Here is a 144179-nt window from a genome sequence, read left to right as displayed (position 1 = left end):
TTATTTACATTGCAAATGTTATCTTCTCTGAAAACCCCCTATCCCATCTCCCCTCCCCTTGCTCACCAACCAACTCACTCCCACTTCTCTGTCCTGGCATTCCCCTACACTGGGACATCGTGCCTTCACAGGATCAAGGGCTTCTTCTCCCATTGATGTCCGACATGGCCATCCTCTGCTACATATGTGGCTGGAGCCATGGGTCCCCCCATGTGTACTCTTTGGTTGGTGGTTTAGTCTCTGGGAGCTCTGGAGGTACTGGTTGGTTCATATTGTTGTTCCTCCTATGGGGCTGCACACACCTTCAGCTCCTTGGGTTCTTTCTCTAGCTCCTTCATTGGGGACCCTGTGTTCAGTCCAATGGTTGGCTGAGAGCATCCACCTCTGTATTTGTCAGGCTCCTGTCAGCTAGCACTTGTTGGTATTCACAATAGTGTCTGGGTTTGGTAACTGTATATGGGATGGATCCCAGGTGGGGCAGTCTCTGGACAGCCTTTCCTTCAATCTCTGCTCCATGATTTGTCTCTATATCTCCTCCCATGGGTATTTTCTTCCCCCTTCTAAGAAGGACTGGAGTATCCACACTTTGGTCTTCCTTCTTCTTGAGTTTCATGTAATCTGTGAATTGTATCTTGGGTATTCTGAGCTTCTGAATCTGGGCTAATATCCACTTATCAGTGAGTTCATACCATGTGTGTGCTTTTGTGATTGTGTTACCTCACTCAGGATGATAGTGGGGAAGAGCCTTGAGCACATGGGCACAGGGGAAAATTTCCTGAACAGAACACCAAAGCTTATGCTCTAAGATCAAGAATTGACAAATGGGACCTCATAAAATTGCAAAGCTTCTGTATGGCAAAGGACACTGTCAATAGGACAACATGGCAACCAACCGATGGCTCTTTTAAAAATCCCCATGGTCAGTGATCTAACCTTTAAATCTTTACTGCTCTGAGAGAGAAGAATGAACCTATCTGAATATGAATCTTCCGCTTGAAGGATCCATGTATGGATCAGGGAGATGTTGTTACAAAGCCTTTATTACCTTTAGCTAGTTAATGCATAGGAAAGATTTCTATCAATCACATTTGAAGGAGAACATTCTAGTTGTTTCTTTCTTTGTCCCCCTAGGTATAGCCAAAATTGAAAAGATCCAATTTCTTCTTCTTGTTTTTCTTTTTTTTCTCTTTTGCCTTTCTTGCATGTGGTTGCCCAGAGTGCAGATTTTGCACCAGGATTAGCAATCAAACAGATAGAATACTTTCTTAGACACTTACAGTCTGTCAGAGAAGATAGGAAAATACTATACTCTCCACAGCTCTACTACCAACTTTCTTTTCATGTAAATCTCAGCACCAATGGTGGCTATGAACAATGACAGGGTTCACTCCTATGACCGGCACTGCTCCTTTGTTTCCTGGAACAAGCTTTCCACAGAGAACTAGGGGATCATCATATAGCACCTGGTCCATCTTGCTTGGAATGTTCTATTAGCCTTAGAACGCATGAGTCTTCAGACATTCTTGTAGGCTGTATCAGACGGCCTACTTATCCTTCCGTCCTCACTCCTAGTCTGGGCTCCGCCTCCTGTGCCTGCTTTTCTAGGTAGAACGAACCCCACTGTTCTCTGGTCACTTCACCGCAGTGATCACACCCTCTGCATTCTGATCAAAAGGCCTCAGACTGTCATCTCCTCACCAAGTGGAAACCAACAAAACTACAGTTCATTGCTTTTTCATGTATCTTCTCGGTGCTAGGCATTGTTGTGGAATACAACAATGTGGAATAAGCTTACATGTTGGCGGAGACAAACAGCTCATAAGAATGAAAGTGACATAATGAGAGTAAAAAAGTAAGAAGTAAAAAAAAAATAAATAAAAGTAAGTATAAGTGTAGTAGTAGTCTTTCCTTACAAGAGCTTTTGCTTTCTAAAATCTCAGTGAGCTGTGGGAAAGCAAAGTTTGAAAATAAAGCTCTATGAAAGGTTTACATTCTGTGCTAGTCTGAGTAATAGGCTTAAGTCTTATGCCCTCTTGTTCTTTTCTTCCTGAGGATAAATCACTTCCTTATCTAGTATATCTCTAAGCCACACACTAGCCTTTTTAGGGCCATGGTGGTAATGTTCTTGGTCCCAGAGTGCTTGCATTAAATTAATACATTACTGAATGCACTTAGAGTGCATGGATAGTGATACCAGCTATTGAGATATGGCAAAGAGGCATCACAAAATCCTTCCGTTGGTAGAAAGATGAATCTTCCCTACTCAATAAACAAGCTGGTTAGTTTTTATCGACTTGACTGAATGTCCAGTCATCTGGGAATAGGAACCTTCAACTGAGAAAATGCTTATATCAGATTGCCTTGTAGGCAAATATTAATCAAGATACGCAAGGGACTAAACCACCAACCAAGGAGTGTACAGGGAGGGATCTATGGCTCCAGATACATATGTAGCAGAAGATGGCCTTGTCTGACATCAATGGAAGGGTAGGTCCTTGGTCCTGTGGAGGTTTGATGCCCCAGGATAGAGTGATGAGAAGGGAGTGAGTGAGTGAGTGGAGGAGCAAAGGGTAGGGGAAGAGAGGGCAGATGTGGGATAGGGGGTAACCAGGAAGTGGGATATCATTTAAGATGTAAATGAATGGAATGATTAATAATGAAAAACAATATGTTCATGTGAAGTGAAAACTTAAGGGTTCTTTGGAAAGTCAGTTGTGTTGGATGGTGTTTTGCTGAGGCAAACATGAAGGAGCGTTTTCCTGAAGTAGACACAAGTGAAAGGATATTTTGCTAAAGCAAGCAAATGAAAAGACACATGATGAAGGATTCTTCCCTACTGACACACATGTATTGTTCCAAGTTACAAGTGTTGAGCTCCATTTGTTGGGTCTCCATAGAGAGAACTGCACAAAAAACAAACAAACAAACAAACAAATAAACAAAAAACATTATGGTGCTAGGCTGCAGCTTCTTGCCACTTCTGCAGACTTGGCCGATTGGCAATCTGATGTCACCTGATACAGACTCACAAGGAGTTTTGCTAAGTCAGACTCATGTGCTGAGGAAGAACACATGGTGAGGCAAGACCTGTGAAGGAAAGTGATATGTGGAGGGAGTATAAGAAGGACTCAATGGATTGTAAGAAGGGTTTGCTTGTAGAGCTAGCTGTGCAACATTTCTCGGTCTTGCATCTTCGCTGATCTTTGCTTGCTGAGAGAGGCACAACCAAGAACTTCTCCTGGGGTCCCTGTTGGTCCTGGTCCCTCCTGCTGACTCCTGCCAATTCAACTGAGGCCTGGCTGCCTCTGCTAGGCCATGCCACAGCTGACAAATTCATGTTTGCTATCCCAACTCTACTGAACTGGACTGCTGGTGTGTCTGTGAAGTGTTTGCAAGTGGATCGAGCTGGTGCTGCTGACCTGTGAACTGAACTGCTGATTTCCTGATAATGCAGATGGAATTTGCTCCAAAGAACCATTTCTAAACAAGTTCACTTTCCTGTATCCTTTCTTTGCCATTACCTCTGATAAGTGGGGAGCTAGAAGAGAGGTTAAAACATTTAAGAACCATCATTAAAAGTAGGGTTTGAAAAAAAATTAAACTACATGCTTGAGTAATGATTGATGTGAGAAAGGCCCATCCCACTATGGGGAGCACCCTTCTCCACCCCCAGGCAGATAGACTAGGGTTACATAAAAAGCAAGCCCAGCTCAATGACTTCTGCTTTTAGGTTCCTACCATGGCTTCCCAAATGATAGACACTAATTTTTAAGCCAAATAATCCCTTCCCTCCCCAGGTTGCTTTTGATCGCTGTGTCATCACAGCAGTGAAGAAACTAGGACCATAAAGATTAAAAGAAATGTGTATGAGATGGACAAGACCATGGTAAGAACAATTCCTCTTGAAAGTATGAGGAAAAGGGTTCTTTCTGGTATTGTTGTCTTATCTCACACTACAGAAGGTCTGGCCATTGTACACAAATGTTCCATTGATCTCGAAAAGGCAGTAAACCTGTGTATGTATATGAAAACATTTTCAGGGTCCAATACTACTTTGGCTAAGGCATCCACTGAGTGTATCAAACCTGGATTGAGAGATGGCTGCTGTATACCTATAGATGTGCTTGAAAGAGAGACTTTGAAAAGGGAAGGGTTAAAAGGTGGTAAAGAGAAGGAGGACATTTTAGTTGAGGACAGGAATAATGCACCTAGAGACAGTAGGAACAAGTCATTCATGTGGTGGGAAGGAAAAGAATGTTCTAGGTGGAACAAGTAGAATTGCACAGATACTAAAACAGAGGGTGTGCCACAAGAGTGTCCTAGAAGAATGGTAAAGAAGGCTTTTCATTAATGCAAGTTTTAGGAATGCTTATGGGTGCTTGTTATCAATGAGGATGAGGGCCAAAAATGACATCTGGGAGACCTTTAGGAGGGTGCTGTACCAGTATAAGGAAAAAACAAGGTAGTTTAAGTGAGGATGTTTACAGCAGGTTGGTACAGAAAATCATCTTACTGTGGCATGTGTTTTGAAGACAGGGCTGACAAGAGCACTTCAGGGCATAGAGAAAAACAAATATTATATTTGAATTTCTAGTCAGAAGCTTGGTACATATTAAGTCAACTGAAGGAGGCAGGAGGCAGGGGTCTGTACTTCAAGGAGGACTGGGGCTGTTATTACAAATCTAGAGGGCCGTTTCAATCACATCGCTAGAAAGTCATTATTTGAGAAATAAGTATGGGTAGTGATGAAGACAGGCCTGTATCTTGCACAGTTAGATGATGAGGAGAAGCATAGAGCAACAAATGAAGCAGGAGAAGGGGAAGAGCATGTGATGCTCTAAGAGGCCCATAGTTTGGACAACACAGCCTCTTGAACTCTTTCTCTTGGGTTTCTATGACACATGTCTATCTTCAGCTGAATCTGTATGTCTAGGACCTGGATCGGCTTCTTAGAAGCTCCTCCCTGGGCTCTTCCTTCTCAGAGAAGGGCTTAAGGATGCACACTCACATGGTTCTTTCTCCCCCTCCCCCTGTCCCCTCTTCTCTTCACCTCTCTTCTTCCCCTCTCCCCTCCCCCTCCCTCTCTCCTCTCCCTCTTCCCCTCTCCCCCTCCCTCTCCTTCTCCCCTCCCCCTATCCCCTCCCTCTCCCCTCTCCCTCTTCCCCTCACCCCCCCTCTCCCTCTCCTCTCTCCCTCTCCCCTCCCCCCTCTCCCCTGCCCTTCTCCTGTCCACCTCCCCCTCTCCCTCCTCCCTATAGTTCCTGCATTGCTCTGCCCTTCCAAAGCAGACACTGAACTTCTGAAATACCTTTCCATTCTTAATCATTCTGACATAGAGCTCTGGTACTAAGATTGTAAGTCTATGGCCACCAATTACAGTTGGCAAAACATGTCAAACCCTAGAAGACAAGCTAACTATGAATGGTTACTTTAAGGAAAAACTGAAGAGAAGAAAAAGTCTGTACTGCTAATGAAATGAAGGGTCTCTTTATCTTCATGTATATTAAACAACAGTAACAAAAATAGAAGGTGCAGCACGGCCAATCAACCAAATTAAAGTGAACGTCTTCTTTTCCCTTCCTTCCTCCCTCCCTTCCTTCCTTCCTTCCTTCCTTCCTTCCTTCCTTCCTTCCTTCCTTCCTTCCTTCTTTCCTCTCTTCCCTTCCTCCCTTCCTGTTTTTTTTGGATGGGGTTTCTCTGTGTAGCCCTGGCTGTCTTGGAACTCACTCTGTAGACTACAGTGACTTCAAACTCAGAGGTGCATCTGCATCTGCCTCTGCCTTCTGAGTGCTGGGATTAAAGGCACATGCCACCACCACTCTGCATGAAAATTTTCTTTTAAAGAAATCTTTCTTTATTTTTATGTTAAGTGTGTGTGTGTATTATGTGTATCATGTTCATGTCTGTTGTCTACAGAGGCCAGAAGAGGATGTTAGACCGTGTGGACTTTCATATAGTTGTGAGCAACTATGATGGGTACTGGTGATGGAAGCCTGGTTCTCTGAATGACTAGGCACTACTCTTAACCACTGTACAAACTGTCCAGTCTCCAAAATGAATATTTTCATCAAATGCTAGAATTATGAAACTGAGGCAAATCACTCCAAGAAAATACTGTAAGTTTTGATTTTGCCCATGCATGCATTATATATTCAAAGACTAGCGACATATGGACCTTATTCTAGTGTTATAAATAAAGAAACAGACAAGTGGATGGAGGCTGTGCCCTGGGGTAAGTACATTTCTTAATGGGGGAGCTTGGTCTGTGACAGGTACTGATAAGTACTCTGAAGAAAAGCAAGTACAATTCAAGGAAATGTGAAAGAAGAAAGAGGCAGGATTAGATACTGTCAAGGGCTATCCCTGTCAACACACATATATCATGTTGTGGCTCAGATCTCTAATGTTTCCTAAAATCCAGCCCCACCTCCCCATCCCAGTGGACATTACTATTTGGAAGTGGTAGAAGCTTTAGACTGTGGGGCCTAGTTAGAGGAGGTAGGCCAATGGAGGTGTGCCTTGAAGAATATACTGAGACCTCTGATCTTTGTTCTGTCTCTTTGCTTGCAGGCTGTGATGAAGTAAACAGGTTTTTCTCTACCACACTCCCTGCCATGATGTTCTGCAGGCCACAGACCCAAAGCAATGGAGCCAAATAGCCAGAAGTTGAAACATTTAAGACTGAACCAACTAAACTTTAACTTTTTTATAGGTTAGTCATTGTAAGTAGTTCCCCATTGATGCAAAGCTGACTGCTGTCTAATTTGCATGGAAATCTTTGGGTCCAGCTTCGATTAGGTTAGTTGTGCAGTCTTTAAATTTTGAGTCATTGTCTGAAACCTCTGCAAGCCAAATTTTATGAATTTGGTCACAAATTCATATATTTATAAATTCATAAATGGTCAAATTGTTTAGCTCTGCTTGGGGTCAACATATGATGGCATAATAATAAGTTTCCTGCATAGTTCATTAACTAGCATAGGAGAGAATGTTTAGAAGGAATTTCAAGTATGCTTTGGATTCCTGCCACAGGGTAAGTGTTCCAGTAAGCGGATACTTTGAACATCACTATCTCCAGGCTCTTTAGATGGCTGCTTTGAAGTCAGGCTTTGCTATTTTCTTAAGGTCACACAGGCTAATAATCACATCGAATAGAGTTCTGCTGGAAATCCTCATTATATTTTAACTTGAAATTCTTTTAACAAAGAGTCTCTTTCAAAGATGTCAGAGTAAAGGGCAAGTACAATATAACCATCAGAATGTATGAACTATCAGAAAAATTCAGAGTTGGAGCCAATAAACATTAAGCACATAACTACCAAAGACCAAGAGAAATAAACTGTACCAAAAAACACAAGTCCTACTGTACGGCACAAGGAAACAACATGGTAATTTAAATGAGGGCGTTCACAGCGGGTACGTACAGAAAATCAGCTTACTATGTATGGCATGTATTTTGAAGATAGGGCTGAGAGAGCCCCTGGCCCATATTTGAAGATCCTTTCCCTATTTGGAGAATCCATTCATGTACTGGCTGGGATTTGTTTTGTCTATGGGAAAGCAGCATATGGTTTGTCAACATCCCTGACTCTCAGTTTATTCATCCCCCAAAATATAATGTTTTCACGAGGTACACATTTGTAAACCCAGCACTTGGAAAGCCAGGTAGCAACACCATCATGGGTTTGAAGCCAGCCAGGGTTACATAGTAAGTCTCAGTCTCAAAGAAAGGAGAAAGAAACAAAATTGTAGAGTCATTTCCTCTACTAAAGATGTTTTGTTGGAGTGCCACATGGTTTGAACGACCAGAAAAAAAAACACAACTAACTGGAGTAAGCAATTGGGAATCTTTCAGTTCACCGAACTCAGCATTTCACTCTTGGGTAGGTTTCTTTGTAATTTCCCATAGAAGTCCAATTATGTTTTGTTCTTTTTTTAAAAAAATATTTATTTATTTTATGTATGTGAGTACACTGTTGCTGTCTTCAGACACACCAGAAAAGGGCATCAGATCCCATTACAGATGGTTATGAGCCATCATGTGGTTGCTGGGAATTGAACTCAGGACCTCTGGAAGAGCAGTCAATGCTCTTAACCACTAAGCCATCTCTCCAGCCCCTGTTTTGTTCTTGATATGGTAAAATAAAGATGTTGTAAATTCTGCCTTTTGGTCACCACACATAAAGTTCAGTGTCATGCTGTGCACTGGTGTTGCTGTGCAGCCATCATGGCTGTTCATCCCTAGAGATTTCATTTTCACAGACTGAAAGTCTGTGCTCACTGAACACTACCTTTCTGCCTCTCCTACTCTCTCAGTGCCTGATAAGAACTATGCTGCTTTCTATATCTTTGCATTTGACCAGGACTGGTTATATTTATTGTATCAAATATAGGCCTACAACCAGGCTAAAAACTCAGCCCCTTGGAAAATTGCTATATAAGACTTCACTCACTAGCAGCCTAAGGCAAAAGACCAGTGAGACAGAGTAGTAAGGAGACAGACAGAGGCATTAAGTACCAAACACAAGGATAAATAGTTAGGAAACAATAAATGCTCCTATAAAATACTGCAATGCCTGTTTGTTGAATAACTTGAAGGCAGAGCCGATCTCACACTGTCTGTGTTAGCTCTCGGCTCCATGACTTTAACTGCCTATGGTTGTTCTCTGGGTTACCAGACCCATCCTTTCTAGTCACTCCTCCAAATGGTCAGTACCATACCTTTCTTGCAATGTCAGTAATGCATTCGTGCCATAAATTCCTTAGCACTTTCCTCACCACCCACAAGTTAAATTTCAGCCTGTAAATGAAGCTCGCCTTCCATGATCTACACCCACGGTATTGGCTTCCTCAGCCTTTGCAGGCCAACCCTGATGACTAGTGCCCTCACCATTTGCAGCACAGAGCATCCTCCTCTCTCGTGTCTTGGAATCTGTGGTTGCTCAATTCCTTCCTCTGGAAAGGCCCACTCCCTTCTCCCTGCACCTGCCTGTGTATTATAACTCACTCTAGACTGCTCAAATATAATAGCATAATGTTTGAAAGAATTGTTTGATCCATCACCGATGGAAGTTGAACACTTTTTTTTTTTTTTAACCTGCTTAAAAACACACAGGGCCCACTTTTTGGTACATGCCACTTTCAGTCTGTCCTCTTTCCATAAAAACTAAGCACTTGCACAAAGCAAAGACTATGTCCTCAGGAACTAGGTCAGCAAAGTATCAATTAAAACCCACTGAATGAATGAATGATATAACAGAAAGAAAAAATCCATAAGCTTCTCATTCAAAACAATATTTCAAAATGAACAAAGACTTGTTTTCTACTTTAATCTGAAAATGAAACCAGTGGTTAAACAATCATCGATAACCATCCAATATATGTGTAAGAATCTCTGGTTATACCTATTTGTATTTGATAACCTTCAAAAGCTAGTCTCATTTAAATAAGTTTATGTCTATGTAACTCACATTTTAAATGCATATATACTCCAATATACTTATATGTATACTTGTTTGTACATATATATATATATCCCTGTGTGCATATACACATAGTGATACTTGAATGGTTTTCTCAAACTTTCAGGAAATACTTTTCCTCCTCAATGTATACCTACAACAAAAATAGTTTTTACTCTGTGTCCATTTGCCCAGGCCTTTCAAAGATCAATCATGTAACTAAGTAGATGTAAAATGGAGTGGTATGATTACCTGACTGGAACAAGGTGATATAAGACCTCGCAGCATCTGGTTTTCCTTCTCTTAAATAATTTGCTCCCAAAGAAGCCAACTGCCCACCATTCCGGGAAAGCAGACAGCCCCAGGGGGAGCTCCCTGAGCCAGAGGAATGAGGCTCCCCTTCAATGTCCAGCAGTAGCCCATCTTCCATTGTAAATCTACAGGTAGATTTTATTATGCGTGCATCACATATTTTGTAAAGGATTTAGAAAATGAATATGCCCAAGGTAACTTGTCAAAAAATGTAAAGTGAGATTCAGAATCGGAGGTCCACTATGTGTTTTTAAAATGTTGTTTTTTACTGTCTTTTCCTGGGTTTTGCATAACTTCTTTTTATGTATATGAATACCATGTGTATACCTGGTGCCCTCAGAGACCAGAGGAGAGTGTGAATCTCTTGGAACTGTAGCTCCAGATGTTGTGGCAGAATAGTTGCTGAGAACCAAACACAAGTCCTCTGGAAAGCCAGTCGGTTCTCTTAACCTCTGATCCACCTCTCCTTCTATCTTGCTGATTGTCTATAGGGAACTCTCGTATAATATTTTAAAACCTATAAAGTACAATTATAGGCTGTATCAGAATATAAATGCATATTAAATATAAAATTGTAAATGCATTTTCTATATGAAATATAGAATAGTCACTACCCCCACATAAGAAGAGAAAACAGACTACAAAGCTAAGTAGGATGATTTGACAACTGAGTAGCAGAGATCCCATTGATAAAGAATTTTGAACAAGATTGTAAAAGCCTTTACCTGACCTAAACTTGCAATAAAGTTGAACAGAAGGCTTTGTTATTGCCATGTTGGTCCTAAGATAACCTGCCATACTTGAAGCTTGTGTGTCACTGCTAGTTTGTTGGAGGCAGGAAGAAGATCCTGTTTTTTTGTTGTCGTTTTTGTTTTTGTTTTTTAATTTGTATTCGTTATCTTCCCCACCCTTGGTCTGCCCTCCGGACAGTTCCTCTCATCCATGCCTCCTCCCCCATCTCCAAGAGGATGTACCCACCCACCCCCACCTCTACCCCCACCCCTGCCAGGCCTTCTCAATCCCTGGGGATTCCACTCTCTTGAGGGTTAGGTGGATCTTCTGTCACTGAGGCCAGACCAGGCAGTCGTCTGTTTGGTATGAAGGTCTTGGTTCAGCTAGTGTATGCTGCCTGGTTGGTGGCTCACTGTCTGTCTGAGAGATCTCAGGGATCCAGGTTGGTTGAGACTGCAGGTTTTCCTATGGGGTCGCCTTCCTCCACAACTTCTTCCAGCCTTTTCCTAATTCAACCACAGGGGTTCCTGGCTTCTGTCCATTGGTTGGGTGTAAGTGTCTGCATCTGACTCTTTCAGCTGCTTGTTGGGCCTCTCAGAGGGCAGCCCTGCTAGGCTTCTGGCTATAAGCACACCATAGCATCTGTAATAGTGACAGGCCTTGGAGCTTCCTCTTGAGATGGGTCCCACTTTGGCCCTGTCACTGGATCTCCCTTCCCTCAGGCTCTTCTCCAGTTTTGTCCCTGCAGTTCTTTTAGGCAGAAACAATTCTGGGTCAGAGTTTTTGACTGTGGGATGGCAAACCTAACCCTCCACTTGATGTCCTGTCTTTCTACTGGAGGTGGACTCTACAAGTTCCCTCTCCCCACTGTAGGGCATTTCATCTAAGGTCCCTCCCTTTGAGTCCTGAAAGTCTCTCACCTCCCAGGTCTCTGGTATACTCTAGAGGGTCCCCCAACCTCTTACCTCCAGAGGTTGCTTATTTCTGTTCATTCTGCTGGCCCGCACGGCTTCACTTGTTTTCCTCCACCCTAACACCTGATCATGTTCCTCCTTTCCCTTCTGGTTCCTCTCCCACCCAGGGCCCTTCTTCCCTCTGACCCCCACTCCATGATTGCTTTCTTCTACCTCCCAAGTGGGATTGATGCATATTTTTAAGAATGAATATTTTATTTTTTCCTCAGTCAGGAAGAAGACTGTGTTTTTAATTTCTATTTTTAAAAATCAAAATAATTTATTTATTTAGAAAAAAACTGTGGCTTCAATTTTATTTTTAATTTGTTGGTTTCTCAAAACAGATGGCTCTTCGAGGCGTGATGTATGAGCAACTATTCATGGTGATCTGGCGTAGCACTATTATTTTTGTGAAAATACCTTTTACATTCTAAGAGGCTGGAACTTTCATTGGCCCTCACAGATAAGTTGCTAATACCCGTGGAGGTCATTTATAACTATATAATCAACCAGATATGCTGCTATATGCTCAGATTATTTGTTGAACCTTCCCTTAGTACAGTGATTTCCAACCTTCCTAATGCTGTAACCCTTCAGTACAATTCCTCGTGTTGTGGCGATCCCTACTACAAAATCACTTTCGTTGCTACCTCATAACTGTAATTTTGCTACTGTTATGAGTCATAATATAAATGTCTGTGTTTTCTGATAGTCTTGGGAGACCCCTGTGAAAGGGTGACAGGAACCCCCCACCCCCCCATGGGGTAGGGACCCACATGTTGAGAACTGCTGTTTTAGGAGAACAGTGTCACAACCAACATTACTTGCCTTGGATTTCTACATAATTAACTTTTACATCCTAAATTAGTGCATACCTTTAATTTTAAATTGTGTATTTTCCTATGTGCTTGGTCTGGAGAGCAATGCATTTGTGTCTGTGGGTTATTGTCATCATTTCTTAAGAAACAGCAAACTAGTCAAGGGTGACCTTATACAACAGATATTTACCATAAATGTTGGAAGCAGAGTACAGATATTGCCTGATAAAGGTATATTTGCAGTACTGAATGTGTTAATGTGTTGGGGGTTCATTGGGGTAATTTTATTTTCAAGATAGGGTTTCTCTGTAGCCCTGGCTGTCCTGGAACTCACTTTGTAGACCAGGCTGGCCTTGAACTCAGAAATTCTTCTGCCTCTGCCTCCCAAGTGCTGGGATTAAAGGCGTTCACCACCACTGCCTGGATGGGGTAAATAATTTAATCCCTTGTAAAATTCTGTTAAAAATTTCTGTAAGGAATCCCTCATTTCTTCCCCATGCTGCGCTTTCTGTTCTGTTCAATGAATACAGAGCAAAACCTCTTGTGAGGGACAGTCAGTCAGATTCGCAGTCAGACATCGGGTAGGTATAAATAGATACACAATGGACAGACTACAGACAAGCCAGAAACCATAAACTCCAGAAAAAGGAAGATCCAGGGTATGGTACTTTGAGTAAGAATGCTCCTCCTCCCATAGGCTCATATGTTTGGAAACTTAGTCATCAGTGTACGGACCCAAGACCACTGGCCACCAGGTTCCCCCAGCATCCTTCAATCCCTACTCTCTAGGCTGGACTACCCTGCCCTCTATTCTAAACTTCTCCATCTCAGGGGCTGGGCTGCCCTTCCTCTGGCCACCCTTCCCTATATAATCCAGCTACTTTGTTTACCTGGCATCTCTTCTGGTCTTTACTTTCCTGGCTTCTTGGTCTGGCTCTTCCTGCTTCCTCTCCTCTATACTCACATGACATCTCAGTCTACTCAAACGCACTCTGAACCCTCCCAGATGTCTCTGCCTCTGGCTTTGGTCTCTCTCATATCTACAATAAACTTTCTCCTTCACCATACCTAGAAACAGTCATGTCCTTTCCTTTCTTATTTCTCTCTTATCCAATTATAATAATAATTTTAAAGAAGTTATTTAAATTATCAATATAATCCCATAGTAGACAAAAAAGTAAGTATATACCAACTGAAGAGAGAAAGGTTATGGTTTTTATATCTTATAGATCTAAGATAATTTGATTGTTTGAATAAACAAAAAACAACACATGCAGATTTGTAAGCATTCATTGGAAGCTGGTCCTTGGCTGTCAGTTTTGGATGAATATGGGTTAGAGTTTTAGGAGATTAGATGTACCCGAGCTCCTGAGCTATACCTGTTCCATCTTTGACATTGAACTTTGTTCTGTGAATTCTCATCCTGGCCTCTTTACCTACTCCCAGGTTTTTTGAGTCTAGCACTTCAGCCTGAGGGCTTATGAGAGTCCAAGTCCACCTTTGAAATCCTCAGAGTCTTCACCTTGGTTTGTCTTAAAATAAATCTCACCCAGCCATCTTAACAGTGGATTTCCAGGAAAAGCTGCCCGGGACTCCCTCAACCGCCATACACTCTAAACATAGAGTGCTATCCCAGAAAAGAACCAGGGGATTGAGAAATCTTGGACTGAATGGGGAAGGGCTATAGTCATTCATAATAGAGTTGAGGACTTTGGATGCAGTTCAGGTAAGACAGAGCCAAGGTACAGGTCCTAAAGGCAGTCCCTAGAAACCAAGAAGTGACCCTGTGTCACACTACCTCCAGTAAGGATCTGTGTGACAAGTTCCACAGGCTGAGGCATTTGACCTCAAAAGAGGGAGGCCTCCTGGAGTGGGTTGTGGAACTCTTCACTGGGAAAAAAAAAAAACCTATTGAGCTGTAGTTCTCTTGGCTACTTATCTGTTTTATGTTTTCTATTCCTTTTCCTATATACAAGATGTTCCTGATAGCCTAGGCTAAGATCTTAAGTGAGTATCGTGGCTACAAAACCATCCCTTGAAATGGAGTCACGAAACATGACCCCATCTCTGGGAAAACAATATAAATCATGTATCAGATAGTATTGATAAAAACTTTCCCAACAATAATATTTTATATGGCTGCACGTGTGTCATCGGAAGTAGGTTTTGGTATATTGTTTAAGAAAACCTTAAATAAAAAGAATTAAAACAGTATAAGTTTATGTTTTGAAGATTTACAGAGAAACAGGAGCTGATGTCAAACAGTAACTGATCACACACATTCATTAGCTTGTTCTTGGGAATTTGCCACTAGCCTTAGATAATTTTTGTATTTTGATGTACCAAATGATCATAACAATATTCATTCTACCTAGATGTTTTACTGAAAACACCTTTTTTTTGAAGTTGTAAGACTTGGATGATTTTGTATTTTGATGTACCAAATGATTATTGTTATTTCTGTTCTATTTCGCTGCTTCACTGAACACAGCTCTTCAGAGCTGTAGCACCTGTTTCTCTTATGTATAAAACCCTTGCTTGAGAGCTGCAAAACACACTCAGGTTCCTTTGCCTTGGGAAGAGGCAGGTTGTTCCTATGTTTGCTCCTGACTCTAAACAGATGAAACACAAGCTAATTGCTGCCCTCTGGGCATACCAAGACAGTGTCTCATAATCCCTGGAATGTAGCACGAAGTCTAAAGGAGATGAGAAATATGCAGCCTTTTCTCTATATTTGTACCCCAGACACTCTGTGAAGGCTAGTATGGGGTGTGGTATGCATTCGTGGTATGTATTCTGCCTCTGTGTTTGTTTCTGTTTGTCACCACCCAATCCTTACCCACCTGACCTCAAGAACCCACATCCCAGGAACCCCCATACCTGGCTGGGGTGGTCCGTTGCACCCCTGGACCTTTCTAGCATCTTCTTTATCATTTATAGAATTCATGAACTCAGATCTTGGCCTGGAGGTACATGCTCCTTAGTCACTTATTCATCATTGGGAGAGAGGGCTTAGCCTCTGGCAGCCTCCATTATAACATTCATACCTGAAAGGGAGCCCCAAAAGCCAGCTGCTTACTTTAATGGAAACAATTTTAAACCCCATGCTTGGTATGTTTCTAAAGCTTATGTATCTGATTGGTTTCCTGGTGCTTTTCTCTATGTTGGCAAATTCGTGCCAGATGAGTTTTTCATTTGGTTTTGGTTTTGATTTTTTTGATGGGATAACCTTTCTTTGAGGTCATAGGGCGAAGTCCTTAACTACCTATCTTGCTCTTGTTTAACCAGTATCCTTTGCCTTGGGAATAGGCAGGTTGTTCCTATGTTTGCTCCCAACTCTAAATAGATGAAACACAAGCTAATTGCTGCCCTGTGGGCATACCGAGACAGTGTCTCATACTCCCTGGAGTGTAGCACGAAGTCTAAAGGAGATGAGAAATATGCAGTCCTTTCTCTATATTTGTCCCCTAGACACCCCGTGAAGGCTAGCAAAAGTCTGTTCTGATTCTGCAAGTACTCTGTGGTATGCATTTGGGTAGTAAAATTACATTTTGCATTTGTAGTCGGTATTTCATTTTTGAAAAAAGTGAACATCTGGTTTTCCTCTATTTAGTTTTGAAGCTCTAGAACAGCTGGGCAGGGCAACTTGGCCTTGTTCTGCATCTCCGTGAGTCATAGCTGAAGCTTCCACTCCATCAGCTACTCGCCCATTGGCTCACCAGCTGCCACTCATCTCCCCACAGCTTTTCTGGTTCTGGATGAGGACAGGGTCTGGATCAGCTTTTTCAGTCCAGCCCTTGGGAGTTTCGAGAGTGCCAATATTACATGAAGATGCTCTGGTCAGCTGTTACCAAATGTGAAAGGCCCAGCCCTGAGTGGGTGGAAAGTAGAGTCTGGCTTGCACTCATTGGGGTTTTGAGTCATAGCAGATTAGTGTTTAGACAAACTGTTTTTTCTCTCTTCTCTATTTTTCTGATCTGAAACTACAGATAAAGCAAACTGTGCTGAGGCTGTGAAGACTCACTGATTTTCACCAAGGAATTGAGTTATTTGCGTCCATCTTATGAGTTCCGTAGTATTTGGAAGAGGGAGTTTGTTTGTTCCATGCCTCAGTGCTCTTGAATTCAAAAGTTCTCCATGTTTCCTAGACCACTGCAACGGTGGGAGGTTCTGACCCTGGCTCACAGGAGGACCAAGGTACAGCCCTGTCTGAAAACTCTTCATCAGGGTTACCATGGGAGCCATAGCAGCCCCTCCAGCACCCAGGTGTAGGGTTCTCTTCCTAACCCACCATGTCAGTTGGGCTATTGTGCTCAGTCTCCATTATAGCTCTCAGCTACTGGAAACAGCTCACACTCTGTAACCCAGCACTCAAGCTCCTCTGGAGTTTGTCCCTAAACTTTGAGAGCCAGCTGCTGCTATCAGAGCCTCGTGCAGCATAGCCTAGGTACACTACCTGCCATTGCTGTTTGTCCTCTGATATCCGTGGTTTCACTCTATGCATGCCAGAGTGCTGTGAGGTGGACAATGGCTCCGTGTGCTCCTTTAATGTTCCCATCACCTTTTCTCTTTGCAGATTTCAATTCCACTGGGGCCCTGATTATCCAGACCCAGGTCAAAGGTGTCTGCTGCTTTAGAGTCTCCCTTGAGCACACTTTGAACTGAGCCACTCTTGACCTCTTCCAAATTTCCAATCCCTTTCCCAGCCTTCCCTCAAGGCTCGTGCTGGTATCTTCACCTGGAAGAAGAGGTTACAGTGCCTCTTTTTCCTGTCTCCCACCTTCATGGGCAGCCATGGCTCGGCTAGTTGTCTAGGTCACCTTTCTGCTTTCCTGAGACCCTCCTAAGGAGTATGCACTTGGTAAGCCCTTTCATAAACACAGTAATAAATACTGGTAGAGAACCGTAGATTTATAGAGTGGGTCTATGGTCATTACTTAATTCCCATAAAAGGTATTCTTTTTACAACAAATAAGAAGAAAAGGAAAAATAGTTTCTCTTTAAACAATCATTTGCCTCGTTGTTACTGCATACCTTGTCTGTTGTCCTGATAAAGTCTATGGGAGAAGGAGCAATGTTCATTACTTACTGTTATATTTCTGGTAAATAACTTCCATATATTTCCAGTAATATATATGCACATACACACATATACAGATACACACACACATACATAGGTATACACACACACACACACACACACACATACATGAGTGAGTGCTATGAAGCATACGGTGGCTCAGTGAACTAGTTTAATTTTACTACAGGCATTTTTACTTCACACCTAAAAAAGATGTTCCCATGACACGTAGGTCTGTGTTTTGGGATGGAATGGAAACCCATTCTCATATAAGCCCAGAAATCTAAATGTTTGGAGCTAAGCTCTACACATAAGAGAGAAAAGACAGTGTTTGTCTTCTGGGCCTGGGTTACCTCACTCATATATTATTTATCAGCCCCACCCATTTTCCCACTAATTTCATAACTACATTTTTATTGATGAATAAAATCTCATTCTATATGGTGCATTTCAATTGCCCATTTATCAGTTGATGGCTATCTACGCCATGTCCTAGCTATTGGACTAGAGCGACAATAAGCATGGTTGTACAAGTGTCTCTGTTGTAGGGTATGGAGTCCTGTGGGTGTACATCCAGGAGTCAGAGTATGGTTCTATTTGCAGCTTTTTCAGAAACTTTCACAATGAGTTCCACAATGCAGCACCAGGTTATGGTCCTAAGGACAGGAAATCGGAGTTCTTTGTGCCTTATGTCTGGCCAACATTTGGTGCCATCTGTTTCCTTGATGGTTACCATTCAGATCAAGGTGAGATGGAATCTCAAAGTTGTTTTAATTTACAGCTAGAGTTTAAAATGTTTATTAGCCATTTGTATTTCTTCTTTTGAGGGCTCTGCTCAGATCCATTGGCCATTTTTATTTGGCTTCTTTGTTTTCTTGATGTTTGGGTTTTAGGGTGTTTTGTTTTGTTTTATTTTGTTTTGTTTTGTTTTTGGATATTCCAGATATAAATCTTCCATCAGTTTTTTAGCTGGCAAAGACTTTCCCTTCATTTTGTAGGCTGCCAATTTACCCAATGGAGAATTGTCTTTGCTGTAGAATAGCTTTTTGATATTTCATGAGGTTCCATTTGCTAGCTACTGACATTATTTACCAGGTGACCTATAGTCCTTACCTACTCTGTCTGGGTGTTGTGGTACCTATCACCCTTCTCATCCAGCAATCTCAGGCTTAGCTTTTATGCTAAAGGATTCTTTGATCCATTTGGAGTTGATTGTATATAGAGAGGTAACAATCTAGTTTCTTTCTTTTTCTCCCCCCCCCTTTTTAAAATGTAATATACAGTTTTCCCAGTACCATTTTTGGAAGACATTGGGGTGTTTGCTTGTTTACTTCTTTGGCATGTTTTTTCGGCACCTTAGTAAAAACAACAACAAGAAAACAAAACAAACAAACAAAAAACAACCTAGGTGGCTGTGGTTTTGTGGACTTCTCCCTGATGCATCTCCTTGGGCACTTCATTTCTACACTCAGCTTTGTGCATCCATTATGGTCACAGAATCCCATCAGAAACACCATACAGTCTGTTCTGTGAAGATTCTTTGCCTTAAATGACTGTGTGTTTTGATAGCATTTAGAAATCCGTGTACCAAAGCCCCACAGAAATCTCTGCGGAAAGATGATACACTGACTTAGCTCTTCTTCTATTGCTCTGAAGAAACACCATGACCAAGGCAACCTATAAAAGAAAGCATTTATGTGGGGGCTTGATTTCCATTTCAGAGGGTTACTCCTTGGTCATCATGTCTGCAAGCACAGTAACAGGTAGGCTGGCATGTTTATGGTATCTGATCTGCATGGAGAGAGAGAGAGAGGGAGAGAGAGAGAGAGAGAGAGAGAGAGAGAGAGAGAGAGAGAGAGAGAGAGAGAGAGAGAGAGAGTTAGTTAGTTCATTTGTTTTAAGACAGGGTCTTTCTATCTATATAGTCTTTGCTGCCCTAGAACTCCTGGAACTCTCTATGTAGGCCAGACTGGCCTCTAACTCACAAAGATTCACTTGCCTCTGCCTCCTAAGAGCCGGGATTAAAGGCATTCACCACAACATCCAGTTTGTTGTAGGCTTTTGAAAATTCAAAGTCCATCCCACATTGATACACTTGCTCCAACAAGTCCACACCTTCTAATCCTTCCTAAACAATCTATCCCTCGGGAGGCAAACACTCAAATATATGACTCTATAAAGAGCTCTTCTCATTCAAACTACCATGCACACTATTATGAAAGAAGTACAAGACAGACATTAGAGCACCATTGGCTGAAGGATGTCAGCTTCTTTCCTTATCAGATAAATTTGAGGATAAATGAAAGCCCCTGTTAGAGTTTGTTGTAACATTTCAAATAAAACTCACATGATTCATATGGTCTCACTAGCATAGAGGACGAAAATTCTCTCTTCCTACTTATGTAGATTGCCTGGAATCCAATGTTAGAAAAGGAATGTGTGTGTGTGTGTGTGTGTGTGTGTGTGTGTGTGTGTGTGTAGGCATGCATATGCCACAGTATGTATGTAGAGGTCAGAGGACAACGTGTAAGAGATGGTTTTATCCTTCTACCACGTGAGTTCTGGGCATTGAACCTCGATCATCACACTTATTGACAACCATCTTTACCAGCTAAGCCATCTTCTCTACTCCTAAGGTGTTTTCCTATTTTTTTCCACATTCTATTCAAAGTATTCTCCGTGTCTTTGTTATTTCAAATTTAATAACAACAACAACAACAACAAAAACCTACTTGAGGAACTACTGTTGCCAAAGCACTGCACAACACATGCATTCTTTATAAAGTGTAAAGAAATAAACTGCCCTTGACATGCCAGTCTGATACATGCCCATAAAAGGCAAGCAAGGGAAAGAAATAATACACTAAACTAGAATATGCTATATTTAAGTACATGGTATAGACAACGGTTTTATAGGAAAGGGGATTTTTATTTGATATTAAGAGGACATGGAAAAATTAATTTATCAGAGAAAGAAACGCCTTTGTTTTCTGTTATAATGAAACACTGGAAACTGGGTATCTTAAAAAGATAAGAGGTTAATTTGATTTGACTGCTAGTTCTGGAGCCTCAGGGGCATGGCTTCATCTCAGGAGAAGGCCTGGTAGTAGATGAGACTTTGCAGGAACATCTGTGAGGGGAGAAGTTTATATCCTAAGAGAGGAAGTCAAAGACGAATTCAAAAGTCAGGGTCAATCTTTTACAGCAAACCTTCTTATGACAACTAAACAGGTTTGCATGAATGCTGCCTTAATTCCTTTAAAAAGCATAAACCTCAATGGCCCAATTAAATCTAATGAATCCCTTGAAAGGTTTGACACCACCTTTCAAAAGTATCACACTGGGAACTAACTTTCAAGACACCTGTGAGGGACACATTCAGGCCGCATCCAAAGCACAAGAAATAACTCTGAAGAGGCCCACAGAAGAATAATGTAAACCATAGGATTGGAAAATAACAGTATTTAGCTATAGGCAGCACAGCCAGGCAAGTTATACACCTTAATTTGTTTCACTTCTTGCAATATTCTTTTGGGTATTAATTAATCACCCTTCATGTTGGAGAATAGAAACTTAATCAGGGCCACACAGTCGAGAAGCACCATGACAAATTGTAGAACTTTGCCACCAGGGTGTGGTGTTAAGAACTCTTCAATTCTAAATCTCCTAGAACATGTGAACAGCAGTAGACAGCAGAGTCAGGCATAGGTGGTGGACATGGGACTTAGGTGAAATCTAAGGGAAAGGAACAAACACAGAAATGTCCACAGACTCCAGTGTTCTTGGTGCAGGTGATTTCTTGAAGGGCATTTATCTCTGAGTTTTAAGACAAATTCTTTTCATTTTTTTTAAAAAATAAAATACTTTTATTAACTCTCTGAGAATTTCATACATGCATACAATGTCTTTTGATCATATTCATTCACCCATTCTTCCCCCATCTCTCCCAGATCCCCTCTATATTCCCCAATCTTCCTAATTTTGTGTGAAAGGTAAGTTATTTTCTACTTACAGACCCACTGCAGTCTCAGTCGCACTGCAGCAGGACTGGAGTTCATTAAAAATGAGATGGTGGAATTGGGGTGAGCACAAATTAATTATGATTCTCAACTGTGTGAATGTCTAAGTTAGATGTTATTTAGAATTTGTGGCTGTAGCTTTTGATATTTGTTTGTGAACATCCATTTTAACTTCAAAAATTCATGAATGTTATATTTGGTCTTGGAACTGACCCTTCTCCATGGTGCTGTTTCTTGTTTTGGTTTGTTTTTGTTTTTGTTTTGTTTGTTTGTTTTTTTTCTCCTCTGCTGTTAAATCAACCAGGCAAGAATAAGACCTCTGCCACCATTTTGAGCCAAATTTAAAGCAGTCTTTATTTAGTACTGGCCAAGAAGATGGACACTGGCCAGGTCCAAGCTAAGGATTCCCAGAGAAATGGCCATAAGTCACATTTGTCAGAGGCATATATATGTATATCATGGTATATGTTTGTATATATTATATATATTATATATATATAACATATTATATTGATTGGACCTGATATATATGACCTTCAGTGTTAGGAGCGGGTGTGGCGGCAGTCCCAAAGGCGCCAGGGACTGTAGCTAAGTCGTATGACTTGCACCTGACTTCCTCATATAAGCCACAAACATCTTGAGAGCTGCGCAGGTGCACCAGGATACCGGTGAATCCAGTTTGATGGAGATATGCCCCTGCTGCCCTGATTAGCTGAAGCTGCGTGCCTGGTGAGGCGGCATGGCCTGCTGTGCGTGGATGAGAGTATAAAAGGAGTGAGAGGCCCAGGGTTCGGGGGAGATATAAACAAGAAGAATCAGGACTGAATAAACTGCTGTTAGAAGGACTGGTGGTCGTGTCGTTCTTGCTGGTCGAGAGCGGACGTGACAATTGGTGGCCGGTACGGGGAACCGACTCCCCCACTGAGTTCAGAACTTTCAGCAGTCAGTGGTTGCCGGCAGGGTAAGTTCACGGTGAGTGAAACTTGCGACCCCAGGAGTTTGGGAAGGACCTCGGATAAAATAGAGGTGAGCATAAAGTTGCCAGGAAGTAGGCACAAAGTAACCCAGGAGTTTGGGAACGACCTCGGATAAAATAGAGGCAAGCATAAAGTTGCCAGGAAGCAGGCACAAGGTAACGAAAGGTTCCCGGCTTTGGGACAAGTTAAGGTTCCCGGTTTGGGACAAGTTAAGATTCTCGGTTTGGGGACAAGTTAAGGAACTATGATAACCTCAGTGTAGTGATCAATAAATCCTCGCTGTGTAGTTATGCTTTTTTCTCCCATTGACCCTTTGTGGGTAGATCTGATAGTTTTGGTCTTGTTTTTCTGATATATGGACTCTGTTACTGTTTGAAACTGTGTGTAGAGGCAGTCAAGACAGGTCAGAAAATCCTTACAGAGCAACAAGAAAGTATGTTGGAAGAGGAGAAGGGCTTAAAAAGAAAAAGGAAAAAGGAGACACAGTGTTATCAGGTGGACAGAAAGGACGAAACAAAAGAGCTGAGGCAGAGGAGGAAGGTGAATTAGCTTCTGCTCCCCCTCCCTGTGTCTCCTCGTCAGCCGGTTATGGGCGGACCTTCTGTCTGGAGGTCTGGAAAGAAGTTAGGCTCTCCTTGCTAGGATGTTCTGTTTTCACTGACCAAACAGGGCAGAGATATCATGAGCCTCTGGATTTCAAGGTAATTAAGAATTTGGCTGAGTCTGTGCGGACATACGGCCTGAGTGCTTCCTATACTGTGGCTCAGGTGGAGGCCTTGAATAGACACTGCATGACGCCGTCCGATTGGGCAGGCTTGGTGAAGGCATGCCTTTCACCTGGGCAGTATTTAGATTGGAAAGCCTTCCTTATCGAATTTGCAAGCGAACAGGCAGCTGCTAATGTTGTTGCAGGAAATCCAGCGTGGGATAGGGATATGCTGCTTGGTCAAGGTCGGTTTGCACAACAACAAACAGGATATCCACTGCAGGTGAATCAGATTGCCATAATGGCGTGGAAATCATTGCCTATCAGAGGGGAAGTTAGTGAAAACTTGACTCTCATATTGACTTCCCAGATGGACACACAGGTGATTGAGGTTATGGTCTCATCACCACGAGGTATTGTGTCCATCTCCCCTTGGGATCGACCAGATCCGGTGTTGACGTGGGCAAGAGGGTCTGTGTGTTTCCACAGGACCAGACGGAACCTCTTTGGGTGCCGGAGAGATTGGTGAGACGCTACAAGAATGAGGCTCCTGATCCAGTTGCCCCTGTGGATGTGGTGGATGATCCCACAAGCACAAAGGATGGAGCCGAGATGAGAGATCCTTTCGGTATTCCAGAAGCCGATACCAGCTCGACATGACATTCAAATTTTTCCACGCTTTTTGATCCCTGAATTCCCCTTAAAGAGATAGCCCCTCTGGCTATCTATCCCTTGCTTCAGGGAAGATGAGCGGGGATGAGAGCCCTGGGATGTATGCTTGTTATAGTGTGTGTGTGTTGTGTGTTTGGCACATGTGTTAGGTGCAACGTGTGCAGGCCCGCACTTTCGCCATGGTAGCATAGGCTTTTGCTGCAGTGGAGGCGGGACAATCTCAGATTTGGTTTGCCGCTCTAAAAGAAATTATGCTGCGTTATGCCGTGGGGTGCAAGGCTAACCACTGCACAGAGGATAGCTTGCTGTTGGCATCCTGTGGAAGGCACGTCTGATTGCATGAAGGTTCAGTGTCCTAGTTCCCTTCCCTCAGGAAAAATGACATGGGAGCTGGCCAAGACCTCCCTGGGTGATGAGCCCAAGGGATGGTTTTGTGTAGGGCCCCTATGCTTGCACACTGGGGATCAGACCTCTACCTTCACCCATGAGGCTTGCTTGGAGCAATTAAGATCTGGCCATAGATTAATCAACATCCTGGCCTTTTGATGCACCTGCCGCAAGCAAAACACAATCTCCCCAGGTGTGGCTTGGCATGATAGGGAGGTAGTCAGTGATAAGACTCCCTGGGCATGTCACCAACCTAAGACAGGGATCAAACCAATCCTGTTTGTCACCCAAGGACGGGTAAGGGGCATGGCTGGGGGGGGGCTATCTACAGACATTCTCTCTGCCAGAAAAGAAAAAAGGGGGAGATGTTAGGAGCGGGTGTGGCGGCAGTCCCAAAGGCGCCAGGGACTGTAGCTAAGTCGTATGACTTGCACCTGACTTCCTCATATAAGCCACAAACATCTTGAGAGCTGCGCAGGTGCACCAGGATACCGGTGAATCCAGTTTGATGGAGATATGCCCCTGCTGCCCTGATTAGCTGAAGCTGCGTGCCTGGTGAGGCGGCATGGCCTGCTGTGCGTGGATGAGAGTATAAAAGGAGTGAGAGGCCCAGGGTTCGGGGGAGATATAAACAAGAAGAATCAGGACTGAATAAACTGCTGTTAGAAGGACTGGTGGTCGTGTCGTTCTTGCTGGTCGAGAGCGGACGCGACACTTCAGGTCATATATATAAGATCCAATCAGGGGCAAGCATATATCCTGACACACTTCTACCTGTGTACCTCTTGACTACATTCAATCAGGGGCAAGCATACATCCTAACATACTTTTTTACCTACCTCCCACCTACATGTGAGCAAGCAGTGCAGTTGCGTCAACCAAACTTGTTTAGAGAAGTGAGAAATATGCGGCTTGTTATCTCATATGAACCTCATTCTGCTGCATCTCAGGAGGTATCTGCCCCAGGGCAAGGGGCTGGCAGGTTAGCACCACTTTTGTGTTTTGAGTCTCTTAGGCCCAGTGACTGAAACTTGAAACAACTGTGGCTCTTATACTGCCACAGTGAGAGACCCATAGTCCTGGTGTACAGCCTTGATCCCTGTGCTCACAGAGGCCCCATGTGGGTGGAGAGGTGGAGCCAGCTCAACTGCTCCCGTGCTGGTCAGAGGACTGCTTTCCGCCTAAGCAGCAGAAGGAAATGATGAAGGATGTACAGAATGGAGGAGGATGTTTTTTGAGTTTTAGGAAAGGAAAACTGTTTGGAGTGAGAGTGAGCCTCGGTGAAATTGACATTATCTATCCTGGAGCAAATTTACAGAACTCTTTCCAGTCCCAAAACATGTTAAGAAAACAATGATCTCATCTGAAGGAGCCACTTGGATGACCACTCCATCAGACAAGCTTCCTGAAAAGACAGAAGGATAATGACCAACATCTGAGGTCCATAAATCCATTTTTTTTAAAAGAAAAAGTTTCCAATAAAAAGTAATAACTGTCTTCTCCGGCTCTAATTCAAACAACATCAAACAGAATCCATGCATCTATTTAGGGATTTGAGGAGGGTTCCCCACACCCACCTTGCCAGCCTTGTTTTTCCCCCTCTGCCTACACTGAGGGTTTTTGTTTGTTTTTGTTTTTTATCTTTCAATCATATGACATTCACTTTTGCCCCTTTGGAAACCTATTTGTTTCTGATTCCAATTCAGTGAGGTCAGGTCTAGCTTTATCTCTTCAGATGGACACGGAGAAGCAGAATTTTGCCAGCAGTAAGATAAAGTATCGCTCCACACACACCTGCTTACTCTTTGCTTATGACCTCATTATACAGCTCTACAGCTTCAGAAACCCCAAGTGGTCAAGACTAAGGGAAGAGTGTCCCAAGAGTTTTAATTTATAGGCTACCTAGATGTGACCCTCTTTCCTTGGGACAAGAGGAGAGCAAGGATAGTGTTCTTCATGCATCTTTTTCTTGTCTCCTAGTATGTGTTATTTATTTATTCATAGTGAGGTCTCAGTCGACATCTCTTTAAATGTTCTAGAAAATAAGAGAAGGTAAACCGGTTTAGAGTCCAATGGTAAAAAAGAAAAATAGATACTCAATTGCTTCCAATACGTCTTTACTGATGAATAAATGGATGGGAATAGTAACTTCTGGCACCTTGAGTAAAAATAGGTGCAGTGTGGTTCTCAGAAGGGAAGGGTCCAGAAGGGCCTGGAATCCTCTGAGAAGGATGGAGAAGGAGAGGGAGCAGAGTTTTCAGTGAGCCATGTGTGTGGGCCATGATTGGCTACTGAAGCAGGAGAGGCTCAGTTATGGCACATCTCTGCCTGAGGTAGAAACAGGCAAGAGAATCAGATGGTCACACGACCAGGTGAGCCAGCCCTGCCAGGTCTTGGAAAGGAATCAGAAGGCAGCAAGGGGCAGCACAGTTTTCTGATTATCACAAATGGTGACAAACTAGTTTGGGATGTTCAACTAGAAATACAGTCCCAAGAACTGGCCTCATGCTCTATTTGGTGTCTTGTTTCTGCTCTTGACCTGTTCCTGATTTCCTAGGGGAATAGAATCACACAGTTTTCTTGGATATTTCCTACTTTTACCTCCAATACACTTTATTAAATTTTTCTTTTGGTCTTTTTTCTAGAAGCTATCTTTTAACTGAATTTGAGACAATTTTACCTTTTCCACCCATTTCCTTTAGGTATCCAATCAACAACCTTCATTTCTTCCTGGCTGACTTTTTTAAAAAATTAATTAATCAATTTATTTATTTATTTATTTATTTATTTATTTATTTATTTATTTATTTTTGGTAGTTAGGTCCATCTCTGACTTTTTTCTTAAATTTTTAATTCATTTGGTAATACTGGTAAGCATCATGAGACGAGAAGACAACCCTTGTAGGTGTGTCTCTTAGTCTGGCACATGGAGTGAGTTTGCAGGGACATTGAGGCAAATACAAGGGCATCTTCTGCGAGGAGAGTTAGTTGATCGAGCCAATGCAGCTAGACAAGGGAGACACAGGATTGTACTTACCTGTATGGGCTCTGTCTTCATGTGTTTTAGAATAGCAGCCCACTCCATTTTCACAAGAATACGATGAGTGAACTATGATTATTAGCCTCATCTTATGAATGACTAGCTGGGGCAGAGATTAGACAGGCACTGCACTCAAGCACACACAGAGGGACAACCAGCAGAAAATCTTCCTCCAGCTGCTACGGTGGTAGGAGACGTAAAGGATGTGAAAGAGGAGACAGGGATGAAAGGAACAGGAGCCTTCTATTTTTTGTTGGGTCGTAACAACATAGGAGGAACAAATAAGCCCCCTTACTTCTTTATTGAAATAATTTATGAATGTGTATTAATTATCTATAATGGGTTTTATTATAATATCTTTATATATTTTGAACATATTCACCCCTCACACTTTCTTAACACTCTCATTCACAGTGCTATGCTTCCTCTTCTCCATGGGGACCCCTTCTACTTCCGTGTGCATGTGTGTGTGAGCATGGACATGTTTGCCCTTAGTGAACTTCAGTAGCTTGTTTACAGGAGCACAGATGAGGTTTCTCTTAATATATATACTATTTATTTAAAATATTACCTTAATATATGTGTATATATAGTATGTGTATATTATGTTATATATTATAATAAAATATTATATATAATCTATTAAATATATATAATGTGTATATATGTATGCCTGTGTTAGTTTATATGCACTATATATGTGCATATACCACAGGGCTCCTGATTCCTGGAACGAGAGTTATAGGCAGTTGTGAGCAGCCTGATATAATTGCTGATAACCAAGCCTGGGTCTTCTACACAAGCAGTTACTGCTCTTTGCTCCAACCCATGATTGGTCCTTTTAAAGAAGCCTGGCACATTACTGGCAGCTACACAACTGAAGAAACTACAGTTCTGTCCCTTTCTCCCCCATCAAGTATTAACTGCATCTAAATCTTCAGAAAGGAGAGGGCCTGTGAGTTGCTCTCCTTTCCACAATAGGGTACTAATGCCCAATCTTGCCTCCAAACTATCTTATATGGGCATTCATCCGATGCATAAAGACAGAGCCCTCATGACCTAATTTCCCATTTTATTGCACCATATTAGGGAAAGCACTTCATTTTATTTACAGTCTACTGATGTTGAGCATACCACACCTAAGTGCAGGCTGACTCTGGCTTCTGTCAAGTTTTAATCCAAGTGGCTTGGGGATTCTTTTGAAACTAAGTGGGCTTGTGTGGCTAGAGAGGGGTGAGCTTGGTTCTCCTAGGAGCTTCCTGCTCAAGGCCACAAACTTTTTACTTCTGGTAATCTGGAAAAGCACTTTCACTTCTGTGCTCGTTAGAGTGAGAGGATCCCCAGTCCCCGGCATGTGAACTCTGTAGGTCAGTGGGAATGCCATGTCTGCGCTTACACGCCTTTGTAGAAGCTGTTTTATGTCATTCAAATCAGCTAAGGAGAGGTAGCTGTGGAGGGTTTTGTTTTCTTTACACTTTTCATCTTCCTATGTAACATCTAGTCAACACCCATTTCATTAGCTGTGTTAAAATTCAAAAAATAAAGCATCTCCTCCCCCATGAAGGTTCAGCACCACCCCTGTAGCAGGATCCTATTCCCTGGCCTCTGTAAACGCCTTACAATCCTTCACAGTGTCTTCTCCTTTACTTTGGATACAGGGGTTCATAAAGTGGTACACCCATTTCTCATCAGGTGCAGCTGACTCCAAGCAGATGTGAGGCTACCTGAAGAAATGTCTGAGCCAAGTCATGGAAGTTGAAAGCTGGGTTTGGATTCTGCAGAGAGAGGGGAAATGGAATAAGTAAATAGAGCATGCTGGTCTATGGATAGACCAATCTGTAAATTCCTCCTTGGGCAAGCTGGTAGATCATGGTCCTGCCAAAGGACTTACAGGGATTCTGTTTTCAGCACATGGAAACAAGAAACTTCCACCGCATTCCGGTGTCCAGTAGCACTTACCACAAACACGCAGACCCCTGTTTTCCTTTCACGGCTTCTCCTGCCCAGCAGCTGGCAGGTGAAGGAGGCTGCCAGAGTTGTGGTGATTATATTTGGCTCATATTAGTTCCCTGACTCAACTTTTCCTTTGAGAAGTTTAACTCTAGGTCAGAAATCAATTAAGGGAATTAACATCTATCTACAAGGTGTATAAAAGAAAAATATGAACGATCAGGATTTTTAAAATTGCGTATCGCTAGCACCCCTATAGACTACTGGTCATGATTAAATGTCAAAGTTTCAGGTACTACTTAATGCTCTAACTCTGGTCAAAGTCTAAGACATCAAAAAGAATCCCATCACCTCCTTCCTAGATTCAGACATTTTTTTTTTTCTGTCTGGTCTAGGAAGTGGAGGCACCTTGATTCCTTATTGACTGTAATTAGCTTTAGAGAAGGATTTCTGATGTGCATTTTCCCTTCATCATGGCTGATACAGCACTGACCTGGACCCATATTGTTCTATGACTAGGGAAATAGTGTTGGACTCTTTCCTTCCCATTAGGCACTTTGCTTCTATCAATGCTGCTGGACTGTCTTTTTCAGACTCTTCCAAAGCATATTTGATTGGCTGTGAAGGTGGATCAGTGATTAAAGGGGTTATTGCATAAGCATTTGGACCTGAACTCAGATCCCAAGCATCGTGTAAAAAGCTGCCATGGTGGCACGCACCTGCAATGTCAGCTGTGGAAGGCAGAGATGGAAGAATTGTGGGGCCTCTCTGGTCTACTAGTCTAACAAAAGCCATGAGTTTGAGGTTCAATGAGAGACATTGCCTCAAAAAATGGAGAGCAGATAGGAGATACCAGATGTCATCTGTCCTCTATATGTATGCAATAACCCCTCCCCCCACACATATACACAATGAATTTTATAGAAAAACATTAAGCAAAGTTGCACAGCAGTTCCTTATATCCATATCTGTTAACTGAGCACTTTGTATTTTACTTTACTGTTTAATGCCAGATTGGATACCCCCTTTCTTACCCTGTCATGAGAAATCCAAGCCTATTGTTAAACACAGTGAATAAATTCTAAATGCAGGCACAAGTCCCTTCCGCTCGACTCGAGACTCGAGCCCCGGGCTACCTTGCCAGCAGAGTCTTGCCCAACACCCGCAAGGGTCCACACGGGACTCCCCACGGGACCCTAAGACCTCTGGTGAGTGGATCACAGTGCCTGCCCCAATCCAATCGCGCGGAACTTGAGACTGCGGTACATAGGGAAGCAGGCTACCCGGGCTTGATCTGGGGCACAAACCCCTTCCACTCCACTCGAGCCCCGGGCTACCTTGCCAGCTGAGTCGCCTGACACCCGCAAGGGCCCACACAGGATTCCACACCTGATCCTAAGACCTCTAGTGAGTGGAACACAACTTCTGCCAGGAGTCTGGTTCGAACACCAGATATCTGGGTACCTGCCTTGCAAGAAGAGAGCTTGCCTGCAGAGAATACTCTGCCCACTGAAACTAAGGAGAGTGCTACCCTCCAGGTCTGCTCATAGAGGCTAACAGAGTCACCTGAAGAACAAGCTCTTAACAGTGACAACTAAAACAGCTAGCTTCAGAGATTACCAGATGGCGAAAGGCAAACGTAAGAATCCTACTAACAGAAATCAAGACCACTCACCATCATCAGAACGCAGCACTCCCACCCCACCTAGTCCTGGGCACCCCAACACAACCGAAAATCTAGACCCAGATTTAAAAACATTTCTCATGATGATGATAGAGGACATCAAGAAGGACTTTCATAAGTCACTTAAAGATTTACAGGAGAGCACTGCTAAAGAGTTACAGGCTCTTAAAGAAAAGCAGGAAAACACAGCCAAACAGGTGATGGAAATGAACAAAACCATACTAGAACTAAAAGGGGAAGTAGACACAATAAAGAAAACCCAAAGCGAGGCAACGCTGGAGATAGAAACCCTAGGAAAGAGATCTGGAACCATAGATGCGAGCATCAGCAACAGAATACAAGAAATGGAAGAGAGAATCTCAGGTGCAGAAGATTCCATAGAGAACATCGACACAACAGTCAAAGAAAATACAAAATGCAAAAGGATCCTAACTCAAAACATCCAGGTAATCCAGGACACAATGAGAAGACCAAACCTACGGATAATAGGAATTGATGAGAATGAAGATTTTCAACTTAAAGGGCCAGCTAATATCTTCAACAAAATAATAGAAGAAAACTTCCCAAACATAAAAAAAGAGATGCCCATGATCATACAAGAAGCATACAGAACTCCAAATAGACTGGACCAGAAAAGAAATTCCTCCCGACACATAATAATCAGAACAACAAATGCACTAAATAAAGATAGAATATTAAAAGCAGTAAGGGAGAAAGGTCAAGTAACATATAAAGGAAGGCCTATCAGAATTACACCAGACTTTTCACCAGAGACTATGAAAGCCAGAAGAGCCTGGACAGATGTTATACAGACACTAAGAGAACACAAATGCCAGCCCAGGCTACTATACCCGGCCAAACTCTCAATTACCATAGATGGAGAAACCAAAGTATTCCACGACAAAACCAAGTTCACACAATATCTTTCCACGAATCCAGCCCTTCAAAGGATAATAACAGAAAAGAAGCAATACAAGGACGGAAATCACGCCCTAGAACAACCAAGAAAGTAATCATTCAACAAACCAAAAAGAAGACAGCCACAAGAACAGAATGCCAACTCTAACAACAAAAATAAAAGGGAGCAACAATTACTTTTCCTTAATATCTCTTAATATCAATGGACTCAATTCCCCAATAAAAAGACATAGACAAACAGACTGGCTACACAAACAGGACCCAACATTCTGCTGCTTACAGGAAACCCATCTCAGGGAAAAAGACAGACACTACCTCAGAGTGAAAGGCTGGAAAACAATTTTCCAAGCAAATGGACTGAAGAAACAAGCTGGAGTAGCCATTTTAATATCGGATAAAATCGACTTCCAACCCAAAGTTATCAAAAAAGACAAGGAGGGACACTTCATACTCATCAAAGGTAAAATCCTCCAAGAGGAACTCTCAATTCTGAATATCTACGCACCAAATGCAAGGGCAGCCACATTCATTAGAGACACTTTAGTAAAGCTCAAAGCATACATTGCACCTCACACAATAATAGTGGGAGACTTCAACACACCACTTTCTTCAAAGGACAGATCGTGGAAACAGAAACTAAACAGGGACACAGTGAAACTAACAGAAGTTATGAAACAAATGGACCTGACAGATATCTACAGAACATTTTATCCTAAAACAAAAGGATATACCTTCTTCTCAGCACCTCACGGGACCTTCTCCAAAATTGACCATATAATTGGTCACAAAACAGGCCTCAATAGATACAAAAATATTGAAATTGTCCCATGTATCCTATCAGACCACCATGGCCTAAGACTGATCTTCAATAACAACATAAATAATGGAAAGCCAACATTCACGTGGAAACTGAATAACACTCTTCTCAATGATACCTTGGTCAAGGAAGGAATAAAGAAAGAAATTAAAGACTTTTTAGAGTTTAATGAAAATGAAGCCACAACGTATCCAAACCTATGGGACACAATGAAAGCATTTCTAAGAGGGAAACTCATAGCGCTGAGTGCCTCCAAGAAGAAACGGGAGACAGCACATACTAGCAGCTTGACAACACAGCTAAAAGCCCTAGAAAAAAAGGAAGCAAATTCACCCAAGAGGAGTAGACGGCAGGAAATAATCAAACTCAGGGGTGAAATCAACCAAGTGGAAACAAGAAGAACTATTCAAAGAAGTAACCAAACGAGGAGTTGGTTCTTTGAGAAAATCAACAAGATAGATAAACCCTTAGCTAGACTCACTAAAGGGCACAGGGACAAAATACTAATTAACAAAATCAGAAATGAAAAGGGAGACATAACAACAGATCCTGAAGAAATCCAAAACACCATCAGATCCTTCTACAAAAGGCTATACTCAACAAAACTGGAAAACCTGGACGAAATGGACAAATTTCTGGACAGATACCAGGTACCAAAGTTGAATCAGGATCAAGTTGACCATCTAAACAGTCCCATATCACCTAAAGAAATAGAAGCAGTTATTAATAGTCTCCCAACCAAAAAAAGCCCAGGACCAGATGGGTTTAGTGCAGAGTTCTACCAGACCTTCAAAGAAGATCTAATTCCAATTCTGCACAAACTATTTCACAAAATAGAAGTAGAAGGTACTCTACCCAACTCATTTTATGAAGCCACTATTACTCTGATACCTAAACCACAGAAAGACCCAACAAAGATAGAGAACTTCAGACCAATTTCTCTTATGAATATCGATGCAAAAATCCTCAATAAAATTCTCGCTAACCGAATCCAAGAACACATTAAAGCAATCATCCATCCTGACCAAGTAGGTTTTATTCCAGGGATGCAGGGATGGTTTAATATACGAAAATCCATCAATGTAATCCATTATATAAACAAACTCAAAGACAAAAACCACATGATCATCTCCTTAGATGCAGAAAAAGCATTTGACAAGATCCAACACCCATTCATGATAAAAGTTTTGGAAAGATCAGGAATTCAAGGCCCATACCTAAACATGATAAAAGCAATCTACAGCAAACCAGTAGCCAACATCAAAGTAAATGGAGAGAAGCTGGAAGCAATCCCACTAAAATCAGGGACTAGACAAGGCTGCCCACTTTCTCCCTACCTTTTCAACATAGTACTTGAAGTATTAGCCAGAGCAATTCGACAACAAAAGGAGATCAAGGGGATACAAATTGGAAAAGAGGAAGTCAAAATATCACTTTTTGCAGATGATATGATAGTATATATAAGTGACCCTAAAAATTCTACCAGAGAACTCCTAAACCTGATAAACAGCTTCAGTGAAGTAGCTGGATATAAAATAAACTCAAACAAGTCAATGGCCTTTCTCTATACAAAGAATAAACAGGCTGAGAAAGAAATTAGGGAAACAACACCCTTCTCAATAGTCACAAATAATATAAAATATCTTGGCGTGACTCTAACTAAGGAGGTGAAAGATCTGTATGATAAAAACTTCAAATCTCTGAAGAAAGAAATTAAGGAAGATCTCAGAAGATGGAAAGATCTCCCATGCTCATGGATTGGCAGGATCAACATTGTAAAAATGGCTATCTTGCCAAAAGCAATCTACAGATTCAATGCAATCCCCATTAAAATTCCAACTCAATTCTTCAACGAATTGGAAGGAGCAATTTGCAAATTTGTCTGGAATAACAAAAAACCTAGGATAGCAAAAAGTCTTCTCAAGGATAAAAGAACTTCTGGCGGAATCACCATGCCAGACCTAAAGCTTTACTACAGAGCAATTGTGATAAAAACTGCATGGTACTGGTATAGAGACAGACAAGTAGACCAATGGAATAGAATTGAAGACCCAGAAATGAACCCATACACCTATGGTCACTTGATCTTCGACAAGGGAGCTAAAACCATCCAGTGGAAGAAAGACAGCATTTTCAACAATTGGTGCTGGCACAACTGGTTGTTATCGTGTAGAAGAATGCGAATCGATCCATACTTATCTCCTTGTACTAAGGTCAAATCTAAGTGGATCAAGGAACTTCACATAAAACCAGAGACACTGAAACTTATAGAGGAGAAAGTGGGGAAAAGCCTTGAAGATATGGGCACAGGGGGAAAATTCCTGAACAGAACAGCAATGGCTTGTGCTGTAAGATCGAGAATTGACAAATGGGACCTAATGAAACTCCAAAGTTTCTGCAAGGCAAAAGACACCGTCAATAAGACAAAAAGACCACCAACAGATTGGGAAAGGATCTTTACCTATCCTAAATCAGATAGGGGACTAATATCCAACATATATAAAGAACTCAAGAAGGTGGATTTCAGAAAATCAAATAACCCCATTAAAAAATGGGGCTCAGAACTGAACAAAGAATTCTCACCTGAGGAATACCGAATGGCAGAGAAGCACTTGAAAAAATGTTCAACATCCTTAATCATCAGGGAAATGCAAATCAAAACAACCCTGAGATTCCACCTCACACCAGTCAGAATGGCTAAGATCAAAAATTCAGGTGACAGCAGATGCTGGCGAGGATGTGGAGAAAGAGGAACACTCCTCCATTGTTGGTGGGAGTGCAGGCTTGTACAACCACTCTGGAAATCAGTCTGGCGGTTCCTCAGAAAACTGGACATAGTACTACCGGAGGATCCAGCAATACCTCTCCTGGGCATATATCCAGAAGATGCCCCAACTGGTAAGAAGGACACATGCTCCACTATGTTCATAGCAGCCTTATTTATAATAGCCAGAAGCTGGAAAGAACCTAGATGCCCCTCAACAGAGGAATGGATACAGAAAATGTGGTACATCTACACAATGGAGTACTACTCAGCTATTAAAAAGAATGAATTTATGAAATTCCTAGCCAAATGGATGGACCTGGAGGGCATCATCCTGAGTGAGGTAACATATTCACAAAGAAACTCACACAATATGTATTCACTGATAAGTGGATATTAGCCCCAAACCTAGGATACCCAAGATATAAGATATAATTTGCTAAACACATGAAACTCAAGAAGAATGAAGACTGAAGTGTGGACACTATGCCCCTCCTTAGATTTGGGAACAAAACACCCATGGAATGAGTTACAGAGACGGAGTTTGGAGCTGAGATGAAAGGATGGACCATGTAGAGACTGCCATATCCAGGGATCCACCCCATAATCAGCATCCAAACGCTGACACCATTGCATACACTAGCAAGATTTTATTGAAAGGACGCAGATGTAGCTGTCTCTTGTGAGACTATGCCGGGGCCCAGCAAACACAGAAGTGGATGCTCACAGTCAGCTAATGGATGGATCATAGGGCTCCCAATGGAGGAGCTAGAGAAAGTAGCCAAGGAGCTAAAGGGATCTGCAACCCTATAGGTGGAACAACATTATGAGCTAACCAGTACCCCGGAGCTCTTGACTCTAGCTGCATATATATCAAAAGATGGCCTAGTCGGCCATCACTGGAAAGAGAGGCCCATTGGACTTGCAAACTTTATATGCCCCAGTACAGGGGAACACCAGGGCCAAAAAGGGGGAGTGGGTGGGCAGGGGAGTGGGGGTGGGTGGATATGGGGGACTTTTGGTATAGCATTGGAAATGTAAATGAGTTAAATACCTAATAAAAAATGGAAAAAAAAATTCTAAATGCATTGGCTCTTTGGGAACCATCCTTATCAGTATTTCATTAACTCACATGGGTCAGAAATTTTTCACATTTTTAATAGAATATCATGTTGTTCATTTTCTTTTATACCAGTAACAGGTTGGTAGTTCCTAATCAATTCATGACTGTCTCCAAAATACTACTCTAAGGATTGTAGCGCTGCACCAGAGAACTAGTCTCTGACTCTGTCCCTGCCCCTGTCCATGTCTGTCTGTCTGCCTGTCTCTCTCTCCCACCCCCACTCCCCCCTCTCTCCTACTGCCCCCTTTGTGTGTGTGTGTGTGTGTCTGTTTAGTTTTATTTGTTTGGCAAAGACATCCCTATGCAACCCAGGATGGCCTCAAACCACAACCCTCCTCCAGTCTCAGCACCCGGAATGATGGGATTACAGGTGTGCACCATCATACATACCTAATAATAATCCCAATTTCCAATCTTCACATTGTCTTGAGAGAACAGACATGATCACATAGTTCTCCATGGACCCCTTCGTGGATATGTTAAACCTTTGGAACTTTAAATCCAGCAATCTGAGAAAAGTTTTCTGCCTTTCCAGATGCTTGTCCTCTGCCTCATTGTTTAAAGTTTTCCTACAGCTATAGCTGTCTATCTCCAGATGTCCAGAATTCTCTAAACCCAACTGTTCCTGGGAGAGCCAATGCACTAAGCAATATTGTCATAGGAATTCTTTTTCTCAAGCAATGAATCAGGATATGTAGACAGAATTTGGTAGCTGGGACAGGGAACAAGAAAATCAAATTAGGGAACCCTGCTCCAGAAACAAAGTCATGGGGCTGAAGCCAGATTGGTGGCCCCATTGCAAAGCAGATTTGACCCATAGCAGGGTCAGGAGAGCCAAGAACTAAAGGGAAAATATGTCATACTTCACAATGATGTGCAGAGCCAGTGCCTGATGACATGTATATTTCATGAGCCCTCAAACCAAGAAGGGGTGTCATTTTGCCAATGATGTCACTTGTATCTCTGTATCACTTAACATGTCCAGATAAAAGGCTGGAAGAGTAATATAGAGACTGAGGAAAATGTAAGTCAATGTCTTACTCCATCACTAGTCAACCCCATTATTCAGGGATTTAAAAAAAAAGATTTATTTATTATAAATAAAATGTGGATGGGTGTCTTGCTTGCATGATTATCTGTGCACCATACATGTGCAGTGCCTGTTGAAGCCAGATGAGGCCTTTGGACTTGAAGTTATATATAGTTGTTAGCGGCCATATGAATGAAGAGAATTGAACCCAGGTTTCCTGGAAAAGTGGTTTGTGTTCTTAATCATGAAGCCATCTCTCCAGTACCCTCTCTCTATATTTCTACCTAGAATCCCTCTATTATTGTGTGGATATAATTTAAAAGTTATAGAAATCCCCACTAAGCATGATGCAATTGTTTTATCAGATAAAAACAAAGACATTTCCATTTTGGAGGCCATGCCTGAAGTCTTCAGGGAAGAGATACTTTTAAGTTCCAAATACATGTGCATGTCCTTGGAACTCATGGTTTCTCACATGATAGCATATACTCAAGCTGGACAGCTTAAGAAATACAAGCAGTATATAGACACATACATACACGTTGTGCCAGTATTCTACATTAACTAATTTCAGGATATAACTTATTCTAGGTGACTTTTCAAACCCTAAAGTGCCTTAGATTAAAAACAAGAACAAAAAAAAATCACAACAAATAAAAACCTATTTTATCTGTTCCAAAGTCCGTAGATACCATCAGAGCACCAGAACCCTCTCTTCTCCTTGAAGGATGATGTATTCAGATGTCCCAATGTCTCAGAGACCTACAGGAATGGATGGAGACTCATTGAAGGAGAAATCCCCTAGAGGCAGTCCACCATCTCACAATCTGCATCCAGAGTCACCAGGATGACATCTGGTGTCATAACAAAGTAGCCTAGTGCAGGCACCCAGAAAAGGGAGAAAGCCATTGTTGAATGGCCCATGCTTTCCTGAGGCTCTGTCCCAGCACTCGTTTTGACAGGAACAGGCAGAGAACTAACAACCAAGAGAGATTCTAGGTACCAACTTCACCATCTCACAACTTTTCCTTAAGACATCCCTTAGCCTGACTGGGATGACCCAAATGGTTTTAGTGTTTGTTCAAGTTTGCGGGAGGACTATAACACAAGAAACGGTTGCCATATACTATGAAGGCACCTATAAAGAATGGATATTTTAAAAACCTGTTAAAGTAGAAGAGACCAAAAACCATAAAACCAAAAACTATTTTATGGCCTTTGAAAATGGATTGGGAAGCACAAAATGAAGGAAGGAAGACGCTTTACTTTGTAAACCTGGACAAGCCCATCAAGCATCCCTTGCCTTTGCAGCCAATTAACTTCACCTTGCAACTTTCCCATCTGGCTAGATTCATCAACTCAGCTATTGGGCGCCAAGAGGTAAAGAAGAAGCTTTGCAAATACATACCGAGTGCTGGGAACTGACATAGCATCAAGCTCTTGTCCATGTGTGGGGTCCTAGAGTGGAGTGATCCTACCACCCAGGACCACTAGTAGATGGATCTGCTTCAGAGTGACTGTTCTTATGAGTGAACCCATGTCACAGATGCCAGCACCATTTACAACATACTCAGACCATAGAGCCCTGCTGCCAGAATTGCTTGTCATGCCAGAGAGGAAGACCTATGAGCAAAAGGATAGAGAACTGAATTCAGGCCCACAGAGTGTTAATACTCTGACCAGAATGCTATGTGTTAGCTTTTAGCAGTCAAACACAGAGTGTGACTAGTATTTTAACCTTCCTTTGTACTGGAGTATCTTTAGACTCGAAAGCTAGATGCCTCAACTTCAACCCCTGACTGCTAATGAGGCCTGGCTTGAATTAGTAATCGTTTTTTGTGCTTCCCTTTCTTCTTTTGCCATATGGGAACCAGAATGCTACCTGCTTCTGAGGTTTCACTGAGAACTTAAGGATTTCATATATGTCAAAATCAAAATGAAAACAAAGACCATAGTGCTTGGTACAGAGTAAACACTATATAAAAAATAAATGACTACATTCTCTGTCCCATTGACAAGGTTAAAATTCCTTAGATGGATCAAAAAGGATCAGGTTTGGGATGTAGTGCTTTGTAGGGTTCTTGATTCTGTTATCACTTGGACTTTCTTCTACTTCTTTTTCTTTGTGGATGGTAAAAGCAGAGGTGTCCCAGCGTCGAGGCATATAGTTTTTGTGGCTATGATATCTCTCACTCTCTACCCTTTAGGTCTGCTCAAGAAAGCAAATTGTTTGTCGGTCAGACATATATGGCCCTCCTCCCACGGACCTTCTGTGGCTCAGGAAATGCTAGAACACTACAGTGAAGAATAATTTTTGTCATGCAAACCAGAGAGAGTTATGTCTGCTTAGGGAATGGCTGACAGAAGCTGCATCACTGTGGTGCCACAAACCAAACAAACTTGTGGGCTTAGTTGTAGAGACAATAGCTGGATTACAAGGGTACTATCCTAGAGCAAGCATGCTTTTTTTTTTTTTTTTTTTTTTTTTTTTTTGGTAGATCTAGACAATAAAGTGGCCGGGAAAGCAATTGTCCAGGTCTTTGCTTCACTGGGATGTGATCTTCCTTGACAGTAGAGAATTTCCAACACAGAGAGCACTCAAATGTCCTACCAGGGTTCATAGGATAATTTGGCTGACCATAATTTTTCTGTCTTCCCAATCTCCTACATGATCCCTTAAAAACGACTTTACCATGTTTCTCCTCTTTTTTTCCCCCTGAAAACAAAAACTGGCCCAGGAAGTATGATGTTTTGATTAGCAATCCAACCACACAAGGAGATTATTGTAACTCAAATGGATGGAAAGTTTCCGAGAGATGTTGAGTATTGGTCAGAGAATATGCTGCAAATGAAGATGGAGACCTTGCCAAATATGATGTCCCCACAAGCAGTTTTAATAAAACACAAAACTAACAGCCCTCAGGACCAGCCCTGGGCTCTAACTGGAAAATGGAGACAAGTTGTCCCTCAAAGCATTCAAATAATTTTCAAGATCCCCTTCCCAGGTTCTCATTTAACAGTAGCCACACTTAATGTGCCCTCTGTCTATACTTCTGAATTATTTACTCTTTGATGGAGACCTGAAAAGAAAGTAATTATTCACCACCCAGACTAACTCCCAAAGGCATTCGGAGACTCATGGCAACAAATCACTTTATAGCCATCAATAAAATCAGTGTTTTACTTTCACTAAAATGTAAACAGATTAGCTTCATGTATCAAGTCAAGGAAGCAGAGGGTCTGTATATAGATGTGGTGGCACAGAACGTTTATCACTCTAGTCTCAGTTGTTAGCCTAAATGATTCTTGTCTTTTGTAACCTTTGTGCTGTGACATCTTACCAAGTCTGTTCCATCAAAGGAAACATTCTGGGCCTTTTAATTTTCATTAGTAATTTTTAAAATTATGTTTTTGATTAGTATGCAGAGAAGTGGGTTTCATAGTGACTTTTCCCATACAACATACAAACATACATACATACATACATACATACATACATACATACATACATACATACATATCATTGTGCTTCTCTAGATCCCCTAGCCACCCTGGTGGTCCTCTTTCTTGACCCTAGATGCCCAGCTTCTGCTTCCATGACAACCATATTTTGTTACTATCTCTGTTCTTTTAAACTTTTAGACCTCTTCCTCCCCTCTCACTGTCCCTTTCTACTTTCAATAGGCTATAGATAGATAACAGATAGCTAGGTAACTAGGTAGGTAGGTCGGTGATAGATTGATTCTGCATATGAGAAAAAGCAGTTGATATTTGTCTCTTTGGGACTCCTGTTCTCTTTCAAAGCCCTCTCAGTCCATCAGCTCACCGCTCTACTGGGGAGGAGGATAATTTTCAGTTACACAGACAGTAGCAGAAGATGGCAAAGCCAACCTTAGATGGTGGAAATTTTCCCCCTAAGATCATTAGCACGTTGGTATTGGCAGGAGAGCAGGAGAGGAGAGTTTGTTCCCAGCAGCTTTCATGCTCAGATGCTGACAAGGCTGATACTAAGACCCGTTTCTGCAGTGCTGCCAGCTCTTGCCCACAATGGGTAAGCTGTTTCCTTTCTGGACACATCAACTTACCACACTTCAAAGGGTTCTTTTGGTGTAGACTCCTCACTTGTTCAATGTCTCTGACCTATGGTGGTTTCCCTCCCACGCCTGCACTGAGCACAGACAACCATATAGGTAGCAGAGGAAGAAAACCCTTGGCTTATTTTCACACCTCCTTGTGAGGTCTTTGTTGTTGCTAAAACAAAGGTCTTTCTGCTCCCACTTTGTGACATTCTAATTCTGCATTTATTTACTCTTCAGCTTTAAAAAAATGAGTGTAGCTTACACCTTCCCTTTCCCACCTCTCAGCATCCTAATTTGTTCAAGCTTAGCAGCCACATCTCTGGAAGTTAGTCCATTGATTCAGGTATCAAAACTAGAAATGTAAGGTCGACAGGACCTGGGTCACATCAGGCACAGGAATCCCCCAGGATACAAGGGCTCTAAATGCAAGCTGAGCAAAAGAGGCAAGTTACTATATTTGGCTCATAAAATATAGAACAGATGTTGAGGCCACAAACCTCAAAAAGAAGTTATACCCAAAGCCAGAGTTCAAAGCTGGAGCATAGGGCACAATTTGAAAGACGAATTAGCAAGGAAGAGTCTTTTGCAACTAGCATCGATATCATTACTTCATGTCTACAACATAGCAGATATTCTGCTTCATGCTGTACACACACCATGGTTCTGCTACACTTGGTCTCTATGGTCTCCAAGGCATAGCAGACACTGGCTGGATGTTCCATTTCACACTTCCTCCCTGCCGTTCTGGTGATAAGCTATCCTTTCTCAGGGCTCCCATGAACGCTGCATAGGTGTTTGATGTTCTGGGTCTGGCTGACCCTTAAAGGAGAATCATCCAAAGGTAATATGTACATTGATGGGACTCCAGGTTTTTTCCTACATCTTCCTTCAGATGTGCTCTCTTCAAGACTTTATTAGGATGGGCAATGTTGAACTGATGGGGTTGGAGGAGTAGGAAGTACTGACTACCTCAGTCTCTGTTCCACCATTGACTTTCCGGGCCAGACATTAGAATTAGTCCTTTAGGAAAGGAGTTTGGCAAACTACTTGTCAACCCTGGAGACAGACCACCTGGCCTTTCACTGAAGCTCTTTGAGAAATTGCTTAAACTTGAACAAAGCTCTTACCAGCCACAACATACCAAAAATAATATTCAGTCGATGACTAGTTATTGTACTAAGTAGTTTTTGGTTTTGTTTTTTTGTTTTGTTTTGTTTTGTTTTTTAGTTTTTAGAATCTAGTCAAAATATTAGTTCAATTTCTGATGTCTTAGGTAAACAATTACTCAGTGTCCATTAATGTTGTCACTATCAGGAATCATCTTTCTGACTTAGGAACTGTGTAACCTAAGAATATAATGTAGACAAAGGCAGCCTGTTGGAGATAAAATCACCATGCATCTCTCTGGGAGTTAACCAATTCTACTGGATCTTTTCTTTCAGAGTCTGTCTTTTAAATATCCCAGCCCAGATCTTCTTGGAGAAGAGCAGCAACTTTCAACCAAGGAGTGTTTGTCTACTTTAGGGTGTGTTTGGCAATGTTTAGAGCTGCTATTTATCAAAACTTGAGTGAGACTGTACTATTGGCATGTCTTTCATAATCACTGGGAGTGCTTCTACCACTGCATAATACACAGAATTGCTGGAGCCCAAAATGCATGTGCTGAGGTTGAAAAATCCTGGGCAAAGAACATGAAGGTGTTTAGCAACAACAATAACAAGGAAAATTAAAGAGTCATAAATGCTAAAAAAATATTTTTTTCTTATATGGTATAATTTATTAACTCACAGGTATAATGGTGCCTCAGAATTCTCAAGTTAATATAGAAGGTAAAAGGACATTTAGACAGAATTGTACACTGACAACAGAGATCAATTCTAAGAAATTGGTCTTCAGGCATCTTTTTGTCATTGTTGTCAAATGAGCATCAGAAAGTGAACTTACATAAACTAAGACAGCTGGGAAGTCACATAATTTTATCAGTATGTATGCAGTCTATTCCTGCTGACTACACACACACACACACACACACACACACACACACACACACCACACACATGCACACACATGTGCATATTTATGTATATATTTTTGTACATCTGCATATGCATTATATGTTTACATAAATGCACATGTGTGTGCAAGTGCCCCTATAAATTTCTACACATATATGTGGAGACCAGAAGTTGTCAGATATTTGCCTTGATTGTGCTATACCTTAATTTATTTTATTTATTTGTTTATTTCACATTTGTGTGTATTTTGCCTGCATATATGTATGTGTACCACATATGTGCAGTGACCATGAATGTCCAGAGAGGGCATCAGATCTCCTAGATTATGAGTTGCAGATGTTTCTGAGCACCATATAGGTGCTGTGAATTGAATCAACCCTCTGCAAGACCATCCAATAGCCTTTATGGTTGAGCCATCTTTACAACCCCTTCCCTTATTTCTTGAGACAGGATCTCTCATTGAACTTAGAACTCACCAATTCAGCTAAACTGGCTGGACAGCAAGCCCTAGGAATCCCACTATCTCTGCCTCTTTAGCACTGGGAATACAGCCAGGTGCCACCAAGCCTAACTTTTATATGAATGCTGGAGAGCTGACTTTGGGTTCTATGATTGCATGGTAAGCACTTTTCTGACCTAACCACCTCCCTAGTCTCTGTGTGTATACTTTAAAGACTGTCTGTTCCATTTTTTTGTTGTTGTTGTTGTTTACTAAGCATTTGGTTAATCTCTTTGTATAACCCCTCTCTTTGCTATTGATATTACTAAGTGCTAAGTGATTCTTGGCTGTCCAGTTGTATTTATAAAAAGAGAGTCTACATCAGCAGTCTGAAGGCTGGCTTGACATGTAACCAGTGGGTTCCAAGCATTAGGAATGTATTTAGGCATCTCTACTTTTATAAAGTGTCCAGGTTATTTGAAGACACCATGAGGTTCTAACTAAAATAATGAGCTGAAACAGTTTCATTTCATTTGGCTTTGGCTTCAGAATCACTGAGAATTTCAGATAAGGAAAACAATGGGATTTGAATGAAGGCTACTATCCCAGAGAGGCTTGTCTTTAAGAAGGAAAGAAACACAACAGCAAGGCCAGCATGAGCTGATGGAATGGGGTGGAAGTTCAAGATGAGAGGAGAAATGCTAGAGCAATTAAAAAGAAAGTGGGCTGAGCAGAGACAGCTTCATCATTAGCCCTTTCCTTGGGGCCATTGTTTCTACACTCGCTCTTTGTAGGACCAAGATACTGCACTCATTTCCTTTATTCTGCTATGCTTGGACTGGATGGACACTTCAGACCATTGCCATAGATACCCATTGATGAAGTGCATTTATATTTGGGAGATCTGTGTGCACTGCTGTCATCCTCAAGGCACAAAGCCACCATCTTCCCAGCACACACAAAGGCAATCTGGAAATTCAGCATTTACATACAATAACAGGAAATATATGCACCCTACACTAAGAGCTGAGTGGGCAGCCTAGGCTTGAACTGCCTATAGCAAGGCCTTCCCAATCTCTCCATTACTTCTACATATTAACCTGAGTTTCAGGGCTTTCTGTATGCCTATATTGTTCCCCTAGGTTGCAAAACTCCTCCCCCTACTGTATCCCTAATGCTACAGGCAAGTGTACACTAGTGACTACAGTCTAGATTCCTATTGGTGTCAGATGAGGCCAGCTAACTTCAGAGGGGCTGCTCAGGTTGATTCAGAAATGGTGGGTATGTTTTCATTACCTCTTGGCACTGATGTTGTGGTGCCATAGGGGAAAGAAACAGGCTAGTGGAACTTATCTCCAGGATAGCCCATTGGAAGAACAGGCTCACACATGGTAGTAGGTAGAGTATAACTTTATTTGGATATATCTATATTTGGTAGGAAACCCTATGAATCCAAAATAGCAATGAAATAACATGTGTCAAGCATGCTTCTGCAGGATGAGTAGGAGCAAACTAAAGTTTAGTATGTATGTACACTAACAGTTTTTCTTTTATTACATTATTCTACTTTATACTGCATTATAGTATTATATATTTTTATTATATTGCATGACTTCCTTACAAACAATCTCTCACATGGGCTAAAATCGATATACTATATACCAATTGAGCAGGTACTGTGTATCAGGAATATCTCTGAGCACTTAAGACACAATGAACAAACCAAAACTCTGCCCAGCTTGATGGCATTTGTGTTATAAAACCACACTGTTCAGTGAAACAGCAACGCGCAGCTTTTTAAATAAGTCAGAAATAAAATCTAAGCTTTAGTCTCATTGAATTATCCATACTTTAGTTCCTCAATAGCTGCATATTATAAGGTAGACAAGAACGAAAGGCAGACAAGGACAGTAAGCAACTGGACCATGCTCAGGACCGTATTCAGAGACAGACCTGAAGAGAAGGGTCTCTGGTCTGAGAAGCTGATCCCAATGTCAGACTGTAGAACAGAGTAGAAACAGGGCCATGGTGTGTGTACAGCATGAAGCAGAACATCCACTATGTTGTAGACATCAAGTAATGATATCGATAGTACACGCCTTTAATCCCAGCACTCGGGAGGCAGAGGCAGGCAGATTTTTTAGTTTGAGGCCAGCCTGGTCTACAAAGTGAGTTCCAGGACAACCAGAGATAAACAGAGAAACCCTGTCTCGACACCCCCCCCCAAAAAAAAAGAAAAGAAAAAAAAGAAACAAGGCCAAAGGAGGCTGGTATGAAGGGTATTGAAATGTTTTCTTTTTCAGACCACAGGCAGTCATTGCTAAAGGTTTCCAGTGAGTAATAAATCAAAGAATGTTAGGTGATCCATAGACCTCTTTTGGCTGGGTGTTATTGGGGCAAGGAGTGAATCGATCAATAGGGCAGAGAAGGCAAGAATGGAGAGAAAATAATTCTAAATTATTTAAATTCTAGAAAACAAATTTCTATCATTTGGGGTACTACTAAAGTGGAGAAACTTTACCAAATGCTGGGGCCATATTTGAGACATGTACTATTACACTGAACAGTATAGGCATAGACCTTGTTCTGTGAATACAGAAAGTTCTGGTCAATAGAACTGTCAAGAAATGGCTTATAATCCACAGAAGTCTTTGCTTTTAGTTTCTCACTTTGCTTAAAACTCTGAGCCTCTCAAGTAAATTGTTCTTGGAAAATGGCAGCACCACAAACCATTATTCTCTTTCTTTCTTTCTTTCTTTCTTTCTTTCTTTCTTTCTTTCTTTCTTTCTTTCTTTCTTTCTTTCTTTCTTTCTTTCTTTCTTTCTTTCTCCCTTCCCTTTCCCTTCTTCCCTTTCCCTTCCTCCCTTCCCTTCCCTTCCCTTCCCTTCCCTTCCCCTCCCCTCCCCTCCCCTCCCCTCCCCCTCCCTCCCTCCCTCCCTCCCTCCCTCCCTCCCTCCCTCCCTCCCTCCCTCCCTTCCTTCCTTCCTTCCTTCCTTCCTTCCTTCCTTCCTTCCTTCCTTCCTTCCTTCCTTCTTTCCTTTTCCTGAAACAGGATCTCTTTATATAGCCCTGACTGTCCTGAAGCTCACTATGTAGACCAGTGAATGCATAGTGTTTTCTGCCCCACAACTGTAATAAAATGATAGAAAAGGCATTGGTTTGGGAGTTAAAATGTACTCAAATCTCTACCTTACACTGAAGTAGCTGAGAAAATTCAGCCAGGATAGTAACAGTACTTCAGAGGGATCTCTTGAGCTGGTGTTTGTAATATAGCTAATTCCATGGCTTGAACACAGACCTCAGTGTTCATCATGTGGTTTTCAGTTCACTGTAAAAATGAATGGCCGAACAAAGACATTTTGTGGCTAAATAACTATGCAGTCAGATCAGTGTCGTTCTAAGTTTTATATGTATGCAAATTCATTCAACACTCTCAGAACCCAGAGGTAGGAAAAGTAATATTTTCATTAGTAGAAGAGGAAAATGAGATTGATTAAGTAATTTACCCAAGAACTGAGTTTCTATTTGTGATTATTAATTTCTTAATGGCTTTGTAAATAGCTCTCAAATTTCAATAACTTAACACAGAAAAAATAAATCTCTTTTTTAAAAGACATAGGCCAGCCTCTGTTCGGTAAAAACCACTGTGCAGAGGTTGAGAGTTCCAGGAACCTTCCACATAGTGACTCAGCCAACTTTGGGTTCTCAGAATTCTCTTGTGGATGTTTTGTGTTCAGGCAGCAGACAGAGGAAGCGTTCAAAGCAGCATTTCTCAACTTCAGTATTTGCTATGACTAATTTTATATGTCAACTTGACTGGGTTAAAGGATTCTCAAATAGCTTGTTAAACAGTATTTCTGGGTGTGTCTATGAGGATGTTTCTGGGAAAGATTAACATTTGAATTGGTAGGCCCAAGAAAGGAGATCCACCCTCATCAGTGTGGGTGGTCATCATACAACTGTTGAGGCCCCAAATAAGACAACCTGGTGAAGATGTAAATTCATTCCCTCCCTCCCTTTCTCCCTCCACTATTTCTTTTTCTACTTTTCCTCTTTCTCCCCCTTCCCTCCATGAGTCGAGTCACCCACCTCCTACTGTCTGCTTTCTCAGGGCTTCCTCATTCTCAGGGTTACAGCAGCTCTTCTGGTTCTTGAGTATTCAGAGCTGGCCTGAATCATGTCCAGAATTGTTGAGTCCCCATATAACAAATAGTATTTGTGAGACTTCTCAGTCTGGAACCATGTGAGCCAATCCCACCCAGTTGAATCTCCTCTTTGACGCATCTATCCATACATAGCCTATGGAAACTATTTCTATGGAGAAACTAGCACCTATATTTTGGGCTGAATCATTCTTTATTTACACTATGGAATATTTAGCAGTAAGCCTGGTCTGCAAATCCCACTAGTGACAATCATGATTTCTTGGGGATGCGAATGGGGATAAGGATGGGGAAGATATAAAAACTGTCCTGTATCTAAGAATGTTAGTTGAAATGAAGATGTCCTGGGTCATAAAGTCTAGTATAAAGAGAGATGTCTTTAACCCAATGCTATTGGCCAGAACTCAATGAAGTAGTCACATTTAACTGCGAAGAAGTTGGAAAATCCAATCCAGAGATGTGTCCAGGAAGAAAACGAGGTGTAAGAACATTATATTAGCAATGTGGAATCTAAATGGTATACACATTCTCACCCTCCTACACACATATAAAAGCCACACTGAAAACTTCAGAAAATTTATTAGACATATGCAGGGTAATCTGCACACTGTTAGAGACAGAAACATGGCACTGTGACATTTTCCCACAGCTAACCTATGCAGGCTTCCTAATGTAACAAGTTAATGCAATAAACTGTTAGATGCCACGGTCCCAGGCAAATTGGCTTGCTAAGAACCAGAAGCATTCATTCACCACATTGCAGTGACCCATGAGAATGCTGACCACGTGCAGGGCGGGTGCAAACTTGGGGTGGTGAGAGTTTCCCTGGGGCTCTTCAGCCCCAAACACATTCCAAAAAATATGAGCATTTATGATAGGTGTGGCCAGGAGTGCAAAGGAGACCAAAATGCCCTTTAGAAGAAGTATCAAATCTGAAGACACATGTCTGCATTAAGAGAGATTCACACCAAGGAGAAGTGCAGGAGGGGGAATTGCTATCCATTTATTGGCTATAGTTGCAGAGATTGCTCCCAGCTTAGAGCAAAGGCCTTTTGTCTAATAAATGATGCTGTCTAGAATCTCCCTAGAAGCTTGAGTACTTTTGTATCTGAAAATGCATGAGATCATACCCATTTTGTACATTTTTTAGAGATCATCTAAGTTTCGGTAGGTTCCCATGGGTACATTTAAACCCCTTAAATATGTGCCCTGTTCTCTGGTAAATGGCGAAATGCTCCTTGAAGTCTTCTTGTCTTGTTTGTTTTATTATATGGTGTGAGAGAAAGTATTTCTCAGCTACCTAGTTTAGGCATTTTTCTCTTCACTATGCAATCGTATTGAAAAGAACTAAAGCTACTCAAGTTTCTACCAACTGGCACCGAAACAATCTCCTAGAGCCAAGGCTGGCTCCCTCACCCCTACGACTGGCCCCACCCCACACCACTCCTACCCTAATTAAAAGAGAGCATTTCATCTCAGTGCCAATAAAAACAAATTAAATCTGGCCTAGACGGCCATTGCTAAAGAAAGAAAAATTGTTGATCTAATAAATATGTAAGAAAGACCTATATTATGTTAAAGTTAATGATATCCTGGCTATGTCTTACTAAAATTTATTATTCCCTTTCTTTGAAACACAGACAAATGAAACTCACACAAAATTTAAACACACACACACACACACACACACACACACACACACACACACACACACAGGAAAATGGAAGATGAAGGAAAGAATAAAGCCAGGCATGGTGGCATATCTTTGTATCCTGAAGCTGAGGTCAGGGTGGAGAGTTGAAGGCCAGTCTAGGCTATATAGTAAGAACCTATCTCAATAAATAATTTTGTTAAATAAATTAATTAAAAGATATTCCGATCTTGTGAGAGAAATAATTTATTTTCAGCCTTACATAACAGATCTCAGTGACATTTTTGAGAGAATGGAAAAACAGTCATGAAATAATACCAACCAATGCAACGACTGGAGGCAATGGCCTTTTACAAAAATGTGTTTTTAATTGAAATAGAGTTACATCACCTTCCCCTCCCTTTCCTTTCTCCAGCCAATCCCAGAAACCCTCTCTTGCGCCCTTCTCATGCCTGCTCAAATTGTAAGTCTATTTTCATTACTATTACTGTTACATATACATGTGTGTGTGTGTGTGTATAACCTGCTGAGTCCATTTTTCTTTTTTTGTGTATGTACATATATAGTTTGTATGCCGATGACTGTGTTGGACAACCAATACATGGTTTTATCCCTGGAATGCTGTCTATTTCCCAGGAACAATTAATTGCCTCTTGTTTTTTGTCTAGTGGTAGGATGTATCAAAAATTTTCTCTTTACACAGTAACATGTCCATCAGTATTGCCAATTTTCTGGTCTTGTTTGAGCTGCAGCTTCTAGGACAGACTATTTCATAGCAGACCTTCTGGTGTTCTAGCTCTTACAATCTTTCTGCCCCTTCTTCTGAGATTTCCCTAAGCCATAGAAGCAGGAGCTCTGAGATAGATGTAACTCCTTGGGTAGGGCTCCCCACAATCTCTTGATTGCTGCATGTGTTCAGTTGTGGTTTTCTGTAATAGTCTCCATTTGCTCTATTTGCTACAAAGAGCTTCTTATTAAATGAGGGTTGGTAGCTACACTTCTCTGTGGGTATATGGATAAGATTTAAGATGTAGTAAGGAATTAGGCTGGTTTAGCAAAGATTATTTTCTAATCTTTTCTACCTTACTAGCCCTGGAAAGATGGCTAGGTTTCCAGTGCCAGTCTTCATTTCCCTCCTGTTGAGTGGAACTGAAGTCCAACCAGACAGCTACTGATAACTGCTGACACGAGAGTGCCAATTATTGAACCTTTATGCATAGCTTTACTTAGTGGTATTTAGTATGGTTCATGGTTGTTGAAGCCTGGTAGTTCTGTTTAATTTTTCCCCTCCCTTGGAAGCTTAGGCAATGGCTTCCCCCTAAGTATTTTAGTCATGGTTGGCTCATAGGTGTATCCATATGCCTGTCAACTTAGCAAATTTTTATTGAGAAAAGCTATATGCAAAATATTATTTAAAAAGCAGACAAAGAATGGGAAAGTAAGGAACATGCCCACCAAACTTGAACTATAGTAGGCAAGTAAACAAAATGAGCTGTTTACAGGAGGTGAGAAGGGGGAAAGGGTAGAGAAAGAAAGAGTAAGATGAGGATGGGAGGAAATGAAAAGGGAGGTGATGGGAAGAGTTGAGAGATAAGGGAAAGGGAGAAAGAAATGAAAGGTTTGAAACTTCCTGACAAGTTACCATTAAAACTGACTACCTGAGTTGGATTCCCAGTACTCACATGGTGGTAGGAGAAACTGAACTTCCACAAGTTGTCTTCTGATCACCACAGGTGCTCACACACACATACACACACACACACACACACACACACACACACACACACACACACAATAAATAAGTAGATAAATGTAAAAAAAATGCATTTAGTACAAAATCTGGGGGCTGGAGAAATGACTCAACAGTTAACAGTGCTTTTTGCCCTAACAAGAGATTCACATTAGGTATCATACAACGGTCTGTAACTCCAGATCCAAGGGATTTGGCACCCTCTTCTTGCCTCCAAGGGCACACACACACACACACACACACACACACACAACACACACACATGCAATTAAGTCTACCCTCTTTCTAAGTGAGAGAAAACATAAGATTTTTACATCTTTTATTATCCATCAAGTCAGGTGGCCAAAACAGTCCCCAACAAAAGCTCACATGGTTGCCTTCCTTTGTCCCAGAAATGAGTTTTCCTTCCCAAAGTCCTCAGCCAACTCTTGATGCTGCTCTCAGGCCTGGGGCTGCCAACAAAGAGGCCTCCCTCCCTCCGCAGCACATCACCATCCAATCACTTAATAGCTTTCCCCTGTTGAATTTGGAATACTGTAAGGAGGGTTCTGTTCCTTGTTTCAGAGACACAAATAAACATTGAACAGACAAAATGAACCTGAGATAAGGATTGCTTTAGCCAGCCCCTGCCCTCCACTGCCCAGACACTGCTGATTGAAGTTCAACTTTCCCCCGTGCTTCAGCCTCGCCTGTGCACATGACTAGAGAGAATCGTGTGTAGACTCGACTGCAGTCACTAAGAACTATATCACTATTTGCAAATAAGAATTATATCATTACTTGCAAATAATGCAAGCCAGCTGATATGCAAGAGAAAAAGAGTCCTAAGTTAAGAAATAGAATTGGACAAATTTCATGTCCTCACCTGCCTAGTGGAGTTATGTATGCATTAGTAAGTGTACTTCCCAAAGCTGCATGGTTTTCCATATGGATACATTTTTAAGAATAATATAATTGTTTTTTTATTAGATATTTTCTTTATTTACATTTCAAATGCTATCCCGAAACTTCCCTATACCCTCCCCCTGCCCTGCTCCCCTACCCACCCACTCCACCCACTCCCACTTCTTGGCCCTGGCACTCCCCTGTACTGGGGCATATAAAGTTTGCAATACCAAGGGGCCTCTCTTCCCAATGATGGCTAACTAGGACATCTTCTGCTACATATGCAGCTAGAGACATGGGCTCTGGGGGTACTGGTTAGTTCACATTGTTGTTCCACCTATTGGGTTGCAGACCCCTTCAGCTCCATATATATATTTATATTTATAAAATTGATATCACGCTATGAGCATTTTCTTCAGTATCTTAGTTGTTTTGCCTCAGTATCATCTACAGCTCCATTCATACACGAGGTCATTTCTACTTCCATGCTGGTTCTAATGACTGTGTTTTACTCTCACTGAGACAGATACCCGAAAGCCACATTACTGGGTGTTGACACACACATTATAAATATAACCAAGAGTTGTCACTTTCTTCTCCAGGGTGGCAGAATAAGCCAAAGCAGTCTTATTTTAGCTCTTTATTTCTCACCATAAACCTCATTCTTTTGCCTTTGGTGACGTTCACAAAATCACTGCCACCGCCTATGATTCAGACAAGTACTGTTCATGTGTGCGCACCCATCCTCTATGTGAAGGAATGTAGAGTAAGAGGGACCATGGATGTGCCTGCTGATTCCTTCCCTGGTATTTTCTTACTGGAATAAGTGCTTCCTTTCTTTGTAGCAATTTCCCCCAAAGTTGTATCAGTTATCAGCAGACTTATTTTAGAGCATTGTCTTTGTATTTCCCCCCTTCTTGTTCTCCTTCATATATTAGATAAAACCCCCCTTTGAACGGATTTCTGTCAAACATAGTTTATTCCTATGGGCTACACTTCCTCTCTTGCCATAGCTCTCAAGTTCTGGCATGTAAATCGTGGTCTGAAGCACTTTAAAGCCATATCTGTAGCCAATGTTCGCTTCTCGGGTACCCCTTCCTCTTCTAAAAGCTTAGCCTGTATGCAACCTAACTTCAAAGCCACCAGCAACACTCAATAGATTTCTTTGGCTAATGTCAATTCCCGAAGAGGTCAGCAAAGCAGCCAGTAGTTAGTTGGTCTGAGGAGGGTCAGTAGTTGCTACTCTTTTAGAAGATCGCAGCACCCATCTTCTGAGTGAGTCACTTTCTCTACATGTTAATAACTTGACATTGGTTTCAATTCCATTTTCATTTGGGGGATTATATTTCTTCTTCTTCTTCCCTGGGTTGTCTTCTTCCCCTTTCCCGCCTATGTTGTTGAAACTTGTGTGAAGTTTCTCTATTACAACTGACCACCTAATTCAGGAGTTCTGAAACAGTTTTTTTTTTCTGTAGCTTTGCATAGATTTTGTGAATTTTGAGCCCTTATTTGTTTTAAAAGCAGAAAATTTATCCAGTCCCTTTTAGAAATTGACTCTCATAAAATCAAGTTCAAGGTAGGTAATCACACCAAAAAGAAAAACCGAGCTAGTTTACACAGATATTTCTTTCTTTTCCTCCCTAAGGTATTAGGGAGCAATAGTCCATTTACAGAAGAAAATCCCCCTACTTTCTCCATGCCTTATGCTATCTCTCTGAATTAATGAAGGACCCAGGATGATGATCAGATACTGAAAATTGTAGATAATGCCCAGCTCATTAACAGTTCAGTATGGATGGGCGGGAGAAGGAAGACAAGTCAACCTTTAGGAGAGGAGCTATTGGTCTTTAATGGTTGCCAGGGGAGAAGTCATCTTCATTGGTGGTGTTGCTACCCCACCAATAAGTTGCTCATGGTTCAGTAAATCACCCCTCACCCCTCATCCATCCATAAATATGCAAACAACACTAAAAAAACCCAAAACAAAACAGGATGTCATTAAGAAAAGAAAAGACCTAGAAGATAGAGGGAATGTGGTGGAAAGAAAGGTTCCAGTGGGAGGGGATATGAGAAGGTAGTGGGTGATGAGTGTGATCAAAAGGCTTTGCATATGCATGTGTGAGACTGTCAATCCATAAGTTAAGAAGCATCCTTTAAAAGAAAATTGCAGGTGAAAGTTAATTGGAATGTGATAACCATTTTCTCCCTAAACATTTGGCTTCAATTGATCCTATGAATGTGTAGCCATGTCAGTATCTTACCCAACATAATCATTGAGCATGCTTCTATGTTTGTCTGAATAGTTGGCTTTAGGGCCTCTGAGAGTTAACTAATAAAATATACTTTTATTATATTACTTATAGTATAAAAGTATACTAGTAAAAGTATCTACTAATATCAAAAGCTTCCCAGAACCATAAGGAAATTATACAAACCTTAAAATTGTGAATCCTTGAGAGAAATTGAAAATGGCAAATGGGGAAATCAGGCCGACATGGTGCTAGAGAAGTAACAGAGTTCTACATGCTAATCCATGGGCAGAGAGAGAGAGAGAGAGAGAGAGAAGAGAAGAGAGAGAGAGAGAGAGAGAGAGAGAGAGAGAGAGAGAGAGAGAGAGCAGAGTAGTCTGGCATGGCCTTTTGAAACATCAAAGCCCACCGTCAGTGACACTTCCTCCAGTGAGGCTTCCTAATCCTTCTAATCCTACCAAAGATTCATTTAAATATATGAGCCTAGAGGGGCCATTATTACTCAAAGCTCCACACCAGGGCAAGAACTGGAGGTAGAACAAGTATAAACTTTGATTTTAGAGAATTCAAAAGGGACTTGTCTCCACAGCAACCACTTCCAACAAAGTCACCCAGGAAGGAAAAGCACAGTAGGAACCTGTCTCACAAGTACTTGAGACACTTTCCTGTGTGTGACCCTCCTATTTATTAAGCCATCCAGGGAGAGAAAATTGCCTCAAGCAGTGGAGAGGAGAACTATTTGCTTCACAGAATTCACATCTAGTTAAAAGTCATCTGGTAAAAGCTGACATGCTTCTGAAGTGTGGTGGGGATTTGCAGAACAACAAAAAGGTCCCAAGTTGTTGGCTGAAAACTCAGAATTCAGAATAGAATCACCCTAGGGACCTGCTCTAACGCAATAAATTCAATCCTGACCTGGCTCAGGCCTTAGACAGTGTTACTTGGCAGCTGTCTAGGTACGATCATAATGTTTACTGTGAAGCAATAAAACCTTGCAACTGTTAGAGTCCAAGGAAGTTACTAGATTTGCTCATAGCTTTACTCAAGTATTTTTAACTATTTCTCTTTTTTTCTAGGCTGGCCATTTTCCTATTTGATGAACATTTTAGGTACCCTCATGAACATACACTATTACACATCATCGGTTGTAAACACTGAAAAAAAAAACAACTTAAGGATTTAAAATTCTTTTTTTTTCAATTTTTTATTAGATATTTTCTTCATTTACATTTCTTTTTTATTATATATTTTCTTTATTTACATTTCAAATGCTATCCTGAAAGTTCCCTGTACCCCTCCCCGCCCTGCTCCCCTACCCACCCACTCCCACTTCTTGGCTCTGGCATTCCCCTGTACTGAGGCAGATAAAGTTTGCAAGACCAAGGGGCCTCTCTTCCCAATGATGGCCGACTAGGCCACCTTCTGCTACATATGCAGCTAGAGACAGGAGCTCTGGGGGTACTGGTTAGTTCATATTGTTGTTGACAAAATGTGGTGCTTTCTCGGGCAGGGGAAGGGGTGAGTAAAGCTCTTTGAAATGGTCAGATGGGTTACTCAATGCCCTACTCATGGTCAGATGGGTTACTCAATGTCCTACTCATTTTCTTCTCCTTCAAAGGTCAGAGACAGCAGGAAACCCAACTCAATTCTGCCATCTCTGCAGCCTGCTGAGTCGCTGCCAGGCCCACCACTCAGGTGGAACCAGGATCTAGCTACGCACACACACACACACACAAATACATATACACAATTTCAAGATAAACTTGACATAAAAGACAAGAGTGTGCATTCAAGGGATTGGTACATACTATTTCTGCAGTGACAAAGAGCATGAGATCTATGTCCCAACAAGACTGTGTCTGTTTCTCCATAGAATGTTTGGCTTTTGAATTGCACTGTTAAAAACCATCTAATCTATAGCTAAACTAAGGTTTAAGTAAAAAATGATGTTTTGGGTATGCTTATTTAAGGAAGGTGGAGTTTTCTTGTAAATGAGATTATAAAGCATTTATTGGCCAAATCACTCAAGTTTTCAGATAAGAGTGGGGAGCTAATAAGATAAACCCTCAATCGCAAAGGTCAAAGGAGTTCTTACTATACATGGATCTCCAAGACTCAAGACATATGTTTGGTAGCTAACATGGATGGAACCTTGTTTGTGCAACTTTCTCAGAATAAAAAGAGGATAGCACTTGGCAGGAAATTTCATCAGCTGTGTTGAAATTCTTGACTCTCAGCCAACAAGAGACTTAAGATCCAGAGGCAAGATGGGTTCTTTCCCTTTCTCTTGTTGCCTCAATTCTCTCATGTAGCTTGCCTTACAGTGACAAGTTATCACAGTCCATAGGGGGTTGGGAGTGGGAGTGGGATTGGGGGTTCTGTTATTCTCCTAGCATAGACTTGTGGTCAATATCCTACAACAAAGGACAAGCTAACAAGAGAAAAATATGCTGTATTTATTGAATCAAAAGGTTAAAAAATATAAAGGGTTTTGTGTGTGTGTGTGTGTGTGTGTGTGCACTGGATTGTCTACATAAGTACCACATAGGCAAGAAAGGGATATCAAATCCCCTGGAACTGGAGTTACAGGTGATTGTGAGCTGCCTGATGTGGCTATTGCGAAACAGATGCAAGTCCTCTAAAGAAGTAGCAAGCGGCTTTAGCTGTTGAGCCATCGTTTATCGTTTCTCTAACCCCTATCATAACCAAAGTTTTATGGAGCACAGCACCCTACATAAGTGTCTATGCTTAGATTCATCTAAGAATGGACAGTAGTGTAGACGTGTTATTGGATGAAAGGCTATGACAAATGGTGACAAGCTGAGGGACATTCAACCAGGCTGCCTTGATTCCTGTCCTGTAGGAAAGGATACCACCCAATACTCTGAGGTCCTATGGGGAACACCAGACTCAGAAAGAATTTTCTCCAAACTCTCCGTATTCACTTAGAGAGAGCTGCCCTCTAAACAAACTCACAGTCAGGAATTCTCAGTCCCAACATTAACACTCATTAGGGAAGATGAACTTGGGTGACAGGCAGAAAACTAGAGAGAGGTTGGTTGACACCATGACAATTATCGATTTTGTTATTACCTAAAATACTTTTTAACCTACATAAATATTCTACTACTCTCTCCCTCCCCTCCCTCCCTCCCTCCCCTCCCTCTCTTATAACTCATGACCACAGCCCTCAGATCACACACACACACACACACACACACACACACACACATCCCACCACCACCACCACCACTACTTCTTTCTATATTTCAGCTTCCATCATCAGACATGTCTTCAAATCCTATATTTTGTGGAACTCTTGCATGCATGAAGGCACCTAAACAGTTTTCTCTCCTGACAATATGCTCTATGCCAATTTAGATTGTATCATGGGCAAAAAGCCTGGGAAGGAATGAGGAGGCCATTTCTTCCCCCCTAAAAGTATTCTTTCTTCCCAATGGCTAAGGCAGAACCCATCTGAAATGAACTTCATATGGTCTATTTTCAAGAGAAATTCAGAGAATTTCTTTTTTTAATTAGATATTTTCTTCATTTACATTTCCAATGCTATCCCAAAAGTCCCCCCTACCCCCCCAACCCCCCTACCCACCCACTCCCACTTCTTGGCCCTGGCATTTTCCTGTACTGAGGCATATAAAGTTTGCAATACAGATGGGCCTCTCTTTTCAATGATGGCTGACTAGGCCATTTTCTGATACATATGCAGCTAGAAACACGAGCTCTGGGAGGGGGGGTACTGGTTAGTTCATATTGTTGTTCCACCTATAGGGTTGCAGACCCCTTCAGCTCCTTGGGTACTTTCTCTAGTTCCTCCACTGGGGGCCCTGTGTTCCATCCAATAGCTGACTGTGAGCATCCACTTCTGTGTTTGCTAGGCCCCAGCATAGTCTCACAAGAGATAGCTATATCTGAGTCCTTTCAGCAAAATCTTGCTAGTGTATGCAATGGTGTCAGTGTCTGGAGGCTGATTATGGGATGGATCCCCGGGTATGGCAGTCTCTAGATGGTCCATGGAAGGAGTTACAGAGACAAAGTTTGGAGCAGAGAATTTCTTTATGACCAGACCTGGGAGCAGAGAGTCCAGAGTGACCTAAAACCCTTCCATTTTTCTTTAGTTCAAAGGACCTCGGTGTTGAATTTTCTAGGCCTTCACATTGCAAGCAGAGTAGAGTAAAACAACACAAATATGTTACTTTACACCTCTGAATGACAGAGTCTACAATGGGTCTCATTATGCTTAAATTAAGTACAGAAAATCCAGCTTCTTGTTTCTCAAGGCCACTGGCATTTCTTGAATTCTTTCTACATATCCAGAGTGAGCAGTGCAGTAAGTTCAAATCTCTTCTTCCTATCTATCTATCTATCTATCTATCTATCTATCTATCTATCTATCTATCTATCTCTGAGAACACCTATGACCCCCTTTTCACTTCAAAAGGTCTTTGTGGTTATCATGAAACCCCAAAATACATCTTGAGAGATACATTGGTTTGACTTATATCAAGATGGCTAGTCAGAGAAACTGCACACCACTACATAGTCAGTGATATATCCTGTCTGCCCAGAGAAGATTTTTTTGGAGACTGGAGTCTGAGAGTTGGCCTTGGAATACTTCATCTGTAGAAGGAGATTGCTTTGTTCTTCGTGCACACCCCATTCCACCCTCGAAGTCTTAGGTCACTTCCATTGCCCTGGAAGCTAAAACTTGTCTCTTGCTTAGCTCTGGATCAGATTGGGCCACCATGGCCTCTTTGGATCTTGTGCTGAATTCATGTGCTTCCCATGTTTAGTGTATAAGTTCGTATGTTCTTCTTCCCTAATGCGCTACACAGACCCAAGGTGGGGGGGAGTGAATATAAAACTACCCTACTTTACACTGGTTCCTCTTGGATAACCCAATAAATGTTTTGTATCTTAAAGTCAATAGATTAGTAAACTTAATTCTATCTTTAAGCTTTAAAACCTCTTATTTTTCTCACCTTATAAGTAGCTTTCTTTAAAGATGTGGCTCCTGATGGGTTGACCACAGTCCAGTGGATGTCTTCACAGTCATTAGCATAAGTTGAACTCAGTGGGTTATTAAAATAAGGAGATGTGAAGTTAGGAGGTTGAAGCATGAACCTAGGAGGAGGTGAAGTTGGAGAGAGGGTGCATATGGACAAAACACATCATATGAATGCATGAATTCTCAAAGAATTAAGACAAACACAACATAACTAACAACAAATCTGTAAGTCCTATCCTCTGAGAGGTGAAGTTGAGTCCAACGTTTCACAACCACTCTTGTTTGGCAGCCGGTGAATTAAATTGTTTCTTTTCAGCAGAACTTTTATTGTTGAAAGACGGTTCTATTACAGTTCATTGCCTGATAGCTATTAAATAGTTCTACATCAATGAACAAGTTCAGTTTTGTATTGATGATTGCCTATGCCTATGTTTGTTTTTCAGATTCTCTTTAAATTGATCTTAACATCTTACTCTTTCCTTAATTTTTATGTAATTCATTATTTGAATCTTTGTGTTCATTATATATTGAGACTCAATCTCACCACTTGTCCTTGCCTAGCCTTGAATTTGTTATGTAGACTAGATTACCCACAAATGTTCAGAAATCCTCCCATGTCTCCCAAGTGTCAGAATCCCAGGGTGTGTCGGTTTTACCTTTAAAAGTTGATTTTAACATCCTTGAAATCACCCAGCAACCAAAAACTACCTGTCAATCACCAGGAGCTGTAAGCTTTCTTTGTGGTACATTCCAGCAAACAATAATTTTGTGAGTGTTAGTAGAAATATCCCCTGAAAGGAAGGTTTCATTTTAAAATAAACTGAAGAGATATTTTATTTACCAATCCCCCTTTGGTGTCTGTTTTGGGTGTAAATATTCTTTAGAAAGTCTTATTCTAGGCTCTAGGATCCTTGTGAACTGTTGACAGATCCATGACCGAAATCTTCATACAATACCGAGCTCATATCAGGAAAGATATTTATTGTCTTAATTCTTTTCAATTAACTTTACAACCTCAAAATGTCCTTAATTATTTGTGGTTAAAGTATGTGAATCCAGTTGGGTTGCAGGTAGGCTTTAAACTGTCCAAGTGTGAGTATAAAATGAAGAACCTCAAAAACTAATTTTCAGTGTCTGATACCACAGCTTCCTTGTAGCTAAGGGCCCAGAAGCTAGTGGTTAAATGACCTTTAAGGGGCCATCCATTGTCTGTTGCTATCAAGTGAGGTACACGCTGCTTTTTATGTGTAATATGACCATCTTATTACAACACAAACCAAACCACGGAGATAAAAGGACACTTGTTCAATGTATACAGCACAGGAATCGTTGCATCGTCACTGAGGCCCATGTGGCAGGAAGCGACATGAAACACAGGCACCCAGGCCCTTATCTGATTGGGGCCAGGCACCACAAGTCAGAGTTCAGAAGTTTAGTATTTTAGAGAAACTGACAGGTCATGTACTTTACACCGCTCCTAGTAGGAAGTGTGTACCCTGACATGCCTACATTACTATACATTATAATGCTTTTAGATTATTATAATATACTACAGTCTTGATGGAAAACTGGGCTATGTCTTGTTACTCTAAAGTATGAATATGTCTATCATAAAAAAATAAGGTATTTGGGGAGATGGAGAGTTGGCTCAGCATTTACAAATGCTTGCTCTCCAATCATGATGACAGAATGGGATTCTAGCACCCACATAAACAGCTTGGCTTTCTGCAAAGGTGCGTGACTCAATCCCTGAGGGAATCTAATAATCTCTTCTACCTCTACATGCCAGTGCTCATACACATACACACACCTACTCACATGAGCACACACAGACACAAATACACACAAATAAATTAAATTTCATTGTGAAATATAAAGTATTTTGCTGTCAAATGAATCTTGAAACAGCTTCCATGGTCAGCACTGAGGATTCTGGCTCCTTGGTTTTAGACTTGAGCAGTCCACTTTCTTTCTTTCATTTATTTATTTATTTATTTGGGTATTTATTTCATTTACATTTCCAATGCTATCCCAAAAGTCCCCCACACGCTCCCCCACCCACTCCCCCACCCACCCACTCTCACTTCTTGGCCCTGTCGTTCCCCTGTACTGAGGCATATAAAATTTGCACAACCAAAGGGCCTCTCTTTCCACTGATGGCCGACTAGGCCATTTTCTGATTTATATGCAGTTAGAGACACGAGCTCCGGGGTACTGGTTAGTTCATATTGTTGTTCCACCTATAGGGTTGCAGATCCCTTTAGCTCCTTGGATACTTTCTCTAGCTCCTCCATTGGGGGCCTTGTGCTCCATGCAATAGCTGACTGTGGGCATCCACTTCTGTGTTTGCTAGGCCCCAGCATAGTCTCACAAGAGACAGCTCTATCTGGGTCCTTTCAGCAAAATCTTGCTAGTGTATGCAATGGTGTCAGCGTTTGGAAGCTGATTATGGGATGGATCTCCGGATATGGCAGTCTCTAGATGGTCCATCCTTTCATCACAGCTCCAAACTTTGTCTCTGTAACTCCTTCCATGGGTGTTTTGTTCCCAATTCTAAGAAGGGGCAAAGTGTCCACACTTTGTTCTTTGTTCTTGAGTTTCGTGTGTTTAGCAAATTGTATCTTATATCTTGGGTATCCTAAGTTTCTAGGCTAATATCCACTTATCAGTGAGTACATGTGAGCAGTCCACTTTCTAACTAGTGCAGTTTTGGGTCACTCAGGGTAGAATAGATTTAGCCCCTAGGGGGAGCTCCAGGCCTCTGGTTCCATCTCATTGCTGCCACGCCCCTCATATCAACCCATAGGCCAAGGCAACCATCCAGGCATGCCAACAGTAGCTTTTAGTGGACCACCCCCAAAAGACTGCAGTCTCTTTACTGGTGTATTGTTTTTGTTTGTTTGTGTCGAAAATCTTTCTTCTACACATATGGCACGATGGATGGCCAGGAAATTGATTGTTTCCTGGCTCATTTTAGATACTAATGTCCCATAGAACTTAAGATGTTGCAGGCTGCCTCTCCCCTTTCCTTGGTAGGGAGGCTTTTGTGTCTTCCTTCCTTGTCATCAGCGTGGTACAACAGTGAAGTCAGAGGCTCTGACTTGAACTCAAAGAGGTGCCGGGATGTGGGGGATACGGGGTGTTGGATGTGGGGGTTGGGGTGGAAAGCCTTCACTAAATGAAGCAGACACCTCTGCATGCTTTGCCTGTCTTGTCAGGACACACTATTGAACTTTAGGGTAAAAATTTACATAACCAAACTTGAATTGCTGGCCTTTCCCTCTACGGTTGTTTCCCACATGAATTTTGGGGGGAGAGATGGCTATAGCAAGGTTATTTCCTAGTTCCCCACACACTGTCTCCTCATTCAAAAACAACTTTTAAACTATAGTTGGGGCTGGAGAGATGGCTCAGCAGTTGAAAGTACTTGCTGTTCCTGCAGATGACCCAAATTCAGTTCCCAGGACTTACACGTGGACTCCCAACCATCTGTAACTTCAGTTCTAAAGAACCCAATGCCCTCTTCTGGCCTCTGAATCAGGCACATATATAATACACATACACATGGGCTGGCAAACACTTGTACACATATAATGATTTTAAAAATTCATCATTTAAAACACACACTTATCTAACATTTATACTCACTAATCAGTTGTTGAAAATAAAAGAAACCTCGTAGAGAAATTACATTAAACAGAGAATTACTTATTGGCAAGGGTATTTCTTGGATCACTTTCAAGGATATGAATCTTTATAAATTTTTTTTTTTGAGATTTGGTCTTGATCTGTTGCAAAGGTTATCACCAAATTCACGTTGTAGTCTCGTTATGATATTAATCATCTTGCTGTAATCTCCTGAGTGCTTAGATTAGAAGCATATACCATGTGCAAACACTTCACTGAAGTACCCAAATTTTTATAAATACTCCAAATCTTTTAACTTGAACATTTTAGACCTCAGAATATCAGTTTATGTAACTGAGAAGTTAAGTATCTTTTCGTTAAAGATTTGTTTATTTTAAAATTTTTTGTGTATACATTTTCTGCCTGCATGCATGTTTGTGAACCATGTATGTACCTGGTCCCCACTGAAGAGAGAAGCCATGTGATAGCCTGGAAACGGAGTTACAAATGGCTGTGAGGTGCTATGTGGGTGCTGGGAACTGAACCTGGGTCCTCTGATGTTAATTTTAAAACAGAATCACTAAATATGGCTTAGGAAGTTCAAGTATTGAACTATGTGCTAATAAATAAACAATATTCCTGTTTTGGTTTCTTCTCTGTTCCCGTCTTAAAACACTGACCAAAAGCAAATAAAGGGTTTATCTGGATTACAGCCTATAGTATATCACCGAGAAGCCAGAGCAGCAACACAAGACAGGAACCTGAAGGCAGAACCTGAAACAAGCCATGGAGAAATGCTGCTTACTGGATTGACCGCCACAGCTTGCTCAGCTTGTTTTTTTATATATCCCAGACCCACTTGCACAGGGATGGCATGGGCCCCAGTGGGCTGGACACTCTCACATCAACCATCAATTAAGAAAATGGCCACAGACACGCCCACAGGACAATCTGATGGAGGCATTTCTCACCTGAGTTTTCCTCTTTTCAGCTTACTGTGGTTTTTGTCAACCTGACGATAACTAAGCAGCGCAATTCCCAATCAGGAAAATAAACAAACCCATGCACACGTGCACTTGCCTAGGTGTGCACTCTCTTGCTTCTGATTACATTTCAGCCCTTAACTCCTTCCATTTACATCTTGAACTTGTTTGCTTTTATACTTTCTATGTGGTCACATTTATAGAAATCTTTTGGTTTTTTTTCTGAAGGCAGTTCATAGTGTCCATTTACACCGTACCAGCTTAGCTTCAGAGGGTAACTTTGCACCCACATTGAATACACACACCCCTGAACAATTGCAATGACATAGGCATCAGCCAATAAAGACAGATGCTGGCTTCCAACTGCAAATTGCACGGTGCTAGGCCACACAGTTAAAGTCCCATCGTGGTAGGTATACCTCTTGTAAGAGTTTATTGATTCTATTTCAGCCTCTATTACTGTTCCATACTTGGCTCAGTTGTGAATGCATCTTCACACAGCCCTAAGGGCACAGTCAGAGAAAACATGTGTTGCAGTAATAATGAATCAGAAGACAGAAGTATAAACTAAACTGATGCTGATGCCTTCTGAAGTACATACAGGAAGGAAGGAGCTATTCTCTGTGGAAGCTGATAATCTGCCTCTGAAAGACAGGGTGTGGCCTCTAAGAACCTGTTCTTGTAAAACAGACCAGACTTACAAGGCTGCATCAAGCCTCCAGCTCAAAAAGAATTGCTGCTAGCCTCTTTCAAATTTTCCTTTCTAGAAAGCACCAAAAAGGTACTTCTTAAGCTTACTGAGTGTAACCTCCTGCTGTAGCAACATAGGAACCCAAAAATACACATTTCATTCAAATATCTTGGAGCTTTCTGAACTGTGGACTACATGCTTTTAGTACATGGCATGGATTATCTAACTTAGAGGTCTGTTCTGTACACATGAGTTCATAATACCACCTCTTCACCAAGCAGGAAAATCTACATATGGCTCTATCAGACACCCTAACTATCAGGGGAGAGAAAGAACTGAGACCATAGAGTCAGTACAGGAAGTTGCAGACAATAGCAAAGCTACACACAGACTTAGAAGAATGGTCTCTGAACAAAACTGGGGCAACTCAAAGCTGCCACCCTAACTGTTCTGCTGACTTATAAGGATGACCAGGCACTGTCACAACTTCCATTTCAAAAGCACATAATATTGTCACCAGGAAAATATTAAAACAACATTCTACTCTATGCAGGGGAAATATAGGCCACTTCACCTCAACAATACTTAAAGCATATAGAAGGGTTTTCTGATGGATATGAATGTAACTTAGTGGGGGAAAGTTGGTGGTCTCATTGGTTGGCCATTTTCTGTTCTGTAAAGCATGGGCTGGCTGGTGTTAGATAAAATCCCCCCTTCCTAGGTCTCTAGGCAGTGAGCCCAAACTCTCCAGTGTGGAGAACCTCTCCCTTCTAGCCCGTTCTATGATCTTTATGTGCTCACTCTCGGCTCATCTTTGTAGGTTCAAAGCCAGCTCTGAACTTATTTTGATTTCAATTTCAATCAATTGCAGATCTCCTTACTCAGCTTTATAAAAAACATTTGTATGCTACAGCCACGGACACTCGCACTTTACTAAAAACCTTACACAGATTACATTAGAATATTTTTCAGCTAGGAGTCACAATAACCATGTCTGTAATCTGTACATGGAGAAGGGAAGTCGATTATTTTTCAGTTGTAGACTTGGCAACTTAAAAGCAACTTGTTGTTAACCCTAGAAGTTTGGTAGGCACCATTCTGCATCCCGCTTTTGACCCGTTATGTGATAAGATGATGGATTCTGACCTGCTGATTAGCAATGCAGGACCAAATGCAAACTCTTAAAACTCACATCACCTGTTACCAAGATAATGTTGGGTTTTACCTTGAAAATCATGGTCATGAGTCAGCTCATTTTAATCTTTGTTCATTCACAGTAGAAATGATAATGATTACATTTTATTTATGCTCACTGGGAGCTTACACCCTATCTCAAGTCTCACAGATGAGCTGACAAGGTGGGAAGGGCCAGGACTGAACTGAAGGTCTAGTTCCTGGGTGGTGATTGTGAAGAAATTGCTTCCTATCTTTGAGCATAATTTTTCTTAACTGAAGCAAATGGATGATAGATAATGTTTAAATTGCAGGTTGAGCACTTGGTAAAACGAATGAATGAGAATTATGGCAAGTGCTCAACATTTTTTATGTATCCTATTTAAATATGTATTTATTAAAGCTACAAGTAAATGTTCATGCCTCCCAAAGGAAGAAAGTGTTTACACACACACACACACACAAATGAATATCAGAATAAATGAATAGGAACAGGTACAGAGTAACTTTGAAGGCATATGGAGCTGTACCTAGAAGAATACAACCTTGCCAATCTATCCTTACTACATAGTATTACATTATTATTATTATTATTATTATTATTATTTATGCGTTACATGGGCTCTCCTAGACTGAATCAAACAATAGACTTTTGTGCTATTTATATTCTTCCAGTTCATTTAATCAAAACTTTTCCCTCAACAAACTTGCATATGGTGTTCCATTGTTCCAAGCAATGGGTAATTATCATATTCTGGGTCCTCACTCAGCTTCTCCTTTTTTCCCACAAGGCTCCTTAGATAAACATGAGCCCCAGAGTGGAAACCAGACACAATTTCTTCTACATCTCAAATCAGAGACCCTGACCTAGGTGTATCTTTCCTTCTCGCCATTCTCTTTCCTTCTTGTGCTCACTCATGATGCATAGTTATAGGCTCAATGACAACTTTGTATAGATTTTGAAAACCTCACTTTCAATTGCTTATTGATATCCTTAAAAAGCCTTATTAAAGGCATGTTTCTTTTCCTGTTAGGCAGTGTAAGACTGCTGACAGCAGAAACACACTTAAGCAAACTGGTCGGAGTTCACAAGAACTCAGCGAATCATAAAAACAGAACACCACCAAACCTACAAAACAAGTAAAATTTTTAGGAACCTAACTATCTCTCATCAAAATCTCCACAAAATGAAGACCGTGAATCAATGTGCAAGTCCAACCTAGAGAAGGTTTTCCATAGCCACCCAACTGTGCGCTTCACACATTTGGAGAGAAATGCAGGATTTCCTGTTAGGTATTGTGGTTTTAGTTGTTTAGTTGATGTGATCATCCAGGCCCAGCCTTCCTCATGTTGTAAGACAGGAAAACACAGAAACCAATAAAGATGTTTCAAATCACTTGATTATCTACTGATTCTCATTTATGAGAATCAGACATCTGAGAACACTGCAGGATGCAACCCTTTGAGCAAAAGGCCTTGAAAGAACATGCTGTTGCAGCTTCAAATCAGATGTTGAGCAAGACATGGAGGCTTGTAACTTTTGTCTGGATACAGCAGTTGGTACTGTATGGGAAGCTCTGGCAAATGAGGACTCTGAAGAGCCAGAGTCTCAGGAACCAACCAGGGTTCAGAGTGGGGACACATGCCTCTTAGGGGGATTGTCAACACAAGAAGCTTGATGTTAGCCTTGTTGAGATCATGGAGAAGTTAGGGCATGGAGTCTGTTTATGAAAATGCCAAAGGGCGAGGAAGTCACAGCATTTTGTTGCTGTCTCTTCTACTGTGTGGATGGCACTTGTGCTAAGAAACCTTAAGGTGGTTTGAACTCACAAAACATGTTCTTCCTTGCTTTCTCATTCTCTTTCTATTTCTCATTCTCCCTCTCTCTTCCTTTCTCTCTCCCCGCCTCTCACTCTCTGTCTTTTTCCTCTCTCTTCTTTCCCCTTCCATCTTCTTTCCTTACCTTTGCCGGTTGAAGCCAGAACTTCTTAGATATTAATCAAGATTTTTTGCCACTGAACTACCTCCCCAGCCCTCCTCTCTCTTTTTGCTACAAAATTTCTATTATATAATTTGGAGGATCTTTATCTGGCTATAAACACACACACACACACACACACACACACACACACACACACACACACACATGCAAAGGAAGACAGAAAATACTGGGAGATTTTGAAAAGAAAGCCACATTTTCATCAACAAATTGAATCACAGTACAGTTTGCAAGATCTGTTTTGCCCCCTAAAGTCATGGTTCACAAATAATTGTTTTTAATAGTACTGTATAACAGATCGTCTCAATGTTTAGCATAATAGTTTTGCAACAATACATTGACCCTTTAACTCTGATACTAGTAAAGGAATTTATCAAACCTCTTGTATTAGTTACTTTTCAATTGCAGTGACATCACACCATGGCCAAGACAATTTAGAGAAGAAAGGGCATACTGGGGAGCTCACAGTTTTTCTTTTCTTTTCTTTTCTTTTCTTTTCTTTTCTTTTCTTTTCTTTTCTTTTCTTTTCTTTTCTTTTCTCTTCTCTTCTCTTCTCTTCTCTTCTCTTCTCTTCTCTTCCCCTCCCCCTTCCCCCTTCCCCCTCCCCTCCCCTTCCCTCCCCTCTATGGGTATTTTGTTCCCCCTTCTAAGAAGGATCATAGTTTTAGAGAGTGATTTCATGACCATCATGGAGAAGAGTATGGCAGCAGGTAGGCAAGAATGGAGCCATAGCTGAGAGCTTACATCTTTAGCTGGAAGCACAAGCCATCGAGAGGGCTAACTGGAAATAGTGTGGGCTTATTAAACCTTCAAGTACTACCCCAGTAACACATGTCTTTCAACAAAGCCACACCTCCTAATCCTTCCCAAACAGTTCTAACAACTGAAGACTACACATTTAAATATATGAGCCCATGGGGACTATTTTCATAAAACCACCACATCTGTACTCAGTTTGAAGCTATAGAGTACCTCATTAAAACTGGAACAGAATGACATTTTTTTCTCATTTCACATATAGGCAAAATATGGGATCATAGATACTATTAAAAAGCTATTCAGGTATTTATTGTTTATTTCCTTTTGTTTTGTTGAGACAAGGTCTTTACATATAGTCCAAGCTGGCCTTGAACTGACAACAATTCTCTCGCTTCAGCTTCCTAATTTTTGAGAGTCGATGTATAGACTATTAATCTCAGTTTTGCTATTTCAAATTTTATAATTACATCACATTTTCTAGGTTGCTGGTCCTTGAACTGTCTTTTCAGTTGAACTTTCATAAGCACTAACTTTTCTGTATCTATACAGAAGAAAGTCAGAACAAAACAACTCTCAAGCAAAACTAGAAATATTCCAAAACAAGAAAATTAAACAGCTTGTTTATATTTGGAGAATTTCTCCACCAAGTCTATGGTGTTCTCCAGATCTCTACCAACCCACAATACTAAATTTTAAGGGAATTTTAAAAAACATATTAGCTGTCCTTTTGTGTTATTCTTCTTTCAAATTGAAGACCTATGAACCTTGTGTGGACTTAATAAAAACCCCAGATGTTTCTTGTGCTGGAGTTGGAAGTGCCAGCATCTTAAAACCATTTGATTTTAATTACTTACATGGCAGAGGTGACATGGGGTGAGAAGAGGAGAGGCGGGTAGGTCCTGTGGTCATGGTAGAATGCTACTTTCCACAAGGCAGACTAGCAGGGTGAGAGAGGGAGGAAGTGGTATGTTGCTCGGTGAGACAAGCTGCATAGAAGTGGTATCTGATGGGCAGTTGCTAACCTAAGGGAAAGCACTGGGTTACAGCAGTCAAGAAATGGATGAAGATGGCGTGAGATTTATATTCTATTTCCTAGGCCAAGAGAAAGAATCCAGAAAGAAAATAATCAAGACTAGGTTTCTTGAACTAAAGTGAAGTAAACTCATGTTTGAGTAAACAAATTATGTGACAAACCCTAGATTATCTTAGTATAAAAGGATTTCTGTGCTGTTAGTGAAGGTCTGGAATTAGTTTGGAAACAAAAGGATGTGAGCACTTTGGGATTTCAGTCAAACCCTATTTTCCCTTCCTTGGATGGTTCAAATATGCATAACAATCTTCAGAGCCAAAAAAATGCATTTGACTAAGAATTAGTTCATCATTAGCAAAGATAGGCATAAGATTATAGTTCCATATAGTCCCATAAAGGTTATCTGTGGCTATTATGGTAAATATGCAAGTTTTTCCAGGTAAGCTGACCTGAGGTCTGCAATTCTGTTATGTTTCAGTCTGTAATATAAAAATTGTGACCAGGAGTCTTTCCATAAGACAATTAAGGTTTTTACAATGTTCAAAAATCACAATTATCTGTCATTATTTACCTAAGTGGGTCCTGAATTAATTAGGATAGGATTAAAAGTAGGATCTGAGACAGTAAATAGGCCTTTACTATTTTGACATCATTGCCTGTTTGAGTAAGAGCCGTTAGGCCCTAAAAGATGTTAAGTTTTTGCCTTTTTCTTAAAGGTAGTAACTTCCAGGGTCAGCAGCCTTACCATTAATATCTTTAATTTTAGTTGGAAGTTTGCTTACAGATTCATGCAACAAATATTTATTGAGAAATATTCCAGGCATCATGCCCAGTGCTGGTGATTTGGAGGTGAATGTGAGAAAATGGAGTAATCACTTAGGAGCCTAGGCTGTACCAGGCTTTATGCCAGGCAACTTACCATATGCCAATAAATATACACTAGGCAGCCACACAGTGTAGACATCATTTTCCCCTGGATTGTTTTCCTTTAAAAATAAAGTTCATTGTTATAGAATATGCCATTTCATTATAAAAATAATACGTGATTGCTATAAGATTATGCAAAAGCTAATATTTGTGGTAGGAACCCCTAGAGAGAATTACTATTAACTTGGGTGGGTTTAATGGATGAGTGCTTCAGAGCTGTTGTGTTTGAAAGATTGTAGTGTGTCTGAGATGTGGGTTTTGGCAGAGCTGCTGATAGGGATTATAATCTAAGGGTTTGTGCTTAAAATTACTGGTTCCTGTAATTTTAATTGGAAATGTCTTCTAAAGGCTTAGCTTCAAAATTATTACCATAGAGAGAGAGAGAGTGAGAGTGAAATTAGTAAGTGTATAAGTCTCACTGGGAGGTTTCTGGTTATTGGAAGCACACCCCTGAAGGTGATAGTAGAACCCTTGGACTTTATGATCCCTCTCTTTCAGTGCCAAGCCATGTAGAGAAAAACTTTCCTAAGTTAGACCATTTCTACCAAAATGTGTTTGCTGCTAGCCAAAAACAAAGGAGCAGGTTGGGGCATCAACTAAAATATTAAAACCATGAGACAAAACAAAAGTTTCTCTCTTGTTATTTGAATATCTCAAGTACAGACTGTGTATCATTATCAGATTTATACTCAATTGCATTAATATTTCCACCTCTCTACCTTTAATTGGACCAGACCTCATCTTCCTCTAATCTAAGAAATGATCATTTTTTTTCTGGGATGTCAACTTGAATGTTTTATCAACACAGTTACCAGTAAAGCACTTCCACCATTCTATGCTGTTGAGTTTTCTTATGTAGCATTAGTTTCATTATAAATGGAAGAACCAATTTTTGTTTAATATCTACTTTCCCTCATTATACTATGATGTACTTGAACAGAGATCTTCTTCATTTGTTTGTTAATTAAATAAAATGTATTTAGTCTATGAAAGTTTATATACATATAATGTAGTTTGATCATATTCACCCCCTACTACCTTTTGGGCTCTTACCTGCATCTTCCTGCTAACTTCATGTTCTCTATTTTTTTTTTCTTTTTTGAATTAATACGACTCTAGCAGGGAATGGTAGAACACACCTTTACTCGGGTATTTGGTCAGGGGGAAGTGGAGGCAAGTGGATCTCTGAGTTCAAGGTCAACTTGGTCTATACAATGAGTTACAGGCCCACCAGGGTAATTTAGTAAGACTCTGTCTCAACACACACACACACACACACACACACACACACACACTAACACAGAAACCATGACTTCAATTAGTATTGTCCATAAGTGCATGGCAGTGAGGCCATCTGGGGTGCTGGGCAACCAACCTTCCAGTGGTGACACTCTCTGAAAAAGGAGATTAACCCTCCTTAAACAGATATCAGCTGCAATAGCCCCTTAGCTAGGAGTCCTTTCGATCCCCCCCCCCCAAGCCGTGCTGTAATTTTGACTGGCTTGATTTTGTGCTGATCTTGTACAGACAACCACAGCTTGTGTAAATTCATGTGCATAGGCATCACATCATTTCCTGAGGACAGCATTTCACTCTCGATCCCCTTTTCTTCCTTTAGTTCTTACATTCTTTCTAACCAATCTTATGCTATGTTCCTCAAGCCTTCAGTGAGGAGAGGTTGACATAGATGACTCATTTAAACCCACTTAGAGCTGAGAACTCACAGTCATTTGTTATTAGCACTTTCACCAGTTGTGAGTCTCTGTATTAACCTCTAGCACTGCAAAAAGAAGCTTTTCTGGCTAAAGTTGAGAGCAGCACAAATCTACTAGTATAAGCATAAATGTTTACAAAACATTTTGACAATATGACCTCCTTCCTATCTTTTAAAAATATTTTTATTTACATTTCAAATGTTATCCCCTTTCCTAGTTTCCCCCTCCCACTGCTCACCAACCCACCCACTCTTGCTTCCTGGCTCTGGCATTCCCCTATACTGAGGCATAGAACAGTCCCAGGACCAAGTCCCTCCCCTCCCACTGATGACCAACTAGGCTATCCTCTGCTACATATGCAGCTATAACCATAAGTCCCACCATGTGTTTTCTTTGATTGGTGGTTTAGTCCCAGGGATCTCTGTGGGTACTGGTTAATTCATATTGTTGTTCCTCCTATTGGGCTGCAAACCCCTTCAGCTCCTTGGGTACTTTCTCTAGCTCCTCCATTGGAGACCCTGTGCTCTATCCAATGGATGGCTGTGAGCATCTACTACTGTATTTGTCAGGTACTAACAGAGCCTCTCAGGAAACAGCTATATCAGGCTCCTGTCAGCAAGTACTTGTTGGCATCCACAATAGTATCTGGGTTTGGTGGTTGTATTTGGGATGGATCCCCAGGTGAGGCAGTCTCTGGATAGTCATTCCTTCAGTCTCGGCTTCACACTTTGTCTCTGTAACTCCTTCCATGGGTATTTTTCCCCCTTCTAAGAAGGATTGAAATATCCACACTTTGGTCTTCCTTCTTCTTGAGTTTTATGTGTTTGGGAAATTGTATCTTGGGTATTCTGAGCTTCTGGGCCAGTATCCACTTATCAGTGAGTGCATATCATATGTCTTTTAAACTATTGGATCTTCACTCCCTAGTCAAGTGTTGAGCATATAAACTAGTCTTGAGATAAGCATAGTAATGGATAAAAGGTTGTAGTATAAAGACAAAAGGTTATATAGAATTTCTACCAGAAACACGGGTGGCAACTACATGTAGAAGCTGCTACTTCTAACTCTGATATGTGCCCTACTGGGGCAGAGGATGAAGAATAGAGCTTGTTGGAATAGGTAACAGCATGGCACAGAAGTAATATGTGTCCCAGAGGAGTAAAGAGAGAACATGCCAATAGATTTAACTTACAGAACATAGAGTTCACTTTGTAGGAGACTAATTTATTTGATGCTGTACAAATTAAAAAAATAAACCACATAAATGACCTCAAATTCATGTTTATATGAATAAAGGAAATATCTCAAAATGAATACTCTTAATCTCATACAATGGGTCAAATGCTTTGTAAACATTCAACAACGTGCAGAACTTAGAAGCTTCTTGGAATTGGGTGTGGGAAACAAAAATAATGCTTGATTTCTGGAGAAATGTTTAAGGAAAGTGGTGGTTGGTTTTTGCTTATGTTTTTGTTTTGTTTGTTGTTTTTCAAGAGTTCATTAAAAAAAGCCATTCTGAACAAGTACTTTCTTAAGTTATCTTTTATTCCCTGGTTTCCTTCCATACCAGAGGAACAGTATCGTCAGTCCACAGGGTGATGCAGTGAACTTCCTTCCATTTATAACCAGAAGGAAGATGCTGAACCTTTATGCATTCTGTCTTTTCCACCGTTGTCTGCTGCTAGGATTCTACAGGCTTCCTGGGCTTCATTCATTTTTTTATTAGGTATTTTCCTCATTTACATTTCCAATGCTATCCCAAAAGTTCCCCATACCCTCCCACCAACCCACCCCCACTTTTTGGCCCTGGTGTTCCCCTGTACTGGGGCATATAAAGTTTGCAAGTCCAATGGGCCTCTCTTTCCAGTGATGGCCAACTAGGCCATCTTTTGATACATATGCAGCTATAGTCAAGAGCTCTGGGGTACTGGTTAGTTCATATTGTTGTTCCACCTATAGGGTTGCAGTTCCCTTTAGCTCCTTGGGTACTTTCTCTAGCTCCTCCATTGGGGGACCTGTAATCCATCCAATAGCTGACTATGAGTATCCACTTCTGTGTTTGCTAGACCCTGGCATAGTCTCAGAAGAGACAGCTCTATCTGGGTTCTTTCAGCAAAATCTTGCTAGTGTATGCAATGGTGTCAGTGTTTGGAAGCAGATTATGGGATGGATCCCTGGATATGGAAGCCTCTAGGTGGTCCATCCTTTCGTCACAGCTCCAAACTTTGTCTTTGTAACTCCTTCCATGGGTGTTTTGTTCCCAATTCTAAGAAGGGGCACAGTGTCCACACTTTGGTCTTCGTTCTTCTTGAGTTTCATGCATTTAGCAAATTGTATCTTATATCTTGGGTATCCTAAGTTTTTGAGCTAATATCCACTTATCAGTGAGTACATATTGTGTGAGCTCCTTTGTGATTGTGTTACCTCACTCAGGATGATGCCCTCCAGGTCCATCCATTTGCCTAGGAATTTCATAAATTCATTCTTTTTAATAGCTGAGTAGTACTCCATTGTGTAAATGTACCACATTTTCTGTATCCATTCCTCTGTTGAGGGGCATCTGGGTTCTTTCCAGGTTCTGGCTATTATAAATAAGGCTGCTATGAACATAGTAGAGCATGTGTCCTTCTTACCGGTTGGGACATCTTCTGGATATATGCCCAGGAGAGGTATTGCTGGATCCTCCGGTAGTACTATGTCCAATTTTCTGAAGAACTGCCAGACTGATATCCAGAGTGGTTGTAAAAGCTTGCAATCCCACCAACAATGGAGGAGTATTCCTCTTTCTCCACATCCTCGCCAGCATCTGCAGTCACCTGAATTTTTGATCTTAGCCATTCTGACTGGTATGAGGTGGAATCTCAGGGTTGTTTTGATTTGCATTTCCCTGATGATTAAGGATGTTGAACATTTTTTTCAGGTGCTTCTCTGACATTCGGTATTCCTTAGGTGAAAATTCTTTGTTCAATTCTGAGCCCCATTTTTTAATGGGGTTATTTGATTTTCTGGAGTCCACCTTCTTGAGTTCTTTATATATATTGGATATTAGTCCCCTATCTGTTTTAGTATAGGTAAAGATCCTTTCCCAATCTGTTGGTGGTCTTTTTGTCTTATTGACGGTGTCTTTTGCCTTGCAGAAGCTTTGCAACTTTATGAGGTCTGGGCTTCATTCATACTGAAGCTTTCATGGTTATCTGTGCCAGCTCCATTGCTTTGCTTAAGGAAAAGGATAGAGAGACTAGCCTAGCTGCTCAATGGTACTCTCCCTTCCCACTGTATCCTGTCCCTGGGTGACATCCTGTCCTAGCATAAGCTGTATTTGTGGATATTTTGGGACAGGAGGATGAGGCAATGTCGAGGACTCAACACTGACCAACTACTATATAACTATGGCTGCCATTAGCCAAAGATACCCATGCTTCCATACACACTAAGAAGCCAAAGGACCCATGAGGTTATAATACAGAAATGAGATTCATTGAACCACTGCTGGGTGCTTTCTACATCCTTAAGAAACTTAGATCTGGCGCCATCCTAAATAAATAAATAGTGACAGAACTAAATTTGGAACATTTGTTTCTTATTTAAATTGAATTTGCAGAACTAGAACTGGATAAAACTCAACAATTGAGGAATCTATTTTTCATCCTCCTTAAAGAGTAGTTGAGAATATCTGCAATTGACAGTGATGTTTAAAGTGATGCCATGGAAGGAAGGTTTCCTCGGGCATTCTCCCCTGCATACCACACTAAGAAATTAAACAAAGAAAGTAAGCCCAAGAAGACAAAATATAAAACAGCCAGCCAGAGCCATTTTCTTCCTCCTGTTATAGGACTTCTTGTAAAAGCACACAAATGAGTGTAGGACACACAAAACATGGATGAAGATAAATACGCAAGGAGCTGGGTAAGCAAAGGCAGCATTAGATAGCCCAGCACTAAAGCAACTTCTTCCAGGCTGGGAACAGAATTTCTTTCCCCTCAGAGATGAAAACAGAGTGGAGTCTGGGTTACCGACTGGGCCAGCACAGCACTCTGAAGCTCTGAACATCTGGGCTCTGGCTTCAAGAAGAACAATGCAATCTTCACATTCATTTGTCTCCAAAGACTCTCACCCCCCCTCCTCGGCCTGATAGGGTGCTTATCTGTTTTGAACATTCAGTCCTTCTTTGCAGAAAATTTTTCCAAGAGTAATCTCACCCTTCTTCCAGATTGCCAAACACAGCCTGGCTTCTGTATCTCCCAGCTGGAATCCTATTGGACACACATGCGTCTGGCTGGCTGCTCTGTCGGTCCGTTAACTCAGAAGCTTCTCAATTGAAAAAAAAAAAAAAAACAAAACTAACTTTTGATATTTGTTCTTGGTCATGGTCTTTCAGGCTCTTGTGAGTTTTCTCAAAAACATTCAAGACAAGGGGCTGGATGTAAGAGACCTGTGAAGACAGCCCGGCTCCGTCAGGACAGAGGGTGACTCTGTAAACTCAGAACTGTGCTGTTTCTAGACTGAATCACAGAGGCTTGTGGGGGACAAGGGTAAAACAGGAGGAGATAATCATTTAAAAGATCCTTGGGAAAAAAATGGGTTGACTTGATTTCTTATGGGATTGTAACCTATACAAGAAACAGCCTGGTATACTTGCTCCGAAGCTAAGCGTACTCAAGGGCCAATAGTCAAAACATATCACTGTGACTTAAAAAGCCTTCAGGCATTTACTCAATTCTTGTTGTAATTTCCAAAAACTGTCCAAAGAAAATCAGCATTGTATCTATCATTTCTCCCCTTTATGTTTCATATTGCCAGGGTGACCAGGCTTCACTCACCATTAGGTGAAGTCCCTAGTTAGCTATACACATATATATTGAAAAACAGATTGAAGGTACAAAGGGAACCCATGCACACTATTTCACTGGATTGCCTAATGAACATGCACTGACCAGCAGCTCTGTATTGCCCTCCCCTCCCCTCCCCTCCCCTCCCCTCCCCTCCTCTCCCCTCCCTTATTCTGCACATGGTGTTGTTGCTTTTTAGTGCTGGGATTAAATTTAGGGACTTGAATAGTCAAGGCAAGTGCTCTACCACACCACTAAGTTACACTGCTAGCCCTTGCCTTTAACTGTTCTAGGCTTGGGAACTACAAATCCAGGAAGGATGGTGCACTGCATGCGTCTAATCCGGCAGCATTCATAGACAGAGCTTGAGGCAAGAAGACTGTGAGTTCAAGGCCAGCCTAGAGTGTCTGGAGAGATTCTGCCCCTGCCCCCAGCACTGCCAAAAGGGAAAAAAAAGACACAAAGGAGAACCCTTTCTATTGATGATAAACACTTATCGAGGCAGTAATGTACCTGACTCTATAAGATAAAATCTACAGTCCAGGATCATGGGGGTTTCTACACCTCCTCAAATGTTGGTGAGTAAAGAAAAGTAGAAAACTAATTTACAAATGATTGTTAACTCAGGAAGGAGTTTGGTCCCTCAAACATTGGTGTTTTACTTATGGACCCAGTGGGTTACCTTCCTCAAAATGTAGAACTGATAGCATATAAACTCTACCCAGGGCTATTTGGTTTGGAGCATTACTTCTAATTAAGATTTATGGTTATTTGAATAAGAATGGCTCTATAGGCTTATATATTTGAAGTCAAGAAGTAGCACTATTTTAAAGGATAAGCCTTGTTGGAAGTAGTATATTGCTAGGGGTGTGGGCTTTAAGCCCAAACCAGATCCCACTCTGCCCGCAGACTAGGGGATGCAGTTCCAGCCATGTGTACCACCCTATGAAAACACATCTTGGGGTTGATGATGTTTCAACACAGACTACTTTTCAAGCTTTTAATGTTCTTGATCACATTTTATACTGCCTCATCTGCAGCCTCTCAGCTGGCACAGCTATGTTGCCATCTGAAGATTGTTAAGTCCCCATAAAAATGTAATGACACACAAGCGTTGGTTTGGGTCTATCTGGGTCGTGAAGATGTGGAGCATCTTCCTTTTATAGTGGAAGAACAGAAGGGGCTGTCTTGATTACTCATTACAGCTTCTGTGGTGTGAAGTAAGAGCAGCATTATTTCACCATTCTAAACGCTATAGTTCTGAAACTAACACATGAGCGATATTGGTTCCTTCCAGGTTTCTGGAGAAACTGGTGTCAGGCATCTGTTCTGGTGGAGAGAGGGCAGTCATTGGTATAGGACATCATTTGAAACCCAGCTTTTGTCTCCCTCTTTGTGTTGAGTTTGGGGACCCAGGGATAACATAGGATTACCTCAGAATCTTAAGCTAATTATATCCAAGGCTCTTTCCCAAACAAAGACACATTTCTAAATTCAGACCTTGTGCCATGGACCAGCCATGGGGAGGAGGGAGCATCACTCACCACACCATAGACCTCCCTTAGTCTGATTTGTTTTGATTTAGATTTGCTACATGCTAGAGTTACGTACTATGGCAGACAGGGTTAGTCACAAACCTAGAAAAAAAATTGAATTTCTGTCATAAAATAGGAGTCCAGCTAGGAGCCAATGATATCAAAACAGATGAGCTACAACAATGTCCTCTAAACTGTAATCTAATAACTGGGTCATAAGCAAGTGATCAAAGGCAGTGCAGCCGCAGACTTTCTGCTGTTAACCTGTTGGACACTTGCATATTTATCACATGTGAATAATTGTAACATCAACAAAAAGTCTCTCCTCAAATCTCACAGTTAGAGGAAATGCCACCATTTCCTTTGCCTTTGGTGTGAACCCAGAATATGAAAGCTGGCAGTACAGGAAGCAGGCAAGAGTTAAGGTGTGTCAACCCTTAACTCTTTGAAATGATTCCACGTGGTATGGAGCAGAACTCTGGCTGGTTCAGACTCCCTTTGATGCCTGTGGCCAGACACTGGTAAATGTAGGTGGAGCTTAAAACAAGCCTTTTACTGTAGCAGGCAATCAGTCTCCTAAGGCTTCCCAAAAGGCATCCAAGGATCAAAGATGGGCAATGTGTTGGCTTCAGCAAACTGTTCTCACTGTTCCCATCCCAGAAATACTGGCAAGTTCCCCAAGAGCACCAGTTTCTAACTAAAAGAAACCACTGCACTTTGTCTTTTTATGCCGATGTGGATTTCATGAATAATTTACTAAAATAAGACTCTAGGTTCATAAAAAAACAGTTACGAGACGACTTGTGTCAAGAAGGAGGGATTTAAAAATGCCTCTAATCCCATCCCTACCTCAGGCTCCATTCTTTTTCTCCAGTTGTTATACCTGTGCACTTTTCTGAACCTTTGCTGCCATTTCATGAACACATTCTGTCCAAAGCAGGCTCAGTGCTATGGCCTCTGAAAGCCAAGGGATGAACATAAAGGAAGAACTGTTCATCTAAAAAGTTCCTAATCAAACAGTGGGTGGAGCTTGGGAACTCTTATGGAAGAACAGGAAGGAGTGCAGCCCCTAAGGGGATAGGAACACCACAGGAAAACCAACAGAGTCAGCTACCCTGGACCCTTGGGACTCTCAGAGACTTAACTACCGACTAAAGAACATCCATGGGCTGAACCTAGGCCTCCCCATACATATATAGCAGATGTGCAGCCTGGTCTTCATGTGAGTTCTGAACAACTGGAATGGAGACTGTCTTAGTCAGGGTTTCTATTCCTGCACAAACATCATGACCAAGAAGCAAGTTGGGGAGGAAAGGGTTTATTCAGCTTACACTTCCATACTGCTGTTCATCACCAAAGGAAGTCAGGACTGGAACTCAAGCAGGTCAGAAAGCAGGAGCTGATGCAGAAGCCATGGAGGGATGTTCTTTACTGGCTTGCTCAGCCTGCTCTCTTATAGAACCCAAGACTATCCGCCCAGGGATGGTCCCACCCACAAGGGGCCTTTCCCCCTTGATCACTAATTGAGAAAATGCCTTACAGTTGGATCTCATGGAGGCATTTTCTCAACTGAAGCTCCTTTTTCTGTGATAACTCCAGCTGTGTCAAGTTGACACAAAGCTAGCCAGTACAGGGACTATCCCAAAAGCTGTTGCCTGTATGTGGGATATATTCTATTAGCTGGGCTTCCTTGTCTGGCTTCAGTGGGAGATGAAGCACCTAGCTTCGTAGAGACTTGAAGTTCCCGGGTTAGGGGATACCTGCTCAGAGGAGAAAGCGGGGTTGAGGGAAGGATTGTGGAAGGGGTTGACTCAGAGGAGGGCAGTGAGCAGGATATAAAATGAATAAGCAAAAAATTAATTAATTTTTCAAAAGTTCTTAGATTCGAGGTCCTCATTTTGGCAAGAAACTCGAGAAAAGATTTCAGTGCTGTGTTGCAGAAGAGTAAAGCTTGAAGCTAGACTTCAGATAAACAGAGTGCTGCTACTGTGCTACTGACACGGGCAAAACATGTGATCAAGGCTGAGAGCTTGTCTGATGATCCTTAACAGGAAAGGAGAGAGGGGAGAAAGTGAGGAGGAGGGGAGGGAAATACATTGAGGAAGTGAGAGCCCTATTGCTTGGTGCCTGACCTGATTCAGGGCCCCACTTGCAGCTGAAGCCAAGGCCACATGTTTCAGGGAGTGGAATAAGGGTGGAGGTGCCCACAGGGCAAGGCCAGTTTACAGATTCCGATGCAAACTTGCTTGCCAGAATGGAGGAAGATGCCTTCTAGACTGCTTCTCGTACTGCTGCCAGAACCAAAATTCTTCAGGTTCTTTCTGATGCCGTTGGTCAGCTGCATTTGATCTCTAGGTCACAGATTCTGCAGCGAAGAATACCCTTTCATACGAATCCCCCTTTCCATGGGAATTCCATTCGAGTATTATACCAGGTGGGAAGCTATCAATGTAGTAGTTATTTCTAAAGCAATGTACCCCCTCTAGAGTAAGCTTTTTAAGTCTTTCTTAATCTCAATTGGTCTTCTTTGGCTTTCTTTCATACCCCAGAAAGCTTCCAAGGCACCACCTGGGGATTTCATTACTTAGGATTGCTTTTCTTTAAGATCACAAAACCATGAGCAGCTTATCCAGATCAGGATCACATACTGCCTCTAAGGTACACATCAGACATCCCCATTACTCCTAAAACTAGGATAGTATCCCTGTGTATATGACGTGTAGTTTTGATGTTTACTTAATAAAATTAGACAACACTTTCTCAAATGTTGAGCACTCTCAAGATAGTCTGTATATTTTCTACTGATTCTTTAGAATGTCTACGGATGTTTTCAATACGGTGAGAAAGGAATTCCTCCTCTACCTTGATGCCTGGGGCAGTGAGCCTAGCACATCTGTGCCCAGCATGACTAAGTAGAAAGTGGGTGGCCAGCAAGAGAGAGGCTATACGTATGTGTGACTGTCTACAGCCAGCCCTCTTCTCACTTCCTTATGTTCACTCCTGTAGACCTCCCTCCTGCACCCTACCCTCCTGTGCTGCAGCATTATGTCTCAATAAGGTCCCATCAGAATAATTCACTTGTAGACAGTGTTCTCTATTGTTACTACAGTAGATTGAACTGGAAGAGCAGATTGAACTGGGTTAAGTCATCCAAGTACAACCAGCAATCACTAGAAGATGCCTAAAGAGCAGCAGAGATTGTGCAGACCTCTTATTAAGGCTGAGGAGGGGAAATGTGAGAGGAGAGGGGAAAGCTGCTAAGACCTGACATGATAGAAACTCTGCAAGGCCTAAGAGAATACCAGAAAGGCACCAAATTACTAGGTCTGGAATCCAAGGAACTATAAGACCGAGATCTGGGAGTCATGACACTCTGAACCCTGAAATGTAACACAAACTGATGGTTCTTGGAGACTGGCACCTAAAGCCCAAGCTGGAATGCTAGCGACAGAGGACACCAACATCGAAAGTTCTCAGTTCCTGGAAAGAAAGGGACCGATTCATCGTTGACGTCCACATAGAGCTAAAGGACACACATCCCATTGGCTGAAAAACTATCTACAGCCGTAATTGTTTGGAAACAATTCTAGGAGTTGGTAGACTTTTGTAACAAGCACATCACCATTTAAGTCAAAGAGAGCTGGACTGAAGTGCAATACTAAGTGTGCGACCATGTACAATGTCTTTAAATTTGATAATATGCTTAACCGATGGAAACTGAGTGATGAAGCTAATTAATTTTTTTTAATTACATCTTTGGATCATTGGCAGAATATGCACTGCTGCTCTGCATCTGGCTCCCCGGCTGGGTGGGTGGGGATATTGCTTACCTTTGGTGATATTTTGGGACTTGCTTAGTTTCCATTTTTAAGAACTGAGTGAACCTCATACTCCTGAATCACTCATTTTATTCTCCCTCAGACTTCTGCCTCTCCTTGTTTTGGGTTTAGCTTTTCTTTCGTGGACCTTCCTTACAAGCCTCTATATAAGCCTTACTGTCCTGTGCTGCCTCACTCTCCACATTGAACGGGGGCAATTCATACGCATGTCTACAACCCCTACCTACCTCTTAGCTCTTGAAGTCAGCCAAAAATTAACATTAAAAGGTACTTCCCAACACACACACACACACACACACACACACACACACACACACACACACACACACACCAAAAGGCATTATTCACAAGGCAGCCAACGGTGAGGAAGAGGGAGATCCAAGCTAGAGGAACTGTCTTGAGAAGAAATAAAGCTGGATTACCTGTGGTTGGGGAAAGGTAACAAGGGTCGTCTGTGCTGAAATAATCAAAACTCAATGTACTTTATATCACTTTTTATATGATACCTCAAAGTACTATCACTGTGTCCTGGGGATACAGTGTGGGTCCCCAAATATCAAAATGGTTACCCATTGTAATCTTAGAAAACCCAAATGACCCCTCAACAGAGGAATGGATACAGAAAATGTGGTACATCTACACAATGGAGTACTACTCAGCTATTAAAAAGAATGAATTTATGAAATTCCTAGCCAAATGGATGGACCTGGAGGGCATCATCCTGAGTGAGGTAACACATTCACAAAGGAACTCACACAATATGTACTCACTGATAAGTGGATATTAGCCCAAAACCTAGGATATCCAAGATATAAGATACAATTTCCTAAACACATGAAACTCAAGAAAAATGAAGACTGAAGTGTGGACACTATGCCCCTCCTTAGAAGTGGGAACAAAACACCCTTGGAAGGAGGTACAGAGACAAAGTTTGGAGCTGAGATAAAAAGATGGACCATGTAGAGACTGCTATATCCGGGGATCCATCCCATAATCAGCTTCCAAATGCTGACACCATTGCATACACTAGCAAGATTATGCTGAAAGGACCCTGATATAGCTATCTCTTGTCAGAGTATGCCTGGGCCTAGCAAACATAGAAGTGGATGCTCACAGTCGGCTATTGGATGGATCACATGGCCCCCAATGAAGGAGCTAGAGAAAGTACCCAAGAAGCTAAAGGGATCTGCAACCCTATAGGTGGAACAACATTATGAACTAACCAGTACCCTGGAGCTCTTGACTCTAGCTGCATATGTATCAAAAGATGGCCTAGGCGGCCATCACTGGAAAGAGAGGCCCATTGGACACGCAAACTTTATATGCCCCAGTACAGGGGAACGCCAGGGCCAAAAAAGGGGAGTGGGTGGGTAGGGGAGTGGGGGTGGGTGGCTATGGGGGACTTTTGGTATAGCATTGGAAATGTAAATGAGCTAAATACCTAATAAAAAATGGAAGAAAAAAAAAAAGAAAACCCAAATGAAGAGTGAGATGTTTCAACTGGTTTTAAATCTGAAGAAGTTCTTGAAAAACCTAGGGTCAGTCATTAGTGGAAGCAGACACCTTTAATCCCAGCACTCGGCAGGCAGAAAGCAGGTGGATCTGTGAGTTTAAGGCCAGCCTCGTCTACAGAGTGAATTCTGGGACATCCAAGGCTACACAGAAAAGCCCAGCCTCAAACAAAACAAAGCAAAGCAAAACAAAACAAAAGGAAAAAAAAAAGGAAAAGACAAAGAAAAGAAAAGAAAAAAAGAAAAACCTAGACGACTTCAGTATCTATATAACTAAACCAAAACTAATGAGAATATATTGCTGAGGGGAGCTCTGACATTGGTGACAAAGCAAGTACATGAAAGCAATTTAGGGTTGGTTACTTGGGGTTCCCATTGGATATTGTTTCATAAACTTTAAAATTACCTCAAGGCAAAGTATTTCTTTAGGAAGTTAGTCAGAAGTTTTAAAATTACGCTATGTGGCTGAGAGGCACTGATTGCTCCTCTAGAAGACCTGGGTTTGGTTTCCAGCACCCACTTGGCATCTCACAACTGTGTGTAACTCTAGTTCCAGGGCATCTGATGCAATCTTCTGATCTCCCCTGGTACCACACATGCACACCTGCTTCACATGCATGCATTCATGTAGGCAAAACATTCATACACATAAAAACAAATAAATCTTTCCAAAATTCTTTGTTTTAATAAAGGAAGAGGAGGGGAGAGAGTGTGGGGAGGAGGGAAAAGGAAGGGGAGAAGAAGAAAATTGTGGTACAACATAAATTGTCTGTGCTCTACAAACAATTCATTTGTTGACCTCTAAGCCTGAATGCGATGGTTTAAGATGTTTTAGAAGATAATTAGATAGTAAACGCAGGTATCTCAAGAGTAAAATTAATTTTTTAAGGACTAAGGGAGGATGGAGAGATGGCTTGGCCATTAGAGGATAGGCTCACAACCAAAAAGACCAAAAGATATTATATATATGGACTTTGTGTGAGACCACAACGAAGGTGCCCTCTGGGAAGAATGATTTCTTCTCTCGATGGCTCAATCTCCAGGACTATGACACACACCTTGCTGTTACTTTAAGGTGATATATGTTTTGCTTTATCTGCCTGGGAAGGATAAGAATTTGGCCCAAGTCAAGAACTGGATGGCATCTGAGGTTTGAAAGAGGCAGAGGGGGAAAAGTAGGATAGTAGTGACAAGCAAGATGGGTGCTTGGTAATTTTCAAAAGCAGATTAGTTCTCTTCATAACTCTGGAAAACTTTCACATACAGCATCACACTGTACCACACCACACCAATGCTGCCTATGGTCTAACTACCATGGATTGTTCTCTCTCTCTCTCTCTCTCTCTCTCTCTCTCTCTCTCTCTCTCTCTCTCTCTCTCTCTCTCTCTCTCTCCTCTCTCCTCTCTCTTAATCTCTCCCCACCCACACTTTTTTGGTTTTTTTGTTTTCGAGACAGAGTTTCTCTGTGTAGCCCTGGCTGTCCTGGAACTCACTTTGTAAACCAGGCTGGCCTGGAACTCAGAAATCCACCTGCCTCTGCCTCCCAAGTGCTGGGATAGGCATGCACCACCACCGCCTGGCGGATTGTTCTCTTATGCTGAAAGAACCTCTATGGGGAAACATCAGTTCAGGAATTTGTCCTTAGAAAAGTCTAGAACGAACTAAGAACTCAATTTCTTTCTTAGGCTTAAATAATTAATGAAAAGTGATCAATCTACCCATTAACAACATAGCCTTGGAATACTTAGATTAATAAGGCTATCTTACATAGATATAGCCCCCACTTTCGAGTTAGATAAGCAGTTACTGGTAAAACATAAGAAAAATTAAAGTTTTGGATTTGATACTGCCCATAACACATTCACTAAAAATGTTGCAACAGCTTTTCCTAAAGCAAAGTATATTTCAATACAGCCAGGCAAGGAGAGAGAGAGAGAGAGAGAGAGAGAGAGAGAGAGAGAGAGAGAGAGAGAGAGACTCTTTGGAACGTTCAGTTCTAAAATGAATGTCTCCATCAAATCCTCTACCACCCTCCACCCCATGAAAGAGGAGGCAGAAAGAATGTGAACTCCAGAAGGGATGGAGGACACCAGGAGGAGAAGATCCTCTGAATGACCAAGCAAGGCACACAGAGAATGAAACAGTCAGCACAGGGTCCTCTGCATATATATGTTATCGTTTTCCATTAGATATTTTTATGAGATTCCTGAGTGTGTGAACAAGTGGTTCCTTGATCCTTGTGCCTACTCTTGGGGCTCGGTTCCTTCTGTTGGTTTGCCTTGCCCAGCCACAAGGTGATCTGTTTTGCTTTTATCTTATTATATTTTATTTTGTCATGTTTGGCTGTTATCTCTTAGAAGCCTGTTCTTTTCTAATGAGAGACAGAAAGGAAGTGAACACCGAGGGGAGAGGATGTGGGGAGGAACTGGGAGGAGTATTGTATGAGAAAGTAATCTATTTTCAATAAAAGGGACAAATGAAAAAGAGAGACAGAGAAGGATCTATTTCAACCACATCCACTTCTCGGTTCTCTTGAAATTGAGCAAGGAATGAGTGTGTGGTTCTTTCACCTGCCTTGCTCCTGAGCAGGCAGGAGTTGGATCTCTAAGCTAAAGCCTCAAGAGCTTCTTCTAACTTTCCTCATCTGGGTTACCTGCTGTGGTACCTCCATCTCTCATCATCGTTGGAGCCTCACAGAGCTTAGGCAGGAGAGCTCCATGCTGTATGTGGGGGTAACTTGGAGGATTTCCCCATGAGATACCACTGCCAGCTCAGATGCAGGTTTGGTGTGTAGCAACAGTCATAAGGGGCAGATGAAAAAAATTAGTCTTCAGAGGATAGATGAGTGAAAGGAGTGGGAGTATTTAAAATCTGCTTATTAAAATATGACAGAACAGAAATCCTAAATATTCAGTGAACAAGCGCTCACAGAAAGAGTAATACTATGAATCATCTTCTAGATCATGAAATAGACTATTTGCATCCTAGCAACTTGTTTTATGCTAGTAACTAAGTATGCTACAAGGCAGACCAATGTTATTAATAGCTGCAGAAATAACATCTTCAGGGGTAATGAAAGAAGGTTCCTTGAGTTCTTAGGTGAAATGATGCATGAAAATATACTGGACAGTATTGTGACTCAAACAAAGCTGAGTTTGCTATTAGTTCCATAGTAGGGAAGGTGGGGAACTTGGGAGAAGATGGGAAGAACCATCAATCAGAAATAATCTATTTTATTGAAAATAGATTACCTGAAGATGTTATTTCTGCAGCTATTAATAACATTGGTCTGCCTTGTAGCATACTTAGTTACTAGCATAAAACAAGTTGCTAGGATGCAAATAGTCTATTTCATGATCTAGAAGATGATTCATAGTATTACTCTTTCTGTGAGTGTTTGTTAGCTGAATATTTAGGATTTCTGTTCTGTCATATTTTAATAAGCAGATTTTAAATACTCCCACTCCTTTCACTCATCTATCCTCTGAAGACTAATTTTTTCATCTGCCCCAAAACTATGGGCAAAAATATGGCTAGAACCTAAAGAATTATCACAGGGCATTGATTTCATTATTAATGAACCTTTTGGTAAAAATGGAAAATTCCAATAGTGAGGTAATAAACCACTTTCCAGGCTCAAATTCTGGCCATAGGTCTGCTTTCTTAAATGGCTGATTAAACGTTGACGACTTTGGATCTTTAGACTCTTCTTTATGTAACTATAAAATAGACTTTCTTCCACTTGCCTTCTTAATATTACAAAGACCCTGTCTGGTAAAGGGTAATGTGCAAGGCAGCTATAAAATGGACTTTGCGAAGGGCTTCCTGCCTCCATCCATCTGCTTTGGAGTGAGTTGGAATACAGGAAGCCAGGGAGTCAGATCTTGTGTCTCTCTTTGTGCAGTAGAAGTAGAAATTTTTTATTATTACATTATCCCAAGGCATTTTTTTTTAAAAAAGTTCCTATTCATTCTCAACCTGGATCCCTACATAATTTTAGAGAGCCATCTTCATATTCTCTTTGAGCCAATCAGGTACCAGGCTTGATTTATGAGCTTATTTCTTGACCTTGCTCAGGGATACACAGGAGTGCAGTTACTCACTGTGCACCATGCAGTGCATGGACTCATAGCCAGCAGGAAGCAGCATCAATGGACCTGTAAGGAGGCCATGATTACGTGGAATGTGAATTGGTTTGCTTCAGACAGCAAGGATCTCTCAAAGGAAAAAGCCCAACCAGGGCCATTAAGGTAGAAGCTGCAAAGGAGGCACTTCCCCCGAATGCAAGATTTGAACTTCTTATTCAGAAGTTGACCAGTTTATCAAGAAACAATGCTCAATGGTCTTCCTGTCCTAGACAGGCATGGCACTTCCACCATGGCCCAAAAGCTATTGTAAAGGTTTGATGCATCTCTATGTCATGAGTGTTCAGGGAACCAACTTTGAGCTGTGTCAACTCTCATTAGAATCTTCACTATACAGCTTTATGGCTCCATGACATTGGCCCCTTCAAATGCCACCTGTTTATCTAAAAATGTGCTAGTAGGTTTTTGATGAGATTTTCATGAAGTTAATGAGAGAAGACACAGAAAGCATTTATTACTGTGGTTGGCACATGGTAAGCACACATGTATATAATTGACACACAGTAAATAATACTCTTTACCACTAGTGTTAAATTAAATTTACAAGAAACCACTTGGTTTAAATGTCCTACCCAAAGCTCATGCAGAAATTTCATCTGTGTTACAAAGTATTAAGAGATCGGGCAGTTGGAGTCTTTAAGACATCATTAGGCTGTGAAGGCTCTGCTCTCATAAATGGTTGAGTACATTCATGTATTAATGGATTACTTTGAGACTAAATCTTAAGACTGATATAAAGGTCAACTAGTCCCCATGTCTTATAGTGTGCTCATCTGTTCATATGGTGTCCCATGACACCTCACAACTTTGCAGAGTCTCCAACAGCAGGAAAAGACCTCAAGTATTGTCTCTAAACACTAAAAAACTCAACTTCTGGGCTCATGAGCAGGCATTAGCCAACCTCAATAGCACTATCATGACTGCTATTCCCCTATCTGGGCTGCAGTGACCAACCTTGTACATGTCCCTTTATGAAGCATGCTTGAGCTTCCCTGAGGTGTATATTACAGAGAGGACTAGTTAGGTCATAGGGTGTAGGCCCTCGGGGTTTCATTATGTACTGCCAATTTTCTCCACAGAATGACTACACAGTCAAAGTTCACACCATGAGTTCCTGAGGGTTCTGGGAAATGTTTTGTCACCCACTAAGAGCACAGATTTTTATGAGTGTTCCCTCAAGTTCCACTGACTTCATCTGTCTGAGAGACTTTTGTCCAAGTTGGATGGAGAAACAGCTCACTGACATGCTGCCAATGTAGCTGTGCTCCCTATGTCTCCCAGAGCCCTGAGTCCTCCAAAGTTCATCAAAAGGGAGACAGGATCACCCTGAGTTGGGGCATGTGGCCCAGAATGGTTCCTTGGGTTCTCTGACTTACTCTATAAGAAGCCATGGCCCTCCAGATACCTATCCTGGTTAAGAATCCCTACTTCTGGGAGCCACTGTCAATGCTGGATGATGTCATCTCAGAGTACCAGGCAGAGACATTGGAAGGGAGAGAGGTCTGCAATGGGACAGAGCTCTGAAGGACCTAGAGGCTGTTAATTTTAAAGGATGGAGCTGGAGATATGGGGCATCCCCTTTTCAAATTTTCTTGTTGTCAATGGTCTTACCATAGTTTAAAGAACAATATAAATGAGAGGGTTTATGTTGGTCTCTGAACCCAGTAACATTTTTTTCCTAGTAGGTAGTACAGCATCATTACCTGTGGAGGCTCCAGGCTCAGTTCCTATTATTGTTAGAGGGTATAAACATCAAAGCCACAAACACTAAAGGACTTGGGCATATGATGAATGTTTGTTATTTAAAGTGGGATGAATGTTTGGTGAGGATGGAATATGTATCTTGGGCTTCCAGGGGTAGTAAGCATAGATCTAGAGGAGAGTCCAGGCTCCCTCATAAGATGTGCCATTTATATCCAGCCTAGCACTCATATCATCATAAAGATAATAAAAATTCCAGGATTGGTAGGCAGGCTTATAATCCTAGGTTCTTGGAAAACTGTGGCAAAAGAGTTACAAATTACAAACCTGCCCGAGCTTCAGTGAGATGGAGACCATAGTATGCAACTTAGTGAGACTCTGTCTTAAATTTTATCAAAAAATGGAAAAAGAAAACTAGGTATGTATCACCTAGTGATAACACACCAGACTAGCATAGCAAGGGCCTAAAATTCAATCCCTGTATCAAAAATACTAACAATCATCTTTTAAATGCTAAGTGTAAGGACTGTTAAGAGTCAGAGATCTAGGTTCCGGATTCAATAACTTCAAGAATGCTGTCTTTTTTGAGGAAGAAGTCACTAAAATGTGTAGGCTGTATGTCTTTCTCAAAAAAGTTCATTGAATTTTAAAACAGAAACCAAATAAATCATCTATTCTCTACCCTGCCGTGAGCCATTTCTCATATAGAGTGAGTTTCTACTTCCAAAAACAAACTACAGTTGTGCTAATGCTGTTAGAAATGGAAACCAACTGAGATTCATGACGGTACAAAAATTTAAGGGATGACAGAAGCAGAGAAATAAGTCCTGAACCAGATAGTGGACAGACAGCTGCTGTGAGTAGCAACCACATGATGCTTCTGTATGCTTTTGTGCTGTCATCTGAAGGCTATCTGCTGCACACTCAAAGTCTTTAATGCAGCAGAAGATAGGGGAGGGAAATTCAAATAGCAGGATACATAGACAAATTTCCTCATTGCTGGGAACCAAATGTCTGACAAGCAACTTAAGAGATAGAAAGCTTAGTTTGGTTTGTCACTTGAGTCCATTCTGTCAGTCCATTCTGGCTGAAAAGGCATAGGAAAATGTTGCTTTGCAATGTCAGACATGTGGCTGCTTTCCTGCATCTTAGTCATCTGGGACAAAGGTGAAACATGATCTACTATAGTGGTTCTCAACCTTTTCAATGCTGCAACTCTTTAATGCAGTTCTTCACGATGTGGTGACCCCCAACCATAAATTTATTTTTGTTGCTACTTTATAACCATATTTTTACTGCTGTTATGAATTGTAAGCTTCTGATATGCAGCATATCTGATATGCGAAGGGTTGCTCAGGTTGAGAACTGCCACTCTGCTGGCTTTCTCTTTTTTCCTCGTATAAACTCCCATTCCAAGACCCAAGGTCATGAAACTGTGCCATCCATGTAAGTTATTCTCTTCTTAGTTAAAATGATGAGAGATCATCACAGATATATCCAGAAATGTATCTCCTAGGTGAATACAAAACCAACCTAGTTGACAATGAAGACCAATCATCTGAAGCACTAGCAGATTGCTCAGTTTTAAGAACTGCCAATCTTTCTTGTTACTCTTTTCTTTTGAGTCAGAGTCTGTGTTAGTTACTCAGGCTGACCACAGACTTAAATCCTCCTCCTTGAAGTCTTCAGCAGATGGACTTATAGATGTGTGCCAACACAGCTGGCTTCTTGTTACTTTTTCTTCGCGATAATTTTTAAATGGACCAAACCACTTACACCCAATAGGTTCTCAGAACACATCTGTTGGTGAGTGTGTAGTTAGAGATTTTTACTCTTCTCAGATTCCACAGATGCCAAAGCTTCCTTCACTTTCTCACAAAATCTCTTCGTTTTACAAGATATATATTAGTTAAGAGGCATGCTGGGATCTGAGCTTGTTGCTGAGCTTGTCCCAGCGGGGGGCTCTCAAGCCTCTGATGAAGACCTGGCCTGAAGCCTGACAGCATGGCATCTGAATTTTGTGAAGCCAAAGTAATAGTTACTTCAACAGAGGGAGAAGGTATAGGGCTTGGGAATTGGTGCCAGGAGTTACCATAGCCTGGGAAACAATGAACATTTAGGAAGCAAGGAGACACACTGTTTGGAAAGGATTAATTAAATAGGGAACACGCCCATTAGAGTGGCAAGGTTGAAACAATGCGGGAGGGAGGGTTTTGGATGGGATCACTTATAATGAGGGTAGAAGAGATTATGATCAGAAAATAACAAGAATTGAGGCTTTAGACGCCATTCTAGCCATTCTAGAGTACACAGTGGATGGTTCTGGCACAGGTTTTCCTTATGGCTTTTCCCCACTTACCTAGCTCCATTCTGTGACATCCAAGGAGGCAGTTCTGAAATTGGGTCTTCATATCAGCATTAAGTTGAATGCAGTAAATGTATCTTTCTGGGTTTCTAGGCTTATGGACTCAAACCACCACAGGTGTCCAAATGTAAGGCTCTCACTTCCCATTCGAAGTACTTCAGAAGAAACAGGAATAAGAGGGCCCAGTTCCTGCCAGCCATCTGGGAGCTAGCTCCAATAATTATAGCTTATGGTCTGTTTCTTACTTTACCCCTAAATTTTAAACACTGAGTCTCAGTCAACACGAAACCTTTTATGGAATTCTGCTGCAAAGCAGTTCTTTTTATACTTGACTGAAAATGAAGTTAAAATTAAGGTGCTAGCTCTGGATTCATAGAGGTTGTAGCCAAGGAAGAGCATCTAGTACCCAGAAAGTTTCCATAAGATAACAGATGCTGTGATGGGGAAATGGAAGCATGTCAGAGAGCAGCTAACTGAAACTGGGGGGTAAGAAGGTGGCTGGGACAGGAAGAACTCCTTGAGGAAGTGAGAGTGAGCCCTGATGCAAAAGACAAGTAGGACTGAACGGAGTAGAGGTCTGTGGTACACGTAGAATGCTGATGTTGTTGGAAAGGAATAGAACTTCCAACCACAGAGATTAAAGCAGATAGGACACATTCAAGGGTCTAGTATAATATAGTTAGAGCCACAGAGAAGATTCCATTTCATTTTCTGTGAATTTGAACAGGAGAGCCATTTGACCCCTAGATCTACTTGACTTCTTTGACATATGTATCACTTGCCAAAGAAGGAGAGGTGTTACTTTACAGAGTTTTAAGGGTTAGATGAGGTGAACACCATGATAACCCAAAGCTCAGGACCCGTCTTGCAATAGATGTTCAATCTTTCTGTGCATTCATCTGCCTTATTCATACTCAATCATGCCTACCCTAACTGTGGCTCGTGTTCGGGTATGGATCTCATTTGGATTTCTTAGTGTGTTCCAACTATAGCTGTTTCCATCAAGTGGGGGAAGTGATAAGTCCATAGCTCATCTATTCTACTCAATTAGGTTTAGACGATTCATTCCCAAAGTCCACTAGCTAAGGCTGATAGAATTCTGACTTCCTGTAGAGGGTAGGGACATGGAATTGAACTGAATTATTATTAGAAACCCTATTAGAAATCCTTCTCTGGGGCTGGAGAGATGGCTCAGTGGTTGAGAGAACTGACTGTTTTTCCAAAGATCCTGAGTTCAAATCCCAGCAGCCACATGGTGGCTCACAGCCATCCATAATGAGATCTGACACCCTCTTCTGGTGTGTGTCTGAAAACAGCTACAGTGTACTTACATATAATAATAAATAAATCTTGGGGCCAGAGCGAGCAGGTCTGGAGCAAGCAGAGGTCCTAAGTTCAATTCTCAGCAACCACTTGAACGCTCACACCCATCTGTACAGCTACAGTGTACTCATATACATAAAATAAATAAACACATCTTTAAAGAAAATGAAAAGAAATCCTTCCCTGCCCCCACACCTGGTTTCTATTAGCCTGCTGGACCCTATGTGCTGCCTTAGCAAATCCATCCCAGGGTGCAGAGTCTACCCAGACCTCTCTTCACTTTCAGTCATCTTTGCCATAGCATTACAGGCTGATGGGTAGGCTTCACTGCTAATTTGGAAATGCTATATCTGCTGAAGAGGAGTCCCATTTCTCTAGCATCTTGGCCACTCTGATGTCTCTCAGGGTAGAGAGCAATTAGTATTACAATGCCCTTGCTTCCAAGAACACTGATAATCTCTGAATATTTGTATGACAGGGACAACAATGTTCTTTGCTTTGGGACTAACTTGTGACATTAAGGGAGTGGTGATGAGTGGTGTGGCTTATAAGAAAACCTCACTAAATGTCTTCTCTATGTTTCTGATGATTCTATTTTTACTCCAGGGGTTCTCGGGAGTAGGGATGATGCTGTAGTAGACTTATTAAAAGAAAGTCAAATTGATAAATGGGATTGCAGTTTGAAAGGCACTAGCAAATCATGTAGCCATCCAAGGCTCCTTTATATTTCAAGGTTCCATTGTTTGCTTGTCCCTCTCAGGGGACAAATTCATCACATCGATTTAAAGGAAGCAGGATCAGGCAGGGCATCTTTCTCACCAGGAGTCTACACCAGACCTTCCTGTTACTGCCTTGTCTCTTTCTTTATAGAGTATCAGCAGACCTATCCCCTGCAGAATCTCAGAGGTACAAGTGCACCATAATTATTTTGTTGCCATTCACCCTTGTTGAGAAGAAACTGGCAAGTCCCTCTCAGAAGAAGCTGTTTTCTATGTTTCTAGTCTTCCTGGTCCTTTTTGTGTCTGATATGTATCATTCATATATACATATATATGACATATAAACTGTGAATTCATTGTATGTAATGTTTTGGATTGATCTTTTACATTTCCCCTGTTTCCAGAAACCAGAACCATAAAAATTAGCTGAACTTTTGCCTTGTTCCTGAGGAAATATTATATATCGCTACTTCCTCTGGAGCCCTTAGTTGCTTGCCTAAGGATTATTTATCACGCAGCTAAATCCGTTGTACATAGTGTCCTATCCTGGCTTGTTCTGGCATTTATAATGTTTACTCTCCATTGCACTAGGTTCACAGTGATTATGGACCCTAGAATCAGTTAGGGTTAAAGAAGAGAGCATGCACCAGTTCTCTTACCTATATACTTTTTAAATAGCAGGCGATCTATCAAATAATACAGTCTTACATTTCCAGTGTCTAACCTTAGCCCTCTCCTTGAAGACTGCTTTTTTTTTTTTTTTTTTGAATTTCATCATCCTAAAGCCAGTCATAGTAACTAAGTGGGTTTCTTTTTTCTATCACAAGACACACACCCTGGCATGTGATGGAGTAGCAATTGTCCTACTAGCATTAGTCACAAAGGATGGTGTTCCCTATTCTAGATCTGTGCAAAAGCCACCATAATGATTCAGCAGGGCCTCGGGAGCCAAGTCCATGAAATGGAAACTTCTCTTGTTTCCCAATATCTAGTTCAGGACTCAGAACTTAGTATCAATCAGAAATACTAGATACATGAATAACAACATAATCTAAGAGAATTATACATTTGAAAAAAAGGGAGCTAAAGTAAATGCAATAAAATTATAGTACCCCGGAGCTCTTGACTCTAGCTGCATATGTATCAAAAGATGGCCTAGTCGGCCATCACTGGAAAGAGAGGCCCATTGGACGTGCAAACTTTATATGCCCCAGTACAGGGGAATGCCAGGGCCAAAAAGTGGGAGTGGGTGGGTAGGGGAGTGGGGGGGAGGGTATGGGGGACTTTGGGGATAGCATTGGAAATGTAAATGAGGAAAATACCTAATAAAATATTTTAAAAAGAAAGAATTAAGTGAATTTAACAAATATTGAATTTAAAACATTGCAAAGACTTAAAGATAGAATGTGTCTTACTTAACTTTTATACCATGAGACACCATGGCCAAGCAACTTATAGAAGAAAAAATTTATTGGGGCTTAGTCTAAGAGTGTAAGTCCATGACCTTCATGGTGGGGAACATGGGAACAGGCTGACAGACATTATGCTGAGAGCTCATATATTGAGATACAACCACTAGATAGGGTCAGTGGGCAACTGGGAATGGTTCAGACTTTTGAAACCTCAAAGCTCAACCCCTAGTGGCACACCTCCCCCAATAAGGACACACTTCCTATTCCTTTCCTAACAGTTCTACCAACTGAGAACCAAGCATGGAAATATGGGAGCCTGTGGGGGCATTCTTATTCAAACACCATAGAATGTGACCGTATTAATGGTCATTATCTGATTGCTAGTGGTGTTCTCTTGCACCTGGAGTTTTGGTGACAGTTTTGGATTTTACAGATGGATATATTAAGATAAATCTATTGAACACCTAGACTTAGCAAGGAAAAAAAGCAAGTTATGCCTAGATCACAAATTTCTCAAAATCAGAGCCTATTGATTATTCCTCTACACATCCTATAAAGTATTTTTTTTTGCATTAGCTAATAGCTTTATTCTGCCTTTAATTCTACAGGCTGGATCATCTCAATGATGGTTTTATGTCTTTTAGTAAAACCTGGAATGAACTGCTCTCAATCATATAGTGATTATTCATTAAGAATATACACAGCAAGATTTTATCAAAAGGACCCAGATGTAGCTGTCTCTTGTGAGACTATGCCGGGGCCTAGCAAACACAGAAGTGGATGCTCACAGTCAGTTAGTGGATGGATCACAGGGCTCCCAATGGAGGAGCTAGAGAAAGTACCCAAGGAGCTAAAGGGATCTGCAACCCTATAGGTGGAACAACATTATGAACTAACCAGTATCCCGGAGTTCTTGACTCTAGCTGCATATGTATCAAAAGATGGCCTAGTCGGCCATCACTGGAAAGAGAGGCCCATTGGACTTGCAAACTTTATATGCCCCAGTACAGGGGAACACCAGGGCCAAAAAGGGGGAGTGGGTGGGTAGGAAAGTGGGGGTGGGTGGGTATGGGGGACTTTTGGTATAGCATTGGAAATGTAAATGAGCTAAATACCTAATAAAAAATGGAAAAGAAAAAAAAAAGAATATACACATGGACTCCAGCAAAAATGTCCCTCTTTTCATAAGTTCCATAAATTCCATGCAAGAAAATACTGAAGAATCATGCCACATAGCATCACACATGGGCACTTTGCTAATCCCTGTCTCTCCTACTTCCTCTCTTTTTCAGAAGTCTTTTATTTATTTTTTTTCTAGTCTTTGGATTCATATAAACATTCTTGCTGCCTCAAGGCAATGCTCTGGCAATGACTTCTCTATATTTCACAATTAGGTGCTGTAAGAAGCAATGCATACAAACCCACCAATGATTTCTCCACTTGTCTCCGTCTGTGACCAGTGGAAACACCAACGTCTTTTCTATCAGCAGCATAAGACTGACGGGACGCTTCACCAGCATAGATTTCTGTGCTGCCTAGATTTTTATCTCCATATTACTTCAAATGCATAAGTACCCCTCCTGACTTACTACTAGGGTCATGGGAAGAGTGTTCATGTTGTGTCATCAATGTGAAATGTCCTCCACAGGCTCATTTATTTGGACCCTTTGTCCCCACACTTTGTTCTTGGATAGTAGTGCTGCTTTGGGAGATTGTGGAACCTATAGGAGGGATTGCCTAACTTGAGGAAGAGGGTCACTGTGGGGGCAGGACCTGAGGCTATAATCTGGTTCTGGTTCTGCTTCTGCAATTCTACCTCAAGATCTCTACTTCCTGTATTCCAAGGTGTAGCAAATAGAATCCTGCCCCTCAGAGCTGTACTAGCTATTTTCCCCACTATTGATAAATTTATATGCTCTGAGACAATGAATCAAGATATATCCTTCCTGCCGGGAGTGGTGACGCACACCTTTAATACCAGCACTCAGGAGGCAGAGGCAGGTGAATTTCTGAGTTTGAGGCCAGTCTGGTCTACAGAGTGACTTCCAGGACAGCCAGGGATATACAGAGAAACACTGTTTCACCCCCCCACCCCCCAAAACAACCAACCAAACAACCAAACAAACAAACAAAAAAGATATATCCTTCCTATTTTAAATTGCTTCTTAGATATATCCTTCCTACTTTAAAGTGCTTCTTTCAGGCATTCTGTCACAGTGGTGTGAACGATAACTAATACAATTGCTTTATTTGTATAAATGTTTTCTTAAATGTATTTGTGTAGAAAATTTATGCCTAGATGCCAGTGGAGGCCAGAAGAGGGCTTTGGGTCCCCTGAAAATGGAGTTACAGATGGTTGCAAGCTGTTGTGCGGGTTCTGGGAATTGAACCCAGGTCCTCTGCAAGAGCAACAAGGATTAACTGCTGAATCACATCTGCAGTGCCAACTAATACAATTCTAAATAAGTCCTAAAAGGGAGAGGTTTTCAATCTGGAGAGATGGCTCAGGGCTTAAGACAAAGCTGTTCTGACAAAGGACTCAGGTTGTTTCTGGTATCCATGTGGTGGTCCACAGACTTTTGCAACTCCAGTTCTAGGGGATCTAATGCTCTCTTCTGGCCTCCATAGATACACTGTGTGTCTGTGGTCCACATGTAAAAAAAGCACTCATACACATAAAGTAAATAAACATTTAAGAAAAAAATTAGAGAAGGTGGCTATTCTCTAAGCAGGCACCCAAGGGAACTAGAGGAGGATTGCGGTTTAGATTTAAGTAAAGATCACTCTATATCTCCAGGAAGAAGAAGAATTGCCTTCAACTCAGGATATCCTTTTTTTAAATGCAGGGGTTTTATCTGTGGGGAAGCTCTTCTGACCTAGCTCAAGACCTGTTGTGAGTACTGAGAATAAGAGCAAGATGCACAATGCAGCGTGGCAAAGTCAACTGGAAAGCCGTTGGAGCATGAACAGGAAAGGATAGACAACCAGGCACAAAGTTGGCAGGATGGTCTGTACAGTAGATATTGTCTTCATATAGAACCACTATCTGATAGAGAAAAAACTGTGTAGGATTTAGCAGAACAGACTTTAAGTAGAAGAAACATGTACTTAAGCATGATTTTAGTAGGAAGTCAATGGATAGAAAGTCTTCAGTTATTTGTCGACTTTGCATTAGCATATCTATTATTGGAACTGCTAATGATTTTCTTAAAGATTAAAGAAAGATTACAGATGCATGGAAATTAATCAAATTATAAATAATGATATAAGGAACTTAAATTTTTTCTGAATAATTTAGCTTCCATTAACAGTCTGGAACAAATTCTTTAAAGAGAGAAAATTATTACTCCTTCAAAGATAGGAAAGCTTGATAGAGTGTTATGGATTTGACCAGAACAGTTGGGATATGAATGGCTTCATGCTATATGAGGAAGTCCAAACTGACGTTTTATAGAAAGAATAGAACCAAGTCTGTATTCTGATCTGTATACTGATCTGTATTGTTTTATATAAAATCACAGACACTGTCACCTCTTTGGAGGAGCTTAACTCTGTCTACTTAGCTCTGTGTGTTTTGTACCTGGCACCCATTTTCTCCCAGCAGACTAATTATTTCCTATTGTCTTTCTGTCTTAACCAGAACATCATTAACATGAAGGGCTTAACACCGTTGGTGGTTTTGTTTACTCAGTTATCTCAACTTTCTAGAGCAGTGCCTGGTACATTGAGTTTGTAGCCTGTGCAGTTACAGAGCTATAGACACACAAGCAATGGGAATAGACACACAGTTTGAGTGTCCTGTCCCTCTTGCTTCTATCTGAAATATAAACATGATGCTGGGTCAGATCAGATGCCATAGGAAATGGCCAAGATCTCATGTCTTTGCTTCAAGCACACCACTCTATTTTGGATTTATAGTGTCCCTCAAAGGATCCTGTATTAATAGGATCCTAGCTTATGGAAGATATTAGAAACTTTAAAACAAGGAACACAGAAAAAAAAAGTTAGGTATTTGGGGATTTCCCTGAAAGGAGATGATGGGATGTAAATCTACTCCTCCTTTTACTTTCCAAGCCAGAGAATATGAAACACAGAGAGAAAGCTGGGTTGGGTGGGCATACACTCTGTTGGAGATTCACCAGCCCCAGCAGGAAAACTTAAAGCATTTATTTTAGACATCTGAATTGAAGCAGGTTTGTTGTACACAGCTGAACAAGGAAGCAATTTTAGCTAATTTCAGATTAGCTAATCTTTTTATAGGGAACCTGAATAGCTGGAAGCATCCAGGAAGAAGAAGCTGTGGTTAATACTCTCTGAACGTGCTGTCAACATCCACACATAAGCCAGAGGAAGGATTTGCACTCCCATGTGTCTGCAGCACTGGAGTGCTTGACACAGTTGTGCTCATGCCAATAATATACATAATTTACATCCACTCAGGACTTCATCTGCTCGCCACACTCACTCCAGGTCCATCAACCAACCACAGGCTAAAAACTCATATACTGTGATTTGTTTTTTGTTACAGTAAATGAGAGCTAACTTATATAGACACTAAAACATCAATAAGTGTCTACCTTATTAAGTAGTATATATATATGTGTGTGTGTGTGTGTGTGTGTGTGTGTGTGTGTGTGTGTGTGTGTGTATGGCTTTATATAATCCAAGTTCTGTGTGGGTTAAAAGGGGTCCCACGTCCGCTCAGGACTTGGGCTGCTCGGTGAGGCAGGATGCGGGAGTTTTGACTGCAAGCACCCCATGCCCACACCGGGCAGTGTGACCTCACTCCAGGGGTGGGAAAGTGCAGTCTGAGGTACCCACGGACTGTGGGAGCCAGCAGGTTCGAGCTGAGAACAGAGTGGGGGCCCAAGGGCTAGCTCTAGCTGGGGGCAAAGGGAAAAAGGACAAGAGGAGAGCTCTGGCTGGGTCCCTTAGGGAGGAGAGTCTTTGGCTTGCTCTGCGGGCAGCTTGTCTTGGTGGAGTCCATGACTGGGAGCGCAGAGATGCCTCCGAGGGAGATTAGATGAGGCTTTTTAGAGGAAGACCTGCTCCATTGTTTCCCACAGCGGATCCTGATGAGAAGAGACAGTCCATGGTTTTAAATCATTTATTGTCATGGTGAAGAGTTGTGATAAATGAAACCATACCTCGCTTTCTCAGGGTGGGCCTGAGGTTAAAGACCTTTTGCAGGGAGGCGTATCTGAAAAGAGGAGCTCAATCGGCTAAGCCCTTCAGGCCTTTAGGTACCTCATTAAAATGGAAATCTGTCTTGAGGCTACATGATCTGTGGTCTACCTGTGAAGGGGTTTGGGAAGTTTCCCTTACATGACTGATGGCCACAGACCTATGGAGTGGAGAGCTGCGGCCTTGTGTCAGAAGCCTTGTGTCTAGGAGTGTGGCAAAACGCCTACCATACCTTGCAGGCTATGGTCACTTGCTGAGTCACTGGGGTTTTAAACCTAGCACAACCAGAAACCAGGTTGCCTCTCACAGTCCCACAGGTCTGATCATTTCTCTGTCATTTCCTAATTTAATGTTGCACCCTTGCTTGCAAATATCGTTTCCAAATTCTGTGGTCAAATGGCTTCAGCTAGATGTAATCACCAGAGAAAGTGAGGAAAGGAAAAGCCAGAGGATTCCCACCCACTTCATTTTCTCTTCTTTCTGGTTGGAACTCAGTGTTGGTGTTGTCTTCACTGTGAGATATTCTCCTCCCACAGAACCCCTACAGACCTTCCATCCACACCTATCTTATTAAAACCTCTCCATCCTTCCACAATATGTAGACCCAGTGAGGTAAGTAGGATCCCCTATTAAATTGTTATTTGCTCTCTTGGCATGATATTAAATCAGGCTGAATACAATCCTATATCCAAACCACGAAAGTCCTAATGTTTTGTCCCTTAATCCAGGTTGACATGGAAAATATATTACCTCCTTCCTGACTGATATGCCATCTACAAACTTCCAGTACTCAGAGGAGAAGGAATGGGGAAATTTTCAATTATTTCAGAATTAGAGGCAGGTCTAATCAACTTTAAAGTGCATTTATCAAATAGACCAACCTATCTCCCCCAGTTTTCTTGTGACTATGTTCATATCTGTGTTTTGTGAAAATGCTTTACAGATGTTTTTAGAGTCTAATATCTAATTGTGGTTAAGCCAACAAAGGAACTGCAGAGTTATCCAAAGTTTATTTTGTAAGGCTGACACATAACTTTTCCAGATACAGTATCTATCCCCCCACAATATGCTGAAGCCAAAGATCCCATTAAATAAAGTTCAAGTCCTCAGTTATGCAGAAATATAAACAGCCTGCTGAATGTCACTTGGAATTATATTATCTTTAGGAGGAAAGCAATATTCTAATATTAAACAGTGCTGACCTCTGTGTGCAGAACTTTGAACATGATAAAAGTGGAAATTCTGAAATTTCTTCATTAGAAGATAAAACATTATACTTTCACACAGCAACACACATACAAACACACATATTTTATCACTAAATCTGTCCTCTTTGTGGAGTCTACTTATAATTAAATAACACACAAAGAGTGCTTCCATGGGTACTTAATGAGACATTTGACTGTCCTTTGTGGCAGGAAGCAGAATAAGCAAGTAGAAAAAAATTGTCAAGTTTATACAAGTCTCTCACTGCAGCAAGTTCATCCTCAACTGTGGACATGGTATTTGTGGTTTTCCCAGAGGGCTTGAGAAAGGAAGAGCCGAATGCTATGGCAGCACATCTAATGTAAATCTCCCCAGATTAAAGACCTGTCTTTGTCCTCTAGAGACCAAACTAGTAGAACAGATGACCAATGTCCACATAATTACCCCAATTCTCCAAGCCAAATCAAAATTCTTCCTGTTTCTATATAAAAAAATGTGATCTTAAAAAAAAAGAAAAAGAAAAAAAGAATCTACTGGGAGCTGAAAGGATGACTCAGAGGTTAAGAGCACTGACTGCTCTTTCAGAGGTCCTGAGTTCAATTCACAGCAGCCACATCGTGGCCCACAGCCATCTGTAATAGGATCTAATACCCTCTCTTGGTATCTAAAGACAGCTACAATGTACTCACATATATTAAATAAATTAATTAATTAACTAAAAAAACAAAAAGTAAGAAAGAGTCAGACCTCTTTGCATTCTCTAGCCACTGACAACCTTAGAAATCCAAGCCACACCTCCCTAGTGGAAACCCTATCGTGCAATGCTGGATAATTTTGTAGGAGACACTGCCAAGAAAAGAAGGTTGTAGAACTGATTCTTCTGAAAGAATAGTAAAGGCCTCTTTCCACGACGAATGTCAACTCACCAAGAAATATGTGCTCTTACTGTGTGTCTAATTGTATTGTGATTATAAGCTATCTCAGAATACAAGGAAACCAGAAGTTTCTGTTTACCCACATAGAAAAAAAAAAAAAAAAAAAAAACCACCTTCTGAAACCACCCCTGAAATTTCCAACATCCTGGTATTTTGAATTAGTAAGTGATATTTAGCTGCATTTTTGTTTGTAATCAGCTGGGGTAGGAGATGGGGCTATATTGACCAGCATCCTTCTAAGATACTGCCCATATACATTAAAATGCACTTGAATCAACTACAGACAAAGGACAAATTTGAGAGTAGGTTAGGGGTTAATGGTTAGGCACTGGTTCTCGACCTTCCTAATGTTGAAACTCTTTAATATAAACCATAAAATTATTTTATTTCTACTTCAAAACTGTAACTGCTATGAATCATAATGTAAATATCTAATAGGCAGAATATCTAATATGTGACCCCCAAAGGAGTCAAGATATTCAAGTTAAGAACCACTTACAGAAAAAGCAGTTTCAGACACTGTAAACCTTTTGCCTTCTTGGCAAAAAAAAAAAAAAAAATAGGACTTGTGAATTTAGAAGTAACACGGAGTTACTCAGCACAATAGAGGAAAACAAACCATGCTTTGACCATCATAGAATGGAGAACACCCTTCTTCTGAGGAGCCAAAGTGAGTCTTGAGAGAAAAGAAGTGAAGAGGTGCTGTGGGAAGCATCACCCTACCAGAATTTCAGTAAACCAAACATTGCTTCCCCTCCCCCAATTTTTTATTAGGTATTTTCTTCATTTAAATTTCAAACGCTATCCCGAAAGTTCCCTATGCCCTCCCCCGACTCTGCTCCCCTACCCATCCACTCCCACTTCTTGGCCCTGGCATTCCCCTGTACTGGGGCATATAAAGTTTGGAAGAACAAGGGGCCTCTCTTCCCAATGATGACCGACTAGGCCATCTTCTGCCACATATGCAGCTAGAGACACGAGCTCTGGGGGTACTGGTTAGTTCATATTGTTGTTCTACCTATAGGGTTGCAGACCCCTTCAGGTCCTTGGGTACTTTCTCTAGCTCCTCCACTGGGGGCCCTGTGTTCCATCCAATAGCTGACTGTGATCATCCACTTCTGTATTTGCCAGGCACTGGCATAGCCTCACAAGAGACAGCTATATCAGGGTCCTTTCAGCAAAATCTTGCTGGCTTATGCAATAGTGTCTGCGTTTGGTGGCTGATTATGGGATGGATCCCTGGGTGGGGCAGTCTCTGGGTAGTCCATTCTTTCATCTCAGCTCCAAACTTTGTCTCTGTAACTCCTTCCATGGGTGTTTTGTTCTCAATTCTAAGAAGGGACGAAGTGTCCACACTTTGGTCTTTGTTATTCTTAAGTTTCATGTGTTTTGCAAATTCTATCTTGGGTATTCTAAGTTTCTGGGCTAATATCCACTTATCAGTGAGTGCATATCATGTGAGTTAAAAAGAATTGTCTTGTTGAGTGAGTGCATATCATGTGAGTTAAAAAGAATTGTCTTGTCGCTAGAGGTTTAGGGAAATGTGGAGGCATTAAGGTTAATAAAATGAAGAAATAGGCTATATTCAGAGACTGCCAGAAGTCTGAAAAGCCCACACAGTGGCAAAGTTGTCTGCATGTTCACCTGCTGCCATGTTTTGACAGCAGATATTTAATACTTTTCTTGGGGTAAAAAAAAGTATCAAAGAGATCATAATTTGCCTTCAGGGATCACCCAACACCTATTAAGATGGAATATTAGCTCCAAATTCCACTTGTAGTCTTGAACCACATTTTTCTGTGAATTTACACACACACACACACACACACACACACACACACACATATATATATATATATATACAGATCAAAATTCTTTCATTGTGTCTCTTAAAATTGTTTTTTTTTTTAGTTTATTTTGCAGGTCCACAAATACTAAAGCTAAGTGGGTAAAAGATGTTTTCTTTTTGAACAAGCCTCTGCTAAGTTGAGAGAGAAATTCAACCTTGGCCATTAGTGATTTTGTCACTAAAACATAGCTTGAAGTCCAAAGGAATAAGAGATCATTTAGGATGAGCCAAATGTGAATGACCAAAGATCCAGAGCACAGATTCAGTTTCCCCTGAGTAACATGCTCCACTGTGGAAGAAGGCACGTGAACTTTTACTAGGAAATATATTGGTAGGACACTAGGTAACTGGCCTACAAAAAATTATGTGAATCTTCTCTAAATGTCCCAGATGCTGTAGCAGTCTTAGACTTTGCATTGGTGGAGGCAAGAGGTCTGCTCACATTCCAGGAGCTTTGCCTAATTGTCACAGGAATTTGAGGTCAGATGTAGAGGTTGAAAGTAAATGGCTAGTGTAGATGGCCTATGAAGACATTGGTTTCATTCTATATTCCGTCTCTCCACAGTCATGACACTGTTTTCAGTCAATGTAGATGTGGCTTCTTCAAGGTCTTTAGATCCACCTGGATTAGGAGGGAAGAGGATGCTCTTTAGTCTTCAGCTATGTTCCAGCAGTCTGGAAAGCCAAGCTTTGGTTCTGAGACACTATGCCCAGTTAACAATGTTGAGTTATCCCTATAGTATGTATAGAGAACACATAGCTGAAGTACAAGCTTGTGTAAGTGTTTAGACTCCTCAGACACAGTTTCCTATTCCTTCTAGTGTCTCTTTATGGTGCAGGGAATGAGCACATCTGCCTACAGCCTCAGAAGCTGCCCTTCTTAAAGAATATTCACTTCTTTCCTACCTACAGTTTTCTCCTTAATATACTGTCCCCAACTAAGTACCTCACTACTTCCAGGCTTAAAAGCCAGAAAGAACCACTGCTAGTTGTTTTCTGTATCCACAGCACATTCTTCTACCCAGGCAAATCTTCCTATGAGACAAAGATATACAAAGGAAGCATGAAAGTATCTCAGCAAAACACCCATATGTGTGTATTTAACAGGATCTTTCATGTATGATTGTTTAAAATGCTGGTATTTCAAGTCTAAACAATAGGATCTTTAAAAGTAGGTCCCCTGGCCTTCTCTGGTCTCACAGTGACATCTCTACAGAAACTAAAGTTTGAAGCACAGTGAGCTTGAGGAAATACTGTGCTCATGCCTGTTGTTAGAGACACACATCTCACCATTTCCCAGTACTTTCACTTCATGTCAGTAGAACACTCCAAGCTGAGCTTCTCACCATCGAGAGGGCATCCAGCAGGGCAACTTTGGAATCTCATGTTGCTTCCTAAAGCCCATCTTCCTTGTTGAGCTGTTCCATGTCCCCACTCACCCTGCCCACCACCTGGTGGGAGCTGGAACTAGCCTGCCAGGACTCTGGTCTCAAAGCTTTTCTGAGAAGTAAACATCTGGGGGACTTTTTCCTGCCCCACCCATCACCCTCCAGAAGAATGTCAGCAGTAACCCTAGGTCAGCAAACCAAAGGCATCCCTGGTCTACCTGACTCCTGCCAGAAGCAGCAGTGGCCTTTGCAAAAATAACAGCAAGAGGAGGGAGGACCAGAAGCCCTGGCACCAGATGAACCTCACACTTACCTCCTGCTGCTTGTTTACAGGCCGCCCAGAGAAGGGAAAATGAGGTCACCAAGTACTGCTGCTTCCTTGCCACTGGGCACAGGTTACCTGTGACATGACGCCCCTAACTGGACACATTCATCTACTGTGCTGGTCCTTCTGGAACCTAAACTAGGGCATGTGATGGAATTATGGAAATTATGTATCTATACATATATACTTGCCACTATGTTCCCTTTATGCAGTTTCATGCATGCTAGGAAAACACTCTACCACGTGGACTACATTCCCAGGCTCAGGTTCTAACTTTTTTTTAATAGAGCATCATTGTTGTTTAACATCACTTTGTACCAGTCAGCAGTGGCCTCTAGTTTCTAGAGTCTGTTCACAGATTCTTATACATAAACTGGGGATCAGAGGGTCTGTATCAGGTTCCTCAAGTGGTGAGTTGTGTATTTCATGATTCCAAGCTCAGATTTCTGGCTGTCAATGCCCATTTGCAGCCTTTTCATGTGTCTACCTCACCAAAACCTCTTTAGATTTATCTGTCAGTGTCTAGATGGGAGAGAACTATTCAAATGTCCCAACATAAAGAGGCTCTGAGTCCTCTTCAGAAAAACTAGGTATTTGGAAAATTCTAGAAGTAAGTATCTCCAGGAGAACCAAGTAGTCCATAACTGAAAATAAAATATAAACTCATTTCTATTATTTTACAAAAAGTCACTTTCTGTTTACAGACTAGCTCAATTTAAGCACTAGTGTGTATATTGGGTGTGTTTCTATGTGTTTGTGTGTGTTAGAGGTGTCTGTGGGGTAGGCACTCTTTAATATCAAGCAGGAAAAAGCCAAGAATAAGCATACTGTATAAACCAAAAGAACTAGAGTGTTCTGTAGCTTTGAAAAACATTTTGGCCAAACAAAATTTTCTACCAGGGGCAACCTGGGTTAGTTCTCTGTCTTCTCAGTGGGAACAAATTATAAGCCCAGCCTATGGTGGCATGTTCTTACGTAGTTCAGCAGCCTGGTCAGACCAACAGAAGGAAGAAAAGATGCCAGTTCCTTTACAGATCTATAATTTTTCCAGAGAAATCTTGGGCCTCTAAGAAGAGCCTCTATAAACAGAGACTGGAGGCATATTTTCTTTGAAAATTAAATTGTAACATATTAAAGCATTCTTCAGTGGGAGGATTTCATTGGGCCACACTATTACGAATGAATTACCATTAACTGAATGTGAAGGCATTGTGCACACACAATCTCTCCTAACCTCCAGCAAAGGTCATGAAAAGTTAGCAACTGTCACATTTCCAGTGTAGAAACCACAGATCAGAAACCAAACAAATTTGCTCAAAATTAGTTTGAACTTCTAGAAAGTGATGGAAATTGTCCACCCCAATGGTCTTGACTACTCTTTCTGAAATCAGGCAAAGTTATCCAGATACAGTCAATGGTTGTGGGTCCCAGATGACCAAGAAATAAATTGTGAGCATCCGAGCTAGACAGCAGCTGCAGTCCTGATTCCAGACTAGACTGAGAAGCCCACTGACTGAGCACCACTGTCTCACTAGAGGGAAGAACACTTTTAAAAACAGAACAAGATTTGGCCTTGAATTCTATTTTAATCTTTGGTTATTTATTTGTACAATGAAACCAACAAGACAGTCCTTCTATGAAGGAGTTTTGAAGAAGGATAGGACTGGTCACTTCATGTGAGGTGCCTACACACAGCAAGCTATGCAAATCACTAGCCTAAAAAAATAACAGTCTTTTTTGATGCACTTTCTTTCTACTTCCCAGATATCTGCCATGTTAAAGTCACCCTGTTGTTAAGTATTTACATTCAATTTGTTTTCCTGCAACATATGGCAGCCCACAGTCTTATGCAATGCCTGGTTAATTTTTCTAGTTCTTTCCAAACATAGAGTAAAAATAAAAGAGTATACTCTATTTAGTAACGATTCTTTTTTTCTTTTCTTTTTTTTGTGGTTTCCTTTCTTTCTTTTTTTTTAAAATTAGGTATTTTCCTCGTTTACATTTTCAATGCTATCCCAAAGGTCCCCCATACCCACCCCCCCCCCAATCCCCTACCCACCCACTCCCCCTTTATGGCGTTCCCCTGTACTGGGGCATACCATTACCTCAGCGTGCTCAGACATTATTAAAAACAAATTACTCAGGGCAGTAAAGGGGGAGCAGAAAAGGCTGGAGGAGGGCATGAGGAGGAGTGGGAGAATGGGGCTCTTGTTGCCTCACACACGACATTATTTAGAAGTGGTTTATTTTCCTAATGTGACCAGATGGCTTACAGTCATATATAAAAACACCCGAAACCATACTGATTTGCTTGACAAATGTCTTAAGACCAGTTAGGCCAGACTGAAAGGGGTGTGTCTATTTGAGGGTGAACTTTGTTCAAGGGTTTCATTGTGTGCTGAAGGAAAGGAGCCCTTGGGGTTGGTAAAACCCCGGCCTTAGAAGGACAGGCAGTTGGTTGAGATGAAAGTTACAAGTTTGAATTTTCGCTCTACTAATTCCTGGTAAGGTGACATAAGCAAACTGCTTCATTCCTTCATGTGAGAGGCAGGGTTATAACTCAGGGTTCTGATGGGATATAAGAAAATATTATGAAAGAATGTGTAATAGAGCCAGATGCCTGGTAAAGTAAAAATTAGGCAGCATATTAGCTGACCAAATATATGAACTTGGATGTATCTTGAAACTTAAGCTCTTAGTCTCAAGAGGACAGAGATCATAGCCAACTACAAGAAGGTGTTAGACTTGAAATCAAGGGAAAACTAAATTGAGGGATATCTTCAGACAAATTTTCCCAACTCTTTTAGTTCTTTTAAAATTGTATGCATATATTTATTTTCTGTGTGTATTTGTTTCATTCTAGAGAGAGGGAGAGAGGGAGAGAGGGAGAGAGGGAGAGAGGGAGAGAGGGAGAGAGGGAGAGAGGGAGAGAGAGAGAGAGAGAGAGAGAGAGAGAGAGAGAGAGAGAACTCAGGTCTCCCAGTTTGGTGGCAATCACCTTTATCCACTGAGCAGTCTCAGTGCCTGTGATTCTTATTTTCTTAATATACAAAATATCTTCCCCCTTCTGATTTTTGGTGACACTGCATGTTGTCAACATTCATTTTCTTTTTTGTTTTTTTTTCTGTTGCAACCATTGTTAAGCTTGTGGTTGTGCTTTGCCAAATTGCTAACATTTGATGAAAAGGATAGACTTTTCAGCATATTCCAGTGGAAGAATTATAGCCAGACTCTGGTATTTTAATCTGCTCTGTCCATATACAAACTGTGGTTAAGGTAAATATCTACCTATGAGAAGTGACAGTGGTTTCTATAACCTTGTGCTTTTAAGTGTAATGAGATGGAAGAATTCTGCCACCATAGAAATCCTCAAACTCCCTTCACTGGAACAGAGTCTGAGTCACAGTCTCTGAACACTTGAGACATCAAAGAATTTCAAGGCCATGTGGTCTGTCTCACTGTTGGGTAAGTTAAACAATGAGACTCAGGAAAGCCCAGGTTCTTCAGGAGATCAGATCAATCATTTGGGTGGCAACTTAGCACATTTGATATGCATAAAGCTTAAATAACAAAGACTGTAATAAAATAACTCAGATTTTAGCTTCATTGAAGAGTAAATGTTTGAGGAAATTGGCCTTATGATCTTCAATTATTAAAAGAAAATTAAAGCACCCCTCTTTAATGTCTAAGTAAAAACATTATACATTCTTTTTAAAATTTTACTCTTCGTGTATGTATATGCATATGTGTGTGAGAGAGAAAGACATATACAACACATACACAGAGAGAGAGAATGGCAGAGAGAGTGTGTGTGTCTATGAGAAACTGAAAACCCCTGTGTCATAATGGCTGTGTAGATGTCAGACTACATTCAGCAACCAGTTCTCTCCCTCTACCCGAGGCAGAGTCTCTCTTCTCTACCATATTACATATTCCAGGCTAGGTGACCCATGTACCTCTGTGCAATTTTCCTGTCTGTTTTTCCTTGCTAGGAATGCTGGGATTACAGATACACAAAACCACACAACTTTTTACATAGGTTATGGATCTCAAACTTGGGTCACCGGCCATGCATGGCAAGTCCTTTAACCACAGAGCCATCTCATGGGCCCTGTGGATTCATTCTTACCAAAAATTTTAATACAACAGATAAATCTTAAGTCTTCTTCATTGCCTCTACTTTCTCAAAGGTGACTACTGATACAAGTTAATTGTGGACTTTCTGAAATGTTTTTTCCAACACGTATAATATGAGAGATGTTCATTTTAATGGGTATTCGTCAAAAAGTACTTACGTGATTTTATAACTAGTTTTTTCCCCTTGGTCATATTTTTAGAGATACTTATGCATCTCTTTACAGATATCTACCTTTCATTTTTAATTGTTGTTTCCTGCCCCTCAGTATGACTGTACTGTTCCTTTTTGAATCAGATCTTCATTCATCAATTTTCTATTGGCATGAGAAAATACCCAAGGAAATCGTATGAAAGAGCCCATGGTTGTAGAGGTTTCCGTTCGTGTTGGTCTGTAGCACAGTATATCAAGGTGCAGGACTGTAAGATGCAGATAGGTATTTATTTCATTGAAACTGGGGAACAAAGAGTGGAGGGAAGGCTAGGGTCCCAATATCCACTTCCAGAGCACATGCCAATGACCTAAATTCCTTCTATTAGTATCCCCCCCCTCTGCTGGAGTCGCCATTCTAAGATCTAATACAAAAGACTTCCAATAAAAATTAATGAAAAGAGATGGAGAAGGACATTTCATACTCACCAAAGGAAAAAAAATCCACCAAGATGACTTTTCAATTCTAAGTATCTATGACCCAAATGCAAAGGTACTCACATTCATAAAAGAAATATGACCGAGGTTTAAATCATACATGGAACCCCTCTCTCCTCAATGGATAGAAACTGAACAGAGAAATAATGAAACTAATAGACATTTTGAATTTAATAGACCTAACATATATCCACAGAACATTTCACTCAAATACAAAAGAATATATGTTTTTCTCATAGAACCTTCTTCAAAATTGACCACATACTTGATCCCAAAGCAAAACTCAACAGATACAAGAAAATCAAAATATCCCCTTGTATTTTATCAGACTGCCATGGATTAAATCTGGACTTCAACAACGAAAACAGAAACAACAGAAAGACTACAAACATTTGGAAACTGAATAACTCTTTACTCAATGACAAACGACAGAGAGACAATATCCAAATAAACAAAATAAGAAATGAAAAGGGAGAAATAATAACAAAGAGGAAATCTAAAGAGTCATTAGGTCTTACTTCAAAAGCCTGTACTTCACAAAACTGGAAAATCTAAATGAAATGGATGATTTTCTTAATAGATGCCACTTACCAAAGCTAAATCAAGATAAAGTAGACAATTTAAATAGTCCTATAACTCCTGAAGAAATATAAGTAGCCATCAAAAGCCGCCCTGTTGTGGATGGGCCTGGTGCTGCTCTTGTAAACCAATCCCCTAATGAATAAAGGAGCCAATCACTGGGCGAGTAGGAGGGACTTCCAGGTTGGAGGAGGAAGAGAGGAAGCAGGAGAGAGTTAGGTCCTTTTGGACTGGGATAGCAAGAGGACAAGATATAATTATGAGTGTCTCCCAGTTTCAATGGCAGATCTGTCAGGAATTGTCACTGGAGGATTTAGATTTAATAAGGCTTATTAGATGAGGATTTTAGTTCTTGCACCCAGCAATTGAGTTACTGTTATTTTAGAACTAAGTTTGTGTTGTATCTTCCTTCAGGCAGCAAAGTGTGGGTTTTGCCTGATGTACATCACAAAGGCCATGGGGTATTTGAAACATGGTATTGGCTTGGTAGCAACCTGTCCGTGGGAACTTAGTGAACTGTGTGGAGATGCTTTGGGATCTTCTGGCCAGAGAATCTCCACAAGATAAGAGCAGACAGACCAGACGGCTGAGGCAGAGTTGCAGACACAAGCACAGAATGTGCCAGGTTTTTTGTTTGTTTGTTTGTTTATATTTCCCACATCACCCCCACCCCACCCCCACCCCCCAAAAAAAGCCAAGGGCCAGATGGTTTTAGTACACAGGTCTAACAGACTTTCAAAGAAGAGCTAATACCAATACTCCTCAAACTATTCCACAAAATAGAAACAGAAGGAAAACTGCCCAATTCATTTTATGAGTCCACAGTCACTCTGATACATAAACCACACGAAGACTCAACAAAGAAAAAGAATTTCAGACCAATTTTCTTCATGAACATTGATGCAAAAATCCTCAATAAAATGCTTGCATACCAATTCCAAAAATCAAAAACATCATACACCATGGTCAAATAGGCTTCATCTCAGATAAAGGGATGATTCAATATACAAAAATGCATCAATTTAATCCTCCAGATAAACAAAATAAAAGTAAAAAAATTGTATTTGCACTTTTATTTTTATAAAATCCCTTTAACATGTAGTAAGTCCTTTTTCAACTTTATTGTTTTTTTGTTTGTTTGCTTGTTTTTTTGCTTGGTTTTTTTTTTTTTTTTTCTGAGACAGGTTTTTCTCTGTATATAGCCCTGGCTGTCCTGGAGCTCACTTTGTAGACCAGACTGGCCTCGAACTCAGAAATCCTCCTGCCTCTGCCTCCCAAGTGCTGGGATTAAAGACATGTGCCACCACGCTCCACACAACTTTATTGTTTTAAGTTATTTTTCACGTTCCTACATAGACGCTATTATTTGTTTCATTAAAGCTTTTGATTATATTAAAACCTTAGGAAAGGAGCATTTTTTCCACTTTTAGTTTTATTTAACCAACTAATAATAATGTATTTTGCAGCAACTTATCAAAAAATTGGGAAGAAATATCTAATCTCATATCACTGTTGTAATTAAGTGACAGACACTCTTCTCCACTCTATAGAGCTGAAGAAATGAAGCTGAAGTTGGGGTTTATGTTGTTGTTTTATTTATTTATTTTTGATATACGGTCTCCCTGTGTAATCCAGGGTAGCCTCAAATTCACTATCCCCCTTCCCTGTACGGGGATTATAGGAATGTACCATCCCCAGCTATGAAAATCAAATCTAAATACCATTAACTTTGGGTTCAGATTTTCCTTCCAGGTGAATATTTGTAATCTTACTCAGTTTGCATGAAAGCCTAGACCCTCAGAGTAGGAGTGACTTAGATAAAAATTGGCTCATTTAACCTCTGTACTTCACAGCTCAGCAGACTAAGATAGAGCATAGGGCTGGAGAAACCTGGGGTTTCAGTTGAGGTGCCTCTCATTAGGCTATGTGGTTTCTGTGGTGGCAGTTTTGTAAACAAATTCTAGCAGTTTCCCCTGATAATCTACTAAAAGGAAAAGCACAAAAGGCCAACATCAAACCATTGTCAGAACTTCATTTCTATTTATAAAGTATTTTAAGATGACATAAAACTAAAGGTTCTTCGTATGCTATGAGAAAAAAAATCAAAACATCCTGAGATCAATAATGTACTCTGAATACTTTCTGACCACCTGCTTGGTAGGCTAGTATTTCATGGATAGTCATATATGGTTTGACTCTATATGTGCCTTCAAAGGTCCATAGGCTAAAAGCTTAATTCCCATCCTGTGGTGCTATTGGGGGAAGGGAGTGATGTACCCTTTAAAAAGTAAAACATAGTGGATTTAGGATAGGGACTTGTAAGGGGATTAGGGATTCCTATGTTCATTTGTACCTGCCCCCTTCCTAGCTGACATAAGTACACAGTCTTCCTTCACCACGTGGTCCTACTATTGTGACATACAATACTGTCATAAGCCCAGATCAACAGGGGCAGTGACTGTGAAACCCTCTGATACTGGGAGCCAAAATCAAATATTAAATTGATTTTCTTAGGGATTTTATCACCACTACAGAAAGTTAAGTAACACAGATGGCATTGCAATGCTAAGTACAGATAAGCGAACATGCTTGTATTGAGCTTCTGTGACTATCAGAACCCCTACTCAGCACTAGAAGGGTTTCAAGCTTTCCTTTGACTGGCTTTTTTTTTTAAACTCTGCACTTTTCTGCACTCACAACTCGACAGCACTTGAACTCTGAATTTGAAGAGTCATCTTGGTTTGTTTGCCAATACCTTTCTTAGCCAGCACAAAGTATCAAATGGTCTACCTGCATCCTAAATTTTAACAATCAGGAGTTGTATCTACTCCCCAGAAGACAGAAATGTAGTAAACTTTGGCTTGGATCTCTTTAATATTTTGTGCCAAAAAGGATGGGAGGAAATTCTAAATGTTACAACAATACTCAGCAAGATGGTCTTGGTTCCTCTCGGGTTAAGGTACAAATCAAGAAGAGTCCACTGTGTAGTCATGGGCTATATACCCTCACTGAATAAATCCTAGTTATTCCTGAGTCTACAGTTTGGTCGCTTCACAGCCTGAATGTGTTCAACTGCCATTCTTAGACAAATTCTTTAAGGTTTTTGGTTGCATTTTTTTCCATTCCAGTTTGTTGAAATTATTAAACCAGACCACATGTCTCAAACAGCTTAAGATATGAAACATATGCTTACAATGAGACCACAGAGGTAGACCCACAGAGACAAGGCCAATTTTTATTTTTAGCAGAGCCTTTAGATGCCTGTTCGACCCGTTTATTTAAAAAGTAATTGTTGTTCATCCTGTATGCCAGGCTGTCACAAGACATACTAAAGAAAAGGGCCAAGGTTTTTCCCCTCTAGAAGCATGTGATGCTATCCGTCAGTGCTTCTTTCATGTCAGGAGACTGCCATTTTGAAGAATTAGAGGTTCAAAAGAGGTCATAGGAATAAAGCAGAGTTTAAAGAGTAGCATCCTTTCTTCCTTCAGTCAGTCTCAAAGTGAAGAGAAATCATCATCCACTTCCTTTGGGCCCCTCTATAATACATTAGAGTAGCTACATAACCTATCAACCATATACGGTGGTTCATAAAAATCTTCCTTTGTTTTCTACAAGACTGCAATTCTCCCCCATTATCCTAAATTAGATGTCCTAGGAATATGAAAGCTACCAAGTATTGAGGAAGATTCTAACTTAGTCCCAGTCAGCTTTCTCTGTGTGGTGTGGTGAGATGTGTCTTCAGAAGTAGGGTGTTATGATTTGTGAACCTTATTTCTTTCTTTACTGATTGTCAAGTCGATTTTCCATTCCTTCTGGGGATGTCTTCTTCCATATTCTTTTGAAGAAGAAAATCTAGAAGGGACGAGTATTGTGGAGGAACTCTGTGGTACAGCCTGTACCCTACCACTTCTATTGGAACTTCAGTGTTCTTGATTGTGAAACTGATGAAAACATCTGGCCTCATCAGAGTAATGATGTGATTAAGGTAAATTAAATGGGTTGTGTCAATGAATATTGACTTCTGTCTCCTTTTCCTAACTAATCCTTAAGGTTGTAGATCATCTAGTTCTGGTCTATTTCATACTTTGGAAGACTTTCTTTGGCTCTAATGTCTAATGGGACTGGTTATCTCTGTTCTGAGAATATTGCCTTCAAAGATGGGCTAACAAGTTCTGTGTCTGGATGAAGCTCAGACTTGTCCATTATTATGTTTACCTTGTGATTACTGTGAACATTATACCATATCAGAAATTTTCTAAAAGTCCCCATCATGAAAGGTCCAGGTCTTACATGATGTGTTGATTATCTGCCTCTTTTATTGTGATAGATGGATAGATAGCTCTGCTATCAAGATGATTGCCACGGTGTCCTACTGCCACACACCAAAGATTTAGTAATAAGGCAAAAACAGACTTGTCTAAATAGTTAACAATAAACTCCACAAGCTAGCAAGAATATCTTGTAGTATGTGGCTGATGCAAGTTCCACATAAGCCATCTTTCAGTTCATTCAAGAAGGTCTCCTTGTACTCTATAACCACCATGAACTTTCACAGGACATTCTAGTATACCCTGTTTTAGCATTGGGGACACTCCTAGTTTGATAGTTGATTTGAAGTGCTGAAATTTTTGGCATACCCTTGACCTCAATAAATTTCCCTCCCCTTGTTGGACTAGAAAACAAGTCTGCCTGCCCTTGAAACTTGGTTCCCATTGTCTACGCCCATGTGAGGCTGAGGACTGGGAAGCATTTTCTTTCTTTCCTTCATTATTTGTTTCTTCCCATATCAGATGCAACACTGCTTACTTAAAACCAAACAGATGTGTACTGTAGACTGCGTTGTCCTCAAGTTTATAGGTTGAATGCCCCCCCCCCTCTCTCTCTCTCTCTCTCTCTCTCTGTGTGTGTGTGTGTGTGTGTGTGTGTGTGTGTGTGTGTGTGTTTGGGGTTTTTTTTTTTTTGAGACAGTTTCTCTGTGAAACAGCCCATGCTATCCTAGAGCTAAGCTCTGTAGACTAGATTGGTCTTGAAGTCACAGATATTCACCTACCCATGCCTCCCAAGTCCTGGGATTAAAGGTGTGGGTATGTGCAACCACCTCATGGCCATATGTAGAAATTTTAACTCCCAAAACTGATAGTTTAGAAAGAAAACATTAAGAAATTGATCACATCATAAAGGTGAAGCCTCTTGGAGAGACAGAGAGAGAGAGAGAGAGAGAGAGAGAGAGAGAGAGAGAGAGAGAGAGAGAGAGAGAGACTCTTCAGACATCCTTGGCAACCAAAATTGTATTAAATTTTTTCATGTATAATAACTATAGTTATTCTGTGACATCATCCAAAATACACTACGTAGGAAAAATTCACACAAATTATCTTCATTCTCTACTGATTTTATGACAGCAATAGAATTCAAAGTGACTCTGTCAAACTAAGTGGAGTTACATATAGACAAGAGTGAAGAACATGAAAAATAATGGTCTTTGTCATTTAAGATGTGTGCCTCAAACTGCATGACTCCTTTTAATTCTAAGCAAAATGAATTTAGTTTTTTTTTAAAGCTTACTGATCTGCCAAATAATGCTGCAAATCTCCTTAATTTTCCAATTTTTCATTTCATTCTGACAACTCTGGCAGAGTCATAAAAAGGATCTTTTAGTGAAGAGATTCCAAGTTGACTTCAGTTGAAAATGACTCCTGAATCTACTTGATATATTTTGAATTTCTAGGCTTTGTTTAATCCTTCAAACTTAACTTTTTCAAGAAGCCTTATTGGTTTCAAATGTTTATCTCATCACAAGTGAATCTATAGATCTCAGAAACATATGGTTGGTGGATCAATCTGACTTCCCACTATGATTATGAAATCAAACCCATGTTTCTATCTTAAACCCCTGTGTCAATGTCCCAGTACAGTCCTATCTGGTACTGACCAGTACTGAGCTGTATAACCAGCAGAACAAACAACAGAACCCTGCTGAACTGTTGCTGAAGACATTTCAGTGGCTGCTCTGCTCACTGCTGGATCACTAAATGTGTCCAAGCCTGAAAGCACTTGGGCTTGGGATGAGCGACATACGGCAGGGAGCACGGGTCACTACTTCACAGCAGGTGAGTGAGCCATCTTCAGAACTGGTCTTGAAGTCCAGTTTATGCCTTCATATAACTACAGCTGATGTCTTAAAGGAGCTCAGAAGTATCAGATGAGAAGATCCTGAATTCCTGAACCCATGTGAAATAATAAATCTTTTTCTTTTTTATCTTGAATTACTAAATTTAGGACTACTTGGTTATTCAGCAATAGAAAACTAATATTCTCAGGTAAGAACATTAAAATCAGTATTTAGAGCTGTTGTTTACAAGTCTCTCAGAATCGTGGGTTCAAAAACACTGTCCTTTAATCACTGTGACAAGCATAATTGGCCTTTGAATGTTCCTTCTGTTATGACAGGAAAGACAATTATTTACTTTGCACATTTTTCTGAGAGCTGGGGTTTGTACTCCAGACACTTGCCCATCTGGGACCCTGAATCAAGAACCAAGGATACAGATGATAAGATGAGGGGAGCTGTCCAGTACCCAATGACACTGTGGCATCATTGTAATCTATGGCTTTATCTGTGGGCCGGGAGTTGTGGCATTAGTGCCTTTCCTCAATAGACTGCTTTTTCCTCTTCATTTCTTGTGGCTGACATCCTATGAGGTATCCAATATTCCTCCAAACTGATTCTTATTGCATACTGCGTATATCACTATATGCATACTGAATCATAAGAGGTGGAACAAAAGTCACATGAGAAGAGCTAGAGATATCCAAATATCTGATGCTAACAGGAAATGTCTCATTCTGGCTGACCGGATCTGTCTTCTAAGCTACAACTAAATGGGAAAGAAAAAGATGAGTTTTGAAATGAAAAGATTAAGACAAAAGGGCACAGACTCTAACCCATTTTAGGCAGGAACATCAGTGGGAACCCACAGCTCAGGGTTCTCAACTGTTAGTGACTTACAAACTAAATGGACCACAGTCTATACACTTCCCCTTCTGTAGGTTTATGCTTAAATGTTTATTATGCTAAAAATAATTTTAAAATCTTTCCCAAACTTCAAGAAACAGAAGCATCTATAAAAGAAAAGGAACACAATTTTAAAGCCTTCCCAGCTAAAGAAGAACCACGAAGAGCACAGAATTAGTTCTGGGGCCCACACTGCAATGTGCTTGGAGTCGAAACTAGATATAAAAGTTTATGAGCTAGTCATAAATATCAGACTTTATGTTGTTTTTCAAAATAATTAAGGAAACATATCCAGGGCCGATCTTGGCTGCTTCATTTTTCTTCTCATATGCCTTTAATTAAATCTTAATTACAAACTTTCATAAGTTCTGATATTGTTAGGCTGCTAAATAAATCTGCAGGCAGGCCAGAGAATGACCTACCTACGTGGAGAAAAAAATGAAGTAAAAAAATAGACTCTTGCAGGTCATATTGGTCAGCAACATCAGCTATATTTGAAGTCTTCTCATGGTAGCCCCTATCCCATTGGCTATCAATCTGGAGGCTGAAGGGCCCTTCCACGGGGATCATCTAAATCACAGATGTTTATATTACAGTTCATAACAGTAGCAGAATTATAGTTACAAAGTAACAATAAAAATAACTTTATGGTTACTTCATAACATTATATCCTTCTTAAAAATGATATGTGTGATACTGAGATCAAACCCTGGCTGCCCTCCCCCTTTGCTGTTATAAATAAAGCTGTAACATTTAACTCTAGTGCATGTGAATGCTTGCATTCAGTACATACTGAAGGTAGGACTGATAGCTCAGCCTGTTCTCTGCTCTCTTTGCCTGTATTTTCATCAGATGCTGAGCGTCCTTTTCCTCCTCTCAACTGTGGATTCCACCAAAATTATTAATAGTATAATTTGATTTATAAAAATTATATCTTTAAATTTGTCACTACCTTGACTATTAACGTATAGGCTGAATATTACTTCACATGTGTTGTAAAAGCGTACCTTTACAACTTTTCCTTTTTTTTTTTTTTTAATTGATGGAAAGGGATGGGCCACCTTGGCCTGCATCAGTCAGTATCATAGCTGACAGGCAGTTGGACTGTAATGGGATTTGAGGTTTCAGTTGTAAGAGATCAGTGGAAAATGTTACCAACAACTGACCTTCCTCACCCCTGTTGGCATGACTGCCTTCTGCTGCACATTTTATGTTACGTGGAGAAAATGACAAAAGACAGATGCTTCTTGCTGGACTGGGAACTATTTAATCCTTCTTTCTCGTCCCAAGACAGTTCCTGTAACTTTCTGAAGCTCATATCTTGGAATGCTGCTTGGTTTGCACTGTCTTGTAAACCATGTTGCAATTTTCCATTCCATGGAACCAGCAGTTTCCGTGGGAGAGTTTCTTTAAAGGTGTTATGCTGTGGATAAAATGCTTGGGCCAAAAGTTTTAAAACTGGAAGTGAAAGAATTTAGGATTTGTAGATAAACCATGAGGTCTTGCAGCAAAAATCAACATATATGACCTAGCCTGGCTCCTGGGTCCAGCACAACCTCACTCGGGTTTATAGAAGTACTCAGGTCCATTGAAAGGATTGACAACCACATCAGATTTGTCTTCCTAGTAGGTTCTGTGGCTGCTTCTCGGAATCTCAGCACGCTGCGCGGTAGACAAGATGTCTTTCAGATGGTGGTAAATCTCATCTTAACCACAGACCACTCTCCTCAGGAGCCTTCTGGCACTCTGTTTTCAGAAGAGAAAGTGTGATGTACTCAAGCTTTTACATCATGTAAACCCAATGGCACAGACAGCATTATAGGACCAGTCTTTCTCATGTAACTCTGGCTCCGGTTCAGGATCCTGTTCTTACCGACAGGCGAACATTCCAGCAATTGGAAATATAATTTGTTTTATCTTTTCTCTCTTTACCTGATCAGAGTTGTAGATACTCTCCGTTCACCCAAGAGCTTCTCTCTGCCATACTGAACGCTTGCTTCTTCTCTCTTTCATGAAGACTAAATCTCTGGAGCTTTGGAATGGAAAGATATACTAATAATGGGATCCTGTCTGTGTTTATCTGTGTGTGGGCTGAGTCTTACATAGGAAGAGGAAGAGGAGGAGGAGGAGGAGAAAGAAGAGGAGGAGGAGTAAGCGGAGGAGGGGAGATCCTGTCTGTGTTTATCTGTATGTGAACTCTGAGTCTTACACAGGAAGAAGAGGAGGAGGAGGAGGGATCCTGTCTGTGTTTATCTATGATTGAGCTCTGAGTCTTACACAGGGGGAAGAGGAGGAGGAAGAAGAGAAGGAGGAGGGGGAAGACATGAGATTAGGAAGAAAGCAATGAAATGTTTTCCTGTGTGCTTGTAGACACATGAGAACACTTTAGAAGCTGATAGACTGGGCTGAAAGATAAAATTCTGCATTTCCGTAACATCCTTTGGAGGAATATTAATAACCAGATAAAGACTGTCTTCAAAACCTTCTCTTCAGCTGGCCTAATAGTAAGAATTGTATTCCGATTTCATGGTGGGAGAAGTACTTGATCAATACTGAAGTCATCAGCTGAGAGAGAAAGTCCCTCCCTCTCTATCAGCCTCAACCATCAGACCCACTCCCTCTCACAAACCTGTTTTGGTTCTTCACTACGTAGGAGCCAATGTTGTTGGTTCCTCATTTGATCTGCAAATCACCATTGGATGAATCAGTAAGAGATTTGAACATTCTGTTCAGAGAACTTTATAAATTAATTAAGATTAGCTGAATCTGCCAAATCTTGTTGGTATTCTTAATAAGTGTCTTCTGTTACACATTTACACAATGGAGTACTACTCAGCTATTAAAAACAATGACTTCATGAAATTTGCAGGCAAATGGATAGAACTTGAAAATATCATCCTGAGTGAGGTAACCCAGTCACAAAAGAACACACATGGTATACACACACTGAGAAGTGGATATTAGCCCAAAAGTTCAGAATACCTCAGATTCAATTCACAGACCATATGAATCTCAAGAAGGAAGAAGACCAAAGTGTGGATGGATGCTTCAGTATTTCTTAGAAGTGGGAACAAACTACTCACAGGAGGAAATATGGAGATAAAGTGTGGAGCAGAGACTAAAGGAAAGGCCATCCAGAGACTGCTCTGCCTGGGGATCCCTCCCATATACAGTTGCAAACCTAGACACTATTGTGGATGCTGGGAAGTGCTTGCTGACAGGAGCCTGATATGGCTGTCTCCTGAGAGGCTCTTCCTGAGCCTGACAAAATCAGAGGCAGATGCTCCAAGCCAACCATTGAGCTGAGCACAGGGTCCCTGGTGGAGGAGTTGGAGAAGGGACTGAAGGAGCTGAGGGGGTTTGAAGCCCCATGGTGGGGGCAACAGTGTCAACTGGCCAGAAGTCCCAGAGCTCTTGGGGAGTGGACCAACAACTAAAGAGTACACATGGAGGGACCCATGACTCAGGCCTCATAGGTGGCAGAGGATGGCCTTGTTGGACATTAGTGGGAGGAGCGGCTCTTGGGCCTGAGGGGGTTCGATGCCCCAGTGTAGTGGAATGCCAGGGTGGGAAGGCAGGAGTGTGGGTGAGGAAGTACCCTCATAGTGGCAGGGGAACGGGGGCAAGGGTGGGATGGGGGATTTCCGAAGGGGAGACCTGGAAAGGAGAAAGCATTTGAAATGTAAATAAAGAAAATAGCCAATAAAAGAAACAAAAGCTGTATGTGAGTAAACAACACAGCTTCCATCACCCTGATGAAGACCCTACCCTGACCCTCACAGCCCATCCCCTCTTCTTGCTATGCCTATCTTCCCCGACCTTGCCTACTGTCTGATTTTTATGCATCTTTTAACTCAGTTTTACTGTCTTCCTCTTCATTAGCAAGGACTCATGCATGTCCTCTAGTTCTGTCTTTTTCACAGTATACCAGGTCTTCTCAGGCTTCTCTCTCATAAGGACTCATGCCTGGTAAAGGATAGATCCTAAGCCCAGCTCTGTCCAGCTCTGCCCAGCTCTGCCCAGCTCTGCCCAGCTCTGCCCAGCTCTGCCCAGCTCTACACAAGATCTAATCAGTATAAGTATCTTAACATCTTCTTTTCCATGAATTAGATAAAGAGCTATCACTTGAACTTGGCCAGTCAGACAAGAGAGGTGAGGGAGGTGGGGGCTTTGGGGCCGCATGAGCAAGATGTGATCTAAAATAGAGCTGACCAAACTCTTCCTCTTGTCTGGCTTGGCCTTAGAAAGTATCTCCCTTCTCTTGGGGAGAAGTAAAGCAGGGCCTCTGACTTCTTAGTGACACCCCATGACCACCGAATCTGAGAGTCTTGGTTTCCTCTTTTAGAAAAAAGGGAAGTTGACCTAATTTATCTGAAGCTTCCTGCCAGCATTAGAATACCATGTGTGCCTCTAGATATGATGTGGGAGGGCCTAGGAAGTGGAGAAAAGAAAAGCTAATTTTATCTGAAGCCATTGACACTGACAGGGAAGAAATGAGTACTAACCTTGGCTTCACCATGAAGACAGTGTAGTGACCTTCCTTCTCTCACCTATGACAATCCCCTTGAAGCTTATTTGGTGAGCAAAATGTTTCTACTAAAGTTAAGTGAAAACAGCAGTACACATTTAGGAACTGAGAAGATCTTTTTCTCCTTAAAGCAGAAGTTTAGCTCTGCCTCTTTTTGTAACTATTCCAAACACCTCCCAAGAAAAGCTAGAGTTAACAAGATATAGGCTTGTATGGAGGGGAAATTTAAGGAAAAGCGGGGTTACTTTGTCTGAGGCTATGCTGATTTTGGTTTGCTTCAAGATGTTCAAAAGGATTAAGTCGAAGCACCATCTAGTGGTTCTCAACTGTGGTTTGCTCCCAATATGGTCCCATTGGAGACCATATTGATTTTTGGGTGTAATTATTGTGTTGTGATCAGACTACCCTACTTATTCCCAAAGGAAAGAGCAGAACCACCCAATACATTTATCAAAGCCAATTGAGACCATATAAGTATATTAAAGTAACACCAGGAAAGCCAGGCCCAAGGACCAGACTGAGGAAGAGTTAATACATCCTCACCTGGACCACATAAGGAGAACACCTAATGTGTTGTGATGATAGCAGCCTCACCAACCTGTCATCTGACCACCCTGGGTGTGAGTCAAGGGACCAACAAGCAGATAATTTCTGACTGTGCCCGGGGTGTCATGTTGGCTTGTTTCTCAGTGCTGATGTGGTTCATTCTAATTGTCATCAGTTCATCCATTCATCTCTCTTGACCTCTGGCCTCTACTGCCTCCCTGGTCTGTACCTGCACCTTGCTTAGATTGCTCCACTCAGGCATCTGAGGTCTGTCTCTACTACTTGATCCTACAGCAGCCACAGCAGCATCTCCAACAGGCTTTCAATGGTTAGTTACTGGACACTTCCTCTCCCTGAAGAATCTTCTGACATCCCTATTTGTTTTCGTTTGTGCTTGTCAACTAGACTTCTTTGTAATTTCTTAAAGCCTGCTGAAGATTTTTATTCCTTTTAAACACATTCTGTAACCTATATAGGTAGATAATGGATGATAAGTAGCTAGATGATAAAAACAGATAAATACATATAGATGCATAAATATATAGAAAATAGATATATTTTCTGTATGATATATAAAGTATGGTCTGAGAGTCAATATTAGTAGTTAAGATTGGAACAAAATAAATTGGGTTGCCTTAGTCAGTTATCAAGGGAATTGGTACTACCTGGCAAACTGCTACCAATGTTATTTAGTAAAATCTGGTATTGTGGAAAGAAATAAACATGTTCTGGCATGGAGGCATCACAATATAGAAACATACATGAGTGTGCACATATACAGATATATGTGCAGATATGTGCATGTGTGTTCAAAGAGGGAACTATTTCACATCTGTGTAGAGAAGGGAAGGTGGGGGCTTGGACAAGGCAGCTGCATAGTGGTTTACTCTTTTGTTCTAACACCACATCAAAAACCATAGCAGTGGGAGTGGGAGATGAGTAGAGAAGTAACATTTGTCATTTTGACAAGTGAAGGAGTCTAGTTTGGTTTCAATTCCTTTGTCCCTCCTACTCACATCCTTTCTGGAAGCCCATGGTTCTGTTTATTCCCCCCAATCCTGCAGCACAGGCATGATTGCAACATCTAGGGATCATTAAACTACAGGATCATCTTTTCACATCCTCATATTTCAATGCTTTCCCATCACAAGCCCACCTTACCCCTACATAAGCAACAATTGTCCTAATATTAACCTGGAGGTCACTGTCTAATCCATTATTCCTATCTCTTTCATTACCTTTAAGGGGAGAACAGGAATAATTGATACCATGTACATGAGTAGAACACAATCAAGTTTTATGATAGTAAACTTTCCAATTGACCAGGTAAGTATTGGTTTCAACTAGAATTAAACCCAGCTATGTGCAAAGTAAAAAAGCAGCAGTGGCATGAAAAACATAGTTTATTATCTATCACATCAAGACAACAGATAATATATGGTCTACAACTGGTGGGACAACTCTATGGTCATCAGGCCCAAGTCCTTCCATTGTTCCTCTTTTTCATTTCACTTAAGAGCTGCCATCTTCAGTGTCATCCATTGCTCATGTTAGCTCTGGGACCTCAAGGCACCACATCAGTACTGCAGTCCCACAGATAGCTTAGAAAGCAAAAGAAAATCCCTCCTTTTCTTTAGAGGGTTGTCCTAAAAATATCACACATCTCATTGCCAGAGCAAATGATCAGGGTCATAAGATGCACGGTAAACTGAATAGATGTAGGCTACTATCTATATCTATCTTTACAAAATTGGAGATATGTTATTGACCAATGTAGGGGTTACTTAATGCCACAAATGTGCTACATGATAACCAACCAGAGGAAATGTATGGCAATGACTGTTCATTTGTCTAAGATCAGCACAGGCTCATGTCTGATCATCTTTGATTGTGTTTGCTCAAGTGTCTAAGAGAAAGATGACATTTGGATCCTTCAGCTGGCCTCAACAGAGAGATGAAAGTCTGGGCTTAAGGAGCTAAAGGGATCTGCAACCCTATAGGTGGAACAACATTATGAACTAACCAGTACCCCGGAGCTCTTGACTCTAGCTGCATATGTATCAAAAGATGGCCTAGTCGGCCATCACTGGAAAGAGAGGCCCATTGGACTTGCAAACTTTATATGCCCCAGTACAGGGGAAGGCCAGGGCCAAAAAGGGAGAGTGGGTGGGTAGGGGATTGGGGGTGGGTGGGTATGGGGGACTTTTGGTATAGCATTGGAAATGTAAATGAGCTAAATACCTAATAAAAAATGGGAAAAAAAAAGAAAAAAGAAAGTCTGGGCTGACATAAATCATCTATGTTCTATAATGATCTCCAGCAGGCTCAGCCTTTCAAATTCCCATAAGAGGAAAAGTAGAAACACTCAGGACCTCTTGAGACACACACACAAAATTGGCACAGTGCCCTTTATGTATCTTCTCACTGGCCAAATAACAGTTTGAAGTAGATACACAGGGTCCATAGACACTTTATGGAATGAACTTTGAGGCCTATTTTTTAAAAGGTGACTAGAAAGTTGGGATGAAGAGAATTGTCTTCCACAAGAAGAACAGGGAAGATAGACAATGAATCAACAATTTGCAATCTCTGCCTCAGTTTTTTTCAAGTCTAATACAGAATTATATTACTAGATCTCTTTCCTTTTTATATCAGTACTTAAACATCAAACAGTACAATGAAAGATGAGGCAAAAGAGATCATACTTTATCTGTGTTTGAGTGGCAATTACTAATTTACTTACTTCTTGACATATAGTGATTTCCTGCTATTAAAAAAGGCAATAATCTTTGTATTAATACTGTACCTTCTCTTTATTATGTGCAGAGATTTGCTAAGTATGCACCAGCCCTAATTCTTTTTCTTTAAGTCAACCAGCCCACACTGTCTAGGTTTCCTACCAGATAGTGTGATCATATGACTAAGTTTTAGTCAGTTGAATCTGAGCAGATATGTTTACTACTCCAGACCTGATCCATATGTATCCCACATACAATCCTCTACTCTCCCTAGTCACCTGCTGAGTAGAAACTGCTCTGAGATCAGAGCCAGAGACTATAAAAGAAGCTTAGAGCAACACACTTTTACCAACTTCCCTGGCACCATCCACTGCAATAGAGTATGACATGGGCTGAATTTTAATTACCATCTGAGGCTACCATCCAGGTACCCTCTAATAGCAGGCATTCATTTTCACCCTGGATGTTTACCAAAAATAAAATAACCCAATCACTTGCTACTTTAGCTAAGATATAATTCTTTTAACTAAAAACATACTCTTATTATTGGAATACTATGTGTATCCAGTGAAGACAAGGTCTTGCTTTACAGTTGTTAGGTTTACCAGTGTCCTGCCCTTGCCCTCAGTGATTCATCGTGCCCATCCATCCCATAAGGCAGAATGCAGACATCACAGGGAATTTGGACACTACAACTTTACACAGTAAGGGGAGATCTCAGTATTACCCCATGATACTGGCAGTGCCTTCTCTGGGATCAACTTTTAACTTCTAAAGTGCAGAGGTATGATTTTTTAAGATGGATCTTAGTCATGTATTGAATGATTAATACAAAGGGCAACTGTCATGTTACTTGGTAGCAAGCAAGCAAGGAAAGAAGGCCAGCTAGTGACAGATTTGAAAATGTTGTTTGTTGTCATGGTACCTGGCAATGCAACTTTCATGATCATATAAAATGATCCTGGGAAGAAGTGAATGGAAGCCATTCCTGGGGGGCTTGAGGGGAGTAAAATTACCCAGCACTTCTGTTCATATTTCCTAAGACCTTTGGCCTGAGAAGTGGGGAAGTAGATGGGTCATTCACAGCATATCTCATGGTAAGCACCAAGCTTTTGCCTATATGGTCATACTGCACGACTGCCAACTGCAGAATGAATTCTAACAAACATGAAGATAGCAGGGACAGGTAAGCTGGATTTCAATGAGAAAGTTGATTGCAAATGGCTGTTTTCTTGTATTGTGTCATCAGACTAATGGGCTTCCAGAAATCTGGATATGAATATTTTCTAGAATATTTCTAGAAATACACAAAAACAAAAAACAAAACAAAACAAATTACATAAAGTACAATTAAGCAGGAATGAACAGAAGTCCACAGAACTTAGGAAACTGGGAAACAAACACTAATAAAATTTCAGCAACATCATTTCTACCACTGAATCCTCAAAGACGGGATCAGGATAAGTCCCTCCTGGATCAGAACTGTAGCAAGACAGAAGCTTGTGCCAGAGCTGTGGGCACCTGTGTCTGGGTTCCATTGTTCACAATGGCCTGAAGCAGAAGGGCTGGGGGAACACCCACGACGGGACCACATAACATATTTTCCCAGTCCACTGTGAGTGCCAAGTTGTGACAATGTTTTCTCTCTAATGAGTCTTAACATTTTATTTTTCGGTTCCTACCTGAAATAATTTCTCTTCTGGAAAAAAGCAAATCCTACGATGAGAACAGTTACAGCCAGTTTCACATAGAGAATGCTCAGCAAGGAAGGCAGGATGCTGGTTGTACCTTTAAATACAGGCAAGAGTAAAACGTCTGGTCAGTTTGATAACAGTTCTTAGCAAGAAAATAGAGGCAAACAGCCCTAAAATCATGTAAAATAGTTCCAAAAGTTTACAGAATATCCATTGTATCAATTATAATTCAGATATAGCTCAGACCACTATTTCAGGATCAAGTTTAGGAATCAAGTCTAACTTTTGTGCTTGATAGGTATTGGCAAGTATTTTGAAGTGGAGAAATGCACACTAAGTATTATTAATACTTCCCAGTTATAGAAGGGAAATTTCACATGCAAATTTTGTTCTTATGAAAATCCAATAGCATGATTTCCATACACTTTCCATACACTCCTTTTCCTTGGTCCAAGCTCCCCAAAGTGCCCCTGCCTCCTAATGCCCTGTCCCAAACTTCCAGCCTCTTCTTTTTAAATTGTTATTTATGCATAATTTGTAAATACAATCTGCTGTGTTCATTCAGATTTGCTTGCATGTACATGATTTCAGACTTGATATTGGACAACCCCTTGATACTTGGATAACCAATTAGGGGCCATCCCTGAGGGGAGACTGCTTCACCCACTCTCAGAACCTTTAGTTAACTGTAGTTCTTTGTTTAAGGGAGAAGCCCAGTGAAGTTTCCCTCTTCCATATTTGCATATTTATTGTTCAGGACTTATTTAGGCAGCCATATTGTTGAGGTTTCCTGGGTGAAGTTTCTCTGACATTTCTAGATGACACAATCTTCCCACAGATTTCTTCCTTCTCTGGCTCTTATAACATTTCTGCCTCCTCTTCGACAATGTTCCCTGAGCGTTCATTACATGTAGAAATTGTGTTGTAGATGTATCCATGGGACCTAATATCCTACGGTCACTGTTCTCTGCAGTCTATCTGTGGCTCTTTGGATGGTTTCTATCACCAGTAGAAGCTTCTTGGGTAAGGGTGAAGAGCCATGCTTACTGGTGGCTGTAAAGGTACTTAGAACTTAGGCATTGTGCTGGTTAGGTGAAGGGCAGTGGTAGTTTTCTCTCTAACATCAGTGGCCTCACTAACTTGGAGTAGTTAGCTAGGTCTCTAGTACCAGCCATGATTTTCCTCCTCTTGAGTTGGCCTTAAGTATAATTTGACAGCTATTAGTTGCTGCCAAAATATGATTGCCACCATCACACCTTAGGGACCAGCCTTGCTTGTCCTTGCTGTGGTTCATAAGCCTCACAGCTCGTTGGTACTACCAGTTGCCTCCCCCTTTAGGCAGCTCACAGCAGTTTTGGTGACTATGGAAGTTAGTCCTCAGCAGGAGGTTTTTTGGGTCACATCCAGCTTAGATCCTCTGAGTCCTCTGTCTGAAGTACATCTCATGAAATTCTTAGTCGTTTGAAAGACATTATTACATTTTATTTGTTTATAAAAATTGACCATTTCATATAAAGTATTGTGATCCTATTAATGTCTAACCCCTCTAACTCCTGTCAGATCCATACCTCACTTTGTTACTTCAGAAACTTTGTGTCTTTTTTTAAAATAGCCCACTGGATTCAGTTATGTTGTCCATATACTCCTAGGTTGGAGCCTACCAGAAGCAATACTCTCAGAGATAGCTGACTCTCTCTCCTCAAGAAACCATTAACTGTCCATAGTTCCTTAGTTAGCAGGGTAGGGACTCCTGAGTCCCTTTCTATTCTGTGTTAGAGTATAGACTTCTGTGGTCTAGTGTGGGTACTGTACAGAAAACTACATTGCTGACAGCTAATAAGCTCAGACCCTGTCACAGCCAGAAGCTGTTTTTCTGTGATCTTCCCTGATTGTTGAATTTTATAATCTTTCTGTTTTTTTTTCCTTGACAAGTTGAGAGTTGCTGCTTTAACCATTCTTCACTGAAAAAAAGAGACTTCTATGAAGAGATATGAGGGTCACAAATTGAGGTAGAGTGATCCAAATTGAGAGAGTAGCTTTATTCTGTGTCCTTTATGCAGAATAATAAATAGGCAGTGAGCCCTCCATCCATGGGCTCCTGGACACACTTAAAATACCGAGCATCTATTGTCTCCTTGGCCTTAAATCCAATCAGAAGCAATTAACAGCCTCTACATTGACCAGGCCATTAGTGCACACGCAGGCACTATTCATTCATCAGTAGATACCCATCTGGACTGTGTCCATGTTCTAGCTATTAGGTATAGAGCATTTATAAATATAGATAGGCATATTATCTCTGTAGTCAGAATACTTTGGTATATTCCTGAGAATGGAAGAGTTTGGTCACTATTTCTATAAACTCGTTTTTCTGATCTCCACAGTACTTGCACCAATTGTAGTCCTACCAAGAGTAAAGGTTCCCCACCCCCTATATCCATTGACTTTTATTATCTTAATATTAGCCATTCTGATTTGATTAGGGTAAAACTTTCAAAGCAGTTGGGGCTATCACCAGAAACACTAAATTTTAATTAGAGTTTGGACTTGGAGCCAGATACTACCACCATCACCACCATTAAACATCTTGTAAAGGAAGAATGGTTTGAGATTGAGTTATAACAAATGATCAATTAAGCCTCATGACTATGTATTAATATAAATCCTAAACAGTACAGTTTGAGGAGCTTCTGTACAGGAATAACATCAAGGAGCCAAGAGCACAGAAATCCTTGCAATGGCATGAGGCTATGTGCTCCTTCTTCCATAGAGGGCCCTATGAGTCTCTTCAACTTTTCTATCTCTGTGTTTTAGTCTTCGTAATAAGCCAGTATAGTAAGAATAAGCATGGTGCCTTCCTCAGTTCTGGGAACCATTCTAGCAAATCACTGGAACTGATACATGGATTATGGAAACATCCTGGATTAAGACAATATGGATTATGAAACACTTATAGCTATATGTAGATAGATAGATGCATATATAGATAAGAAATGCAGATGATAAATGAAAACCATTAGAAGTGTCTGAACTGGGTTTGTTGTCCTATTTAGTTTTCATTGTCAACTCAACAAAACTTAGAGAAATCTGAGAGGCCAGTACACTGTGGGTGTGACTATTCCTTGGGCAGGTAAGAATGATAGATAGATAGATAGATAGATAGATAGATAGATAGATAGATAGATAGATAGAAGATAATACATACATACATACATACATACATACATACATACATACGTACGTACGTTCGTACGTACGACAGACAGATGGATAGATGGCTTAGCATGGGTCTGAGGACCTAACAAACTGCATTCTTCCATGGTTTCTGCTTCAAGATATTGTTCTTCCCTCTTTCCTCCCCTAAGTGGCTTTTGGCCACATTTGTCACAAACAGATAGACAGAAATTCAAATATTTATCTTTCATAGAAGAATAAGTTAAATATATATTATTTCTTCTTTTTAAAAATGGGGCAGGATACTTACCTCGATTCTGTTCCATGGAGAGAATCCAGTTATCAGTCAAATGGGAGATAAAGCAGAACACACTGTGGCCATTGTTTTTCTCCCTGTGGCACTTGCTCCTGACAATCATGGTGTCATTGTGTGATTTACTCTTAGTGACACAGTCCTCATCTGGAGTCCACAAGATCTGCATAGCAGGCTTGCTTGCAATTGCCTCACAAACTACAGTTCTATTTTCCCCTGGAAAGAGGGTTACTTCAGAAAGATTCAGTCTCATCATAAAACTACAAAGGCATTTGTTCCTATCTAAAATCTGATGAGCTCAACCAGGCAGCATACACCAGCTGATATGAGGACCCCAACACATATACAGCAGAGGACTTCCAAGTCTGGGTTCAGTCAGAGATGATGCACCTCACCCTCAAGAGACTGGAGGCCCCAGGGAGTTTAGAGGTCTGGTTGGGTGGGGGTGGGAGGTGGGGACATCCTCGTGGAGACAGGAGGTTGGGGAGGAGGTTATGGGATGTGGAACAGTCAGAGGGTGGATGAGGTGAGGAATAAAATCTGGAGTGTAAATAAATAAATAAATAAATAGAAGAAAAACATCTGGTGACCTAAATAATACAGTATGTGGCTTACCTGGCACTTGGATGCTATGTCTCTCTTGGAAAATCCCATCTGTTGTTTCTATCCGACATGAGTAATGCCCATCATGCTTGAGGGCCATTGATTTGATGGGAAGGTCAGAACTCTGGTGATGTGCAGGGACCCTAGTGGTTCCTCTCTCAGTACAGATTTTTTTACTGATCTGCTGCAACTCTGCTCTGTAGGGTAGTCTGCAGGAAGGCCAGTCTCTGGGAGTTATTTCCCATATTCTAAGTGTTGCTTCTTTTGATGGACTAGGATGACAGAAAAGCTGAGCCTTGATACCTATCTGTACAGACACTGGAGTGATAACTGGACACACACACAGACAGACAAGCAAAGAGAGAGAGAGCTTAATAACGGATTTGGTATGTTCAACTTACCTACAGTAGATTACATTAAGTTGTACTACAATATTTTTTGTGCTGGAAATTATGCTCCAAAACCGATATGATTAATAAATTAAAATTCACAAAATATGCATTATTTTTAAGCAAATTCATATACTGATTGTATCCTCTGATACACATTTCTGGTGAAACAGTGTGTGCTTTAAAGTATTTGTAGTTAACACAGGAGTTTTATTATCTAGGGACAAGCAATTGCTTCGTAGTGTTTCTGCTAAGAGAGAGAAAGTCAGATATGAAAACAATATAATTACATTAAATTACAAAAATAATATTCTAAATCTAATTTTTGGGTGGTGGACAATATTGGTGTCATCATACAATTTGTGTTTCTTGGGAAACAAAATAGTATACTCAGTCATGTGACTGTCTCTGCTTAAGTTTTGATAAGTACTAATATAATCAGTAAGTCTCCTCCTAAGGATTTAGATAAGCATTAGAGTAGAAAATATACTACACTGTCATTAAAAATAACTCTTGACATTCATTAAACTAGTTAGAAATTTGCATGTTTATTTTTATTTTTGATTACTACGTAAGTAAGATAAATTCAATTTAAGAGATTATTAATAGCTTCCCCAAGCCAGATCATCTCATGGAAAAAAAATCAGTAGAAAGATGCTTAGAAATATTTACTTCCAAATAATAATAATAATCAGTAGAAATAGAAGATGGTTAGAAATATTTACTTCTAGTGAAAAAAGTATAAATAGTTGCAAAACCATGAAAATTTCATAACATTTCTTTCCTTCCTATTAGATAGGTGTAAACTCAGACAGTTCTGCTATTTGCGTGTTGCCCATAGATTTTGTTTCTGTATTCAATCAGAATTAAATACAGAATTAAAACAGATTGTCCATTGTACTCTTTATAAACAGTTTAAATTAAACTCCAGAATCTACAAGATTTTCCAACTTAGAACCTCATGCCTCCTGTACATTGGCAAAGGCACTGACTGGTAAGGGTTTACTGAAGGGTGTTTATTCAATCAAAACATCTCATCTGTGACAAATATAGGTGTCAGAATGACCTCGCTTTAACATAATCAGAAACAGTTATACTATGAAGGAGCATATTGTGTGAGTAAGTCTTGGCTTTCCTACAATCGCTCTCTTTTCTTGTTGTTGTATTGCTTACCTCCTTTGGCCACACATTTTATGGCCAAATAAAGACCATGTAAGCAGATAAAGAAAGAATAAGCTGGAACTTTAACACAGACCGTAGAGGAAATTAAACCCACTGTGGTGGTTGTAATGTGAATGGCCCCATAGGTTCCTATAGTTGAATGCTAAATCACAAGGGAGTGGAACTGTCTGAACAGATAAGAAGAATTAGAAGGTGTGGCTTTCTTGGAGTGAGTGTGGCCTGGTCAAAGCAAGTGTGTCACCAGGGTTGGGCTTTGAGGTTTCAAAAGTTCATGTGAGTGCCACCATTTCCCAACACTGATGTAATGGGCTAAGCTTCTGAAACTGTAAGTCAGCCCTCAATTAAATGCTTTCTTTTATAAAAATTGCCCTGGTCCTTGTGTCCCTTTACAACAGTAGAACAGTGACTAAGATACCCATGATCTTTTCATGACTTCAAATTGACCAAGGCTTAGAGGCAGGCAAGGATGTGCCTTGTTTGAGAAACAACTAAGCAGACTGACTATTCAGGACCTATCACAACAAAGCCCTTGGACCACTGAGTGCTTCTACTAAGCCTGAGGCTGGAATGCTGCAGCCAGTGTATTAGCTACTTTTCTAACCAAGACTCACTCTCAATCTCCATGGTGACGCCCACTCCATCAGGGAAGATATTATCATCTGAAAAAGGAAATGAATCATCCGGTGGGATCTCCTCCCGTCCTTTCACTGAACAACTTGACTCTAGAAAATATTTTAAAAGAGAAGATCTATTTTATATTTTCATATACAGTAAAAGCCTTCTTTCTGAACAAAGTCTTATTCAACACAATAGATAATCAGTTAACCACGACTAAATTAAAATAATTTAAAATTAAAATTATAAGACATCACTAAATGTTATGACATCTGAGGATGAAAGTGCATTAATATCTTGAAATTCACACTTATAGGATATAGGGTTTCCAGTTTATAAGATAACTCATTTAACAAATACTATTTTACAAGGGACTGTAGGGGGAGGAGCTGATACTAAAATCTGGTTCCTTAATTGTTTTCTGCTTATGTCAATAAAGAAGCCAATTGCCTGCTGAGGGAAAGAAGGTGAGATTTCCCAGACCCAAGGGGAAGAGGAAAAAGTGAGGGGAGGAGGAGGGTTTTTTTTTTTTTTCTGCCAGGCTTTGGAGGGAGGAGCACTAACAATGTAAGGCTTAGAGGGAACTAGAACGGATGGCGGCCTCAGCCATGGGTGAAATTCTAACATAGGATAGCTGACAAGTTTAGGACTATAGATTCTGTACCCAGCAGTTGTGTTATCTGGCTGGTTTTAAAATATTAATGCTGTCTGGTGTTTTGCATCTGCAGGTGGTTGGCTGGTGTAGAGCAATTGCAGCTTCTGGTATTCATGGGAATAGTATCAGCTGGCAATTGGCAGAGCTGAGTGAGACCAGGGCGGCTTGGTGGAGTGTCTTAGTCAGGGTTTCTATTCCTGCACAAACATCATGACCAAGAAGCAAGTTGGGGAGGAAAGGGTTTATTCGGCTTACACTTCCATACTGCTGTTCATCACCAAGGAAGTCAGGACTGGAACTCAAGCAGGTCAGAAAGCAGGAGCCGATGCAGAGGCCATGGAGGGATGTTCTTTACTGGCTTGCCTCCTCTGGCTTGCTAAGCCTGCTCTCTTATAGAACCAAGACTACCAGCCCAGAGATGGTCCCACCCACAAGGGGCCTTTCCCCCTTGATCACTAACTGAGTAAATGCCTTTCAGTTGGATCTCATGGAGGCATTTCCTCAAATGAAGTTCCTTTCTCTGTGATAACTCCAGCTGTGTCAAGTTGACACAAAACTAGCCAGTACAATTGACCCCTTGTCAACTTGACACACAAACACATCACTAGTAAGCCTCAGCCCTTACATTCTTATTCATCCCCAAGATCTAAATAACTTTAGAAGTCCCACAGTCTTTACATATTCTTAAAATTTCAATTTCTTTAAAATATCCATCTCTTTTAAAATCCAAAGTCTTTTTACAATTAAAAGTCTCTTAACTGTGGGCTCCACTAAAACAGTTTCTTCCTTCAAGAGGGAAAATATCAGGGCACAGCCACAATCAAAAGCAAAAGTCAATCGCCAACCGTCCAATGTCTGGGATCCAACTTACGATCTTCTGGGCTCCTCCAAGGGCTTGGGTCACTTCTCCAGCCATGCCCTTTGTAGCACACGTGTCATCCTCTAGGCTCCAGATGCCTGTACTCCACTGCTGCTGCTGCTGCTCTTGGTGGTCATCTCATGGTACTGGCATCTCCAAAACACTGCATGACCCCTTCAGTCCTGGGCCATCAATTGCAACTGAGGCTGGACTTTCACCAATGGCCTTCCATGGCCTCTCATAGTGCCAAGCCTCAGCTGCTCTGCTCAACTCCTTCATGCCTTCAAAACCAGTACCACCTGAATGACCCTTACACATTACCAAGTCCAGCCACAGCACAAGGTACAACTTTGGCTATATCTGGAACACAGCCACTGTGCTCTCAGAAAACACTTCCCAGAAGATGTCACCTCAATGATGCTGGTCTCTTCTTAATCACCGCTAATTTCTTAGCTCCAGCTAACCAGCATCAATAGTCCCAGTAATGCAAAGTTTTTGCTTTAGTAGTTCTGGTATCTTGTTAATCACAGCTGATTCTTCAGCCCCAGCTAACCAGAACTACAGAATCTTCACAATCAAAACAGGAATGGCCCTGAAAAGAGTCTTTAATTTTCCCTCTGAAATTTCACACACCAGAGTTCCATCTTCTGCAGTGTTCTCAACATTATCTTCCAAGCTCCTACACAACATCTGACAGAGCTCTTAACAACGGATGGATCTTCAAGCCCAAAGTTCCAAAGTCCTTCCACAGTCCTCCCCAAAACATGGTCAGTTTGTCACAGGAATACCCCACTCCACTGGTACCAATTTGTCTTAGTCAGGGTTTCTATTCCTGCACAAACATCATGACCAAGAAGCAAGTTGGGGAGGAAAGGGTTTATTCGGCTTACACTTCCATACTGCTGTTCATCACCAAGGAAGTCAGGACTGGAACTCAAGCAGGTCAGAAAGCAGGAGCCGATGCAGAGGCCATGGAGGGATGTTCTTTACTGGCTTGCCTCCTCTGGCTTGCTAAGCCTGCTCTCTTATAGAACCAAGACTACCAGCCCAGAGATGGTCCCACCCACAAGGGGCCTTTCCCCCTTGATCACTAACTGAGTAAATGCCTTTCAGTTGGATCTCATGGAGGCATTTCCTCAAATGAAGTTCCTTTCTCTGTGATAACTCCAGCTGTGTCAAGTTGACACAAAACTAGCCAGTACAATTGACCCCTTGTCAACTTGACACACAAACACATCACTAGTAAGCCTCAGCCCTTACATTCTTATTCATCCCCAAGATCTAAATAACTTTAGAAGTCCCACAGTCTTTACATATTCTTAAAATTTCAATTTCTTTAAAATATCCATCTCTTTTAAAATCCAAAGTCTTTTTACAATTAAAAGTCTCTTAACTGTGGGCTCCACTAAAACAGTTTCTTCCTTCAAGAGGGAAAATATCAGGGCACAGCCACAATCAAAAGCAAAAGTCAATCGCCAACCGTCCAATGTCTGGGATCCAACTTACGATCTTCTGGGCTCCTCCAAGGGCTTGGGTCACTTCTCCAGCCATGCCCTTTGTAGCACACGTGTCATCCTCTAGGCTCCAGATGCCTGTACTCCACTGCTGCTGCTGCTGCTCTTGGTGGTCATCTCATGGTACTGGCATCTCCAAAACACTGCATGACCCCTTCAGTCCTGGGCCATCAATTGCAACTGAGGCTGGACTTTCACCAATGGCCTTCCATGGCCTCTCATAGTGCCAAGCCTCAGCTGCTCTGCTCAACTCCTTCATGCCTTCAAAACCAGTACCACCTGAATGACCCTTACACATTACCAAGTCCAGCCACAGCACAAGGTACAACTTTGGCTATATCTGGAACACAGCCACTGTGCTCTCAGAAAACACTTCCCAGAAGATGTCACCTCAATGATGCTGGTCTCTTCTTAATCACCGCTAATTTCTTAGCTCCAGCTAACCAGCATCAATAGTCCCAGTAATGCAAAGTTTTTGCTTTAGTAGTTCTGGTATCTTGTTAATCACAGCTGATTCTTCAGCCCCAGCTAACCAGAACTACAGAATCTTCACAATCAAAACAGGAATGGCCCTGAAAAGAGTCTTTAATTTTCCCTCTGAAATTTCACACACCAGAGCTCCATCTTCTGCAGTGTTCTCAACATTATCTTCCAAGCTCCTACACAACATCTGACAGAGCTCTTAACAACGGATGGATCTTCAAGCCCAAAGTTCCAAAGTCCTTCCACAGTCCTCCCCAAAACATGGTCAGTTTGTCACAGGAATACCCCACTCCACTGGTACCAATTTGTCTTAGTCAGGGTTTCTATTCCTGCACAAACATCATGACCAAGAAGCAAGTTGGGGAGGAAAGGGTTTATTCGGCTTACACTTCCATACTGCTGTTCATCACCAAGGAAGTCAGGACTGGAACTCAAGCAGGTCAGAAAGCAGGAGCCGATGCAGAGGCCATGGAGGGATGTTCTTTACTGGCTTGCCTCCTCTGGCTTGCTAAGCCTGCTCTCTTATAGAACCAAGACTACCAGCCCAGAGATGGTCCCACCCACAAGGGGCCTTTCCCCCTTGATCACTAACTGAGTAAATGCCTTTCAGTTGGATCTCATGGAGGCATTTCCTCAAATGAAGTTCCTTTCTCTGTGATAACTCCAGCTGTGTCAAGTTGACACAAAACTAGCCAGTACAGTGGAGTTAGCCACAATAGGTTGAAGGAACAAAGTTCCGGGTTAGGACAGCAGCTGGCCCTTGGTGGAGCTATGTCAGGACTGGGACCAGCAACAGCAAGTTCTCAGAGCTGAGCTGAAAGTGCAGCCCGGGAAGGCAATAGCGTGGAGATTTAAAATTACATGTAACAGAGACAAAGTTTGGAGCTAAGACGAAAGGATGGACTATCCAGAGACTACCCCACCTGGAGATCCATCCCATAATCAGCCACCAAACCCAGACACTATTGCATATGCCATCAAGATTTTGGTGAAGGGACCCTGATATAGCTGTCTCTTGTCAGGCTATGCCAGTGCCTGGCAAATACAGAAGAGGATGCTCACAGTCAGCTATCAGATGGAACACAGGGCCCCCAATGGAGAAGCTAGAGAAAGTACCCAAGGAGCTGAAGGGGTCTGCAACCCTATAGGTGGAACAATATGAACTAACCGGTACCCACAGAGCTCGTGTGTCTAGCTGCATATGCAGCAGAAGATGGCCTAGTCGGCTATCATTGGGAAGAGAGGCCCTTGGTCTTGCAAACTTTATATGCCCCAGTACAGGGGAACGCCAGGGCCAAGAAGTGGGAGTGGGTGGGTAGGGAAGCAGGGCAGGGTATAGGGAAGTTTCTGGATAGCATTTGAAATGTAAATAAAGAAAATATCTAATAAGAAAAGAATCAAAAATAAAATAAAATAAAATAAAATTACATGTAACAAGGGACTCCTTCCCTTTCACCACATCATAACCATTTCTCCAGGCATGGCCTTAGTCAGTGTGGGCATCCTCGACTGAGCTGATTTTATTCTCCAAATACCACACTCTAATTTTGTTTGATTGTGTGATTGTCATCTTACCTAGACCATGTAGTGTTGTTCTTTTTTTTTCAATAAATTTAAGCTCACAGTAAAAAAAAAGATCCATTATCTCTCTTCCTCCTTTATTTTTTCTACTTTATAACAAGGGAAAAAAATAAAGCACAAATTAAAGGAGAAATTGAAATGATAAACCATGGGTACTTTGACTTTCCAGTTCTATAGCTCCAGTTTTCTGCTGGCAATTACTTCTCTTGACTTCTGTAGAATACTTTAAAATTAAAATTGCCCTAGTCTATGCATTCGAGCATTATCTTAGTTTTTGTTGATCTTTGCAGTTATAACCTACTTAATCTCAATGAAGTCATGGCCTCTGTTACTTTAGGGGATATGCTTCTACCACAGGATTCCACATTTTTTCACTCTCCTTGAAAATTTGAGGAAACCATTCCTCTTCCATTCTTAGAGGTTTGAGTGTGAAGAAAGATGAATTTCAAGATCTATGCTAACAGTGAACAGAAGAGGGATAACTGTATCAATTTTAGATAAATAAAATTTGAAATCAAGAAAAGATATTAGTGGTAAAAAATGGGCATTATATTAAAATGTAGCAACAATTCTCCTCAGAAAAACAAACCCTAATTCTTAGCTTGTGGGTACCTAACAACAGAGAGTCTAGATGAAAAAGCAAAACCTGTTTCAAACTTCCTGAAGAAATGGTTAAATAAATACACTCTATAGTTCAAAGATTTTAACATCCCTCTTTCAGAAAGGGAAAAACCAACAATAGTTACAAAATTATGCAAGGCAAAGCTGAACATAACGACTGTCACCAGCTCAGTATAATTTATACCTCCACAATTGACTTCCTATAGTAAGTAGAGGAATACATTTTTTTCCCAAGCTCAAATGTAGCTTTGTTGAAGATAGAATATATCCTGAGCCATAAGACACATATTGCAACTTATTAACATTTATTTTATGTATATGGGTATATCACCTATATGTATCTATGAGCATCACTTACATGCCTGCTGCCCCCAGAATTCCCAATAAGACATTAGATCTCCTGGACCTGAAGTTGCAAATAGTTGTGAGCTACCATGTGGGTACTGGGATTCAAACACAAGTCCTCTGAAAGAGTAGCCAGTGCTCTAAACTACTGCTAACCACTGATCTATATCCCTGGCCCAAAATAGTAACACATTTTAAAGGATAGAATTGCACCATGCCTGCTCCTTGACTACACTGGAATTGAACTAGAAATCAGTAATAATCAATGGTCCCCACAAGGATCTGGAGATGATGTCATATTTTTCAAATAAAAATCTAGTGAAAGATGAATCTTAAGGAAATTTTTAAAAATATTTAAAACTAAGTAAAAACAGAAATTATCAAAACTTGTAGAATATGGAAAAGCAGTGCTTACAGGAAAAGTTAGACTTGGTTGCTTTTATGAGAGAATAAAATTTATCTAAAATCAATCATTTAAACTCCAATTCAAGAAATTAGAAAAGGAGGAGGAGGAGGAGAAAGAGGAGGAGGAGGAGGAGGAGAAGGAGAAGGAGAAGGAGAAGGAGAAGGAGAAGCAGAGGAAGAGGAGGAGGAGGAGGAGGAAGAGCAGCAGCAGCAGCAAAAAATTCAGGGCCAAAATCAGTGAACACAAAAGAGCAGAGAAAATAAACAAAACTAAAGTTGATTCCTTAAGGAGATCAGTAAATGCATGCATGCATACATACATACATACATACATACATACATACATACATACATATATACATACATACATGCATACATACACACTTTGAAAATTTTTAAAGCAAGTTAAATTAATTTCATGTAACACCTCCCTGCTTTCTTAATTGATGAAAATGGGTTATTAATGGTGTACTTGATTTCAGATTCTTTATCTTATTATACATCTTGAAGTAGAAAGACATAACTGGTATCTTTATATTTGAAGAAAAATCAATTTGCTTTCCATTTGTAAGTCTGCTTAGGAACTATGGTTCTGGAGAAAAAGAGCTAAGGCAGAAGCTCTAGTACTGTAGCGGGTGGGCTCCACTGCCCTGTCCTTATCAGGGGTATTTCAGGCTCTGCCTCCCCCTCCTCCCACTAGTAACTGCCAACACTTTTACTTCAAATGCTTTAAAAACGACTCCATACTCTGTGGCACCAATGCACAAACCGGCCTGCATCCAGACAATGGTATCTCCCTTTCCCTTTCAGTGCAGGACTGCTCTCTCCTAGCTAAGCTCGGTGCCTCCACTTTACAATAGATCCAGATGATTCTCTCTCTCTCTCTCTCTCTCTCTCTCTCTCTCTCTCTCTCTCTCTCTCTCTCTCTCTCACAAGTCAACTGTAAACATGAAGCAAGGAAGAAATCTAGTAAAGCATTTCTTTTTCAGGCAGTCTCTAATCTTCAAATTTACGATAATGCTTAATAGAATAATCTCTTTAGTAGAATATTTGTAGAAAACCTGTTTATCAAGAATAATCAGTTTAAAAGTAAATGGTAGAGTGTTAAAGTGGTCCTATTAGCCTGAAACGAAGTTATATGCCTGGAAGTACAGGAATCAGGAAGCTGAGGCAGGAGGATTATGATAGTCCAAAGTTAACCTCAAAGAAAATATCATTTCCTAACATTCTAGAATGTTAAACTTACCAGGCACCAAAATAGTGATGAAGATGAGTAACATCAAAGCCAGAGTCCTCCCCAAAGCATGCATCTGGAGTGGAGTCAGGTTAAGCACAAATCGTAACCCTCTGAGTGGAATCAGTGACTCCAGCTTGGTCAACTTTGTTTATGCTCAGTTCACCGACTTAGGAGTGACTTTTCTTCCTCATTCCTCTATCTTTATCTTCATCTCCAGTCTGCCTTCAGTTGGCTGACTAAGCCTGCACAGGAGAAAAAGGCAGTGATGTTTGCTGAATGATAAAGAAAGAAGTCAAAACAAAACTCATTCGTTTTCTCACAGTATTAAGACATTAAGATACAGGTTCTGAGATTCTGCCTAGACTAGTCTGTGCAGGTGAGAGTGTGGACTGCAGAAGCTAAAAGCTTCTGGGACAGGCAGAAGCCACAGAGATTCTGGGGCAGACCGCTTTTCAGGCTCCAGACATCCGGGCTCCTTCCCTGCCAGAGGAGAGGTGTCCAGCCTGCCCTGGAGGGCTTTGCCACAGCATCTGGTGGAGACATCTTGCTTCCCGGATCCCACCGAGACTAGTCTGCACAGGAGAGAGTGTGGACTATAGCAGCTACACAGATTCTGGGACAAGCCCTGTTTTGGGCCTCATCTTCTGCCAGGAGGCAGGTCGAAATGCCAGATATCTGTCCACCTTCCCTGCAAGAGGAGAGCTTGCCTGCAGAGAGTACTCTAACCACTGAAACTCAGGAGAGAGCTAGTCTTCCAGGTCTGTTGATAGAGGCTAACAGAATCATGTGAGGAATAAGCTCTAACCAGAGACAACTATAACAACTAACTCCAGAGATTACCATATGGAGAAAGGCAAATGTAATAATCTTACTAAGAGAAACCAAGACCACTCACCATCATCAGAACCCAGAACTCCCACCTCAGCCGGTCCTGGGTATCGCAACATACCCGAAAAGCTAGACCCAGATTTAAAAGCATATCTCATGGTGATGGTAGAGGACATCAAGAAGGACTTTAATAACTCACTTAAAGAAATACAGGAGAACACTGCTAAAGAGTTACAAGTACTTAAAGAAAAACAGGAAAACACATACAAACAGGTGATGGAAATGAACAAAACCATACTAGACCTAAAAATGGAAGTAGACACAAAAAAGAAAACCCAAAGTGAGGCAATGCTGGACATAGAAACACTAGGAAAGAAATCTGGAACCACCGATGTGAGCATCAGCAACAGAATGCAAGAGATGGAAGAGAGAATCTCAGGTGCAGAAGATTCCATAGAGAACATTGGCACAACAATCAAAGGAAATGCAAAATGCAAAAAAAAAGATCCTAACTCAAAACATCCAGGAAAACCAGGACATAATGAGAAGACCAAACCTACAGATAATAGGAGTACATGAGAATGAAGATTTTCAACTTAAAGGGCCAGCAAATATCTTCAAC

General features: G+C 41.1%; 1 protein-coding gene across 13 annotated transcripts; it reads right to left on the bottom strand.

Moving 5' to 3' along the window:
* Positions 1 to 28209: 28209 nt before the first annotated feature.
* Cd200r3 (CD200 receptor 3) lies at positions 28210 to 142979 on the bottom strand. 13 transcript variants are annotated; one of them, XM_011246030.3, is made up of 8 exons: positions 142739 to 142971; positions 135026 to 135136; positions 132856 to 133173; positions 132238 to 132456; positions 128742 to 128847; positions 59675 to 59816; positions 38852 to 39066; positions 28852 to 28932 (listed from the first exon to the last, which is right to left on the bottom strand). In XM_011246030.3, exons 1-7 carry the CDS (start codon positions 142800 to 142802, stop codon positions 38902 to 38904), a joined length of 1125 nt encoding a protein of 374 aa, XP_011244332.1. In that variant the 5' UTR covers positions 142803 to 142971; the 3' UTR covers positions 28852 to 28932; positions 38852 to 38901. The 13 variants fall into 13 exon arrangements, with proteins under 13 accessions (XP_011244333.1, XP_011244332.1, XP_011244334.1 ...); XM_017317153.2 differs by lacking the exons at positions 28852 to 28932; positions 38852 to 39066; positions 59675 to 59816 and adding exons at positions 105189 to 105779; positions 120414 to 120993; positions 121877 to 121929 and having other exon boundaries at positions 142739 to 142962; XM_011246031.3 differs by lacking the exon at positions 38852 to 39066 and having other exon boundaries at positions 28210 to 28932; positions 142739 to 142969.
* Between the last annotated feature and the right edge of the window lie 1200 nt (positions 142980 to 144179).

This window comes from Mus musculus, chromosome 16 (genome assembly GCF_000001635.26).
Source record: "Mus musculus strain C57BL/6J chromosome 16, GRCm38.p6 C57BL/6J".
Classification (NCBI taxonomy): Eukaryota; Metazoa; Chordata; class Mammalia; order Rodentia; family Muridae; genus Mus; species Mus musculus.
The sequence above is the reverse complement of the archived record's forward strand: the minus strand, read 5'-3'. Positions and strand labels throughout refer to the sequence as shown.

Excerpts from the sequence above, each read along its gene's own strand:
- Cd200r3 (XM_011246030.3), bottom strand. The coding sequence starts at position 142,802 with ATGCATGCTTTGGGGAGGACTCTGGCTTTGATGTTACTCATCTTCATC. Across the intron at positions 133,174-135,025 it reads CGTCACCATGGAGATTGAGA|TTATCACTCCAGTGTCTGTA; the intron begins GTGAGTCTTGGT and ends GTGTGTGTCCAG. Across the intron at positions 39,067-59,674 it reads TAAAGAAAGCTACTTATAAG|GTCTTCCTCTCTGGCATGAC; the intron begins GTGAGAAAAATA and ends TTTTGCTCATAG.